Below are 126,623 nucleotides of genomic sequence, written 5' to 3'. Positions count from 1 at the left end.
TGTTTTGTATGCACATATTTTCAAAGTAAAACCTTCGGCGTCCTTGGTGCAATCATATATCCAGGCGTGAAGAGGACACAGAGGGGCATATTACAGAATGCAGAGGATTTGTGTTGGGTTTTGTATGTTTTATTTTTCAGTAGTGTTCTGGACCGATTGTCGGTTCTTTATAGTGTGGGATTCTTAAGAAGCATGCTAAACAGCGAGCATTATCCCGCACTTGTCCGTCATACAGTGATTATGATTTGATTAAAAGTCAACGGAAGTGTTTTGAGACTTAACAGTCTGTACAGGAAACAACCTCTCGCCTTAGTTCCTTCTGTTGGGGTAATGGAGCACACCTCAGGAAACCCCAGCCTGACTCCTTTTCCAGCTTTGAACCCTCATCAACAACACGTCATTTCTATGGTTATCTCTTCAAATAAATAAACACAGATTTTATGTCACTCCAATGTCAGTTAGTAAACTTGCTACTTACTTGTTCATCGTGGCTGTTTTGCCCAAGAAAACAATGAAAACAGATTTTCAACCAATTAACCAACCAATGATTCTGTTTGATTAATCTAGTCTAGTCTAAGCCCATGGCTAATTTAAGCCTTCACTTATAAGAACATGTTTTTAAATAAATAAATCTTCCAAACCTTAGGAAAAGTTTTGTTTACTATATTCCACTATTAAGTAGCAGAGACAGTGTTAAATATGTTTTAACTTTAACGGCTTGAACTTGAAGCCCGAGTTTGTAGCTATAATTTATCTGTTCGTGGGTGCTTACGCCGACCTAGAGCGAAATATTTAGAGTATGGTTTATATCATAGACAGTATAGACTGTATATTTATACAGTCTATGGTTTATATGCACAGAAACACACAGACTACAACTCAACAATGCACTGGAAAGTATCCATTAGCATCTGCTCTGGAGAGTTTGTGTTGAGTTGTTACGTGAAAACCTCAATAAAGCACCAACCACTAACCAGAAAAAAACTCACTGTAATAGTCCAAACACTAGGTCAGGTCAATGTCCTCTGTTGAGATGCTCCACATTTGTGTCTCAGGTGTTCGGGTTTTTACCCAGTGCTTATCTGGTCCCTGTTAAAACAGCCGCCACAATTAATCATTTACGAAAACAAAGGAATTTATTTCCGCAAATCGACGTAGGTACGTAATCGATGACGTCGTCGCGTTATTGCGCGCCTTACTCTAGCAGAAACTAGAAACTTGAACGTCTTTCTAGATCTTTCTTATAAGATATAATTCCTTCAAATGGAAAATGATTTATTTATTTTTTATTATTTTTTTTGCACAAAATGTACACTTTTCAAGTGGCGATTACTACTGCTTGGTGCTTGGTGACATCAGACATATTTAACTCTAAGTTTTATGAAAATGTCCAAGATTATACTACCAGAGCATTCATATGGACTCATGTGATGCACTACCCCAAACTTAGTCAAACAGTGGGGCTAAACTAATGATAAATCGGACTTCTACACACAGATCAGATGACCAGATGGACATGAATGCTGGTTGTGTTATGAACTTAGACAGTTGACAGCCAACACATGTTAGATTTTGGCAAAATATGGAAAGACAAACTCCACATACTAGTTTCTAGTGGCAAATAAATTATCATGGTAAGTTAGACACTTGTTTGTTATGAGGCCATAACATTTTAATGCCACACACCACTAAACCTGTATGTGTGAATAATGATTATGGGTGTAGTATTTAATAGTAAGCACTGAGTAAGTGTAATGGAGCCGAACCATCCTGATTACACTTGTGCGTTTACTAACCTCAGCTTTTAACCAGGCCTTTGGTTGTTGGGGTCTGAAGTTTTCGTCATCGCTGCATTAGTTTGAACCTTACAAGTAATTAACTGAATGAACAGCCTGCGTTCTGATGCAAAAAAAAAAAAAAAGCTGACTAATATATTTGCAGCTCAACCACAGTCTGGTCCAAACAGGCCCCGTCAAAGTTGGTAAAGAATGTGGGAATAGTGCAGCTCTTCTCAGTTTACGGATCAGGATAGAAACCCGCTGCCTCTTACCTTCTGCTTACCCAGCAACCTCTTCAGTTCCTGGATAGAAACTACAGAGGAAACATCAAAGTGTGTAAAATGAAAAATTCATCGAGTGTGACAACATTCATAGACGTACAGAATTTACTAAAACAAAGTTTGCATCTGCTGGAACAGCTGATACCACAACTTGGATAAACCTCATGGGATGTAATTATGTTAAGAGATTAGCTGCTATGGGGTTTAATCATTCATGTCTCAAGCCCACTTGTCAATTTCTTCACTGCAGTGATAGTAGAAAGGTCTTCTGTCTGATAAGATGCAGATTCACTGAGGTGGCAGAGAAGGTCAGGCAAAGGTCTCTCGTGCCACACTGGATGAGAAGAAACTCAGATAAGAAAGAATTTGGACATGCTGTGAATGTTTTATTCATCCCCCGTTCAGTCTTGGTTTTATACGTAATGAAGTGCATATTTCCGTTGCTTTTCTCCCCTGCTTGCTTCACATAAATACTTCATTTTGACACAATTCAGAGATAGGAAACTGTGTCTTCATCCGTCCCGAGTAGTCCTTGAATACAGAGTATGCTTACCCCGCCGCAAAAAAAGACTCATTTGCATGATCTCCGCGTTCACCCAGAGCTGCCATAAAAGTCATTGTATTTAAATGTGCAGAGCTTAATCAGTCACACTCATTCACAAATAACACAGTGTGAACTAGAATATGTTTAATATTCAACTTAAAATATCAAAGGTCCTCATTATCAATGTGGTAAGACTAAGGTTAAAGGTATAACTGGAAAATTGTTATCGACTGGACTCATCAACGCGAGTGAACTGATTGCTTGGCTGAGTGATAAGATTGAGTGATTGAGATTTTGTCAGATTACACTAGATACAAAGACGTACTCATGCATGCGAGTCTGTTTTATTAGGATTTTAGATTAGATTTGTTGTAAATCAATATACAATCAATATACCTCTGTTGAATGTCTTACATTGAATGTCACATCTTTCATCTCTGCAGTTACCGTCATGGTTGGTTGCCTTAGCAAACTCAGATCTCCGTTTCTTGCCCCCTGACATTCTGCTTATTGATATATTTCAGCCCATTCTGTTGTGCTGTACTCAATTGTTTTGCTTCTCCAGGAAGAACAAAAGCAAGGTCACGCACAACACTTTGAAAACACACACCTCCCTCACAATCATCCTTGTCAGATATGATCTAAATTACTCTGCTCACCCTCCAAGTCCACTTTTTACACAGCTTCAAACCGGTCATAGATATGAATCTTTAGGATGTAAAATAGTTCTCTGTGCCAGAAGGTTCGTCCCAGCTGCTAATAAATCAACTGGCCAGCTCTGGACATTTGTACAGTATTAAATTGTGCAGCCATGCTGTAAATAACTGCAAATGTTTGACACGAGCAGACAGGTAAAAAAATATATATATCACCCACTGGACCGTCTATGTTCAGTTCATGTGCTTGTGCTACAGTCTGAACGACACCTTTGGCAAACAGAGGTACTGGTTCAACAGGATGCCAACTATTCTGCTATTCAAAAGCAAACAATATGGACATTGCCTTGGGAAAATGTGAGCTTTAAGCGGCCACATCAGCAATCTGATAGATGTCGAGATAAGGGGGTGTGTGCTTTAAAAGGAGCCGCAGGCTTTGAGCGAGGCACTCCTTTCTGTAGAGTCGTCCAGCTCACTCTCACCGCCACCATGACTTTCAACGGCACCTGGAAAGTCGATCGCAGTGAAAACTATGAGAAATTCATGGAACAGATGGGTGAGTGTTGTCGGACTCTCTAATGATCTGCTCCGCAGCTTTTATTTGTTTTTCCTCAAATAGCCCGGTGCACTGGTAGGAATGTTTCACATGAGTGTGTTCTCTTTGTGTGAAGAGGTGGCCATAACACAATTAAGTCCTCATGAATGCAGCCTACAACTGTCGCTATTGTCATTTTTAACAATGATTTGGGCGTTGAAATAACGCAGTTTATGCAGCGATCTGATAAATATGCACACTTTTCAATTAAACTGATTGGTGTGTTTTTACATCTGTGATTTCACGGTGAAAATAAACAAGCCCTTTTATCAGCTGACCGACTAAATGGAGCTGGAGCGAAGCCGATGGCGGCACAATGGCCTACTGATCGCGTCCGTGATTTGGCTTGTACACCTCCTGACTGAATGTAGACGTGAAAAGTGATCGCGTCCCGACAAACATCCTGTCATTGTTGGGGAGCCCATTGAGCAAATCCAATGTGTCCGTTTACAGGGGTTAACATGGTGAAGAGGAAGCTTGCCGCTCACGACAACCTCAAAATAACCATCGAACAGACTGGAGACAAGTTTCACGTCAAGGAGAGCAGTAGTTTCCGCACCCTGGACATCGACTTCACCTTGGGGGTCACCTTCGAGTACAGCCTTGCAGACGGAACAGAGCTATCTGTAAGCATTTAATTACTAAGACACAAACCTTTACAAGACTCGAGTTTTATGTCGTGTCCTTCTTCTGCATCTAAATCCTCCTTAGACCTTCCATCTTTGACCTGCAGTATATGCATTTGTTAACTGTGGCCTCACACCAACAGTCAGGGGCCACACAGCTGTCATTCTGCACAGCCTGACTTTGGACTGCTGATGAATATTCCCCCAAGTGCAGTAGTTTTATTGTCATCGTTATCATTCACAGGGCTCCTGGGGAATGGAGGGAGACATGATGAAGGGGGTTTTCACCAGAAAGGACAACGGAAAACCGCTGACAACCACCAGAATCATTCAAGGAGACGAGCTCGTACAGGTGAGGCTGAATTAGTACGTTTGAAAGCTTGAGTGTAAAGGTTATCTGTAGCGCTGATACGCGCGATAATGCCTTGTGGACAAGGGGCCCATATCTGATCTGCTGTCATCTTTCTCCAACAGAGCTACAACTACGAAGGTGTCGACGCAAAGAGGATTTTCAAGAGGGGTTAAAACCGATGTAGAAATCCCAAGTATATGACCACTATACATACAGTATTGCGTTGAATTTCTCATTTTACTCACCAGCATAACATGCAAAAAGTGCACTACCGTGTGATGCATCAGATTTAATACTTGCATTAATAAAGTCATGACTCCCTGTTTCCTGTTTCCTCTTTGTCTTAATGATAATTCTCAGAATCTGCAGATTTGTGTGAAGGTTAAAACACGCAGAGCGACTGATTTGAGAGTGATACAGTAATTAAAACTTTATTCAACAATGAATAAAAATAAATATAGATTATTTGCAAAAATATAAAGTGTAGACAGATTTTTTTTTACATGTTTCTTTAAATTGATCCGTTCTTACACCAGTCAAAACAGAGGTATGACAGCAGGATTGATTGATTGATTGAGGCATGTGACCTAGCAGATAAAACTTGTGACATATTGTTTAAAGGTCTATTTTTTTCTCACCTGGTGATGCAACACTCAGTCATATAAGTTCTGTCCTCTCAGGTATAAGTACAAGATAAAAGATATGGATGGATCAAACTGTGGCGTTACGTGTCACAGGCGAAAAGTGCCTCTTGTCAAACTTGACCCTGGAGTATATAAAGACTTGAACTGGAGACTGCAGCACATGTGCTGCATGCAAGATACAGGATGTATTCATACACATACAGTAACTCAAGTTAGGCGCTGGAAAACATCTTTCACAGCTGTCGCACTTTTAGGTTCAGCCTGCACTTAACTGCTTATATGTCACATATTTTTTACTGTTCGGGTTGAACTGCTGAGTTATCTCACACATTATGGTGCACACATGAACACAGTGTCAGGAATATCACTATTAGCGTTGCAAAGGTTGTTTTTTTTTTTTGTCATAAGATCCTCTGTTCACTTTAATTCCACTCCCTCGTTCAATAGACTCCAAATAAAGAAAAGTTCCACTGAAAATGTCAAGGCACTGTTGATACAACTGAAGACACAGCGTTCAGGATGGAAAATACAACTTGAGAGAAGTGAGAGTTACTATCTTTACATAATGAAGAAAAACAAATAACAGGAAACACACAAGAAGCACCTGGCAGGTGAGACAACTTTAAGGCTCAGACGGGAGCGCAATCTTAAACAGTGATTTTTTTCATTCAGTGAATACATCCGATATCTTTAAATAACAGTGATTTACAACCACTACTTCACAAACAGCCTGTGTAAAAGTAGCCTAGCATGTGTACCGTATCACTGAGAGATTGCAGGTCAATTAAATACAGCTCCGTTCCGCGGATGCCGACTTTTTGTTGAATTGAGCGAACAAACAGTGACAAAGTCAACGTTCTAATTACGCGTTTAGATGTGATTACGTGCACATAAAACTCCAAACGCTATCTTTTGGTGTCAGACAGAACAAACCCAACATTTAGTGAGTAACTGTGCTCAGTGAGGGGAGTTGGCAAACACCTGGACAAAGGTTACAGTGAAGAGATAAAACTACAAAGTGGACATATATACGTATAGGCGGAAGAGTGTTAAAACTTATTATTTGAAATAGGATTGACACTGATTGTGTTTGTTATTATTATTATTATCATTTTGTGAATGCATAGTGAGTGCAAGGTGTCTGTTTTTTTCCCCCAGTGCATTGTCTCCATCAAACATTACATTTAAAACGGGTGCATTTACGAGTGACCACGAGAACAACATTCAGAGCTTCTAAATCAATCATGGTTACAAACTGCTAGTTGATCATTTAATTTATTACAAGTGAATAAAATCCAGTAAAATGATTATTGGACTGAAGAGTCCAGTATTTCCATGCTCATGCTGAAAGCTGTACACACAGCTAGTATGACATCGTAAAGGCCACATGCAGGTTTTCAGAACATTACTTTGTATAAACATGAATCCTGGTGAGCTGGGTTGTACGGTCAGTAATAATGTGTGAGATATATTAATTACATTGGCATCATTGTGAAAATACCTGCATATACAGACCTGTTTAAACCTGCCTACTTTAAGAGGAAGACTGGGAAAAAATACATTTTGACATCACTGTAAAGTACAAGAAGAAAAGCGAGAACCAGTACAATAGGTAGAATCCACAAAGGTTGCATGACAGCGTGTAGTGACCCACAGCACAGACTGAGGGCTGCCCCCGCCTGCGGCTGCACGGCAAAGTTCGACAAACGCTAACACCGCGTGGACTGCCAGAAAGCGCACGCAGTCTTGAGAAATCACACCGTGATGAGCCGAGCGATGAAAAAAAATGGCAAACATTTTTCTTTTTTTTTTTTAAACAGCAAACGGTACGGAGCAGCCCGTGGTTATTAATTAACACATAAACGTTGTAAAAGAGCTGATAAATGATAACACTCGCAACAAATCTCAAAGTAAACACGAGTAATTGTTGCAGTGTGTATTCTCTGGCGACCTAAAGCCGCCAGTGTGCATAAAGTTAGGTAAGCTGCCCAGGTATTGACGAGAAACTTTTTCCAAAACTTTGACAGGTGGAACTGGACAAACCTACGATTTATGAGTCATACCTTTATTTTCATAGTGTTCATAAAATGACATCATTATAATCTGACAAAGTTCCTTGATAATATATTTCCATGGCAACATGCTGTGATTTGCGTTCGCTCTCCATTCATTCAAGTTTGTATAAAATCTGTACAGGCCGCAGCGTCACCTGTGGCTCATCATAATCGTTCATGCCTAACTGTAAATATATTTATATATCTTCAGTTCTGCAGCACTATTGCACAAAAAATGTATTTATATATATATATATATATATATTTATTTTTTTTTTTAAAGTTGACATAAGGTGATAAAAAGAATTATCAAAACTTAAAACCGATCTGTGCAAACTGATTTCGGCTAAAACTAAATCCTCCCGCAGCCACACGGTGGAACAATGGAAGATATACGTGATCGTTGATAATCCGTCAAACAACGCGTAACAGCATTTAGAAATAGGGTTTATTTATGTGACAGGCTTGCATAAATAAATTCCACTCAGTTTGGAGACGTCCAACCTTCTGAACATATTTCCATGCTGTAAACTCTTTGGCATCCAGTTAATACTGTCCGTCCGTGTAAACAAAACTTACCGAGTGACACTCATAAAAAACCACGCTCATCCAGTCCTTTGGCTGTCACTGGGTTCCATTTTGCAGTGGGTTTATTGCTATTATGGCCTGTGAAGAAAAAACGAAGACAACAATCCGGTTAAAAATACATTTTATGACACCAGCCTGTGCGGACATTGACAGCGAAAAAACAAAACAAAAAAACAAGTGGCTATTGTCATTTAGTCCTTTCCAAAAAAAAAAAAAAAAAAAACGTTTCTACGGAGGCTTACTTGTTTCAGGCCTGGGTTTTGGCACGTCTTGTGAGTGTGTGTCACCGGGGAGTGTGTGGCTGTTATCTCTCCGCTCACTTGAAACTGCTGTCCGTGGCACCGTGGCGGAGAGGACAAGAGGCCTCTGGTTGTGGTACTTGAGACGGTATGTTTCCGTCATACAGTTATCCACGTTAAAGTACGTTGTCAGAGAAACCTCTTGAGGCGGCGCCGCCTGCTCCGATCTGCACCCGGACAGTCTTTCCTCACCTTCGCACGACGACGGCGTGCTCCTCTCTGGGTCCGAGCCTGACTTGGAGCTTGCGTCTGAGAAGGTGCGGAGGCCCGACATGTCAGGCTTCCTGTGGGGACTGATGTAGGACGTGGATGAAAGCCGGGGGCTCAGTGGAAACTGTTCTTGAAGCATCCTGGGGCGAAACGCAGTGTGGCTCGCGTCGCCCTGGTGGGGGGGAACCCGCTGGTTGGGTCGGAGGTGAGGCGACCCCGCTGAGGGGTGGCGCTGGCTGTTCAGCTGGAGAGGCTCGGCGGTCGCGCTGCCGGACGGGTGGTATGGCAGGGTTATGAGAGGACACTGGGAGTCGGAGGCGACGGCCTCGCTGTTGCTGGAGAGGTACGTGCTCTCTCTGTCCTCGGGCTCGGACAGGGCGAGATCGTCGGAGCTGTTCCATTCTGAGCTGCTGGTTTTCGCGATGTGCCTCAGGGCCGTGCTTTCTCCACCGTGCCCTCTGCAGTTTGTCAGCTCCTGCTGCTCACCCTGCCTGCTCTCTGAACCAGCGGAGCTCCTTTCTGAAGACGTCGATTTTCTGGAGGTGGTGGACATGTACTTAGATTTCCGTCTACAGCAGAAAAAAAGAGAGAGATGATGAAAGTTTACACAGTATTTTGAACATTATGGCCATTCATACCTATAACGCTGTCTCAACCTTTTAAGACCTGAACATCCGCGTGTTCATGAAAAAAAGAGCTTGTGGTATTTGAGTTACCGTAAATCAGCGATGGATAAAATTCAAACTGTGGCTGAACACTGGGAAGTCGCTGCTATTATGGTAATGATGACGCACCGCTGCTGTTGGCAGCTGGTGTTGTTGGTAAAAACAACGTTAGTTATACCCTAGAGATGTTGCAAAGGTCTTCCAGATAAAAACACAACTTCCCAGTGTTCAGCCACACTGGGAAGTTGTGTAAATTTTGTCAATAGAGCAATTTACTGTGAGTTACGGTAATTCAAATACCGCGTCCTTTAAAGTATCACCAGCGATACGTTCAGGCTTTAAAGAGTTAAAGGGCAGTTTCATTTTATCTGAGTCTGCTTCCAGAGGTTATTTTGGCTCTTTTTTCTGCTACTAACTGTGCACTTGGTTGTGGAGGATTCACAGAACCGAGGCGTTACACAAGCAGCGCAAGTTTCCTGCAACTTTTAAAGCATCTTAAGAGTTCCATGCAGGGAAGCCGCCCTAATCACCCTGCTTAATAGTGCTCTCACATGGTTTTTATTTTTGGATACGTTATATAATTAAACTTTTTTTTTTCCTCCTCTACCACTGCAATCTGAGTTCAAAGCTAGAAGGGGAATATAACCAGATGCTTGTGTTAATTGCTTCACGTAGCATTTTACGTGTTCTTGCCATATGGACAGCTAAGTGCTGGTTCTAGTCAGCCTCCTGGCACATTTTGACCAGCACAGAAATTAAAAAAAAATATATATATAGAGAGAGAGAGAAAATTTTGGTAATAGTTATGAGCACATCTTTATTTTCAGGTCAGGAACCAGCAGGTCTTGTTTTCCCGTGGAGAACTGTGAGGGCAGGAACGCTCCCAGCTCCAGACTGTTCTGCCGCCTTCCCGCCGCCACGGTTTGTCTGTCGTCTCCCATTTGATTCAGCTGCTTGTCTGGTTACGCAGATAATCATGTTTAACTATCAAACAGAATTACTCACCATCATAATATTTCACTTGGTAATTAGCCATTGCAATTAGCTTTTTGTGTTTTCCTCAGAGAGTGGCTCGATCGGCGGGAGTCAAGCTCACGTGTGCAAACGAACCGGTGCGTGCAGAGGAATATTCAGAGTGATCGCGTCAGACGCAGGGATGACATAAACCAGAACGGCTCTTTAATTGTGCATGTTGAAACTATTCATTGAGGTAATTCATTCAATAAAGAACACTACCTCGAACTGGGGCTGCACTTCAGATGTGAATGAGAAACTTGGTCGTGGTTCTTTCCCTGAGGTCTTGGTTGATGTTTACCTATATATAAAAAGAATAATAAAGAAGAATAAACAATTAAAATACAATATTCCCATCATATTTATGAATACACATGTTGAGAATATTTAAAAAAAAAAAAAAAAAAAGAAAAAAAAAGACATATTGTAAATAGCAGTCAACTTTAAGGTAATTTGGTCCTCTGATCTTTTCACAAATTTCAAACTTACAGTCACAACTATTTATCAACTTGTCATCATTTCCCAGAGACACAGACTTTGGGCAATGTCTAAGCCAACGTGACTCATGTGTTTCTAGTTCTCAATCTTACTGAAGAGAGCAGGTAGTGTTAAGGACCTTGGAGTCCTTGGTGGCGTTAACTCAATATATTTTATACATGTTTATATGTAAATATATCCTTAGATCAGGGCATTAATGTCACAATTCCCAACTGCACAAAGGAAATTAATTTAAAGGTATAAGACAAAGAGACCAGATTATGTTCAGTTTGTCTCAAATAAGAAGCTGTTGTCCTCCAAGGACACAAGGTGGCAGCAGCAGAGAGTAAATCTCCCCCCTCAGACTTTTCCCACAGCTGGATGGATCAGTCGGCGGCACAGCAAGAGGCAGCGTGCCGCCGAATTCCTTCCCTTTAAAAATAGATGTGTTATTTTTTTCTTTGCTGTTGCCCTGGAGAGGTCCATGCAAGGATAAAAGCTTTAGCTGTTGGTTGGAAACGCTGGCTCTAGATGAGCGTAGCCCCCGATAAAGTATCAAGAGCAGCGCACTCGAAGTACCGCAAGATATTTATGACAATGTCAGCAGCCGTGTCCAGCTGTGCTATCCGAGTGAGCCTTGTGGGATTATCATCAGATTAATGCCTGTGCAGGGCCAACTGGGTGAAGAGGTTAAATAAAACGGTGCAGGCACAGAAATCCACCCTGAAACTGATCTTTAATAACTTTAAACATTTTGCATTGTTAGACTCAGACCACACGGTATGTTTTAAAAAGAAAGAAAGAAAGAAAGAAAGAAAGAAAGAAAGAGGCGCATGACTACCTCTTGTGGCAGGTACGTGAAGTTCCTTCTGTAGGGAACATGAACGCTAGACGTGTTTTACACTAAACAGAACCCTAACGAGTAAATCTTTACAAATCACGGCTGTATCACATCTACGGTAAGACGACACACACATTTTCTTCTGTGTAATTTTTTTCCTTTCTTTTCTTTCCATATTGTAAAGTGTGCCATGTTCTATTATGATCTTAATCCTTTCTTTTAATTGTCACATCACATTGCTACACACACGTCACGTTGCTATGTAAAGTGCCGTGAGTTAACGAAATATATTACAGTCCACAAATAAAAAAAAATACTTCCAACTAGTTGCAAATATATATTTTTTGGTGGGTAATCTACATCCTGGGTCAGCTAAGCCTTTGCTTCCATCTGAGGAAGTTTAAATCTCAGATCTTACCGTTGTGTGAAGGTGAGGACGTTACGCTTGGTGTCGCATCGCCTCCCTTTTGATGCAGCTGGCTGAAAATGTAGCATGATTTCAGTTTAATAGCCAAAAGTTGTTTTTTTTTTTTTTTTTAAATAGTTAAACACACCAATAAACGTTTAAGACAATGGACACACAGAAACAAAAGCATTTCAAAATAAACTGTTTGCACATTATTTTTCAGACATATTCACTTAATTTTAACAGTGGGATATTACAGTATATGTAATCACTGGATATATGACAATAATAAAAATGGCCTTTAATTAAAGTATGATTATTCTAGGATTTCTACATGTAAAGCTCATAAACAACTTTAAGAACACAACTCCAACGTTAATCATCAATGGATAAACTGAAAACATTTTAGTGCAACCACAATTATGAGGCGTCTGTGGTAAGTTGGTGGCCAGAGATTTCACTGGGAGGAAATTTACTGAATAAATTTTCACTGTGTGACAGCTGATATAACATACGTCTCAAAAAATAGCAGCTAAACAGAATACAGCATGACTATGTCTGAATAAAATGTAAAAAGTGTAAACATGCACATACTTTGGATGCATTGAGGGGACTGTTGGATAATCAATGATGACAGCCGTTATTTAAGTGACCTTAAATAAAAACTTACTTGTAAAGTGCATTGCTAAGAATGTATTTTTAAACACTAATTTTTATTAGTGTTTTCAAGGATAAGAAAAAAAAATTGAAATATCCATCATGGTAATAGGCGGTTTAGACTTTAGCTACAGTGTCAGTGCAGACCGTAGCTGACGTGCACCTCCCCAGAAATGTAACTACACGGACCACAAACGTTGTGATTGGTCTACCTGGTATTAGCACACTAAGGAAAGATTGAGGAGGAAATTTCAGTGAAAGCTTCAGTGGCATTGTTGAAAGTGAAGCAGGAACTTGAAACAAAAACGAACCCAAATGGCAAAAAAGACACAGTGCTGACTAGTATTTGAGTGGGGTTTTTATAGAGTGATCCAGACTGATGAGCATAAAGACAAGTATAAATGGCACCGATGTGTGGTTAAGGCGTCTATGTCCCGCAGTGCTCCAAATAAGCCTTAAGACCGAAAACAGACGGACGAACTTTTATTTGACCTATATCGCACATGCGATAGACTAGCATAATCTGCACAATCTAGCTGTACAGTTCGTAGCATGTAGTACACACAATTTTAGAGGTAATGCCATGGGACCAAGCAGTGTGTCGTATTCAGACCACTTTAATCCTAGTTTCCAAGGAAATCAAATCTATTTCTGAGTGATGCGCGTACAGTGTCATCATCAAACATGCTGAATCTCAGAATAGCAACCTGGTGGAAGGCAGAAATGAAAAGCATGGCTGCACAGATATGCCTGTATGTAGGAATGCTTCCTTTAATTTGCTAACAAACAAGATCACCTATACTATGTTTTATTGTTACGTCCCACCAGTGATAAAACGCTGGTGTGATCCAGACAAAATTATTATTTCACTCAGCTGTCTGTCTTCCATTCATCTCCATTGCCAGTTTTCTCTTACCTCTGCAACTGAGCCTCTGGCGTTGATCTCTGGTCTTTAACAGCAAAGCCATCGACCCCAGGCGAGTCAGGGTTGGTGGAGCCGCTGCTGAGCCTATCGCTGCTCTCATAACCAGACTCTGTCCTTTGGATGGTCCAGGTGTCGCTACGCAGCAGGGTCTTGGGGCCGCCCTTGAGCCTGCCGCCCCGCTGCTGGCTGGCCTTGCTCTCCGACTCCACGGAGCTGTGGCTCTCGGTCTCGTGCCGCTGCTCGTCCTCGTAAATCGTCATCAAACACTTCTGCTTCCGCTCCTCCCTAGCTCGCGCGTGTTCCCGGTCGCGGTCTCGGCCCGGCTCGGCGTGCACCCTCTCCTGGGGCGAAGGCCTGGTGCAGCGCGGGGCGTCCTGCTGCTGCTGACGCCGCTGCTCCAGTTCGTTCAGCACAGTGTCCACATTCAAAACCTCCCGGATGGGTCTCCAGGTGGACTTGGACTTGCTGCGACCCGCTCCGCCCCCAGCTTGTTCGTGGCAGTTGTCCTGATCACAGCGACCCGGGGAAGTGTTGGTCCTCCGGCTGTGTCCGCCACTCTGCGTACCGAAGGACTGTCCGTGTGGCTCCTGAGATCCTCTGCTCGATGGCTTCTCAGCACGTGGGTAGGTTTTTGATTTTTCCGCAGGAGGCCGTGGCCCATTTTCTGGTGGCGATGAGGACCTCGCATGCGCCATGTCTGAGGAAAAGAAAACACAGTCGGAGTTGAGCTTGTATCATTTTAATCTTATAACCACAGGACAGCGAGGCGCAGACTCTACCTTTGTGCTGCCGATGCCCTCTATCCTTTTTTGATGTTTCACCTGGCCTCTGAAATTTTTCCATGAAAGGTTCCTGGACCTTATTAGGACTCCCAAGTGGGTGTTTCACTGAGGGGAAAAATACGAGTTAGTTCATCTATAAAACAATGGTGAAATATGATAGTTTTCCCTTTTTACCAAGGATTTACTCTAGCATGAGCCAAACTGGCATCGGTGAATAACGGTTTTAGACTCTGCACAAAACATTAGGCCACACGAGCAGTTCAACTGAGACAGAGGCTCTGTTACCCGGCTAAATCATTTCTCACTTTTTGCAGCCGTTCCAATGCAACATTCTCCTCTTCCGTCTTCCTGCAAACGATGCACGAGGAACCACTTATTCAGCTGGTATTTCAGTGTGAAGATAAGATTCTCTAAAATGTCATAACGCTGCGTGCACCTGCATGGCGGCTGGCTGTAACAGCAGCAGTGAGCACCAATAGTGACTAAGCTGTAGTACTACGGATTTCCAGTTTGTTCACGTAGCCTGATGCGGAAATTTAAGTAGCTCAACTGAAAAAGGATACTAGATTTGGACAAAGTGCGTCTTACACATCTGCCAAGTAATTAACTAATGCACACTTCATCACATTGCCCCAAGTTGCGCGCGCACACACACGCACGCACACACACGTCTCACAACTATGTACCGCAGACCCGACTGATAGTACTTCATTAAACATCAAAGTGTAATTCAACAAAAGAGATAAGAATAAATAATGTGCGTAATACTTGCATTGTTTCATATTTGACTGAATTACTTACGCTTATTGTCATAAAAACAAGAATCCCGTCCCATGCCAAAGTATCTGGGCACCACATTAAAGCAAAACAATCCATCCAAACCAGAAAGAGACCACTGCCAAAACAGCAAGCTGATAAATTAACGGAGGCAGACATCGGAAAACGTCCAGGGGCGGAGTGAGAGCTGTTCAGGAGGAGCATGAGTGCGTTTGGCCACAGCAGCAGGGATTAGGGTGGGAGGCGTGGGTGGTAATCTGCGTGCAACAGAGGCATCATCCACATGTCAAGTTCAAGCCAGCGCACACAGGGGGCACGACAATCTTTCCGTCTGCGGTTCAACAACACAATCCCAATGCAAACCACAAATGCAAAATGTGATTTGAGTGAAATTATCCTCATGACGCCGTTCAGCGTTTCACTCAATGATATTTTCACAAAGACTGTTTAGGGGAAGGGGTTAGGGGAAAACCTTCCCGGGGGGGTTGAGAAAGGGATTTTTGAAAATTAAATTAGTGCACAAAGTGATCCACTTTCTGATCCCTATCGTGTTTCTTTTTACCTCAGGCTCCCTGACATGTCAAACATAATTATTTGCATCCACATTATGTTAATACATACATGACTTTAATCATGGCATCATCACTTACTGCATTTACAAGTGAAAAATATTCTGAGCTTCGCCCTTATTCACAGAAATCACAATAATGATCCTAAAAATGTCCCTTAGAACTGAAGAAGCTACCCAGATGAGTGGCGAAACATATTCTCAGAAACAATCTACAGGTCTAGTCGCCTTTCTTAAATGTTTTTTGGATATACCATGACCTGGATCACTGAGAACCTACACAGTTGTGTTCCTACTGACCTGCTTTCACGGCTACTCCACACAGGATACTTCCACAGGTTGCAGACAGTGAAACACAGCCTCTGTCTTTTGTCCCTTTTTGGGTAAGGTAGGTGTTGTAATATTTCTGCACATCTGAAAACTTTGCTGAAGTTAAATTTTTTGGTAAAAAAAAAGCACACACTACATATTTAGTACATTCTTGCGAGCTGTTAGCCTTTACTAGTTTTTTTTTTTTTTACCTTGGCATCCGGTTTCAGACTCGGTTCTGTAAAGAGTTTTGAGAAAACTGCTTTTGTTATCGTACGTTTTCTGTAACCGCTCGTCCTCTAGAGGGTCGCAGGGTGACTGGAGCCTGTCCCAGCTGTCACTGGACGAGAGGTGTTTTACACCATGGACAGGTCACCAGTGTATCACAGGGCTAACACAGAGACAAAGACAACCATTCACACTCACATGCATACCTGTGGCTAATGTAGAATCAACAATGAACCTGACAAGCATGTGTTTGGATGGTAGGAGGAAGCCAGAGTAAGGGAGGGAGAGCGGGAGAACAACTCCACCCAGAGAGGCTCCAGTCGGCCTGGACTCAAACCTTGCTGTGAGGCATCAGTGCTATGCCCCGTAAAATAAAATTAAAATTAAACTGAAATTGAGATTCACACTGACAATAAACTATGTGCATCTAAGACTGAGCTTATTTAACAATGACCACAGTTGTAGCAGCACGACTGTAATGTTTTCTCAATCAAACAGCTTTGCAGTAACAAAGTTCTATATTCATTTTCATCTCTTCCTATACACCATTTGCAATATTTTATTTACAATATAAATCTGCAGTACCACTGTAATTTGGCTAGAATTTGGCTTTTGCAATATTTAATAAACATAACTATTTTATTTCTGAAAAAGTGCATTGTAATTTTTTGATCTGTTATCTGTTATTTGCTCTGGAAGAATCCTCTTCAGCTTCGTTCTCACAAAGAGCAGTTCGGGAATCCTTCCTGTTGTTTGTAATAACTCTAACAGCAGCTCACCTCTGTGTGACAGACGAAATATTCTGCACTACGTACTTCACACTCAACATATTACCATTTCGAACAACTTGCACTACACACTGTTGCACTACTTTGACAAAAAAAACTGTCTCTATTTATTAATTCAAATACTTACTATGATCACACACTGTACTTCTACGGAGAAGTTGAAAACACACTGACAATTCAATGTTCTGCTGGGAAACAGAACATCTAGACCAGACACCCCCACCCATAGCAATGACACTCCTTGACTCCTTCACAGACAAAAAAAGTTTAGGAACAACTCAAAACAAATATGAAAAACAGGTGTTGACCTGGTCTCCAAATTCACTAGATCACAAACTGATTAACTATCTGTGGGTTGAACTGGAACAAACCTGGTCCACAGAGGCCCCTCCCCTCAACCCACAGATCCCCACTAACAACATCCTGCTAACACAGGACACCCTCATAAGGACCATGTTCAGGAACAAAGGTGACCTACACAGTATTAAGAGGGTGGTCATAATGTTATGCCTGATCGCTGTATCATAACAGTTTTAACCATCACATCTGTGAATCCATCTGAATCCAAATTAAATGTTTCTTTATGAATTCTTTATGGAACCATAGAGATGAGCAGTGCTACAGATCGTCACACTAATAACTGGAGGACTCTCTTACCATCACCATTTACTTGAGCTTTGTACCGGGGGCACATGGTCGTCTGTCTCGGAGCATCCTCATTAGACACTGGACTTCCCTCGGGGTTGGTGTAAAATAAAAGAAGCGGTTGGAAATGTCCCCTGATGCATTTAGAGGCGACGTCTTTCCATTTGGATCCAATCTGGGGGGAGAAGAGAAAAGTGTGACACCAGAGCACACGGCGACAGGTAGCAGACTTTTAAAATGGGCTAAAGAGGATTATCGGCAGACGCCCTGACCTCCTTTACAGTAGCATCATCAAAAAACATCCATTTTGAAGATTTGGTGTGATAGGCAAAAGCCGAGTAATGTTTACTCGCAAAACAGATCATCCCCACCAGATGCAGCTCGGTCCGTTTGGCATTTTCATCAGTGACACGGTTGAAAAGCTGAAAGAGAGCAAACTGTTTTGAGTCTGATCGCTGCGTGTCACAGTCTGCCAGATGCTAAATCCCATGAGAACGATTTTTGTGTGTGTTGCCAGTTTTAAGATTACAGCACACTGATCTTCATTTCTCGTATATTATAACCAGAAAAAAAAATGAAATTGTTGAAACCTATGATCTGTGCAATTTTAGCTGCTTTTAACAGGAAACAAACAATGTGTTCCCATTTGTCATCTGCTCAGACAGTTCTTACCCCACAAAGGTTCAAACGAGGACCAAGGGACCTAATGACATCGTCCGTGAGATCAGACTGCTCAGCATCCCATACAAATCCAATAGTCACGATCTCCGGACAGTTCATGAGAACACGGCGGATCTTGATGCTCTGACCACAGTCACTCTGTAAAGTGTCAAGAAAAACATGAAGAAGTCAATAATAATATCAATGTAATATACACTACAGTTCAAAATAATCAACGGTAGGAAAACACGGTTACACGTTCCAATTTAATAACAGAGGGTGCGCATGTGACGTCACAGCAGGTGAAGTCTCCATGGTTACGGCCACTGAGTGGCAAAAAGTGTTGAACATGGAGATTAGCAGCATTAGTTTGAATAAGAGGCTTTAATAGTGTCTAAATTGTAAAATGAATTTAAAAAAAAAGGTGAAGAGCTGTTGTGTGATTGACTGAACCAACAGATTTGAAAAGTAGTAGTAGTTGGAAATTAATTTTATATATCTCCTACTGACAAAGAAAAGAGAAGTAAACAAATGAGTAATATTGTACAGTATTGTATGGCTAATGTTACACTAACTTCTCACTAAAGCTCTCAGCATTGGCATCTTTTATTTAGCTACATTTATCATAACTGAAATGACCTAAAACTAACTGGAACTGAGGCTAATCCACTTTTCCAAATCCATACTAGTTTGTATGGATTATTGTCGAGTCAAATTGTCCTTAATTTGATCAGATAATCCACATTTTTCCTGGTCTCGCTGTATTTACTGATACATTTCACTCTGTTTTTGCCACTCAGGGCGGCGTGGCCCCAGGTGGCAGTGACGTCAGTGCATACCTTCTGTTGGAAATGAAATGTGGAGACATACTGGAATCGAGACATGGTAACACCTGGTAACAACAGGATGTAAATTCTGTTTTATGTGCGTTGTTAAGATGTGTTGTGGTAAAAACTACACTTTCCAATGAGCTGCTTATTTTCACCAAGAAACAGTTTGGCCCAATAATACAAGTGTAAAATCAAGAGGACATAAACCAGTGTGAACAAGATATTAAATAAAACGTTTTTCAGATGTCGTTTTTCACTTATATCCAAGTGTAACTCCTCCACTCACAAGGATAAAAGTCTCTTTGATCTCTTCTTTTTAGAAATAAATACACTTGCGAAAAACGTCAAAGCAGAAGGTCGTGGCTTTCTCTTTCTGCTTCTGATATAAATAAATAAATTCAAGCGAAATAAAACTTGTGTGGCTTAAAAATGTCACCTTCAAGAATACCGCAAACGCAGAAAAGAGCCAAAAAGCTTTCATCATTAAGACAGTACAGAGGCTGGAAATTTCTGGAGAGGGAAGGAGAAGCGAGCAGAGCAATCAGTACTACCAAACTGATGCAGACTGAAAAGGGAGACAGCGGTAGCAAATACAGATGAGAGAAACACAGTGGATAAGCCCTCACCGCTATTTATATCCTAACACTAGTCTGGCACCGTCTCCTTCCGGCCGCTTCAAGTGCAGTGTCACAACAGAACGTACAGAGTGTACTCGCCGCTGTTTGCAAGACTCATTTTTGTGTGTCCATTTTACTCCAGCAGGCAAACTTTTAACCCTTTATGGGGCAAAGAACCATATTCGGTAACTTTGGCACACATTTTAAATTGCGTGCATGTGGTTTTCACCCAGCCAATCAGAGAAGATCAAGGAAACATTATCAGGTACCAGGAAGAAGTGGCCTAATGTTGTCTAATGTGATAATGTGTATGTTGACAAGTGCCTGAATCAGTACTTAAGTTCTAATGGACTAAATACATGGACAGGGAAGCGTATATGGCAACTTCATTGATCTTGATCTTGTACATGAAAATTTAAAATTTGGAAAAAAGTTACAAAATGTTGAAATTTAGAATTTCCACATATTTCAATGAGTGCCCTATAAAGGGTCAATTGTACGGAAGAGTGTTAGGGCCACCCATGAGAAAAAATATGAGAGGTACATTTTAGATTTTCGAAAAAAGTTGAAATACAAACCGGCTGTACCGTCTGTACTCATTGTGAATGTGAGGTCTTTGGCAGGATGGATAAACTGTATGCTACTTCCCGATCCACAGTGTCATGAGTGGCCCTAATATTCTTCTATACAATTGTTTGTCAGTAGCTGAATGTAAAAACTCTGCATTCACCGACGGCAGCGTTCAGGACAGGACAGGAAAGAATCTGCTGTTCTGAGCTGCCACATTAACATTAACGCCAAATTTAAGAAAAAAACAAACAAACAGACAATTATTAGGCAACATACCGGGCAGCTTCGGAGGTCACCTGTGTTGTTTGCTGCCTGCAGCAGTTCTCCAAACATGTCCGACCTCAGGCGCTCATTCTTCCCCAGCGTGCGGTCAACCTGTTGGCTGTGCATAAAGACACACTAATAGAACGTGTTTGCACCAACATTTACACCCAGCAAACAACATTTAGAATAACGGATAAAAACTGTGTTCAAGTAATTAATAGAAAATCTTAAACTAAACGGTAATTCAATGACCGACTGACACACTGCCTCGTAGTACATAGGTGTATATAGGTATGTGTGTATAAACGTGTATATGTTCTGAATGTCTTCTGTATATACATGATTTCATGTAAGACTATGTACAGACTGTGGCAACAAATTTCCTTGAAGGACAATCAAGAACCTGTCTATCTAGTCATGTGGCTTTCAAGTGTACACAAGCCACAGATGTTCCTAATAAAAACCTAACATCATTTAGGACCGAAGAAGATTCCTGTAAAAGTCACGACAAGTCCAGATGTCTTTTTTTCTGAATTTGTTGTGAGTGATTTTGACCTGAAAAAGCAGAAATAAACATAAATATCTTCTCTATGTACAGTCTGTTTCCTCATTTAAAAAAATGCTCTCAAAAAAAATGAATGAATCCTGGATGCGCAAGTTGTCAAATAAGTCACTGAAAGACAGAACCAGGTTTGACATCCAGACGAAGAAGTGACAAATTGTGTTTCGGGCTCTCAAGTCTCACGCCTTAGGTGAGACACAAGCATTTCGACACACACAAGTTCACACATGACATTTCTCACGCTGAGAAGTGATAAAACTCACTGCACATTAATTACATAGACTGTATATAAAAGAGATTAGAAATCTATGGATGGATGAGGCGAAGGCAGGCTGCTCTACTGGAATCAGTGACCTATCAGCCAATCAGAAAATAGTATTTCTCGTTGCCAGGTGAAATAGCGACGCTGCAATCATGCACATTTAATTGTTGTCCTGAAAGTCTTAAATAAAATACTTTATTTGGTTTAAAGGAATTTGTCCTTTATTAGATTAATATACTAACACATTATCTACAAACATGTTCACCCCATTCAAAAAAAAAAAGAATAAAAATCTCATCCCAAGCTAAATCCAAAACTTGAAAGTCCTGTGCAATTGCAGGTATCAGATTTTATATGAACCCAGAGAAACAGATTTAATATAAAGATTTAGAACTGACAGCGACTTAATTCAACTCTCACACACTGAACACGATGATCTTTAAGCAGACAGTTTTATCACAAAAAAAAAAACATGAACCTGAAGCAGAAGTAGTTCACAAGTGAAGAGACTCAAGCTCGGGCCATTAAAGAACAGGAAATTAACCACAATTTAACAATTTCTTCTTTAATGCTTTGACATTTAAATCAGGATTAGCCCTCTGGCCTGATTTCTGAATCCCACTTTTAAAGCCGTGGCAGCCGATCAAGTACTCACCATAGAGCAGTGGTGGAGACGTAATGCACAAACTCTGTGAATGGGTGCGGGTCTGAGGAGGCGCCACAGCAGCGGCACACGAACTGCAAAACGAGAAGCTGCGCGTCATTTTGCCGCCTCCTAAAGGTGTGAACATCTTGAGTCAGTGTTGTCACATCGGTTACCTGCTCGTAAAGCATCATTGCAAACTTCTGATGGGTGATGCAGGATTTAGAGGAGCAGGCGTCAGTTGCCGTGTCTGAAACGATGTGCAGATGAATTCGCTCCAGGATGTTTTCCTAAGAGAAAAAAAAAAAAAAATGAACCGACATGCAGATAGACACAGGGCCGCACAGTTTCACACACGTAAGTTGGAGGATTATTGGTTTAAATCTCCCAAATCCTGCTGGACTAAAGCTCAGTCCGACATGTGCAAGAAACACCTCTGTGAAGTTCCGATGCTGCATTAAAGCAGAATCTGAACAGACTAAAAAATTTGCTGTGGCGGACAAATGTATGATCCAAGTAAGTAATTGCGTCCACCATTTTTAGGTCAATTATGAAATAAATATCGACAGCTGCTTAAGCAAAAGACGAAAATGCTCTTGACACAGAGCCAGAGCAACATTATAACAGCAGCTCCCACTTCTTTTCACTGGCCTTCAGTGTCACAGCACAGGAGGATCCACAGCAGCAAGGGTTCGCTGAGTATTACTTTTGATTAAAAGCCAAAGGCGCGGTGTCAACGTACAAAGCACTCAGCAGCGTCGTCCATCAGGCCGAGCTGGAAGCGCTGCTCATCCTTAAAAGTTTCGGCGAGGGCGTTGCGCAGGCTGTCGGAGGGGAGCACGCGCTCTCTGCTCTGCTGGAACTGGCTGAAGATACTCTGAAAGAGAGAACTTCCCGCTAGCTCATTTGTGACTCTTTAGGGTAAAGAAATGCAGCCCGGCTAGTGGCGCACACTTAAACAGAGCGATGATTTAATTATCAAACGTAAAAGTCCGCATGCCCGTACCTTTAAAGCGCAGAAAATGCAGGCGTCCCCGAGGCAGAAGTGACCTGAGAGCTGCCTCAGACTTCTCCTGAAAATGTCCAACTGCCAAAGCACCTGTGAAGGTTTAACAACGGCGTTAAAACACAGCAGCTGAGACGTTTTTTTGTTCAAGGATATCACAGGCGCTGCGTCCTGTTTATATAAATGGAGATATAAACACTGGATGAAAAGGTTTCGTGTGATGTACAAAGGTTGTTCTTCTGTTATGCTTTCTGCAGATTTGACCACCTGTAGCCAGCAGCACCACTTATATATAGGGAAAAAAATGTTATATTCCCATTCTGTTTTCATTTAGCATTCTTATCGAGTTGGAGTCTTTAATCTGAATGATTCTAGGTGGACTGAAGAAATACTGCCCTTGCAAGTGTGGCTGTTAGTACCAAAGTCTCCGCCGATGTTTCAAAAAGATAATCCCCCTGAACGGTCTTGGAGCGAAGTGAACTAAGAGAATGTGGTAGTACGCGCTACAGTATGCATGGCTGTGATGATCAGGGTAGAAAGAGTGGAAGTGGTGAACCAAAAACAAAGCAAAGCCTTAAAAAAGAAGAAGAATAAGGAGAAGAAGAAACAAAGAGTGCTGCCTTTAACACCTACGAGAGAAAAAGGGGGAAATGGATGCAGGGTTTTATTGAAGTCAATTATTGTTTCATGACGGCTAGCGCCGGCCAGATTCTGTCTGATGGTGAAGACAAAGAATAAAATGATCAAATGCACACAGCACAGAGAGTTACCACAGGAGCCTTGTCATCTTCACTTGAAGCAATTTTGCCATTTCCAAAAAACGTTCTGATTTGACACTTGGCTAAAAACAACTTTTCGGCATTGATGATTCAGACGGAAATGTGTAAGTATTTACAGTTTGTTCATTGGTCGAAGGATTAGACGATTGCGTAGTTATGTTGGTGGAATGAAACTATTCAAGTATTTCTTCAGTATTTTCGAATGAATCCGTTATTTAACCAAACACTGGTTCTCACCTGAACAGCGCTGTTCAGGAAGCAGCTGTTCTGCCCGGGTTCGTTCAGGAGGCCCTTGGTGAGCGCCAGAGACAGCATGCTCCCAGGCTGGTAGGATTTCTTCAGGCCTCCTCCAGGCTTTTTAAACATCTTCACCCATGCCATGGAGTTAGAGCCTGCAGCTGATGGAACATATTTTTCACATGTATGTTGTGTTTGGCATCACAAATGTCCGTTAGCATTAACATGAGCTAATTATTTGGAAATACGCCATTTTGTACCTTCATTTAAAATTAGAAAACAACTGCTTACTCACTCAAACCCTTGGAAACAGGTATTTTACGGTGCATTTGCATTTTGGGGACACAGTGTTCATCACATCACTACTCCGAATGGAAAGATTTGTTCAGAGACCTGGTGAATCCCGACATCTACCTTCTCCAGAGTTGGGGGGAGACTTGCTGCAGCTGGACATGCTGGGACGTGGGAGCTGGTGCGTCGGTCTAGCCATGGGCTCCATCCATTTCATCCCCACGCGCCTCCGGAGCAGTTCCCTGAACGCATCGTCAGGATCAGCCACAGGGCAGCTTTAGCCATGAGCTACTGGACATCGAACGGCAACTAGATAAAAATGTGGGGACGGGAGGAGAGGATGAGTCGAACCATGCATGTGCTATAATGCAAGTCGAGGGTAGAGCAACAGTTTAACAGTTTCTAATACTTTCAGATCGTTTTTTTACAGAAAAAAAAAGACAATTGCATCCTGCATTTGCAACTACAAATGTTGAGAAACTATGTGATCTGTTTTATTTGTACTTGACCCAGCTGCTAAACGCACAACACCAAATAAAATACACAAGTACAATAATTAAATAAATAAATTGTTATGATTTCATTTTTCTTCTTTTTCTATAATTGTATCATACTGTTTTTTTTTATCAAAATCTAAATGTTGACACCTTTCTTAAATTTTCATTACATTTCAATCTTGTGTCAAATGTAAAAATATAAATAAATTAATAAAAAGTCTCCCCCAACCAGCTCAAGATCAAAACAAAGAACTGAAGCACACTGTCAGACAACTGTCCAACATCGGGACACACACACGGCACCAAACAATCGCCTGATCTCATTACATTTAAATGCAGAGCCAAACCTTGTGCCCACATGTGTTTGTGCACCGAACCTCTCTGACACCATGTGATGACTGTGTTCGCGGGCCTGTACGGTCCGATATTAGTTGTCGCTGTCGAGTTCATGAAGAGGACATGCATCTTTTATTGAGCGGGATCCGATGCCCTGAGTCTGCGTTTTCCCCGCGTCCGAGCCCCACAACAGCTTCGACGCCGGGGCGCGCTCCCACAGCAGGAGACATGCAGCCAGCGTTACGGCGGCATCGCGGTGCGCCGCTGCTGCACACGGGGGAGCCGCTACAGTGGGATATAAATATGCCGCAACTTGCAGTCATGCGTTGAGAAAAACAAACGCTCCGCACTCACCTTCGAGGGGAAGCCAGCAGCTGCCTCGTCTCCACTGCGGGCGCACGGCGGGCCAGCTGTCAACGCGCAAATCGCACTTCTGCTTCTCGCCGAATCCTGCAAATAAACCCCGTCTAGAGAGAGAGGACTGCAGATATGTCCAGCCGCATGTAACGCACTATCTGTGCAGCATTTCCAGCCCCTCCGATACGCACGCATGCGGCAGCCCGAGCCTCCGTTTGTTTTCCGACCCGGCAGGGCAGCGTTGTCTCACTGGAAATGCGTCCCTCTCTTTTTCTTTTTTTTTTTCTTTTTTTTTTTTTTTGTTGTTCAAACGGTGCCGATGACGGCCTGTGTTAGAATGTCCGACGCGGATTAGTGATGTTTAGAGACTTGAGAGGTCAAACTCCGCCCCTAGTGTAGCCTCATGTGCACTGCTGCTCTATCGCAATCTTCAATCCTTGCATGGCAAACTGGCGGAAGGTCAGACTTCCAACTTGTCATGATGATGATGAGAGGAGGCATCACATGACCGCGCTGGTTTCATAATCATGCAGCACTGTGGGCACTAACCCCTCTGTCTTTTTTTTTCTTTTCTTTTTGTAAACTCAAAAGCCAAAAAGCACAACACTTTTTTTTTCTTCAGAGTCCGAGTGAAAAAAAAAAAAAACACCAAATAACACCGTCCAAGAAAACACTTCACATTAAACGTCTACTTTATCTCATCAAGCTTTTCAAATCTCTATGTGTGCCACTCTCATGCTGCAGTAAACAGGACATGGGATCACAAAAAAAAAGAAAAAAAAAAAAAGAAAGAAAAAGCGGGCCAGATGGAGGGCCTGGCAGGGGAAAGCCTGCAGAGCTGAGCAGGTTATAATGTAGACAGGAAGAATTAAAGAGGCCGATGGTGCACGCAAGCTGGAGTCAGCAAAAGTGAGACGAAGTAATTGGTGTGTCTTGGAGGTAATGACTGGTTACGCAGCTTCACGCCGTGGTATGTAAGAGGATATGGTGTAAAATAAAATAATAATAAAAAAAAAAGACAAAAATCAAGCTAATGTGAAAAAAAAGGAAATCAATGCAACAAGCAGGTGTAAATAAACGGTATTAAAAATGTGCGCCCCTTGAAAAAACACCAGATGATAATTAACTTTCTGTATTTGTGCATTTTTAAATAACACCAGGTTTTAACGTGCAGTGTGATCCATGCATGCCCCACTATAAAGATTCGGCTGCTGGTGTGTAAGCACCTGTGATTTTCATAACCAGTAAAATAATGTTATTTATTTTTTCTTTTAACTTTTTATTGTTCACTTGATTTGCTCTTGAAATACGAGCGCCGTGGGAAGTCACGCACACAAAACCCTCGGAGGCCTCCGAGGCTAACGCCACGCTCACGTACCGGGAGTTATAAAGTTACAAACCGGCCAAGTGCGGTCGGCTACTTTGGCTTTCAGTCTGCAGTAAAGTACTGCTCACGTGTTTGTCGACGTTGTGCTGTCGCCCTTATGAAAATGAATGACTCCATGTCTTCCACTGAAAACAACTTGTTGCTTTTTTTGACTGGGTGACCTAATGTAGTCAGTGCAAAGGCACAATGAGAGGACGAGGCCGCTGCAAACATTAACATTTTCCTCAAACCTGTTATTAAATTACAAAGGAAGCTCTATACGACTAAATTAAACAATATTAACTTATCATCCACCACCTCCTCCTCCTTTATGTAGACTGGTAAACACCATTTTAAGGCAGCGTAACAAAATGAAACATTTACAAAAGAGGGAGTTGAAAACAACAAAAAAAAACCTTAAATGAGGCTTTTAATATTCGGTGTCAAGAATAAAATGCAGAGAACGCAGAACGGATCTTCTCCTTAATCACTGAAAAACGACTGCACATCAGTGAAAGTGACAAACTAAATAAAGCCGGCGACTAGCAGGCTCATGGTTGACACGTTTTCCATGTTGGGGGGGAAACACTAAGAGCGACAACAGTGAGACGTTAAAGGCATGTAACCTTTAAATCTCATCTTCACACGTGTGTGTGTTTTCAGGGGAGTATTTACCTGTGTTTCAGTGAAAGTGGGGGCTGCCCCCACGATGTTCATGAGCTTCTGTTCTTTCTTTAGATACATCTGTGTCAATGAACCCTGCGAGATTGTTTACATCGCTGTATGAGCATGTGAGGGATATTGTGCAATGACAGTATGTGTGTGTGTGTGTTTGTGTGTGTGTGTTACATTGTGTGTCTGCGGCTGCGTGCCAGCCTGTGAAACACATCACACAGCAGTGTTGATGAGCTGTTACACTGAGAGGTTCTCGCTGGTTTTCAGTCCAAGAATAAAATCTGTTCAGGAATATTAAACAGACACATATTGCTCTCTCTCACAGTCTTGAACACAGCCACCTCACAATTACGCTCTGTGACTGTAGGAAGCTGTACCTACAGCGGAGGGCTGTGGGTCGTGGTGAACGTGAGGGACGTTGCATTCGTGTATAAATACAATATTTTCTCTGACCCTGATCTTAAGGACATTACAAGTATTTTTCCAGCATAATGTATTCTGAGACGTCGCTCCAGCAATAGCAATGATACCTCCCATGAGACACTTGAAGAGTTCTCAGTATTATTTATATACAAAAAAAAAACACAACACAGTTCTCATTTCTGCTCCTGAATGTAGCACAGCTGAGTTTTTTTTGAGTCTGAGTCGATCTGTCGAACTCAACTCAAATGTTCTTAAGGTTATTTTGGGAGATGTCTGTATCTGTTTTAGTTCTTCTCCACTCGTGTGTGTGTGTGTGTGTGTGTGTGTGTGTGTGTGTGTGTGATTGCTGTACGACACCTCAGCCTCGCTGCAGCTGTTTCTGATATGGTTTTTAGTCTTTGGACGCCCAAACTCTACATCTAGAAGAAGAAGATGATGGCACCATTAAAACGTCACCTGCTGCCATCTCACTTCATGAGGAGTGAGTGAGAAAATTAAAACCTCCCACGTCTGTAATGGTAGAATTAAAAGAACTTTTCCCCCTGTGGCTTGACGGATTACCCACATACATTACCCGCTCTGTAGAGGCCATGTGAATGGCATGCACATTCTTTGGAGTACTGAGGTTTTGGCGAAATGATGGTCTTATTAAGTTCCCAGTGGCCTTGAATTCAATCTTGTGTTACTGTTTTTGTTTTACAGCTGTCTGAAAGTCAAAGCTTCAGCTGGTTTTGTATGTTGGTTCCATAGTGGAAAACAATACCTCACATGTTTTGTATGTTATTGTGCAGGTTGTAGTATTTTTATTTATTTATCTATTTATTTTATTTGTGAAATACTTCATAGGTTTTGAATTTGCTGTTTCTAATTTAGATCAACATTATTGCGAATGTTGGAGCTGCATGCCGCCACATGAAAAAATGTAAGTCCAAACCATTTTTCATATCATCATGAAACTACGGTGACCCTGAAGGTCAAAACACAACGGCATTTCAGGGTAGGGACAACATTGTTGTTGTGTTTTCTGTAATGTCATTGTGTTTTGTGAAATGTCATGTTTCCTGTAATGTTGTTGCATTTTGTGAAATGTTGTGTTTTTTGTTACGTCAGCATGTTTTCTGAAATGTTGTTATGTTTTCTGAAATGTCATTGTGTTTTCTGAAATGTTGTGTTTTGACCTTCAGGGCCACCGTATGAAACAGAACGTGTGCTTATTTTTTTTAATGATAACAAATCCAGTGAGGTTAGTTTATTACATATATATTTTTCTCCATATTTATTTCTTGTTCCACAGACACAACAGAAATACGGCTCACATACTTTCTGCATGATCCAGTTTTGCTCTTGTATCACCAATAAATAAGCTGCTTATTTATTTACATTACACATTCATGAAGTCATTAGAACATATTTAAAATTTACAGTTTTCTTTTCAGTGTTTCTGGTGGAACTCTTTCCTGAACAATGCACTGGATAGCACGCACCTTTTCATATTTACACAATATCTTTGGATACACGTTTCCTGTCTGCAGTAAACTTACTACAGTTAACTGAAGAGCAAACACATGAGGCTTTTTCTTTTCTTTTTTTTTTTTTTGTCCATTGCATGGGAAGGATTTTAAATATCAGGAGGGCATTGCAACTAACTGACAGGTTTGTTGTTACAGACTAAATACTACAGCAAAATCATCTACAGGTCATCAGACTCTGGGACCTGGACGGGCTCCAGGGTAATCGTGGGCAGGATCAGGTGGGTGCCCTCGGATATCCACCCCTGGGCCGTCCTGTTGAAGGTGGGCCGCTTCATCCCCGGCTCCTGCAGCTCTGGGTATCTGGGGGGGTTCAGCTCCACCTCGGGGAGTTTAAATGTGATTCCTCTGGTGGATTTTTCAAAGCCCCCGTATGGAGTCGCAACCCTGCAAATCAGATGAACATACGAGTGGCACCCTTTATTTTTATCCTGTTCTGATTCAACGAAGCTGCTGATAGATTCCTCACCGGTTAAAGCTCTTGTACTCGGGCAGCTCTGGCCGTGGGTCTGGCGCTGGCATTGTTAGTTTGACAGTTTCAGCGAGGTCAGGGTCGCTGAGGATGGCCTCCTCCCATGGGGTGTGATAGGTCTTGGGCATAGCTGTGGTGTTTAACTTGTCTGCAGTCATGTCTATGAAGAAGAAGATAAAAACAATACTTCAACATGTAATCATAACACCATTTCTCACATCGCAACAAAACGATCTGCCTGCTCCGACGTTCACGAGGAGCTGTTTACTCGAACCTATTTTTTACCGAAGGCTAAAGTTTTCAAGTAGAAGGGGATTATGAAGAGATACTTTGCTAAGAGAACACTTAACACAGGCAGACTTAGTTGTCCATCATTACTTTCTGAGGACTTAAAATAGCACATAGTTGAAGTGTGTGCTCATCATATATAATGTGTCGACGTGGGACGGCATCCTGCGGAAGCATTTCAGCGAGTGCATGGCTCTGTTCGCCCCTGAGACAAAAACATTAACATAAAGAATTTTGAAGTTGCACGCACTGTTTAATCGGGCATGCACAGATTTTATACAGTAGACGGCGTCACGCTCTGAAGTTTTAATAATGAAAGGCCATTCGTGAAGACTGCTATATGCCGGTTATCACGAGAGCGTTACATAAGCAGTCGCACTTATTTGGCTGCGCAGGATAACAGGTTAATTTTAGCATAATGCAGAGCAGAAGACATGCTTCCAGTATGGTACGAGAATTTTAAATGTTTACTTTTGATTATTAGAACAATATTTTAATCTCATTTATTGAACGGGATAATTACCTGAAACAGTGTTTTCTGCATCAGCAGTATTTCCATGACCTTGTCCATCCACTTTGATTTCCACAGTGTGTGTGTTTTCATTTAAAATATCATTCTACAAAAGAGAGTAAAGAATCAATTGTCGTGTAAAATGGCACACACATACAAACACACAAACTGGTCACACTCAAGTGCACATGTACATTAACGCTGATAAACAGAGGGGCAGCTCCTCGGCAAAGAGCCTCAGCACGAGGCACATGTCTCCGTTATCATCCATGTGTTGCCACACTTTTTTTTTCCATGAGCATATTTCCCGACCAACATATTTAACGAGCGTCAACACAGAGATCCCTGTTCCTCACACAGACGTCACATTTAGCCAAACGCATCCGGGCCTTCACACGCACCAAGTCACAGAGAAGTCCACTTACGTTTAGCTGCGCGTTTGCTTCATTCTGAATACTTTCAAACGTGTATTTCTCAGATCTCCTCTGGCGCATTTTGAAAAGCCGGGAGCCTCTGTTGGAAAGCAGTGATAACTCCTCCAACATGATGTCTTTAGGAGTGCTGAGCTTTTTTCCCAGGTCCATGCCGTCTCCTGTCGGAAACCGATGGGGAGAAATATCTTTAGAAATAGACAATCAACATGTGTTGTCTGTCTGTATATTACATAATGTTGAGATTTTCCTTCTTGTGGCAACTGGGAATAGGGAACATATGTCTGGCAACACAAGATTAAGAAAATAATTTGACACTCCTCCTGCTACCTTAGTGGCCCTTCGTCAAAATCTAGTTTGAGTCCTTTTAATAGATCTTGAGATATGATATGTTCTTAAATTAACTAAATTTGTGTCATATAATTTCAAACTGACTTGGGAAGAAAACAATGACCAAGAGCTCCCTTTTTCCCAGACCCTCTATTGAGTTAATATGTCACCAGTTATAGAGCTGGACATACACAAGTGCACCCAAAGTCACCTCCTCTCATATCATCTTGTCGGCTGGAAAAGTCTAGTTGGCAGAGTTCACGGGTGGCGTCAAAATTCACGTCACAAAATTCATAACTTCCATTCTATAAGTCCTGTCATTGTACTCCGTACATGACGCTTCTTCACCCGTGAGTACAGACAGAATGTACCCCAGCTGTCACAGGCATTCACTTTGCCCAAACAGCTACACAGTTGGCCCGCGCAACTTCCCCTCCCCTCCCCACCGCCCATCCGCCCAGAAATAGACTTTTGAGAAGGACAACGACAAAGGATAAGTCACCGTAGGTAGTAAACCATCCCATTAGCTTATTTATGGCGAACGCTGGAGAACAGCCCTGGCATTTTGAACTTTGATCAGAACGTTTTGTGTTCGTGTGTTTGCCCACCGAGCCCCGACTCGAACGTCTTACCACTGTTACCATGGTTGACCTCTCGGCAAATAGCTGCTGCACACTTCTTCCTCTCTGCGGCTGGCATCGTACTGAACTGTGACATTGTGGCCTGGGCAAAGTCGGCAGAACTCAGGAGAGACTAGAAACACACACGCAGAGCAGAGGATGTAATTGTTCTGCCCAAGTCTTAAGAAAGTTTTTTATTCTTGATGGCGCGACACAGTAGGAAACGTAATTCTTGTTCCTGGGTTGACAGGAAGGCCATCTTTCATCGTTTGACAGAAAAAGAAAAAAACAGCACAAATATCTTGTGTGTGTTGCACCGATGAGAATCACAGAAGATGACGGGGATGGAAAGAAACTCAAAATAGATCACAACAGTGTGACTTTCTTTGCGATATATTTATTCCTGTGAGTTACATAATACGCGAGTACGCTCATTTTCGAGGCTTAAAAGTACGTCCCTGATTTGGAAATCAGTGGAAATAAATGCTGCTGACGTCATTTAAGGACAATCTCTGCAGACATCACATTTAACAATTACACTGGGTTGCATAATCCACAAAGCCCCGTTGTACTTGCATTGGTACCCCACGTACGTAATTCTCAAATCTCTGCTCGTCACCGCACCAGTTTTCGAGTTAGTGGCTTCTCCCAACAATCTTATCACTATATAAATAACCTACTGTTTGTGCTCCTATCTGGACACAACAAATATCCAGCAGTGCCAATAAAAGTGCACAAGATATTAAAAATAGCTTTCAGTGCCCATTGGCTACAAATATTTTTAGTTTGGCTTTGTTTCCAAATGCAGAACTTGATTCTCGGCGGTGCAACAGTGAAAACAGCATTTGAAATCGAATAACTTGCCCTGCACTTCTTACTTTGCATGAATAGTTTCATATTTTTCTTGCAAAATAAAAAGCAAATGAGTTGAGGTATAAAACGAAATGAGAATTTCAATGAAATTGTTAAATACGACCAAAAATGTTCCAACACGACTTCAGTACTAAATATACGGCATATTCACAAAATACACCTTGACGAGGCTCACTCGTACCTGTGATGTTGTCCCCAATGCGCTGCCTGTATCCTTGAAGGGGAGACACGGAGGCTCAGGGGTCAACCTACAGGAGGTAGTTTGATCTTCCCTGATCTTCACACTCCCGGACACTAAAGCCAAACTGAGAGTGTCTCTGTGTCTGTTGTGACTGGAATGCAGCTTACATCAATAGGCTAAATTTAACCTGCCAAACACTCAAAACCCCTCTTAAACACCACGGGGCAAGGATAGCTACCACACAGAGAGGGGGCAATAAGAGAGGAGAAGACGGACAGCACATACACAGTGTGCCCACTGGTGCTGTCTGGGACGAGGGTTCCCCTCCTGAGATATACGCCATTCCTTGTTCCTGAATCTTCAAAGTCGACACGTCTCTGTGGGCTGACACAACCTCTGAGGCTACATGCCTCCGACATTAAGACTGGGCACAGCTGCTGCTTGTGTATGTCCCTCATCAAACCGAGTTGTGTTACTGCTATTACGTGTAATTACTGACTTTAGATAATGATAAACAGAGGAGTGATGGTGCTTTCCTAAAAAGATTTAGAGTATTTAATTTATATATATATATAAAAGAAAACAATGAAGCTAAAGTTAATAGTACACAGTGGTACTAGAGAGGCCCCTACATGGATGTACAGCTGGTGCATGTTACATAACTGGAAGATTTGTCTTCGCTGTTAAATTTTAAATCAGTTTTTACCGACACCTACATTCTGAATGTACTTAATTCAATGATGAAATGTAACAAATACAGAGTTAATTTAAAAAAAGTACAATATTGTCACTGAACATGACACTTTCAATGCAAGGAACCATATATTCAGCGCACATTTCAAATTGTGACTCTCTGTGAAGTTTAGAATCAGGGTTCATCATTCATCAAGGAATCATTCTCAGGTCAAAACTTGGAGATTCAGGATTTCCAAGTATTTCACTGAGTGCCTTATAAAGAGTTAAAAGATACAAAGACATCACTGGGTTGCATTTTTAACTCTTTTATTTATTTTTTCATTGTGACGTGCAAAAAAAAAAAAAAAAAAAAGTCTTTAGAGATAAAAATCTACAGGTTAAAACCCAGATTTAAATTGTGTTTGTTTAGAAATAGTGATAGACAGACATTCGAAAACATAATATGGGCGTTTAACAGCACACAGTGTTTGATTAAAGGTCGGAGACCTCCTGAATGTATGCATGCAACCTCAATTCTTCATTTAAAAAAAAAATATATGCAGAACGACAAAAGAAATATATATATATATATTTGTATGATTTAGAAATCTAATATGCAGTTCATCCACCAGACAAATGTGATTGTTATGATACAACACCCTCTGTAAGTTTGCCTGTTCTCTGAAAAGTGGTAAATGAAAGTGGTGATCAGATAACAGAAAACCATTGTTGAAATGTTCACTTGACGTTAGCTCCACAAAGAAAAATTAACACAGTCTGTTTATGATAATCGCTGTGTGAAATGTGATATTATCTGTGATTATAAAAAGTCACGATACATTTTAAAGTCCCCAATGAAATCAGACTCAGACGTTCAAATGTCGTCATATGCATCTTGCCCATATCTCTGTATCAGCCCCAAAAGAGAGTGTGTCACGTCCTGGAAAACAATAAGTAAATGACGACTCATCCTGAACCAGGGGGCGTGTGCAAATGTAACATCCAATAGAATTCTGTCTTGAATTTTGATGCCCCTCCCTCCACCCCCATGCCTGTCCTTCACCAGCAGCTTTGCCCCCTTCAGCTCTTCAACACGTATCATCGAACACACCGTCATTTCATGGGGACTTCATAGCTAAAGATACGTGCTTGACACAAAGTGACTTATTTTTCTTCTTTCATAAACAACAATGAATTGAATTTCACAGCAAATTTCAATGAGCAAACCCACTCCTCAGTTCATTTTATTTCGTTCATCTACTAAACGTTCACATCGACTTGCGCTTCACTTGCTGATTACAGTTTTTCTTAAAGCCTCACTGGGACGGTTTTACTTACTTTCTTCAGCCATGAAAAAATAAAACTCCCATCAAAGTCGGGAAAACATCTCAAACATCAGTCACAGTGACTCGTTGTGTTCTTCAAACCAAGTGACCACTCATACCATTGATATAATACATTTAAAACGTGCTCAAGTCGCAGACCTGCTCAATACATTTCAACCAACACGGCAATTTAACGTTTCCTCACCGTGGGGTAAATTCCTTCTCTCTAAGCCAAATCTAGTTGCTTTGTCTTTCATGTATACTACTGTATACCACTAAAACATACACGCTCAATGCTAATATGACTGTATATTTATATCAAACTGATGTATGTCTGCTCCTTCGCCAGAGGAATTAACTTCTCTGGATTGAACCATACAAAGGGGAGTACTTTGTTGGACTGGAGCCCTGTGTCACGTATCCGAAGTTGGCCCCACTGGCAGGGCCGAGAGGCTGGGCACGTCTGAAGGGAGGCCCATAGAAGGCTGGTTTCTCAGGTGCAACTGTCCTGCTCATGGACGGAGCCTGAAAAGCTGGGGCCGCATGATAAAACTGACCCTTACTGACAGCTGCGGGATCAGGAGACACCCTGCGCCTCCATTCGTCTGGAGGCTCTGGCAGAGACCTGCGCTGCGCTGCAGATCTGACATTAGAAGCAGCAGATGACGGGAGGCCCTGAAACGCATAGGCGTCATCCACTAAAGCGATGGGGCTTCTTGACGCAACCTCCCACGGTGACAGGGGCTTGCAGGGTCTTTCCTGAAAGGACGCTTGCCTCTGCATAGGTAAAAACGCTGGCTGACTTCCCGGCGTGCTCACGGGCGACAGGAATCCAGGAGAAGGCACTGAATTGAGTCGCCTGGGGAGGCTCAGGGAGCGGCTCCTGCCAAGTCCCTGAAAGAAGAGCACGGGCTTGTTTCATGACCTGACATCACTGTTAAAGACTTTGGTGCCACCCTGTGGCTCCACACAGGCCTGGGCCACTAAACGTTTCACGTTTTAGTCATATTTTATTTTAGAAGTGATCTTTTTTATCTTTTGAAAAAGCCTAGTTTCTACAGCACAAACATTGATCATGGGTCAAAGTAACTTTAACGTAAACCATTGTGAGATTTTGATTTGGATCCCAGAATAATGTTTACGTGAAATAAATCTCTGAGTGAAACATGAGATTTCACTTACCTTCTGTTGGTTCAAGCACCTTAAAATAAACACAGAGGGCGAGGAAGCATTGCTTGGAATTATTTCTTTGCCAACTTTGTTTTCTCTCCAGCCTAAAATAGAATCTGCATTGGAGTTTTTAATTTATTTTTATTTATTTATTTATTTTTCTTTTGGAACAAGTATTTCTCTCAAATTTAGCACTTTAAGACTCAAATTAAAGGTATGCAGGGAAATCATAACACTTGTGGTGTCAGTGTTAGCAGACCCTCAACAGATTCGTCAACAGTAACAAGGGAACGCCACATTTAATAATATTTACTTACGGTTGTAGCGCTCGTAATGCAGGATACGGGTGTGCGCTAGTTTCCTAGAATCTGATATTCACAGTGAGTATCAGGAAAAAAATACAGAACCTGACTCTTGGTTTAATGTAGACTCTGCTTCAGGGTGGATTTCCCTTCAGTGGACTATAAACACCGTGTGACGAGAATCATTTGAAGGCCAAGAATATAGTTCCAAACATTTCACATTCAGAGCTAAAGGTGGACTGAGAAAAAAAAAAAAGAAGCTGTGAACACGAACATACACATCAGCACAGTTAAATTTGAAAGGGAAAATCATAAAAAAGCTCTGTAAGTGCTGTAAATATAGCACTTTTTGTATATGTATAAGTGAGAGGCAGTGTGATAAAAGAAGGTAAAAGAAGAAGTAATACAGTTGCTCAGGAGAAGCTAATAAAAGCTCACGACACACACACATACACACACACACATAGGAAGTACACAAGTAGGAGGAAAGAGAAATTTAATAGCATGACAGTGCCAAGTACAAGAAGTGCAATAAACAGTGATATGTCAGAAAGACAAACAGAGACAGTGGTTTTCCAGTTTTTCACTTAATGAGAATAACAATGATTTTTGCTCGTGTTTTCCATCGAGGACACAGAACATCTGATGACTTTACCGACTGTTACACAACTGGCCTAAACTGACGATTGCAGAAAATAAATCCACATAAAAAAATGAATAAATAAATAAAGTCACCAGGGTTAATGATCACAACTAACATTAGTGCTTTTAGCGGTTGTGATACCATCAAAGTCTGGAATGAGACTGAAGGAATTTTTTATTTTTTCCCAAACACACTAAATGATTTCAAATATAGTGAGATAGTTCCTGTTATCCCAGATGACAGAATTACAAAAAGCCAAAATTAGTTTAGAATTAAAATATATATATATATTATTTTGTGTTGTTTGGGGGTTCAGTGGTTTCGACTGCTACATAAAAATACATGTAATCTTAAAAAAGAGAAAAGAAAAGAAAGAAACGACAAATAGAGGCCTGAGCTGAACATGACTTTCTAGACACATTATAGCACTTCCTGAGAACAACTCAACATTATTATTATTATTATTATTATTATTATTATTAATTTTAAAGTGCACCTACTGTACATGCACCTCCCAAGTTTGTGGAAGATGACACAACGTGCTACATTTCTTTATCACCATTTTTTAAATAGCTCTGCTCTTTTTTCTACTGGTTTCTATACACTGCCAGCTTAACAGCAGCAAACGAGTTTTGGATGAGGCCTTCATTTAGTGCAAAATATTTTCATCCGTTAAGTAAGACATTTTAGACGCCACCGAGGTGCAGACGTAATCATCTAATTATCGCCCCGGGCTACACTGTGACCGTACACAGTATTAAAACTAATGCAGCATGGCGACGGGCTTCCACTGTTTGCCTGTCGCCACAGGCTTCTTAGCAGAAAACTTTGGCCGAGGAGCCATTTGACGTGCGCCTCTAGCGATAAGAGATGCAGGAGAAAAAGCTGAAGCTATGCTGTCACCAGTGGATGACTGCTGAGAGGTTGTGCTTGCAGGTCGGGCGCTTGGTGCTTGCTTATTGGCTATGTGATGGGCTGCAGGTGTAACGGTGTGCTTGTCATCCAAGTGCTTGTCAGTTGCAAGCAGCTTAGCCGATACTGCGAACTGGGCAGAAGAATTCTGGGAACTTACCGATCCGCGGGACTTAGCAGGGGCTTCTGCCTTGCTTTGAGCAGCAAGCTCAGAGGTATTATAAGAAGGATGAGAGGAAAGAGATCTCTGCTTAAGTTTTTTGGTAGCCTCAAACTTTGACACCGGGGCCGCTTTGGGGCTGTGACTTTTTGCCTCAGGGACTGCATCATACTTGAATAGTGATGAGTCCAACTGATAAGGCTGGTGTTTCATAATATCTAAAGCATTGAGCTGCTTGGGGGCTGATTTAGCTTTCTCTTTGGTCTTAGGCTTGATTTTGGGGCTAGTTGCAGGGGGCTGCTTCGCTGCTGACTGAGGGTAGGAAGGGGAAAGGAGGGGGTTGTATGATACCGGAGGTGGCGCTCGAACATTTGTGGAATACCTCCAGGAGTTCGGGAGGGAAGAGGTTGGGGAGGGAGATCTGGTTTTGTTAGCTTGCACTGTTTCGTCGTCGACAATAAACTTCTCCATACGGGACTGTCTTTTGGCAAACAATTCTGCACCTCTCCCAGACATAGGACCATCACCAGATCGATTAACACCTCTGTTTGAGACCCAAACCCTTGATGAACCCTGGGGTGCTTTTGGTGCGTGGACGTATGGCTTTCCTGCTTGTGGTGGGTAAGAGGCAACAGAGTTGGGAGTAGTGTCTGACATATTCCGTGAGGGTTGAGGTGGGTAATGTGGACTGTAAGTAGGACTGCAGGCCTGCATACTCACAGGGGATCGTGGCGGCTGTTGACTCCAGCTATTTGTGGTTGGCTGAGGATGAAGCTGAGAAGAGGAGTTGACCGGAGCCCAAGCAGTGGCAGGTGTTTGAAGTGTTGCCTGGGTTTGATCTGCTGCCCAACGGTTGGCCATCTGTTGAGGATGAGCCCAGTCTTGCTGCTGTAAATAATGCTGACTATGAGGCACTGGACTGCGAGGAGGTTGTGGACTTCTTGGAGGAATACAGGGCTCACTGGATGGACTCCTCCTCATCCAAGGCGGACAGCTTGGGTTGATGACAGGTTTTGGGGCGACTGGAGGCGGGTGCTTGAGTTTTACCGTTCTGGGTTGCATGAAGTTACAAGCTTCAGCGCCTAGACTAAAAAAGTCCTCCTCCGGCTCGATGTAAGACCTCCTGTCCCCTTTGTTTTGAACCTGAAGATCTGATCGTTGCTGCATTGGGGACTGCTTGCTAGCAGGTTTCCGTTTTGACTCTGGCATGTTGCCGGTCTTGATGGCTGGCACAGATATTCTCTCATCTCTTGAGGCAATGATGTCCCCAGTTGGAGACCAAACCTGTGGGTTAGTGTTAATAGGCACGGGGACTTTGAATCTTGGTTCATGCTTCTTCATGACTGGAGCAATGCTAACAGGCTTGATAGGAGCACTTTTACCATGTTGAAATCCAGGGAAAGGTTTTGCAGTTCTGTTTGGCACCAGAGCTTTGCTTCCAAAGTTGTTCATGTGTGGAATATTGTCTTGGTAGTCTACGTGCTGCCTCAGATTTGAATCCATGTAATTGGCCTGATCATCACTCATGTACATTTCCTCCGTGTCATACATATTCTGTGCTTCTGTACATTCGGGTTCGGGCAGCGCCTCTACAGTTAATGCTTTACTCCTCATTTCTTCGTGCTCTAACTGAATCTCGTCCATTCGTTTGCGCCGCTGTGCAAACATCATAACTCCCTTCCCGCTTGTCTCTGGTAGGGCATCCATTTCTCCAACACTTCCCCGATTCACACTTAGATTGTGCTGCTGCTGCTGATGAAGAGAATACTGCTCCTCTAACTCAGAATCACTTGTAGCCACAAGGTTGTATCCAGCTGATCTGACTTCTTCAGCTTCCTCCCCTATTTGGCCTTCGCTGTCAAGCTCGTTGTCACCAGTCCCGTAACTCACCAGGGTATACTTCTTGACCCTCTGGCGGCGTTTTTTAAACAGCAAGGCTCCCTTATTCTGAGGGTTGGGCGCATCAGTCAGAAGCCGAGCAATTCGCTTACATTTAGACTTGGTCTCCTTGACGTGCCTTTGTGATGGGCTCTCGATGTGACTGAGCCCTGGAGACAAGAGAAGTGGCAGACAGAAGGGAAAGAGAGGGAATAAAAGAAAGCGGTGAGGAAAGAGTTATACAAATATTTGCATAAACTATTAGCGTGCATTATTTTATTTTTGAACTTTTTAGAACAATGAATGAAATTTTAAAAGCATTTACATAATTTCCATCTGTCAGTGCACAGTGAAGTAACGCAACTTAAACTGCCATTAGTATCATTATTATGATTAGAAACAAGTGTGACAACTGAGAAATTTTAAGTCTGAAGCATAGACACTAATAAAAGCATCATATTTACTTTCAGCTAACCTAGGGTGGGGGTTCAAAAGGCAAGGAAAGTGAGGAGCTCACTTTTCCATTGCAGTCAAGTCTTACGATTGGAAAAGGGATCGGGTGACGGTCCAGGGTGACACATGCTCACGTCTGTCAAATTTGTTTCTGCCAGCCTCATCATATGGTCATAATTTATTCTTATCCTGCTCTGACTATTAAAGCCATGGGAATTCTGCCTGTAAGTACACCTCAAATAGACCCCCATGTTACAGCATGAAAATAGCTTCATCCATAGTAGCTTTCTGCAATTATTTATCCATTAATCTAAGTTTTTTTTTTTTGCTTTGCATAGCACAATAAATAGAGACCGAAGTATTTAATGCTTTTATCTTAAGTCAATTTGCACAACTGCTGCATTCAAAGCGGCAAATAAATCAGATATTATTTCTTTTACAAATCACTCAGTCTTTATTTAAGACATATAGAAACATTAGCATTCGCTGTCTGCTGCTCAGTTTGCACGACTAGCTCCGCTGAACTATTAGACGAAGGTAGAAGATAGACACTTACGTGTGGACCTTGTCCTGTGCCTGTCCGGTCTGCACAGATCTGTGTCAGTCTCTGAGTTCCACTTCTCTGCCTGCTCAGCACCCTCGTCTGAAATTCCAAAGAAGACAGAGGCAGGAGGTGCTTCGCTACTCCCTCCTTCCTCTGAAGATTCAACCCTCCTGTTCCCAGTCCCTGGGCCGTGCCTATTACTGGCTCCCTGGGGCTGTTCAGTGGTCAGGGTCAAGGCCAGGGTCATATGAGCGGCACAGCCAAGAGAGGAGGAAGAGGAATGCGGCCGAGATATCTGGCCAGCAGGAGGCTCGGACTCTGCATGAGGGGACACTGAGGTTTGGGAGGTTTGGTCATGAGGAGACTCTGTACTGGACTCTCTTGATTCAGTATGATAGATGTCTTCTTCTTCTTGGTATGAAACTTCCTCTTCACTTCCAGGCAGTTGCTCACCAGTAGATTCCCAAACTCCCACCTCCTGAATGTGCTTTGAAGACTCGGGGTCAGACTTGGCCGTAAGAGCAGTCTGTGGTTCAAAGGGAGACTCTTCCTCACTGACATCGTCATCACTGTAGGACTCTGCCAAGGACTCAGAGACACAAAATTCGTGGGAACCCTCTGAATCAGACCAGGGGGACAAGTTATCTGTGTTGTGTATGTCTTCAGCTCCTGGTTCCATCTTTAGTTCAGTTTCAGTGTCCTGGATTCGACCATTGACACCTTCATTAAGACAAGGACAAAAAAATGAAGACAATCATTTTCCCTTTGCTGTCATATTACAAAACTATTTTGACATATTAACACAGGCTCAGTATGACACTCTACCTATAAAACTTTAACACACTCCCGCACACAACCATGACTGCAAACCCCACATTAAATGATTTTTATTTTTATTTCACATTCAGATAGAGAGATTTCAGCATTTTGTAACCACCATGTAATTCCCTGATTTATTCCTATCCCCAATAGGAAGTGCAGCTTTGCTTTGGCCGTTTCACCAGGGCTGCCATTGCTGTAAATGGAATGGTATGTAATATCACGGGGGAAACCGCATCCAAGAGCATAAGCAAAACAATCGGGTGGCTGTTTTCCGAACGCCTGTTTATACAGTGAGGTTTCTTTCCCCTCCACTGTTCTCATCTGTCACTGCAACAAGCCTCAGCACTGCAACAACTCTCAGCATTTCCATTTAAGAACTAAATCCAACATGCTATTTGTCTGATGCAAAGCAGAAATCCAAATTCTTTCAAAGTTAAAAAGAAATAAATCAAGAGCTGATCTGTGACAAAACTCCCAAATTATGTCCCTGTCTTATTTTGTTAATCAGCTGTTCTATCAGGACAGAAAGGACAGTTCATTACATTCAGTGTAAAACAACTGAGACCACGGAGCCTCACTGAGCGAACAAGTCCTTCAAACACAATATTTCCTCGTACCCACCACAAGGTGGCGCCATAACACTGCAACACATCATCAGTGTGCCATAGTTAACATTAAACTTGATTTTTCACCAGATTAAAAAAACATCTTCACCTTTTCAAGCCTTACTCTGATAATGGCTCACTATTGATGTTTATGAATTTTCCTCTCTTGGACCAATGTGTCACAGTTTATGGTGCTGTTTAAGTGGCAGGACACTGGGAGTAACTCCTGGTAACCATGCCATTATGACGAAACCAGATTTCTCCCCTGAACAATGTTAATAAAAACAAAGACACATGTTTGCTAAAGCTGCCAAACAGTAACACTTTAACACACAAATCTCTTTAGAATTTTTTTTTTTAAAAAAATCTGATTTGTAAGAAATAGCTACTACAAATAGGTTTTAACATAAAGATCAAATTATAAGGTAATTCTTTTCAAGCTCAAAAACGTTCACTTTGTCTTCTTTAACTTTAAATAATGGTTCTTGATTTTTATGGTAAGACAAGACAGTTGAAACCTGTCAGGTATTTAAAATCTTACCCATTCCCCATATCTTACCAAAAGAATCAAACACCATTATTGATTATTTTCTTTTTAAAGTTTCACAAATACAAACGAAACTATAAAATAGTACTTCTGATAGGCAGATTATTTTTTCCAGTGGAAATGTGGTCGTCATATTTCATAGCAGTCTGTTCATTAGATTGTCATTGTCATTGTGCTTTAAGGATGGTTCTAGAGTAAAGCTCCCAGTGCATGACAACTTATATCATTTCACACCTGAAAAGTAAAGACTTCAACAAACAAAGAGAAACACCATAAAATGCTGCATAAAAACACAAAACATAAAAGACAACCTTTGTCCTGAGCATGAAGGAGAAGCAAATAGGACCGTTCAGTGTTTAACACTCTTAATGAACAACCGACTGAGCAGACATTAGGTCATTAGTAGTTTGTGGTTGTTTTACATGCACAACAATTTAACTGGACCAGTTATAGGGATATTTTAGTTGTCACAGAGAAGACAAACAGACTAGTATGTATCATTGCACACACACTCTACATGAACACACATTTTACTTGACTGCAGCATGTGGTACAGCCTTACACGATACCACATGATAAAGGCTGTAAGATTAAACGTTGAACATAGATGCTTGAATTTACTTTTACTTTTCTACTAAACAAAAGGCCTATGAGACACGCACATGCTGCGGGATTATGGACCGGTAAGCCCTCTTAAAGTCTTTTCTCGCGAGCACCGTCCCAAGTCAGGTCTCTCTTCACACTTGGTTCCGCTTCATTTTAACTATCAAGTCTGACTCTGGTGCTACAGGAGTTTCTGTTTCCTAGTATGGCAGTAACTTCAGTATGTTGACCCGTTGCCCTGGAAACAGGGAGACAGCATCCCTGACAAACGTGTGACCCTTTGGTCTGGCAGGTGACCTCCCTGGGGACTGAGCTCTAGCAGATTAGATGTTTCCATGTTATTATGTAATTAAAGCCAACCTAAGCTTAACCACTGACAAGAAACATGACCGGTCTCCACAAAAGCATTTTTATTACTGACTCCACAGAGTCAAATTGAACTCGTATTTAGATAAAACCCATGTGGAAAAAACAGATAATTTGTATTTATTAATAATCTATATTTCATCATTTAAACTGGTGCAGCAAAACTGCAGTATGCACTTGGAAACTTATTTTGCAGAAAAGTGAATATAGCTCATCGCTCTATTATTAGACATAGAGATGAGAGAGACATGAATCAGAGACAAAATGAAATGAAAACAACAACAGTCTATTAGTAATAGGTACAGTCTTGACCGACATAAAATGGTGACTATGGAGTGTCTATAATAAGAGTTTTAAAGAGGTTCAATAAACTACTTTCCACCTCTGCACTTACAGTAGTCATTACTGATGAAGCTGTAAAAGATAAAAAAAAAAAACAAAGAAAATACCTTGTCAGTTCAAATCCAGCATCGTCGACTTCACGTCCTGCGTGTTTCACAGCAAGACATAAAAGACTCTGAGGAGCCTTTTATAAAGGGCAGATGTTCACCACAGTGTAGCCTTGGTCATTCATGCATGCTGCCGTATTTAAAGAGAGAGAAGAAGAAGAAGAAGAAGAAGAAGAAGAAGAAGAAGAAGAAGACGTGTTCCTAACCCAGCCCCCAGCCTCATTAAATCTGAGTTTGAAACTGCAGTTTTGATAAGTAATATGGCCATAGGGAAAAAAACATTTATTTCCATGAAGCATATAAGACATATGACATATAAGCATCTTAATTCCTTTAGATTAGATTAGATTAGATTAGATTAGATTAGATTAGATTAGATTAGATTAGATTAGATTAGATTAGATTAGATTAGATTAGATTTGTACAGGTACAGTTATTATTCATATTCAAATACGTACAGAGGCGACAGTACTCAAGCTGTATGCATTCCTAACACTGAACAGATGTGTTATATGTATTAATCATGAACAATATGTACTTTGTCGGTTATAAAAAAAAACACTGCATGTGTTTTTTTGTGTAAGTCTCTGGTGTAACGTGGAGTTCATCAGGGTCAATGCCTCAAGGAAGTGACTCTTCCTCAGCTGGCTGGTGTAGAGTGGGACGTATCCTTGATAATGTTTCTTTCCCTATTCAAGCTGGGCTGCCTGTGATCTACAGAACTATTCACCACAGGAGAGTATGCAGTCTGATGCTGAGCAATTTTTGTACCACACTGAGATACAATTAGTATCGAGTATGCTCTTGATGGTACAGTGGAAAAAGCCCAGGAAGCCCAGGAAGACCAGGTCAGACCGATGGAGGAATTTGAAACGGCATACACTCCCCACTACATTTCCATTAATACGGACAGAGACATGCACATGGCTCCCAACAAGCCTGCAACCAATTTTTGTGTTAATCGTCAAGCTGTGATGAACCTTGTCCCTGTAGGTTGTCTCATTATTGTGATACCACCTTGATTATGGTAGAACCATGTACAAGAATGACTGAAGACGACAAATACAAGGAGTATAGAAGAGGGCTCAGCACACAGCCTTGTGGTACGCCAGTGTTGAGGTTGAGAGTGGAGGAGAAGAGGTTGGCCAATTTGATAGGTTGGGGTCTGTAAGTCAGAGAGTCTAAGGTTCACTCATACCAATCTGGAGCTGCTTAAAAATTAGCCTGGATCCCAGTTTCAAACACTGAGCTAAGATCAATGAACTGCTTTTATCACATTCTGTAAACTATCCAGTTAAGTCAGGGGTTATATCAGGTTAGAGTAGGGCGATGACGTGTTGGTGCAGTCGATAAACTGAAAGGGGTTTAAGGGTAGTGGAAAGATAGGATTTCAGATGTGATGGCTCCATACTCATGGAGCGGTTTGCAAAAATTGGGGTGAGTGTAACTGGAAGTCATTTGATGCCGTAGCTGGGAAGAGCTTCAGCACAGGACAGATGGACAGACATCTTAAAGCTATTGGGGACACCTGCCTGGGGCGGGGACAGATAGAAAATGTCTGTAAAGACCTCAGCCAGGTGTTCAGTTAATGCTTCAAGCACACAGTGCACAAGCGCACTTATACCCATGTTCAGTTTCAGGGCATTCATCACTACAAATTCTGGTTTCAGTTTTATTTGGCACAGAGATTTTGTTTAAAATGTTGTACTGTAAGGGAGCTAGTTTCTTCTTTCCTTAGAAAGAGTTGCACAAAGAAGTCACGGCCGGTGATCTGAGCCTCCCACTGACTGTACGTAGACTTGATTTATCATACAAATCTGCCTGTAGCAGAAAAGTTTGTCAAAATTGCCACATGTACTAAATGAGAGATACTGTGATTATGCAACATAGCAAACATAACAAAAATCAAATCAACAGACTCAAGATATCCACACAAATGTATTTAGAGACAACCTGTCTCATTAAACATAAACACTCTGAACCCTCAAGAAAACAATGTTTTCTTATTTTGCCATCCACCACTGTGAGGCCTGAGAAGGTAATCATTTATCACCACATATTATCTTTTATGTCACTTTGAATTAAAATAGTTAATTCATTAGTAGATGTGGATGAACTTCTTTACATCGACATCTGCAAAAAAAAAAAAAAATGCAATGAAATCTGAAAATGTAATCCATTGAATCTGTTGGACAGACAATGACTGCATCCGAATGCTTAAAATCTTTTGTGATCTTAAGATATATCAATAATTAACAATGTTAGTGAATGTGTCTATTTCGGCATGTGAAAACCTTTCTTCACCTCACTATTACCACACTTTATTTCATGTCCACTTTGCACAAGCTCTGCAAAATGAAGTTCGACAATGTACTTTTAGAAATTGACGGTTTTGGAAAGTTCCAGCTGTGGCTGTTCTTGATTCAGGTCATCTCTCGAATGACTTTACCGTGCCACTTCCTGCTCAATAACTTTATGGCAGCTGTTCCAGATCACCACTGTGACATCAGCTCTCTGGAGGATGGAGGGGTCTTCGGGAATTTAACCTACGATCAGAAATTGGCTGTTGGTATTCCAACGGAGCGGGACGGGACACCGAGGTCCTGTCAGATGTTTTCAAAACCGCAATATCAGTTACTGTCAGGGTCCAACAGTAGTGAGGACACAGTCACTGTCCGGTGTCAAAATGGATGGGTGTATGACAACAGCACCTTCAAGTCTACCCTGGTAACAGAGGTAAGTGTCACACTGTTAACGCTTGAAGTTATTGCTTGACATCCTGGGTGGCTTAACTTCCTGAGACCCAAGCATTTGTTTGGAATGTGTCTTATCTTAAAACAAGATTAAGATCTTTTTAAGCATTGTCTTTGCACTGAAAGTAGTACGGAGTTGGGATTATTTCACTGTATATTACAATTTAGGTCACCAGTGTGTAAGGAAATGTAAAACAGTCTATTGTAATGCAAAAACAGAAGTGGAAACGACGAATCCCAACAAAAATTTAATAAACACAAATAAACCAGTATATTGACCCTTCGCTACCAGTAGATTGCAGACAAAAGTACATGATTATGAGGACAACAGGTCTAAAAAAAAAAAAAAGTGGAATAAACTGCCACAAACCTAAAACTTAACATCCCCATGTGACGACGCCAGGTCTCAGGAGGTTAAACTCTGTATGCTCAGTACATATAACAAAAGCAGTTGCATTTTACAATTCTCAGAGCCACTCTTAAGGAACATGCATATTTTGCTTTTCTGAAAATGTTTTATTAATTTTTACTTAACAGTGGGATCTTGTTTGCGAAAGAAAAGGGATGAATAAAGCAACAGCCACCATCTTCTTCATTGGTGTCATGATCGGAGCCCCTCTGTTTGGGCTTCTCAGTGACAGGTGAGTTGTTAATGTACATGTAAGATTAAGCTGCAACAACCTAACAAACAGCGACACAGCTCAATAAATGTCTAATAAATGCATTTTTCATGGCTGACTTCTTTAAATCGGTTTTAAAGCTTTTCCTCCAAATAAGAAGGCAGAGACTTCCATTGTGAGATAATTGAAGAATTGTGCAAAATACCATGCACACGCTTTCTTGTCGTGACCAGGTTTGGGCGGCGGCCACTTCTGCTGGTGTCTTATGTGTCATCGTTGACGTTTGCGGTTCTAAGTGCATTCTCCACATCCTATGTCCTGTTTGTCATCATGAGATTTTTTACGGGGATGTCGCTTGCAGGAATAAGTATCATCTCTATTGTTTTAAGTAAGGAGCTGAAATGCTGTTTTACTTACCTATGTTGCAAAAATGTAAAAAGAAAATGACAACATCTTTTTGTCTTTGTTGCCTCGTCCGCAGACATCGAATGGTTCAGCATCGAACACAGGACTTTTTGTGGAATAATCATTAGCTTGGATTGGACGATTGGGAACTGGTTTCTGGTTGGAGCGGCATATTATATAAATGAGTGGAGGATGCTCATTGTGGCTGTGACCTCTCCCCTGATTCTGTCCATTATTGCTTGGAGGTATCAAAAGTTGAATTTCTACACTTTCTAGACATCAACAAGGTGATAAACTCTCCGTGTGTGTCCCTCTAGGTGGGTTCCAGAGTCCGCCAGGTGGCTTATGGCAAACGGGAAGGTCGACGCTGCCCATATGTACATCATGAAATGTGCCGAGATGAACAATAGATCCAAGTGTATGGCCTCCATCACACCAGCGGTACAGCTCCGTACTGTTTCTGCTTTTTGACTGCTGACTGACTAATTTCACAGTACAGAGAGAGGTTTATAAAAGATGGATGTTACTGTGTTTGTTTGGCTTTCTCGCAGACATTACTGGAATCTGCAGACACTGAAACCGCAGCTAAGAAGTACACTGTGGTCGATCTCTTCAGGACACCAAATATAAGAAAACTTGCCATATGCACAGGCGTTGTGTGGTAAGTATTAATGTCACATAACAGGTTAAACGGGTGATTCAGGATTTCTTTCTGAGGGTCAGATAAACTTACTGCACGTTAGCTATAGACATAGACCCAATAAAGCAGAAAGACGAAGATACACCAGATATCTAACCTGTGTCACCCTCACATTATCATTTTATTGTGTTGTTTTGAATTTATTCACCCCCATCCGTAGGTATGGAGTTGCATTTACATATTATGGGATCAGTCTGAACATCACCGGGTTCGGACTAAACCCATACCTCACACAGTTTATATTTGCATCCACGGAGATGCCAATGAAGATCGGAGTGTATTTCTTTCTCAAAAAAGTCGGTCGAAGGAAAGGTGAAATGGGAGCGCTGCTCTCCACTGCTCTTTGCCTCTTCATCAACATGTTTGTTTCAAAAGGTCATTATTATTATTTTAATTTTCAGTCCCGTCTAATAATTTTGTTGGGAAAAGAAAGAGTGAACCTGAAATTTCTCTTGATCAACTTTCGTTTCAGATAAATGGGTCAGTCGTACTGTTGTGGCAGTTCTTGGAAAGTCACTGTCTGAGGCCTCATTTACCATAATATTCCTCTACACTACGGAGCTCTATCCCACTGTCGTACGGTTAGTCAACAACCATCCATCCTGCTGTAACTGCTTCTAGTGTGGCTTCAATTAACCTCCGTTCTTGGGTTTTCAGACAGAACGGTTTAGGCTACACTTCGTTTCTGGCGCGGCTGGGCGTGTCCATTTCCCCACTCATCATGCTATTGGAAGACGTGTGGCATCACCTCCCTGCGGTCATTTACTGCACGATGGCGGTTGTAAGCGGTTTGGTGGCCTCCCTCCTCCCTGAAACACTAAACGCCCAGCTGCCGGAGTTTATCGAGGACATTGAGAAACCGAGGTAAAGAGGAAACATGATGCGTAATTCAATAAGCTGCAGTAAAGGATTAACAACTCGCAACTAAACAGTAATGCAGTCAAACATTATTGCATCTTACATAACATGTCTCTCGTTCGCCACTGTCAAAAATACAAGCAGCTTTTCCTTCAGTCAGTAATTCATATGTACATCTGTGTTGTAGGAGACCACCGACGAGGGAGAGGGAGACTGAATAAGTTACACTTCAAAAATGAGACTGTTTGAATTGATTTAAAAAAAAAAAAAGTAAAATCACAAAATTATGATTGTCATTGTTCAAATACACAATAAATACTTCAACCCATAGAGTGACAGTTTGTGGTAAGCTTAAGCAGATCACGGCTACTGGTTTTACCGTCAGTCTCATCATGTCCTGTTATCATGGTACAGGGTGTTAGCTTTAGGGTGACTGGCTGCAAACAAATATTGATGAGTTAGGGCCTGTTTGGACGTTGCATAAAGATCTGATCAAGATTCAATCACATTAAAGGCGATCACATTTGACAGGGCACAAAACTGAGACGCATTTGGGAAACGCATGTTAATGAACACACACGTAACTAAAGCTACTGAAGCCACTTAACGATCGCACAGTCCAGATCGGATCCTAATGCAAATTCTGAACAGGCCTTGAGGACGGTTTGGTTGGTGTGACTCTCATCTGTCCTGTGCATATCAGCCCACTGGTGTTGGAAAATTAAAATGAACAAACTGCTGAAATGTTGACCTATATTTAAATCTCCTTTTCCGCCAAGCGTAGCTTTTAAACCATGTTGCAGAAAACTGTAACCGTGTGGAGTAAATGTTAGACTTCTTAGAAACACCTATTTTGTCATTATAGGGTTGCTGCAAATGATTGATTGGAAAGAAAACCTGGAACATCTCAGACCACTCCTATTTAACGGAGAAACCCAACACATCCTTACACACTAGCTGATTATCAACCAAAAACTCAATAAAAAAAAAAAAGAAGAAGCTTGCAGATCACTTTCAAACTGTTTTCTGGTGTGCTTTGTCATAGTTTCTATTATTGTCACGCGTTGCCTCATTTATTCTCAAAATGAAGTTTGAGAACGTGCTGGAAGAGGTCAACGGCTTTGGGAGATTCCAGCTAAGGACGATCGCCTTGTTGGTAATACCTCGAGTGACCTTGCCGTTTCACTTCCTGCTAAATAATTTCATAACAGTCATTCCCCCTCATCACTGCGACATCAGCTCCCTGGATGATGGAGGTCTTTTCAGAAACTTATCTCTGGAGGAGAGGCTCACTGTCAGTATTCCAGTCCAGCAGGATGGGACTCCACACTCCTGTCAAATGTTTGCAGAGCCTCAGTATCACCTGCTGTTTAACTCCTCCAACATAACCGACCTCCTGGCGGTGCCCTGTCAAAACGGATGGGTCTACGACAACACCACCTTCAAGTCTACCCTGGCCACGCAGGTGAGTTCTATCATTTTCCATTTACAACGGATTAAATCAACCCCAGTCCCACGTCAGCTATTTCTTCCTTCACTGTTCTTCTGTTGTCTGTGTTTCCCCCTCAGTGGGATCTGGTTTGTGATAAGAGGAGAATGAACAGAGCCATGGCCACTGTCTTCTTCATGGGGGTCATGGCTGGAGCAGCATTGTTTGGTTATTTGAGTGACAGGTGTTCATGTCTTTGGCTTTCTCAAACTTTATTTTATTTCTGTAATTAAAATATTAAAATACTGAACGATACAAGTGGTGGTGAGGTGAGGTTAGGTGAGGTAAGTATATGTACGTTATTGACTGTTATGTTATTAATCCCAAGGGGAAAGTAATTACCCCTTGATTAGGTATAAATGTATTTATACACTATGAAGGATATTTTATGGATTTTCACGTTCACATGTTCTGAAAGCTTATCTGTAATTGTTTTGTCTCGCAGGTTTGGCCGGAAAAGAATGCTACTGGTGTCCTACGTGGCAACCATCCTGTTTAGTTTCGCGAGTGCTTTCTCTTATGATTTTGCCGTATTTGCTGCAATGAGGTTTTTCACTGGACTTGGAATTTCTGGAATAAGTATAATCAGCCTGGTCCTTTGTGAGTCCCCTGCCATACTTGTGGGTCTTAGAAATCAAACATTACGGTAGCTGAGTAACTAGGGTTTAAAAGAAAAAATACCAATGATTGTTTGCCAAATCTGAGAAATGATTCACAAAATGTCCATCTTCAAACTCAAGGTAGATTATATATTTCTTTTCTGAAAGCAGGATTGCAGGTTTCAAAGTAGTTCTATATTAAACTTGGTCTAGTGCTATTTATAAACATACATTATCATTATCATTCAATATTAAGCTATTCAAATAATGCACAGGTTCAAATATTATTATTTTTTATTTCAAACATGTGCAACAGTAGAGTGGCCGTGCAACTGCCGTAAAAACGCAAACATACAAAAACGTAAACATGGAGGTTTCACCTCGGGACTGAATAGGCTCTCTTCAAATACGTGGGAGAAAACAAAAAACAAACAAACATATATATAAAAAAAAATGTCTAATCAAGCAAAGCAGTACCTCCGCAGACCCCCTAGGGGTCACAAACCCCCTGTTGAAAGCCTATCCTTATGGCATTAGCTATTTTAAATAATATGCCTTACTTGCTAGTAAGATTTTTTTTTTTTAATTCTTATATATCTTTTTTTTTTTTTTAAATATGTATACTAAACTGAACAAACTTTGTTCAGACACAAGATACTACTAAACTACTTTCTCAGCACTATTATCACTATTAGCAATATTTTAATCAATGCTAAGTTCTGACCATTTTAAATAAGTGGGCTGCTGCTCTTAATAAGACTCGCTCCTCACAGGTGTCGAATGGGTGGACATTAAGCATCGTTCCACAGTGAGTGTCTTAATGAGCCTGGACTGGAGTGCCGGCGTTACTCTGCTCTCTGCTTTGGCTTATTTTGTGAATGACTGGAGGTACCTGACTGCAGCTGCATCGTCTCCACTCTTCCTAGCCATAATCTCTTGGCGGTAAGCAGAAATTAACTTTTGAGTTTTTAACTGTAACATGTAATTTTCCGCTTCTGATCTTTATCCTTCAGGTGTGTTTTATATATGAAAAAAAAAAAAAGATGTCCTCTTTCCAAAACACAGGTGGATCCCAGAGTCAGCCAGATGGCTGATAAGCAACGGAAAAGTGAACAGTGCTCATTTTTACTTGGGCTTGTGCGCAAAAGTCAACCGCAGAGAGGAGTGCATGGATGACCTGAAGCCTGAGGTACGACGTGTTACTTAACCTGCTTGGCTCTAATCAGAAGCTGATGCGCGGCACAACTCTATTCACTCGATTCAACGTTTCATCTTTGATCTACAGGTGCTCTCTAAAGTTATACTTGTTGAAAATCAAAGCAGAAAATATTCTTACTTGGACCTTGTGAGGACCCCCAGGATGAGAAGACTAGCTCTACTTACTGGCATTGTGTGGTATATAAACTTTCTTTGGTTTTATTTAGTTTGTTTCTATTTCAAAATGTAAAAATGTTTTCACACCATTGTCAGCTTCGGGTTGTTCAACTTGAAAATCGCCACCTTCAAAAAGAACGTGGGTCAGAAGATCATTCATTTGGACAGTTTTTTTTTTTCTCATATACATTATCACTAGATCCATGGTAAGGTACACATTACCAGGCAGTGATAATTATCTAGTAGATGTAATGGCCTGTGGCCTGTGATGGACTAACCCACCTATGAAATGTACCTCGTAACTCAATTAGAGTCCGCTAGTTTGAATGCATACAGTTCACTTCTACATTTGTACATAGCTGCAATATAGTGAATCTATTAAAGCGGTTTAGCAAAGATTTCCCACATTATAACGGGTTTAAATGATGAAGAGTGAAAAATAAGTCCACCCCTCATACTACAGGGTTTTAGTCAGGTTTTAGTACACTGTCCGTTGAAATGATTGGATTTCCTTGATACATATATATGTAATATTTGTATTTTCCAAGTAAAAACATCAATTGTACACTGATCAGGCATAACATTATGACCACCTTCCTAATACCGTGTCCCCCTTGTGCCTCAAACACTAATTGTGACTCATCAAAGAATGGACGTGGGACTTTTGAGGGAGTCCTGTGGATGTCTTTGGGTAATTTGTTTCCATTCTGTTCCCAGGTTTGGAGTGACCTGTGCTTACTATGGGATCAGTCTGAATGTTGCTGGATTCAGTGCCAACATTTACCTAACGCAGTTCATCTACGGTGTGGTAGAAATTCCAGCAAAAGCATTCGTCTATTTCTCTGTGGACAAAATAGGCCGAAGGTTGAACCAGGCCGCGTTTCTCTTTCTGGCTGGACTGTGCATATTCTGCAACATGTTCATCCCTCAAGGTAAAGGATCGATTCGAGTCTAAGCCTGCAGCACTTGCAATGGCACCAAACACAAAAACCTGCAGCAAAAAATAATGAAAAAACTGTGTTAAAAAGGTGGGGTCAAAACAGACGTTAAAACGTTTTCTTTTCAGAAAGGGGGAATTATCGAACAGCTGTGGAAGCTGTGGGCAAGATGTTCGCAGAGGCGGCTTTTACAACAGTTTTTCTGTACACAACGGAGCTTTACCCCACAGTAATGCGGTCAGTAAAAAATGCACATGTTCCACTATCTCTTATCTGGAGAAACAGGTTTAATGGAGCATTTTTGATAAGTGATTAAATTATTTAGAAGTTACAAGTATGAGAGAAGCAATGCATTCGCTGTATTTTATGTCTTCTCTTTTCTTTTCTTTTTTTTTTTTGTCATGCAGGCAAAATGGAATGGGTTTCTGCTCCTTCATGGCCCGTGTAGGTGTGTCTGTGTCCCCCATGATCCTGATTTTGGAAGAATTGTGGGTCCCACTGCCAAGTATTATTTTCGTACTGGTGGCTTTTACTGGAGGACTGTCAGCTACCTTTCTTCCTGAGACGAAAAATGTCCGTCTGCCAGAGACTATTGAGGACGTGGAACATTTCAGGTACCGCGCCATAAAAGTGAACTGAATCCAAACATTAAAAGTGAGAGTTTCACGTTATAAAATGAAACCCGTATTTTGTGTTTCAGAACACAATCAAACTCCACATCTGATGAGGTACCTTCCCTGTAAATGTCTTCGCCATCGCCAGCAAAACTGCCTGGAAGACTCTGAAGTCCAGTGATTGGGTGGAAAACCATTACATTATTCAATCCATCATTCACTCTTTTTGTTAGTTTGTTTCCACCACCTCCTTGGGATAAGGCTACAATATAGTAAAATCATACATGTTATTTGTTATGATTGTGACACGGTGAACTTGGCCATTTTTGATTTTGCCCTAATAGTAATTATCTTAGGTGTTGATGAACACATAACACGTGCAAAAAACTGAAAACGTGTTTTGGTAACTAACTACCCAACAGGAGGAGGGAGGACCTCTCTGGACAGGAGACGACTTTTTTGCTGTTCTCTGCAGATTTCCGAGGCCATAAAACAAACTTGTAGGCACATTCTGATGCCGCAAAATACTAAGAGTTATTTTGCATGCAGACTGTTCCCTTGGATGTGCTAACCTCCTCCAGGTACTTTATCAATAACAGGACAGGACAGGAGTACTCATCCTCCACTAGAATAGGAAACTATAGAACGTACACTCGTAATGAAAAATACAATGTTTAAACCACATTCTGCTCGTGATCTGTATCAACTCCATGTTTTGATCATCTTTGTATACCTTATAATAAAGTTAGCCTTTTGAATTTTTAATCATACTGCCATCTAGAGGCTAGTTAAGGAAATACCTTTGGAATGTAATTCTACAGTACGAGTTGGACGTCTTAATACATTTATATTCTACAAAGCAAGACTAGTTATTGCAAGCGTCCTTATTACCACATGTAATCTACCTAATCGTAATTGTCTTTGTACTATTAGTTAGTGTAGCTTACTAGTTATCGTATGAGTTAGGATGTTGAGGAATGTCTTGGAAATGAATCAATGTGTCTGATAATGTGTTATCTTAGCTCTGGGTTGACCATAGTGAGACATGTACAATCATTCTTTAGCATTCTTAGAGGCTGAATTAGGAGCGGCCCCCTTTCGACGAGTGCCGTTATTAGACTTAAATGTTTAATAACATAATTGCCCTACGACTATATTGTGCAAATTTCAGTAAATGCCTGAACCGATTGTTTAACTACTGCCTGTTGGAGGTCAAAATTTATACTGAACAATAAATAAAAGTACATCGTTGTATCTTGAATATCTACAATATCCAGAAAGGTGAAGACACGCTGCTTTGAATGTAACTGAAAGAAGCTATGAATGCATGTGCAACAAACATTTAAAACAGAACAATTCAATATAACTACAAACGTTCCCTATAGTTATGTTATCAGACTTACTACAGTGATAGAATCACTTTCTCCTTTAACACTGTACTTCATTTACCTTTACCCGGACGTAATCCCAGGCCTATATCCAATCTACCAACATCTGTCACAGGGTAAGGAGAAGCAGCCTCAGGAAAAGTGTAGTATTGCTGATGCAGCAGCCGAGGCTTAAGTTGGTTTTTGGTCACTACATACGCCAAAAAGTAGCTACCTGGGGAAGCCTGCAAATATCACTTGGTTTGCCCGTCCTGAGGGTTCACCCCTCCATATGTACACTTCTTCAAAGACTACATGAGGCAGTTTCAGTAGTACCACGCAGAATTTACCAAGCCTGTACACCCGTGTTTACCCCTGCCACACACTGCAGAACCTTAAATGATCACTTGAATAAGTCAGAAGTAAGGAAGGCAACAATACTGAGCTTTAAATCCGTCCTTCTGGGGACATTTTGTTATGTTCCACAATATATTATTATTATATATTTTATGTCCCTTTTTACACCTCAGCAGCTCAAAAAATATGAAACCCACCTCAAGGTTTTGACTTGGGCCGGCTCTATGCAGGGAGAAAATCAAACTTTTAGAAGTTGAGAAAGCACACACTAAACATCCAATCACTGTACGTATGCAAATGAGCCGAGGTGAAACCTGACTGTGTTATGGTAGTGTCAGGTGCCAGTCAATGATCAGGTATCTGCACAGACTTTGAAGAAGCAGCGAAGCTCTCCCCAATAATTTCATAACAAACAACTTGGACATAGATTAATTTGTGAGAGTTTTTGCAAAGGGAAACAGGAGACTGTTGTTGTAGAGACTGGAGTGGAGAGAAATTAGATTTTTAAGCTGTTTACTTGCTAACAACAAATGAAAAAAAAAGCCAAAAAACTAAAAAATAAATACGAAGAAAACAATTATACATTTTTCTGCTCTATATCTGTTGTGTTTTATAAATTAGTTTGAAGTGATTTTTTATTATTATTATTATTATTATTATTATTTAAAAAACTGTCTTTCAGTTTTGTAAATATCAGAATCAAAATTACTTTCCGCTACGCAAAGAGACAGATCTTCTTCTTCTTCTTCTTCTTCTAACATTTCTCATTGACAATCCCTTAGTGTTAGTTTGCATGTGTTTATTTTGTGCCGTATTTGAGTTGCAATCTGGTAAAGAGATGATACATGATGATAAGCAAGTTCACAAAATGTTGAGTCATTTCGCAGCAATAAAATGATCACCTGTTTCACTAAAAACTGACAAACTCGCTTTAATTATTACCACCAGTGCTCATTTCCTTTGCAGTCAATCAGACAATAGTTACTTTGGTGGTTGCGTGAGGTAAAATATTCACTCAAGGATAATCCTAAAGCCCTTGGACTAGTACCAAAATACCAAAGGTTGCCCTGTCTGACTGAAACATAGTTGTGGTCTGCTCCCTCTTAATGTGTGGGCTTTTGGGATTTTCTTCGTTTGTCGCTTTTTCAAAGGAAGACACACAGCACACAGTGGGAGGCCACGATGAAGTTTGAGGACGTTCTCGCAGATATTAACGGATTTGGGAAGTTTCAGATAATGATCATAGTGATCAGCTTCATTGGCCGCTTCACGCTGCCCTGTCACTTCATGCTGAACAATTTCATAGCGGCCGTTCCCTCTCACCACTGTGACATCAGCACTCATCTGGATGATAGATTTAGCAATTTATCCCAGGCGGAGAGGCTTATTGTTAGTGTTCCGTTTCAGCAGGACGGGACTCCGAGCTCCTGTGAGATGTTTGTGGAGCCTCAGTATCATTTGCTTTTTAATTCCGACAATGCCAGTGACGTACCTACAGTGCCGTGTCAGAATGGATGGGTGTACGACAACACCACCTTCAAGTCTACGCTGACCTCAGAGGTAATCCTACTATTTGTAAGCTAATGTACTTGTTTGCCATCTTGGTGTACAATGAATGGTCTCTGGTCCGTGCAGTTTAATGTGATATTGTCCCTTTTCTTTATTGCATGTACAAGTGGGACCTGGTGTGTGATAGTAGAGGGAAAAACAAAGCCACCGCTACAATCTTCTTTGTTGGAGTTATGTTTGGAGCCGTGGCCTTTGGGAGTCTCAGTGACAGGTATCGGAGATTGACCACTAATCATTTCTCTTGAACATTTGAACAAGTTCAATTTGAAGTCTTGCTGTGTTTCTGTAGGTTTGGTAGAAGGATCATGCTGCTGGTGTCGTACGTGTCTGCGATGGTGTTTGGCGTAGCGAGTGTCTTTTCCACGTCCTACGTGATGTTTGCCGTGTTGAGGTTCTTCACTGGGTTTTGCATCAATGGCATCGTCATTGTCTCAGCAGTCCTCAGTAATTCACTTTTGTGGTGCATCCTGCTGACAGAGAACAGAACAGAACGCACACCTTTAAGTGTTGCTGTCGGCTTTCTCTGAAGTTTGATCCTTGCTTTGCAGGTGTGGAGTGGGTGGACATTAAGCACAGAAGACTGGTGGGATTGATCGATAGCTTGTCCTGGACGTTTGGGTACACAGTGTTTGCGCTTATTGGCTACTGTGTGAATGAATGGAGGCGGCTGGTTTTCAGTGTCACCTTACCTCTAATCCTGGGCATCATCACCTGGAGGTATGACTCAAATGCTGGGATGTTGTTGTCCAACAGGTTTAATTTATGGGTGTGAAGATACTGATATTAGAAAGCTATGTTAGAAACGGCCCCCAACTAGGATTGGTGCCCAAAGCGTCCTGCTTATTTGTGTTAATTCAAAGACCTAACTGAACTTTATCATCATGTAATACATTTGGAGTAAGAAAAACATCCTGTCCTTCAACGTCAGGTGGATGCCGGAGTCGGCTCGGTGGCTCATTGCCAATGGAAAGCTGGATCAGGCGAAAGTGTATTTGCAGAAATGTGCCGAGATGAATCGAACAAAGGAATTATCGCACACACTTAAGGCAGAGGTTTGTGTGTTCCAGATGGTTAAGTCAACAGAAGTAGTCCTATGTTCCTCATGCACTATTAACATTTTGTTAACTTTTCTTTCCTTTTTATTACACGGTGTAAAGAATGATGCTGCTTTGCGTTTTTTCAGACACTATCCACTATTGTGTTGACGGACAAAAAAGAACGGATCTATACCTACCTTGACTTGATCCGAACACCCAAGATGAGACAACTGGCGCTGTGTACTGGTATATTATGGTCTGTAGTATTCCCCGTGTCATTATGCTCAAAGAGTGTTAAAGAGTTTAAGTTGTAACTCAACAGACTGATTACTAATTTAATGTTTCACCCTTCTCTACCCCTAGGTTTTGTGTAGCAATTACATTTTATGGCATCAGTTTCAACACCGCAGGCTTTGGGCTCAACATCTATCTCACTCAGTTCATCTATGCATCAGTTGAGCTCCCAGCCAAAGTGACAGCTTACTTCTTATTCGACTACATAGGCAGGAGGAGTACGCAGATGGCAGCTCTGCTGCTGGCTGGCACCTGTATTGGACTTAATATTGTGATACCAAATGGTAAGTGTTCATTAATCTCAACAGGTTTAGATCCAAACTTTGGGTTGTGGTGTTTTAAACCAGCGGTCTTTTCATCCCAAGGACCCCCAAACTGATGGAGAGATTAAGTAGGGACCCCCTACCTGCTATATGTGTTCTATATTGAACTTGGCCTAGTGCTGATAATGTACTGCTGATAATTATTGTCATTTTGCATTCAATATTAAGCTATTCAGATATCCATACGCTGTTAGCTTCTCTTCTGCTAATATTGCTACGGGCTCGTGGGATTTCACCTGAGGACTGAAGAGGCTCTTGGAACCTGACAGAGTCGGAGTGTAATATGCGGCCTCGAGATTGGCTCAGCAGCGATAGGGGCGGGGCCTACTGTACACAGGGAGGCTTAGATTGACAGGTCTAGTGTGGCGCCCTGGGTGAAACGGTGGCTGTTGAGACAGCTCAATGAGTGAAGTGCTGACTGAAAGATAATGTCTTCTGGCTCCATTTATCCCTTTACTAAAATATGTTGGATTCATGGTAATATGGGTTTGCGGACCATCTGTTGAAGACCTGTGCTTTAAGCTATTAAGCGTGGGATTTACAAATATAAATGTATTTTACATTCCAGCCCTTACTGATGCTGCTTAGGCCATTTAGCATCAGGTGAATCGTAGCTTTAGTGGAGACCAATCTTAGCGACAGGGATGGTCCTTGGTTACAAACTAGTACGGAGGAGAAGCGAGTAACATATTGAGATCAACTAATTCACTACCTCAGGTGGTCAGGAAGACCCAAGTTTTTGATGATGTAATTACAGCTTGTGTATTAACTTTTACCATTAGAAGGGAGAGTAAAACATCTTATAATGCATCTTTGAAATATGGCAGAATAGAGCCTGCATACACAAAAACCTGTTCAAAATTAAAGTCACTCAACAATATGGAAACTTCAACATCAGTTTTGTTCTTCTCAGACATGCCTATCGCCAGAACGGTGGTAGCAGTCATTGGAAAGGGGTTTTCAGCATCATCCTTTACAACAGTTGTGTTATACAGCTCTGAGCTGTATCCCACAGTCGTCAGGTAATGACACATGCCAACTTCTACACCCCCTTACCCACTCATTTAGGATTTTTCAGCTAAGCACACAGGATGCAGGATATGAAACAGTTTGGCTTTTTAAAGTATGCCACAGGAGCAAAACCTTTACGTCGCAGTCTTCTCTGAGGTAATTTGAGTATTTTAAATGTTTTCCAGGCAGAACGGCATGGGCTACAACTCCTTCATGGCTCGTTTTGGCGTGGCTGTGGCTCCTTTGGTCCTCTTACTGGATGAAGTCTGGAAGGATCTGCCCCAGGCCGTCTTCTGCTGTACGGCTATACTCGGAGGAGTAGTGGCAAGAACGCTGTCAGAGACACGCAACCGGTGCCTGCCAGAGACCATAGAGGATATCGAGAAGAACAGACAGTAAAGATGGTGACTGCAATGAGCACTTATTCAATCCGGCTGGGTGTTTTGTTTTTTAAAAAAGCACAAATAAAATGCTAAGACAGTCTGTGCAGCCTATTTAAATGAAGCTCATTCTTATAGTAAGTAATGTTTGTTGAAGAAATATTAATTTACTGTCAAAACTACGACAAAGGTGCTCAGTAGCCTACACTTATTCTCAAGAATTTGTTTCAGGTTGCATGAAGTGGTTAATACAGTATGATGTTCTCCCTAAATACAGTTTCTCTTTTCCCATTTGCACAGGTAATCATTAAATAGGGAACCAATACTAAAGGAGGAATTACATACACATTACATAAAATTATGACAAAATGAGTTTTAATGATGAGCGCTTTGGATCCGTTTGTTTCCTGGAGATGAAAACACAAAACTCAACATTTTGACTGTATTTTTCTGCCATCGTCATCATGAACCGAGACTGAGAGGCAATAAAAGAAAGCTGAACTGTAACAAATTACTGCAAAAAAATTTGCATTATGCATTAACAAGATGATTAGCATATTGGAGAAGGACCGTTCTTTTTATGTAACAGATATTCAGTCACCTGCTGAGTCATCACATCCTAGCTTCTTTTCCAAGATTTATTTACATATTTAATGTTGCAAATTTTGTCAATTAACCCACCAAAACTCTCAACAAAAAAAGCAAAAAAAACTAGACCATATTAATGTTGCAATAACAAGCTTTACTAATTAATTTATACACAGAAATTAAGTCAAAGCTCCTTTATTAAAGAAATAAAGCAAGCACAAATCTTTATGTCTCAGCAGAAACCTAAAGGAAAGTCAACCACATCTAAATGACATGTTTCTGATACGCTGTCTGAAAAGTCATTCTGTCCAGATCTAACAGCTGCTGCAGATATTTTGAGGACATTACACTTAGATAATTAACAATGATGGGAAGAAGGTGAAAACAAACAAACAAACAAAAAAAAAAGCAAACAAAATATAAAAATCAAAAGCCAACTTTTAAACATTAAGATACAATGATACAGTGAGATCTAAAACTATAGTTTGCAGATGATTTCCAGGACACTTCTTGGCTGTTGTTCAGTACTGGGAATACTCTTTGCTCTCTAATTTGGCAATGATTCGCTCCAGCTGTCTTTTAGCTTCACATTGAGGGAAGTTACTCATTTCATAGTACTGCGGTGCGATCTTCACCAGCCTGTAACAAAGAGAAAGGACACCATCAGTAATCCTGTCGTTCAGACGGTATACAGTAAATACAGCAACACGGTTTGACTCCAAATTTAAACATGCGCACACGTACCACTCTGGCTTGATGTCTGTACAAGTGCGGATGTAGTTCTTGGTGGTGAGGACAAATTCATTGTAGAGCACCCACTCGGGCTTATGGTCCAGGACTGTAGAAGGGTGCAGTTGGACCACTTGGTTGTCTTTGACTGTGAGGTAATGGCCTGTGCGCTCCAAATGAGCCACCTGCAGGAAAACGACAACAAACACACACACATATATATATATTTACATATATCTTTGCATGGAAAGGAGGCACATTACCAAAGATGGCTATTGCAGCTCACCTGCATGAAGAAGCCGGTGCAGAGCGCTCGTCGAATGTTGATGTAGTAATCTCTGCTGGTGAACTCTGTGCTCCGACGGGGCAGATTGAAGCGGTCCATGATTCTGGACAGCTGCTGCCGCACGTTGTCAGCAGACATCAGTGAACGGTAGTTGACAAAGTTGTCATAGCACCATTGGTTAGACTCATGGTCTGGGAAAAAGGGATGACAGCGATTCAAAGATTAGTTATTAGGTCAGGTGTCGACTATACGAAGCCTTTAAACGCATTGATACTGACAATGAATCAAATGGCTTTAAAAGATGTAGCTTGTTAAGATGTAGAACTATGAATCACATCTGTGTTGTACGTCTTTAAATAAATTGTATTTGAGCATTTCTGCCTTTCCAGACCTCAACTTTATTGTGTTACCAGAATAAAGCAGTTAGCTGGTGAACAGTGGATCAAATACAATCAGAAAATGTTAAAAATTAGGGGAATCAGCTCCTGCCTTCAGTTTATATTGCGATATGACGAGATCGACCGATATGGGTTTTTCTGAGCCGATATCTGGAGCCGATACTGCTCCATTTACATGATAAAAATGTTACAGGTCTCAGTTTAACAGAAAACATAAACATTTAATGAACTCAAAGAATATTTAACGCCCTCATGCAACATAAACGGGTACAACGAGGTACAAGCATTTTCCAGCTTCGAGCTACACGGACTCTGACAGTGGAGAGGGGTACTGTGTGGGCTATCGGCCGGCCGATATATCGGTTGATCTCTAGTGATATGTTGTGTGTCGGGCTTTTCTTTAAAATGATCTGTCCCATCGTGTAAATCTAGGCTGAAAAAAATAAACCGCTCACTTTGTTTGAAGGCGTGGTAGACGTTGAGCAGCGTCAAGTGGTCTCCGTCAATGTGAGCAAACCTCATCTTGGACTCGTCTGCTGCCTTCTTAGCCTCCGTGGGGCGGACAAAACACTGTGGGACTAAACAAGGTTGGTATGGGCCCCAACAAAGCCGCCCATAGGGATGAGTCAAACATTCACAGAAAAATGGAGCAAAGCCTATGATGCTAGGGCACTCGACACTGCGCTGGGACAGGGCAGGACCACAAGCTCTATCAAAGGGGGGGCTGCAGTCTTTTCTCATGGTCATTCCTCACTGTAAGGGCTATAAGCTCGTAGAGAGGGGGGTCATTTTAACCACATCTGTAAAACAAGAGTTTTCACACAACTACACAGTGTTAGGGACACCAGCAATGTTTAAAATCTCAAGATTCATCATACTGGTTAGGCCTTTAAGTGAGCAGGCGGCTAAAAAACAAAGACATTCAGGCTACACGTTACACAAGTTAAAATCCACGATGCATTATGTAAATAAGAAGGAAATTATGATATGTACAACAACTGAGACAAAATTAAGTGGTGCCTGCCCATTCCACATGCTTTGGTGATGAAAGCCATCTTACTATTATATGAACATCTAACTATATAACCCCTAAACTAAAAATAAAGAGTTTGATCTTTCTGAGTGAAAGCCACTCAAATTACTACAGACCAAATGGGGGAAGTTTACATAGTTCAGTGCTGTTACAAAAGTATTACCAATAGTGACTCAATCCATTTAAACGGGAAGAAGCCCAGATCTAAATCAGTCCTGTTCACTCAGTACTTGTTTTTTATTTGATTATTATGAAACTTGTCGAAGCAACTCCTCTCAGATGGGACCAGCATAATGACGTCAATATAGTCAGAAAGTCCATGTGATTTGGCAAACAACTATAGTAACGTGAAATAACAGCAAATATTTGACTACAAAAAAAATATATGAAAAATATCCGTTGTTACTTCGCAGTTATTTATAATTAACAGTCCTGTACTCAAACCCACATATTCGAAATTGCTGTGCACAAATTGGACATTTCAGGTGGGATGATTTAAACACCATCGTTTAGATTTAAGAGGTCGTTAACCCAGAGAGATTTTGGCCTAGAGAAGGCAAGGAAGTTGTCAGCCCAGTCCTGGGCATTACCTGACAGCATGGCAGTAATGGAAAGGATCTCGTTAGAGCAGTTAAACTCGCAGCTCGCAATGACCATCTTCGCCAGCTGGGGATCCAAGGGAAACTCCGCCATCATGGAGCCCAGCTCTGTCAGGTCACCGTCATCGTTGAGGGCAGCCAGGTAGTTCAGCAGCTCCAGGGCTCTCATTAGTGTCTCAGGAGCTGCAGTGAAGAGGGGGAGGGACGAGTCGGGAATGTCAGTGAGTCTGGCTTTACTGATGGAGACGCTAAGTAAGCGTTCACAATAAAAGAGTTGACTTACCTGGTGGATCCATGAAGTCAAAGTGAACGAGGTCATCGATCCCCAGTTTTTTCAGCTGCAGCACAACCGATCCCAAGTTGGACCGAAGAATCTCAGGGTATGTGTTATCCTACAGAGGGACGATATTAATGCTCAATGTAGGCAATGATTTGACATGAGCAGTACTCTGGCTGTTATTTAACTTCCACAGAGGTGGACATACACAGATGGGATGTCCATTCACGGTCTGAATGTCTGTGGTGCAACATCAGGCTTACGCTACTTTGGTCGACTTTATCAACAAGAGCAAACTACTGCAAACAAGACAATGTGGCACAGTGACAGAATAAAGGATGTGTTTGTTTTACATAATAAATCCCAGGCAGCAGATGCTTTTAAATCTTGCTTTCAAATAATATGAATTCATGAATTCTTGTTGACAACGCAATAAAATAATTTATATTTATTGTAATTTAAGTTTGAATGTTAAAAAAAAAGAGAATGCATTTATTTGTCAGTGATTCTTGCTTTACCTGTTGACCTGAAAAGTTTCTCCTTCCATGATATAAATAAAATCATACCAGGCTGCTACATAATCTTATTAATAATCTTATTATTAGCACAGACATCAGACTGGTCCATTATAACTTGCTAATCTGTTATTATATACATAGAAGACATCACATCACAGGGATTTATCAACGCCTCGTGTCCACTACCTACTTTCCAACTTCCTTTCAAGCAAATGTAAAGTTTCATGTTTTATCTTTAAATAAATGTGACTGTGCCACATTTTACACAAGTTCTTTCTGTTTGGTGAGCTCGTCTCCGTGGTGATGGCACTGTTTCAGAGTCGGGCTGGTTTGGTGTTAATTTATTAAATCACCACACCCTCTGGTTTTATATTCCAGCCAGGCGTTTCACATACACACCGTGCTTAGACCTACCACTCTGTGCTCGTCATTGGCACTGGAGACAAAAATAAGACACTAACAGGGGTCAGGTGATTAAATATAAATTCACTGAACTGGAGCCACTTACCTGCATCTCTGTTTTGTAGGCCTTCTCCGTGTAGAGGCGGAAGCATTTTCCCGGACGTGTTCTGCCGGCTCGTCCTGCCCTCTGCTGGGCAGAAGCTTTGCTGATGGCAGTGACGAGCAAAGACTCCACTCTAATACGAGGATTGTACACCTGCACACACATTCGAAAGCACGTTTAAGGAAAACAGCTGACATGAAATTATACGTGTTTTAACACTGCGATGAAAACCCAAACCAGCTTTTAGATTTAATTTAAAAAAAAAAAAAAAAAAAAAAACATGCGGGACTCAACCCACCTTTTGTTTGGCAAATCCAGGGTCAATTACAAACACAACGCCATCAATTGTTAGAGAAGTCTCAGCAATGTTTGTTGACACCACAACCTGAGGAAGTTGAGGAACAGGCTGTTAGTTGTGTATTTTGAGCTCTGATGTGTGTACACCACAGTCAATCAGGTGACAACGTACCTTTCTTCCTATTGCACCGTTCGGCTTTCTTGGAGGAGGAGGCTCAAAGATACGTTGCTGCTGCTGTGGGGGCAGCGTGGAATACAGTGGAATGATTTTGATGTCTCCGACTTCAGGTCCGAGGTCATCTACTTCGCGCTTGATCCGCTTGCACGCCTCGTCGATTTCCTGAGAGAAAGAAAGTTCAGTTTAACTTTGCCATCTTAGGAAAAGGGACAATGATGTGAGAGAAGGATGGATATTAAACAATAATTACCTCTTGACCAGTGAGGAAGAGAAGGCAGTCACCTTCGTCTTCCTCGCACATATGAATCTGGATGACCGTGCGGATCGCTGCCTCTAGGTAGTCCCGCTCTGGCTCCGGGGTGTAAAAGATCTCTACGGGATGCGTACGGCCAGGGATTGTCAGCAGGGGACAGTTGTCGAAATACACTTGGAACTTCCCCGCATCTAGTGTGGCACTCATGACAATCACCTGCACGGAAAAGAACCATCACATTGGCCATTATTGCTGAAGCACTGATATGAAAATTCAAGGCATTTGAAGATATCACTGTTATTCCAAGAAAGAAAATATACCTTCAGATCTGATCTTTGACGGACAACTTCCTTCAGTACTCCCATCAGGATATCTGTGGCCAGAGTTCGCTCGTGGGCCTCGTCAAGGATGATGACACCATATCGTTCCAGCAGCGGGTCATTCATGGCCTCTCTTAGTAACATACCGTCTGTCATGTACCTGAAGAGAAATGTTTTTTTTCGTTAAGCTGGAACATTTTGACTAATTGCTCTGCGTCACTGAAAGCATCACTGCCAACACCGCTTACTTTAGTATAGTCTTGGCAGAGCTACAGTCCTCAAATCGAATGGAGTAACCGACTTCCTGTCCAAGCATGACGTCCATTTCGTCTGCCACCCTTTGAGCCACACTCATGGCTGCCACTCTCCTGGGCTGAGTACAAGCTACCGCCCGCTTAGGACCAGGCAAGCCTCTCACCATGTCCACACACCACTGTGGGATCTGACAAATTAAACAAAGATTGCAACACGTTATGATTAAAACAATTCAATTGGACTATCTTAAATAAACCTGCAAGACACACAGGCTAAATCGCTGCATTTCATACCTGTGTTGTTTTCCCAGAGCCCGTCTCTCCGACCAGGACGAAGCTCTGCTGACGTGTGATGATATCATTGAAGCGTTCCTTGTACTCCCACACCGGGAGCTGTAACCTCTTCTTCAGGATCTCGTAATAGCGCGGCGTGTGCGGCAGGTTGGTGAACGGATTGATCTGCTGGTGCACAGCCATCTGCTTCATGGGCGGCAACACTGGCATGGCTGCGGTGCTGTTGGAGGGGACACTCAGCGGCTTTGTGTCTCTGTCCCGGTCTTTGTCCCTGTCACGGTCCCTGTCTCGGTCCCTGTCCCTCGAACGGTCCTCGCGGTCTCTGTCGCGGTCCCTGTCTCGCCTGTCGACACAAACAAATTCACTGTGAAGCACTTCTTATGGAGCTACTGGCGTCAAAAAGGAAAAGGATAAACATCTGTAGGGCTGCAGCATTTACATCACACGTGATGACACAAACAACGAAACAGTCCTTCACTGAATCTCCTCTTGTGACAGTTTTTTTGAGAATGAGTTTGTGTTGCAGCGCACAGGTGCTTCTGTTATTTAGCGTAGATATGACTAAATGGGGCTCTCCCAATAACAGTAACATGAGCCTGCGCAGCATAATACGATTTTAGTTGTCGTACTAACAACCAAAGCCTCCAAAACATAAAAATAAATAAATAAAAATAAACACAGCTGAATCGACAGCTCTTCAAGTTATGATAACCTTTATGAAGCTAAGGTTTAGTGTAGCGCTGTTACACAAGTGCACCTAATGGACTGTAATGTGGTGTAGGTGTTTGATCTTTGTAATTTTAAACTACTAATGGATATATTTCTACAAATTATACATGAATACTGCCCCAGAAGCAAGAGTTAACAAACACACTCAAACTAAAGTGATGGCACATTACTTTATTTGTGTTTTTTTAAGCTTTACCTGTTATATTTAATCTGCTTCTAGCTGAATTCAACTAAATATCAGTCAGTAGAGCAAGAAATAAAGCTCAAAATAAAATAGCATCACAAGCTGCTTTGGACATGCTACACACACACGAGCAGTTAATCACCCTCTGAAAAGAAACTATTTCAACTATAGCTCGTCATTAGTCGTCACATTAATGATGCTGTAAGTTATTGCACCCTAGTGTGTTAGTCTCCGCTAGCTACATACGGGCTCCGTTAATAGCAACACATCTGAATAGCTATAAAAGCACATTATAGTTTATATCAGGTACCAAATGGCGGTCTTTTAAGCTGCAGCGAGGGCTGGACAGCTACTTCAACTTAACCTTGCTTGAAAATATTGTTAGCACTTGGCTACGGGGACGTTAGCCACACACGTGCCTCAATGGTGAGAGTAACGTTTATTAGCAAAGCCTTCCCCGGAAGACACAACGACACCAGCATTAACAGGCCGGAATCAGATTAACAATGCGACGCCGCAACGTAGCAAATGTTGAACAAGAGCTGCAACGCAAAAGGTTATTGTCTCGGTTCGTGTTGTGTTGTGCACGATGGACGTTAGCCAACTTGACTAGCAACAGCTAACAGCCGCTAGCGGCTAGCTTGGGGACTAGGCTAACTGCGGGGCTTCACCTACCCGTCAGACCTCTTCTTGACAGCAGCGTAGTCATCACCCAAATCCAAGCGATGTCTTTTGGACATCTTTGTGGATATATGCAGTTTATACTTCAATTAGCGCTTAGGCGGTAATTCAACCGGGCGATGTGCAGCTAACTCCGTTTCCTGATTCCTCTTCTAAGAGCGTTTTTCTCCTTTTCAAATTAGTTTTACGGACTTCAGCGGCGCCACCTGCTGCTCGGGAGTACAAACACTTCTTACAACACCCACAAGCCTCTTTATTTAAGAGTCACAAATCAAGAATCATTTATTGTCTTTTGGATGGTAGCACCTGGCTAAAGTAGTGCAAAGTGACATTTTGGGATTTTGCTCCACTACAAAATAAAATCCAATGACATTATAAGTTTAGTTAACCCTTAAATCATTAACATGAATATTAGATAAGATTAGATTCGACTTTGTCATCACACAAGTTTAAATTCAAGGCAATGAAATGCAGAGAGGCGAGGCAGCAGTATGTACATGAATAAATTAAATTAAAGCAGGCAGTGTTCTAGTGTACACAATGACTACTGGCAGCAGGATATGTGCAGATACTGCAGCACAATATTTACACTATTGAAACTATGGCAGTCACAGCAGGACATGCACAAGACTCAAGATTCAAGTCGTATTTAATGTCACTTTCACAATACGTTAATAAAAACATACAGAGGTGTGACATGCTGTTTCCCCTAGTGCCACTGTGCTACATAGATGCTGACAAGGCACACACAGTAACTACAACTACTGCTGCACTACTCAATCTACTACTCTACAACACATAACGACACAGAATACAAAAACTATTTTCTAAACAGAAGATATACAGAATCTACAAGTGGAGCTATACAGAACTATACAGTGAATTTACACTGAAATCAATAAATACAACTGCCCACTCTATATAAATTATATATAATTATATTTATTTATTGTAATTATATTATAGTTATTGATATGTACAACAACACAGGATAACTGTAAGTTAGGGCTAGTAGTATCTATACTGTTTAGGGCTATCTGTACAATATAAAACAAATAGTTGTGCAATATTTGCTCCACAAGCATCCATGTCAGCTGAAAGTGGCTTGTGCAATGTTAGGGAGTTTGCGGTTGTATGTGAGCGAGTTGTCTGTGCGTGTTGATTAATATGAATATAAGTAATATAGATATAAATGCAAATAAGAGAAATAGATTAATATGAATATGTATAGTGGAAAGACGAGGAGATAAATAATACGAAATATATTCATTGACTGACAATCTGAAAATTTGAAAAAAGTTTTTGTCATGCTGTTTTGTAAAATGTATTCTCATGAATCATCATGAATCATCACACTATTCCCTTTCCTATTTTACCTTTACAGTACAGTTTAATATGTTTTTATGTTCTTTTACAAACACATAGAGAACAAGTATTCCGGCAAAGAAAAAAAAAATAGAGTATGAATTGCGTAAAAAATTACGCAAAAAGTTGGACGAACATGGAGCTAATATCTATCTATCTATCTATCTATCTGTTACGACCCGACAGGGCAGAAAATGTCTAGGGGAACACAAGGAGGTAACAATTGAGGTAAAAGGAGAAAACAAACCAAAGAAGCCAACCAAGGACCGTCTGCAATCGCAGGGATTTATTTACAATCTACAATAAACCAAGAAGAAGCCTTTTCAGACACCACAATGCCGGCCAGAAACAAACACGCTGCACACGCTGGCTGCAGGATCACTCTCCTAACGACGCACACAGGTCGGATCTTTATGGACTACAGCTGGCAATCAGCTAATCAGCTGATTGAGGTGGAGGGGGGGAAGGCGGTACCTGAAATGAGAACAAAAAGACAAGGCCACACACACACAGGCCCGTAACTCTATCTATCTATCTATCTATCTATCTAAGCAGCTGGACTAGTTTCGCCTCCCATCTGAGTATCTTCTTCAGTTCTATGCAACTGATGGGAAGATTGAGGTTAAAGAGGAAACTCTGTGGGTATAACCCAGTGCAATTCATTTCCATTAATGGCCACTTTCAACAATGGCGGCCGAAATTTTGTCCAAATTCCTCCGAAATTTCACCAAACGCGTCATACAAATGTTTGTATCCACAAACCTCCTTAGTCTGCGCAGCGTCTGCATAAGGTTCATAAGTTGCCTGTCAGTCAGAGGCTCCAGTCTCCAGGTGTGTATGATGTTGAAAGTTCTTGGCGACAGAAGTTAAGACTGTTAAAACTGATGCCAGATCATATCTCAGTCATATCTCATATCTCATATCTCAAGAGAAGATTTTTTTCCAATCTGATGTATCCTTTTTCAAACCATCTTCTCTGGCCCTAGTACTGAAGAAACTACTCGGATGAATGGTGAAACGTCTTCTCAACAAGTCCAGTTCATTGTTTTGTTTTTTAAAATGCTTTTTAAAAAAAACATGACCTACATGAATGAGAAACTTCACAAACACTGAATGGAAAGGGTTGATGCTGGGGTGACTGGCTTATTGCCATAATGAAACTGCAGAAATCTTTTCCAATAACAAACCAAAGTCCAAAAGTACAGCATTAGCGTTTGTACAGATAGTGAGGACATCCATTGACATTCCCTAGCTCCTTACCCTAAGTGCCTAAGCAAAACCGTATTGTAGCCTTACCCTAAAATCAAGTCTTTTCTGAACGACCTTGTGAAGAAGTGAGGGCCGGCCAAAATGTCTCATTTTGGACAAATGTCCTCACTCCCATGGTTTAAAACTAGAAAAGTTGGTCCTCGAAAAGATAGATGTACAAACACACACGCACGCACACGCACACACACGCACACGTGTCTCTCTGCTCCACCCTCATCAGCAGCAACGAGTTCTCACACGCTTGTACAAGACTGTTAGGAAACATTTTGGCATCTTTGTTCGTCGCGCGGCCAACACTGAGGGGTTTAAAACGCAAAACGTTTAATATTTTGCTGCATTTTATTTTTCCTCTTAATGGCGACCATGCATCTGTTGCGGTAAGTCTACTTTACGTTATCTAAAAGGCTCCACGTATGTGCAGTCTAATTAACTTCTAACTGCGACATTACAGTCCGATGGAGATAAAAAAAAAAACAGCTAGTACTTTATGGCTCTTGTTCAGGTCTAGTGTACTATATAATATACAGTATTATTATTGTTGTGTGCACTGTCTTTTTTTTTTTTTTTTTCCCAATTTGTACCTGGGCTTCGTTAAGGATCTAGACATTGCCTCGATTGTCATTTGACATTTATTTTCTTATCCATTTTCATGTGTGTCGATGTGAAGCATTGCTCTAATCACTCTTAAATATTTCAGGTCAATGAGTCTCCTAGAGATCACTCTGGTGGTTCTGCTGGCTGGCTGTCAACAATGTCTCTCAACCAACAGTGACACCGCAGCCCCTCCGGAGGTCTTACAGCACAATGGCACTGTGTATGCAGTCTGCAAAATGAGACCCAGCACCTCACTTCCCGAGGGCCTGCCCAAAGTGTATGGTCAGGCACTGTTTAAGCAGGATTATCCTCATGGAAATCTCCAAGTTATGCTCCGGTTCAGCGGATTCCCAGCGGAGGACACTTCGGAGCCCAGGGCGGTGCACATCCATCAGTACGGAGACCTGAGCCAGGGATGTGACTCAACGGGTGGCCACTACAACCCATATGGCGTAGATCACCCCGGCCACCCCGGAGACTTTGGCAACTTTGTGCCCGAGCAAGGGAGAATCAGCGCCATGTTTGAATCCCAGGCAACACTGTTTGGAGGCCTGTCTGTGATCGGAAGGGCGGTGGTGATTCATGAGAAGATAGATGACTTGGGGCTTGGAGGAAACGCTGGGAGCCTGCTGCATGGAAACGCAGGCCGGAGGCTAGGTTGCTGTGTTATTGGGATTACCTCCCCCGGTCTCTGGGGTACAATGTACTTAAGGCAGCTGAGGAGTAATTAGCCAAACAATAGTGGCCAATACTGTTGCTCAGTTTTAAAGATAATTGCCTTGGTGTCTGATGTCATGAAACCGATCAATTACTCAATGAAGCCCACCTCCAGTATTCACACTGTCAGATGTATTGTTCTTCATCTCACATCAAGAAGAGGTTTACATTTGTGCTTTCCGTTTATACAACTATTAGATGGGTTGCCATTTTGATTGTTTAGTGACCAAATTCTTGGAAAAAGAATTAATCATTAATTAAAGTTAGCATGCAAGCACTTTCTTTTAAAGTTACCACACATTCATCACATAGAATACGCACAGAGATGCCTTTATGTCATTTTTGTCTGGTGAATTTATTGGATTATTATTACCTCTATTTCTACCACAAAAAAACAGGTTGAAGACATCAGTGCTGGTAATACAGATGTGATTTCATTGTGCAACTGTTAAAGTCTATAAATGTATTCTTTACTATGAACTGCTCAGTGTCAACATTTCTTTTATCTAAGCGTGGACAAAAATACGCATTGGGCTCGTAATATATTCATGCAGCATTTTAAATAGCTTTGATAATCCTACGATTTTGTCATTAAAAGTGACTTTTATAAGGATGTTTGGTTTTAAACACGAGTGTAGCTTTTAGACAAAATCTATTTGGAAGAACTGAAGGAATGAATACTTCACCATGTAAAACGAATACACACAAGTTATGCTGTTTTACTGCGTTCGATGAATCAAATAAAGCTCAACCTAAAATCTCCAACAGCGTTCGCAGTAAGTTTCTTTCACATCACATGAGTGGGTCATACAGAGGTAGGAAGATGAAGAGGAACTGTCCGACAGACATTTTGTTATTGAGCAGCGCCTCCTCTGTCTTGTGATGATCAGTAGCATCACTGAAGCAAAGGTACTTAGTGCCTTTACATTTCCTATGTGAAAAAATATCCAATTAAATGTATTTCTCAAGAGCTAGCAGCAGAAATATAACACGTTAAGTTAAATTTTAGTCTTTCTTATGTGACAAACATTCAAGAAAATACATGTAGCATGACAGTCATATCAGACACATTAGATAGCCCTTGTTTGGGTTTATCGCCATCATTCTCCACAACTAATATACACCAATCAGGCATAACATTATGACCACCATGTTAATATTAGTGTAGGTTTCCTTGTGACTCATGAGGGAATGAACAGGGGTCTTCTTAACGCCAGGTCCAAAACTTCTCCTGTCAGTGGTTTTAATGTTGTGGCTGATCGGTGTATTCTACAGTCTGAAAGTGGGCCGAGTGAAAGCAGGAAAATCTGCTTTAGATTATTCATTTTTTTGAATGAGAAAGCTATCATGTTCTGTTGGACTTTAGATAAAAAAAAGAAAAGATCATCTTTTTCTTCTTTTTAAATGCTGTGCTGCATCTGAGTAGCTTCTGGAAGACTTGTGTCCTGGTTATCGCACACATCTGCTACCAGGTTCAGTTGGACGTCCTCCTGCTGCTCTTCAGAAGCAGAAGTAGAGACCGTAGTCGAGGAAACGACATGAATATTTTCCTTTGATATAATCGACTCAGGCTCAAGAGCTTCCTCTCCTTCAGTTCGTCCATCTGATTCCTCCTCCTCTCTTCCTCCTGTCGGCACCGAGTTCTCTGAAGGATGCTGTGAGTGAAAAGGGTCTGATGGGTGGGTTTTCTCCGAGCACGTCGCTTCATCGACAGAGTCACTCGGACACTCGTCATCTTTTGTTAAACAATCAGTCGCGGTGTGTGGATGTGCACTGTCATGACACTGATCGTCAGTATTTGGCATTTCCGATGGAGGGCGCGCTAGCTCGCCCTCAACCAGCTGCTGAGAAGAGTTCTGCTGGCAGGTCTCTGTGATGGATGGTGGTGGGGAGGCATCCTGAAAACCTGACACAGCCACTGTTTCACTGCTTTCGTTTGGAACTTCTAGGGGACTCTGCTCCTCTGTGGGAATATTTTCAGACCCCCTGTCGCCTGTAAGAACAGACAAATATGGACGATGTTCAAAGCTGTTCCAATAACAGTAACATAAAACACAAACACTGAATATTCACCTCCATGTCCGGGAGAATCTGGTGACTCCACCTGCTGACTGTTCGGGATGATGGTGTCTTTTCCTCCTGACGTCACAAAACACAATTCAAAGTAAGCTCCTATAACGCATTCAGCTGAAACTGCTGAATTAGATGGAGGTGAGTGAATTTAACGGTGGCAGATGTGAGAAAGTAATGAAGAAGATGAAGTTAAGGCTTTAAACAAAAGGTGACACTTTACTAGAGGAACATACTTCCACATATTCCCAGAGACACATTATAAGTCAGACCTCCAGGTAGCAAGAAGCCAAGGGGGAGAAGAAGCGAAAGGAATTGTTGTTAACAGTATGTTTAAAAAGGTTAAAAACATATGCAGTTGAGTCAGCATATATAGACAACTCTATCCACCTGGAAGGCTCCATAATCCCGACAGCTCCAATGTTTTCAGTTTCTTCTCCAGCTCTGCCACTCGACATCCAAGAATCCTAATGGGAAATAAAGAAACCCAGAGAACATCAGAGATCTGGCCCAAAAAACAATTTCCACCAAAGAATAATTAGAGTGTAACAAAAAGAGGCGCACTTATTGATTTGCCGCTGGTGAGAAATCACCATGTTCTTCTCGTGGATGGTTTCCAGCAGAGCTGTGGCGAGAGACTTGAGGTCTGAGATGGACTGAGGAGTCACCGGCAAACTGCAACCGTTTTCTTCAGACAGCAACAGTTCCTTAACTGCACACACGTTTGGAGATTTCCAGTAAATTTCCAGAGAGCACATTTGAATAATAAAAGAAATTTATTCTATTTGAAGAATAAAAGAAGCTCTCGTTAGAAGAGGAAATGACCTTGTTTAGCTGAAAGCACCCCGGTCAGGGCACTGCTGTTGGGTTTCCCGCAGATTTTAGAGGTTCTCCTGCACTCCAGGGCACTCTGAAATCAGATGAGAGCGCAGCCGTTTAAGGTTTTGAGGGCATATAAATAAATCATAACGATTTAATGAAAGACGAAATAGAGCGCAGCTACCTTGTACTTTATCAGATTGGTTTTGAGCAGGTTAACCTCCTCTTGGAACTGACTTAGCCGCTCATGCAAGTACCTGAAAGACCATTTGAATTTATACAGAAACAAGGTGTGACTCCTTAAAATTTAAATGTGACAATCCCATAATACCCTAAAGTTCATAGTAACCATATGACGTGAATTAGTAGGTTGATGGGGTTTCAACAGGATGCTAATGTAGATTCAAAATCTGACCTTTGGATTCAAATCATTAGCAACAATCAGTCACTGAGGAACCGACCTGTTCTCCATGCAGAGCGCGTCTATGTCTAAAAGCCGAGTCTCGTTCCCCACGATGTGGTTCATCTCCACGTTGAGCCGATGAGCCTTCTGCTGAAACACGTCCCGTTCTGCTCGGACATCCTGAAGCTCGTCTGTGAGCGACTTCACGCTGTGCTCCAGCACCTCGTTCTGCAGAAGAACAAGACGCACCGTGTCAGTACATAGAGCGTGGCTCCTTAAGCTGATGCCTACAGTTTTTTTTAATATATATTTGACTCATTAAATATTTCATCTGCTCATATTTATCTTTATTCTTCACAGTCCATCATGAATCATAGAACAGCTGGAGAGTTTGAACAGAAGAGAGTCGATTCTTCAAAGGTTATAACTTTTGTGCAATAATTTCTATTTGTATTATTCTATAATTTGTCTGTCAAAAGCCTGTTTTATGTGTGTCAACAATAACTTGTCATGTGACACACTATGTTAACACTGACATGAGGATAATCTGGTTGTTAAGCTGTGACAGCATTAAACGAGTATCACATGATGACATGAGTCCTCACCTGTTCTCTCGCTCTTTCCAACTGTTTGACCAGATCCTCCCTCTCATGTGCCGGGAAGTGTCGAGCGCCGACCTCCTCGTCTCCCAGCCTCTGTTTGGTGATGGTCATCCGGAGAAGCTGCGTTAACAGGCGGTAAGAAAAAAAGTGTCTCTCAGATCACAATGAAGATCACGATCAATTCTGCGTCTTCAAATCAACACCACTCACTAGCTTAGACTGATACATAAATGATATATTTTCAGTAAAAAGATGGAAATAAATCAAATGAACACGCTTTGTGTGTGTGTCCAATATAACAGCATCTTCCTTAACGGCGAACAGCTTGAAGTAACACCTTATTGTCGCCCTGCGCTTCCAACAGTCGTTGTTTCAGCTCCTTCACCTCCTCAGAAAGTTGACTGCTTTTTTCTCTGGAGTCTATGAGCAGCTGAGCTAAATTCACCTGAAAAAAAAAAAAAAAACGTCACATGAGCTAAATCACACATATCAAACTGGTCGATTCAATTAATATGTCTGTTCAACAGTCGTGAAGAAGAAAGAATCCCATAAGGTACTGGAAAATATTTCATGTTTGCTCAAATAAAATACATAAGGTTTTGAGAAGAATGGTAAAGTGTTTGGCCTGTAGGCAGTAAAACCTGTCATAATTATTATTGCTATAACGTTTACATAGTATATAGGTCTTCTACTGAGAGACAGGCCTGAATCTCCTGAATCTAGCTCATCCCCCTAGTTTGTGTGCACACAATATGGACTTTGTTCAAGGTCTCTGCAGATTTTCTATTTGTCAGTTCTGTACACAGACACACACACCCATGTGCGCACACACACACTGTATATATATACATATATATATGTATATATATATATATATATATATACACACACGACAGGTTGAAATCACTTACTTGGTTCCTCTTCTCCGGAGGCAGAGAGGTATCTCCATCCTGTTAGTTATCAGAACAAATGAGACTGTACTTGAATGCCACATTTACAAGATTTCATCGCAGTCAATGATATGTTTTATTCTAACACCCATGAATAATCTTTAACGTTGTATTAGCTCTGCTTACAATGAGTTCCCTGTACTTCTTCTTGAGTCCTTGGTGTCGTTCGCGGAGCTGGTTGGCCATCAGTTTGTACTGATCCCTCTCCTGCTGGCAGGTGTCCAGCTCTTTAGACAGAATCAGAAGAGCTTCTGTCTTACTCTCCAGCTTCTGCTTGCAAACCAGGAACTGCATGTAAGAACAAACGTTTTAGTGAAAAAAAGGGGCCATGGGTTGCAGTTATTTCCATGATTCATTCATCATTCTGGATGAATCAGGCATATTAAACTTGTTCTCCAGATGCATCAGACACTTCTCACATTAAGGAAGCAGAAACAAGTTAATGACAAGTTCATTTAATGATTCCCACCTTTCCCTTATAATGTAATTATGACGATCACTTATGGCGTCTATCATCTATAGTACTTAAAGGGCTATTTCAGCAGCTACGTGGTCAGAAAAATTCATTGCACCAATTCAGAAAGCAAAAATTTGTATCACGCTTTGCATTATATATGAAATAAGTATGTAAAAAGCCTACAAAATAGCAGTTATGACAAATAACAAATGATTTTATTTCATAAATTAAATGCATGGCTTAAAGAAGAGGGTTCTAAAGTAGAAATACCATAATATAAAAGCACCACTTTCAAAACTAAAAGACTTGCATTCAAAAATATTATCAAACCAAGTGGTCATGTATTTATCAGCACTTGTTAAATTTATGGGCTAAAGATTGTGCCATGTGAATCTGAAATAAAAATGTGTCAAGTTTGGGAAGTTCATTGTTTTAAAAGCCTGGAAAGACAGCTGCAGCATGAAAATGTATCAGGGAAAGTAAATATACATAATCCTATTTGAGGAATAAATCCTGTGTTCATTTTACAAATCAGTAGCTTTAAAAGCTATAGGTAGGCTTTGCATGTACCAAGGAGAGGAAATAACAAGCATCTACTTCCTTATTAAACCACATTCCCCTCAGGTTAATAAACAAAAGAGCTGAGATTTAATCCTGTGCTCTTTGTTTAATCCGGACATATTTACTGTTCGTGGGTCCAAACAAGAGGCAGCAGAACGACTGTAAAGAGAGTGAAATGCGGATGTACTACAATATTTAGCCTGGCTGCATAATTATGCTACTATCGGTGTAGATTAGTTGAGATTTTCACGCTCTTTCCTGCGTCTCCTGTCTCCGTCTTTGCAGCAGTCTCACCTCGCTGACCAGCCCCTGCCAGTCACTCTCGCTCCTCCTGGACGGGTCCATCTCTCCTGCTGCTCTGCACGAATAATTTTAACAACGACGCAAGGTGAGTTTTACATCACCGTCACTACTGGCTATGCGTTTTTCAGACACATTTTCATCACCGACACGGATTACAGCTGACCGAGCGACGCGATCTGCATCACTTCCGCCCGAGTCGACGTCAGAGGAGCGTCACGGTGCATTTGGAGACCCTCGTAAAAAGAAACGATGGGTTTCCAGCAGGTTTCCAGTTGTGAGAAATTACTGGTATATGATATGTGACTGTATTAATGAGAATATCCACGATGGATAATATTCTAAAAACAAACAAACCAAATAGGACAAAATAGGAATTTTTCATTAATTTTAAGGGTTGTGCTCCGATTATAGACCCCTTCATACGTCGCTATGACGTCACGATGTTAACTGGAGGCAAAACAGAGGGAAGCTTGAGGCAACACTGTCACTTTCAACCACGATAATGTCGTCTTGCTGTATTTTTGGCTGCTAAAACCAAAAACACTAACTTGAAATTTTGTCACATGCCAGCCACTGCCAGACTTAGATAACTGTGGTTTGGCTCCGGTGATTAAAAGAAAGGATCTGAGCGAGACAATCAATAACAGACATACTTCTTACCAGAGAAGATTAATATGTAATGCATTATCAGTTTCAGCCTGGATAAAGGTATGGGTTAGAATAAATCGTGACTAAAATTAGCGCGGTGGAACATTCCAAAAGAATAATTACAACATTGAGTGATTTGTTTTAAGGTGACATTTTCTTGTCAGAAAAAGATATCAATGTATTCTATATAACTATTTCATGAAATACTTATGATGGAGAATACCATTATTATGTTTGGGATTAATGTGTTTTCCAAGAATGCAGTGAAAGCACGCACATCAGACCATTCAGCAAATAACTATAGTACCTACGGCCATAATATATATACCAGTGTGTGGGTGTGTGTGTGTGTGCGTGTGTGTGTGTGTGTAGCCTACTGTATAGCTAAGCTGTATCAGCAAAGTGTGGGGAGGCTGAGGAGAGACTCGACAACAATTTACTCTGAGGCTTGTGCAGTACCATCAATTACATCATCCCTCAACACCGAATAACAATAATAACGCACTATAATAAGACTCTGTGTGTCTGTCTAAGTCTGAATAAACCCATTACATTTACAATAATGTTTTAGATGACAAACACACCGGTGTGATGTGATGTAATTTTGTCTTTTGTCCTACGTTGCAATTGAAAGAAAATGCCGTATCAGATAAGACTATCAATTTCAAACTTGCTGTCTGAGGCACTTTGTCTGCAGCTATTTTTTTCAGTCTGGAGGGCAAAGTGAAAAACTATTTATTACAAGACATTTGGTTAAATGTTCTTTAATGCACTTTCCACAAACTCACACTTACATACGAGAGAAGGCTGCATATTGGTAAAAGATCATTGATAGGTAGGACATCAAGGCAGATGGAAGGCCAATAAATAAATAAATAAATAAATAAATTAAGCAGGCAAAACATATTGCTTATAGCACAGCCTAATTGCCATTCATATGTTTGGGAGAAAATGTCTGATTTCATGATTTTTCATAAATGTTTACAATTAATGAAAAATATCAAAAGATTGGTAAGGACAAGAGCATGTATCAGGGGCTTAATGAAAATGTCTCCTACAAAGCGTTTCAAGTTAAAAAGCAGCACACAGTTGACCTTGTGGTTGTAATTCAGCATCAGCTTTAAGTGTTATACATGGGCATTGCATAGGAATCAAGAGTAAATTACATGTCTTATGTTGCTATTAATCAGGCACTCATTAGCATAGTCATACTGCAGTTTGGTACAAATGTTGTGCAGTCAGGCTTAAGCTCACAACAGTCAATTTAATACATTCTGCTGCACTTTTGGTGATGAGAAACATCTCTGTGCCATGCACTTTTTTGTGGTTGCCCATGGGTTTATTGGGGTTAAGGGCTTCAAAATATCAGCAAGCTGCTCAGACACCAGTTTCTGTCGTCTCTGTAACCACTTCACCTGAAGAGCTAAAGAGTAGTTTTGGGTAACATCTGACCTTTAAACAGTTTTGTAAGGAAATCAAATTGCATTTGAATCCCACTCCAACCACTATCCAATTTGTTTGTGCAACAATCCAACAGTTGAGCACATGCCCTTTACAAGAGTTTTGGGGCGGACTTCTGCTTGTTAGCTTTTTGGATAAACAACTAAAGGCAACACTATGAATACCATCCCAGGTACAACTTCAAACTGCTTAAAAGTGCCATCATTCCTATAAATAAATTTACTATCACATACCTGCTCTGTGACAGCAGGCCTTTCGCCCTGTTTTCAAGTTAGGCCACTCAAAGGAGATATAAACAAGCATATTGACACTTTTTCTCATTTCGAGCAGCCTAAAAATTGGTACTTTGTTCAGATTTGTTGTGTAGACAATCAAGGCTTAAAGGTGGAATAGTCACTATTTCTCAAGGTTTCTCTTTTTTTAGTTTGCTGAAACAATAGTAACTATTAAATAAGTACCCAGTTCACAGGTGCACCATAAACACTAATATATAGTGGGAAATACATTCTGGATAACCCTTGATGGGTTATAAATATGTGGGGTGATCAGGCTATAGCATACAGTTGCCGTTGCCAGAACGGACACTCCCAACCTTAGCTATTGTTTGCTTGACGGAACTAGGATGAAAGCCAACGCTTTCGCCGACATAACTGGTTTGGCATGAAATGATCTTCATGCGGTTCCATTTTCAAAGACTGCTTCGTATTTCTATCCTTCAGTATCAAGTTCACTAACAAGTGTCACACCTCCATAGTTGCTTAAAAAAAACTTGCCAACACATTTTGTCTCAAACTAAAGAAGATATATCTAGTTGCATAAGGAAGATGTACAGCATTTGAGACTCCTTTCGTAGTATACACACATTATTGATCTGAGTGACCAACACATATTGGGATCATTGGTCATTTTGTTCAGTATTACAAGCTTAAATCTACAATAATATGCTCAAAAACCATTGATTTGCCCTTGAAGCTGGAGGAGAAGATGAAATTCCTCCGGTCATTGGTCACCACTGTGAATGACCGGGGCGACTGCACATAAATGTCCTTGAACTTGTGAAACATTTTTGTCTCCGTGTCCCACAGGTAGATCTGTGTGAAAGAGTAATCACTGCCAAGAGCAAGGTAGTGTCTGTCTGTGAAGGTGAAAGGCTGGAGGATCATGGCCCCTCGAGAGGGAAGAGGCTGGACCTCGGTGAACTGCTTATTGGTCCACTTGAGGACCTTGGAGTCGCCGATGTAGCAAGTCATGGCCAGATACATCTCGCCCTCCACTCGAAAAGCTTTGACTGCCACCACGTCGTCCACATTTGGGATTTCACCGTGAAGTATGAACTTCAGGGTGCTCTTGTTCCACAGGTAGATGACGGGCGGCTGAGAGCGACTGGCTAAGATGAGGTACGACTTCCCGTCCACCTCCACGAACTCGGCATCTGTGTCACGAAACCACTCATGGAGGAACTGGTAGGAGTAGAAACCGGTTTGGTTGCGGTCCGGTTCATCTGTCCACTTGTACAGAGTAGACAGGCCCGCCTTAGAGCTGTCTACAATCACAAAATACCAGCTTCCTTCCATTTGAAAGACCTCAATGTCATTTGGCTTTGAGATGTTGAAGACTTCGATAGTTTGAAACTTGCTGAACTTGTTCTGTTGATCGTCAAATTTGTAAATGTGGGAGCCGCCGAAGAGCTGGGTGACTATTATCAGGACGTGGTTTTCGATCAGGACAGACTTGCACCCAACAACAGACTTCCCTGTGAGGAAAAGGTTGTCAGTGTTAAAACAACACAGATAATAAACAAACAAACAAAAAAAAATAGTAACATCACAATATAGTAACAAGTCAGTTAATATGATACTGAATTTTTAGAGGTCTATGAAACAGAGGAATAACATCTGTAATGGGTCAATTCACTGTCACTTTTGGTCTTTTTTGGAGATGTGTTGAAAATATCAACCTTGTCTTTGATAAAAGACTGGGACTACGCATTGTCTAACCTGTTATATTATCAAATTTTCGGAAATTCATTTCGATATGATCCCACTCCATGATCACGCAGCTGTTGGAGTTCGGGGCTGCCATCGCCACATAGATGTCCTCTTTGAAGGAGAAGATGTCCGCTGACATGGCCTGAATGGGAATGGACTGATGACGCACAAAGTCTGTGAGACGCAGACAAAAGAAAAGAGAAATTTCAGGTTTGCTGATGAAGTGAAACCGTCATCATTTCAGACGTTTCTGCTTGAATTACATTTTCTGTTAAGATCTTTGCGTGGACAGTCCGGGCTATCAAATTCTGCTTTTAGTATCAGTAATATTTTGCATTTAATACTGTGTGCGGTGTTGCTTTCTCACTGTGGGCCTATGAGATATTACATTTACTCTAAATGTTGTGCCCTCAACGATGACTAAGTGCCACACTTAAACTAATAGTGACTACTAATGAAATCCAGTTTTTCTCTATTGGTATTCTGATGAAACAGTGTAACTGGGAAACACAAGATGAACAGTACATTTATAATGTAACATCCGATTTAATATCCGTAAATAAAGTTGTGATGTAGAAACACAGTGAATGTTTTTGGTAGCTTTGGTTTTAATTCACAACGACTCTGTACACTCGGATCAAGTCACAAAGGCCTTTCACTGCAGAGCTCATGGGGACAAAAACACAAATGCTGTTCTTTGTCGATATTTGCATCTTCAGATGTGTTGTTATGACTACTGCATGTGATTAATCTCATCTTTTCTAGCTGCATGTTCAACTATTGGTGAAATGTAGTGTTTCCACAAACTCTGTCCAGTCCACAAAAACGGGAGTATGCAATTTTATTGTTCTCTTATTTGCTGTGCAAGCTAAATGCTAGGTCTGCTCTTTTTAAAGGTTTATTGATAGCTCTGCCCAGAGGCACAGTAGTGCAGTTGTTACAGTGTGCATATTCTCCCTGTGCCTGGTGTGTGATTTTTCTGAGTGCAGAGTCTACCTCCCACAGTTTAACGTACATTCACAGCTGGGCCTGTGATGATGATGCACCTTGTGAACATAATAAACTGCTCATACAGCATGAGATCTGGTCACACTTCATGGAAATGGTAAATGTTTTAATACTGTTAATCTAAAAGGTTTGTCCTCGTAGTGGTGCAACCTACTGCTTGATAACAAGTAAGAAGATATCTGTGTTCTCCTCTGAGGTCACATGTGATGTAGATGTGATGTGGCCTGATTGGGAATCCCAATGTTTTTCTTCATCTCAATAACTGTTTTAGACTTAAATGATCGCCAAGTGAAACTAATTGGTCATAGTAGCTTAACTGTTACAAAAAGATGAGCTGTTATACAGCTGGGCAGAGTAGGGAATTGTGGATGATTTTTAATCATGTTATTTATGCTCTGGCTTTTTCATCTAGCTGGTCAAAATTTAAGTTTTTCCAAATCGGTAAATACCTGAAATCATTCTAGTCTGCCTCTCTTGTTCTTTTGGGTGTTTCAAACTTTGGCATGGTGTCATAACTAACATAAAATGACAAATGTGGTGAACATTGACTAAACATCTGCATGTTAGAAATATGTTTGTCCCATGTCTGCATATGTTAGCACCACTGTCCTTAAACACAGCTTCACGGAGCAGCTCCTGTGGCTGTAGACACTGTGGACACTGAATCTTGTGTTTGTGTTAAGTGTACATACAGTATACTCTACACAAATATAAATACATGTGTGTGTGGATGTCTTTTTGCTGACCTTGTGGGTGTGTTTGCTGTATCTAAGTGCAGCATGGTGCATGCTAGTACCCTGTTAAATTATTCAGCACTTTAATTGATTTCTCTTATTTTAATGTTAACCAGTACCTATGGCTACTCCTAAATGAACTTGCCTGTGCCGTTGTCATTTTACCTGTGGAAATGCATTCGCCGGGTGGAAGAGGAAGGTCATTGAGCCGCTTGCCCTTCATGTCATTGGGGCCTGCGCAGAAGACATCTGACACTGTGGCATTCGTGTTTTTCAGCCATGTCATCAGCCACTTGTTCTCACAACTGCACTGGAAAGAGTTGCCTCGCAGGTCCCTGATGCACGAGAGGGGAATCACCAAACGGTGAAGGATTAAGAGAGGCCAAGAAGGGTGGATGGATAGATAGAATTTTATTTCACACCGTTCTTATGGGATTTAGTGCCAAACACAGAGCTCAGCCTGAGTCAGCTTCACTTTGGAACACGCTATGGAAAAAACACTCACTCTCACACACACACACACACACACACACACACACACACACACACACACACACACACACACACACACACACACACACTGCTCACACCACAAGTGCTTACTCACAGTTCCAGCAATGAATCCAAGTCAGAAAAGAGATCTCTTGGCAGAAACCTCATCTTGTTATTTGCAAGAGAGCTGAAGCGGACACAAACACACAGGGAGACAATAAAAAATAAATAAACGAATAAATCACATTTCTGTCTAACTATCTTCTATTTCACGCTTCAGCTTTTCCCCACATTTAGGAAACACTGGAGCTGCTGGTGCTATATAGCATCAATATACAGCAATCAGGCATAACATTATGACCACTGACAGGAGGAGTAGCCAACACTGACCATCTTGTGACAATACAGTGTTCTGCTGGACAACTTTCAGACCTGGCATTAGTGTGGAAGTTACTAAGACATGTACCACCCACCTAGACCACACCAGACACCCCCACCCCAAAACAATGACACTCCTTGACAGCAGCAGCTTGACAAAAGTACACACAAACAAAAAAGGTTTAGGAACAGCTCAAAAAAACAAGAACATGAACAGCACAAGATGTTGACTTGGCCTCCAAATTCACTAGATCCCAAACTGAACTGAAGCCCCTCCCCTCAACACACAGGACCCAGAGACCCCCACTAATGACATCCTGTTGCCAGGCACCACAGGACACCCTCAGAAGACCCATGTTCATCCTCTGATGAGTCACAACTGTTTTGGAGGCACAAGAGAGACCTACATATTATTAGGTCATAATGTTATGGCTGTTTGCTGTAAAGTAGTCAGATAGGAGGCTTACAGATGAGTCAAACCTCGCAGACCACGAAAGGCATTCTTGGTGATCGTCTCAATCTTGTTGCCTTCAATGAATCTGTTCAAAGAATAACACAACAATAGTTTATGATGGTGTACAAGTCAGGAAATCAGACGTTTATTGCTAGTGAAATGGGCAAAACATAATTTGCAAAAACACATGATGTTACAGTAAGAGCGAAAATACTCACAGATACTCGAGATGAGGGAGACCAGAGAACGCGTCATCTTTAATTGTAGTCAAAGAATTTGCATTTAGAAGTCTGTAGGAGAAAAAACAAAATAAACCTTCACAAGTGAATAAACTGAAATGAATCCACTTTAACACGTTTGACCCAGACTACCAGTAAAAAGTTAGAGTATTATGAACTCATACATTTTTGTGTGTGTGTGCCTGTGGGTGTTGCCCTGCATCTACACCATCATCCACAATTTGCTACAAAAAACACTTACAATAGCTGAAGAGAAGGCATGAGTGAAAACATCCCCTCTGTGATTTCCGCAATGGATCCATTCACCATGCTCCTGAAGGGAGAAACCCAAAAAGAACATCAAGTACCAACTACTCTACGTAGGGAGAATCATTAGGAGGAAATGTGGCATTCGCCGAATGCTGTGTTGTTTACTAAACGGTTCATTAAGGCAACCACACCTGGAGTGTGGAGCTATTTAGGTGATTATTTTACTCACAGTGAGTTGATGTCGCTCGGTATGGTCCGGGGAATCTGTGAGGTACCGACGCAGATGATGGTCTCCTTGGAGCAGGAGCATCCTGAAGGACATTTAAAAACCTTTTTACACTCCACCGCCCCATAGAGACACAGAAGGGCGATGCCGGCCACAAACCACTGCCTGTAGGACGCCATGTCGCCGCTTAAATGACGGTAACAAATAAGACCGAGGTCCGAGCGAGCAGCATCCGCTGGGGCGATGTGAAAATGCAGCACTACGGTGGAAAGCCCTGACACAGGCTGTTACGACGACTGCAGCTGCGTCCCAGTGTTGTGTCAGCCCCCCCCCCCCCCCCCCCCCTCCAGCCCTGGTGTTATCCCCCGCGTTGGACGAGCCTCCAGAGCAGAGCTCGCCCACGAAATATGTTGATCGCTAAGGAGAGCACAGAAAATGTCATGTAGAGAATCGTTTCGTAGTGTTGTTGTGGATTATATATATATATATATATATATATATGACATCGCATCAATTTAAGAAATCATGTTCAAATATTGTTGTCAGCGAATTATAAATGTATTGTTGCGAGAACGTCTGCACCGATCAGGCATACCATTATGACCACCTTCCTAATATTGTGCAGGTCTCCCTTGTTGTCTTCAAAACAGTTGTGACTCATCAGAGAATGGACATGGGTCTTCTGAGGGTGTCCTGTGGTGTCTGCAAACAGGGTGTTGTTAGTGGGGGGTCTTTGGGTCCTATGTGTATGAGGGGAGGGTCCTTTGTGAATCATCCCATAGACATTTGATCAGTTTGGAATCTAGTGAATCTGGAGGGCAGGTCAACACCTTGTGCTGTTCTTCATGTTTTTATTTGTTCCTAAGGTGACACTATGGCGTGGTGGTTAGCACTGATGTCATTGTGTGTGTCAGGCCGCATCCTGGGGATGGCTGCTGCCATCAAGGACTGTCATTGTTATGGGGTGGGGGATTCCTGATCTGGTCTAGGTGGCTGGTACATGTCTAATCAACATCCACTCGAATGTCAGGTCCAAAAGTTCCCCAGCAGAACAATGTATTGCCACAAGACGGTCAGTGTCATTCATTTCTCCTGTCAGTGGTCATAATGTTGTGGCTGTGTTGGTGTTTATGTTATAACATTACTCATAACATTACTGCACAGTGTAAATATGTTTTATGCTTTAATTTGTGGCTAATTTGCTGTGATGTGACAGTATAATCTAGTTACCTGACTGTTTCACATTGTCAGAATCTTTTGCATGAACAAGGAGTGGAGGTCTTAGTTTGTGGGAGAGAGAGCTGACACACACCCAGCACACGCACATTAACAAACTGGACTTTGTTAAATTAAAACTACAACTGCAGTAAACATCTGGTGAGACAACAGGAAACAGTGCACAGCACTCTGATGTGAACATAATTAAACTTTAGAAGTTGATCTGGACGCCCAGAGGGCGTAACAATCCTTTGACTTTTTATCCCTACCTCCTCTGTCTGAGAGTCTCCACTCTTTCATCGAATCTGACCAGTGACCACACAGTGGATTTTCTTTTGACTGTTGCTTTGATGCCAGTTCACTCTTCTAATCTGTCACCTCTCTCTGCTCTACAGCGATAACTGTGAAGAACCTGACTCCACAGAGCTTCTTTCAGGCAAAAGAGAATGACAAAATCACATCAACACTGACACGAAACCTTGACTGAGGCGATAAACTGTGCTTGATTTCATCTGCCCAGAGTCAGGGCAGAAGACTCTGGGGAACTGCAGCTGTGATCTGGCAGCTATTTATTAGAGGACCTTGAAGAGATTACTGCTGGAGGCTGAAATCTTCAGACGTGTGACATCTGCGCAGTTTGTTCTGTGAACAAATATTTGATTTGAATCCACAAAACATTTTATTTTTAATGAAGCTAGGCCAATGCCGCTCTGTTGCCACGGTTACTCACATAGAAACAATGCATTAAAGGTCGGTCGCTGCTTCATAAAAGCATAATCAGCAGTGAAAGGTGGATGAAGTCTGTCTTTTTGTTTCTGTAGTAATGAGAAGCTTCAGCAGCACAGTGACATCTACTGGTTTAAATAAACTCATCCAGTCAGCATCACCCTCCCACCTACAATGCAGATTTCAGCTCATTTCTTACTGAGGCTGAGGGTTAGTTTGTGATTGCGCCACCTTCTGGTGAAGTGGTGTTATTTTATTTGGTGGATGATTGCTTCTTAAACTGCCTGCATCACTTTCTGGTTTCTTTCTCATCAAATGTAGAAATGAGCCAGAGTAAATGTTCTTCATGTGGTGGTCCAACATGACTGATGTAAGAACATCTGACTGAAACAAACATAAAGTAAGTTTAGGGGCAGGGGATGCTCTAATAGCTGCTGATATGATATTTCAGCTCCAAAATGCCACATATAAAGGGGTATGTCTGCTCCTCCTGCTGTTTGAAATGGAACTATTGCGTGTTGACATTTCTTTAGTCTCATATTTATCCTACCAGTAAACATGTGGATGAAGCCTGTCATAATAACCCCCCATTCTGGCACCAAACTGTTTGAAAGATGCAACATGCCCCAGTTTGGTTAGCGCTGATCGGGGAAGTGCGGGCTTATGTTCTCTTTAATTAATGTGCAATCACATTGTGAAGTGTGTTTTCCTACCAACGAGAAAAGGACATGAAGGTATCTCCCATGGCAAATGATGAACAGTGTGTGGCCTTTCCAAAACACCGTCATCACGATGGGCAAACAATAAGAAAAGATCATTTAAGATCTCTTTTTTAATATATCATGTAGCAGAAATAAAGACGCGTTGCACCCCTCTGGAATCCCACTGTCCTTGCGGAGGCAGTGCAGGTGTGTTTGCCTAAAACTTATTGTTCTGTAGACTCTGGTTACTGGTGGAGGTGGCACCGTGGCCACTGGGTGGAGAAGCACCCAGTGGTGTGAGATACCCACTGCTCTCTGTGCTACTAATACCTTTTATGTGTCTTCATGTAAACTGTACATGTATTGGAATTAAATAATTCTTGCCATGAGGGTACTTGAAGGTATAACATTTTCCAACTTCCACTTCCAAATGACGGGCTCCCCTGAAGGTTTGTTGTTCCTGTGATCTACCAGAAAAGACTAGATCTGATTTGCATCATGTTGACATCAGATTCTGTAATGAGAGGTAATGAGACAATGACATTAAAGACTGAATAGTTCATGCAGTAGTAATAAATGCAGCAGCTTTAAGAAAATAAGAAATAGATATAAATACAACAAATATTCTTTCATTAAAAATACACACATGTATTCACCCTCCAGGTCATTATGGCTGCTGAGGGAGTCTTTGGGTCCTCTGGGTTGAGGGGAGGGGCCTGTGTGGATCAGGCTAGCTCCAGCGCATCCCAAAGATACTTAGTAAGTTTAATTCCTAGGGCTAGTTACTGAATGATTTTTTATTTTTGATGTAATGTGTCTAAGTAACATGCACTTTAATGCCAGCATTACCTTTTAATGAGATGATCAACATTAAGCCCTTCATCTGTCAGTGGTTATGATGTTGATTGGTTGATTAGTGAAGTATTTCAGGACCACAGCACAGAGGACAGCTCCGTTATGTTCATGAGGCAGTTGTGTAAATGACAGATATTGACTAAAACTAATCAATGACTGGGAAAAAATAAAGTCACTGTACAGGAACATATTGTCAAGTATGTGGAGATGAGGGAGATGAGGACCCAAAAGCAGGACGGAGAGGATGAGGCACGACATGGAGGGAAAAAAAGGAATTTAATAATAAACAAAAATCCAACTAAAGGCGCTGCAGTGGTGGCAGGACGGCAAAAACACAAGCCACGGACACATGGCTAGGGAACAACAGAGTAGGAGACAACAGACAGGAAATCAAGAACTTAACAAAATAAAACAGGAAACTCAAAACATGACACAGGACAGACATAATCATGACAGATATTTTACGGAAAGAAAAAAGACATTTTTAGGCCTAAATCCATTCTGTCCTTGTCCTCTCGAGCATCAGATCTTTAGTTCTATATCTTTTTGTCATCAGCCAAAAGTATATCTTGCTCCAGGAGTGCCTAAAGTTTTGCACACATCCCACTCAGTGATGTACCAGCGGTTGTGTTTGTGTGCTGGTACATGAATGCACCACTAGAGGGAAGCTGCTGATCACCAGAGGAGGAGCAACCTCCTGACCACAGTTTGTCATGAAATTTATTTTCTCACTTTCGAAAAAATAAAAAAATAAAATGTAATGCGCACTTCACTCTGGTAAAGTATGTTAATGTATATTTAAAATACTTATTGCTAAAAAAAAACAAACAAAAAACAAACAACTTCATTCCGAATATTTATTGAGAGATTTCCCTGTCCCAATAACAGAATAATTAAACATATGGGAGATTTATGTTCACAATACTGTTTTAATTCATGAAAAGGTTGATGAAATCATTAAATTGCATTTGTGAGGTAGGATCCAAATGCAGGACACAAAGGGAGGCAGTAGAAAAAATAAAAATAAAAAAACTTTAATACATACTTACTAAAATCAGGAACAATAAGGCTGCAGCTGTGAAGGAGATAAAATCGAAACACACAGATCCAATAACAGGTGTAATCCATAATCCAAAAGCAAGACAAGAACCACGAAACACGAGGGAACAGACAGAGATGTTGGTGAGGAAGGAGCACTCAAGAAGAAACCAATCAAACAATCAAAAGAGAGAATACAGGAAGTAAAGTAGGACAAGAAACACAAGGGAACAAGCTTACAAAATAAAATCAGGAAACACGAGGAAACCAAACGAGATTATAGCGGAGGAACCAAAAACACAAGGTCAACACAGGAAATATTCAGAAGTGCATGACATAACACCTGCAGCTTTGTTTGACTTTCAGAGATTTCACCTGAATTACACTTTAAAAAAATAAACTCCTCGACTTTCAGATACAATCTTACTACGACTATTCACAAAATGAATTATTTACACAACAATAGGATTGTCCGTTGTTCCAGGAGGCCCTAACAAGGTGCTGACCTTTGCTGGAGGACCAGGAGTCTACGAGCACGAGTGAAACCAAATACCCAATGCCAGAAGGGAGCAACCGTACGTGTCTGCCATTGCTGGCATAATTCATGACAGCTCTGCCTCTAGCATTGCTGTTTTTAGGCTAGAGTATCCCTAAACACTCAGGACACGTGCAAGCTGAAACCAGATGACGCACAGCAAACAGCTCCTGGCTGCTTCTTTCTAGACAACCACAGAGACGTGATTAATGAAAACACCGGCCCAGAGAAGGATTTCTTTAACTTTTACAAGGACATCTTTTACATATGATATTTACATGTTTGTTCTACAAATGTCAAGAGATGTCCGACACCTGTGACCCTTGACTCAGCAGCTGTCGTTACATTTCCCTCATGTTCCTGATGTCTGTGCAAAAAAAAACAACTAAATGTTTTGTCCCTTTGGTAGCTAAGAAAGCAAAATTCCAGGTGAAACAACACTTACCTAAAATACCCACTGATGACATTGACTGGGAAATGGGAAAACACCGGACGAAAATATGCTTCCATCTTTGAAAATACTAGATGCTTTTGTGATAGGCTGGGTTATGTGAAATGTGATGAAACACATATCAACAGACAATGTTGTAACACAGTCAGAAATGGTAGTGATTTAGTAACTTAGTAAATGTAAAAGTGTAGTTTCAAATGGATTTTTTTTCATCTTAGATATAATTTTCAGGGTTGCCAGGTTCTGAAGAAAAACTGTAAAGTACAGAACTTATAAATGTCATTTTATTTTAATTAAAACAGCTGCTGGTGATTTTTGGTCCATTGTCTATGTAGATCTTTCATAAGTAGATTTTTAAGTTTATTTATGGTCTAGAATTACTAAAGAAAGGTTTATTTATCAATAATAATATGATGATTTGTTGTATCTTATAAAGTTTTTATCTATTTTGTTTTTATTTATTTAATTATTACCTGCCCTTTACCCTACCCATGACTATTTTCAATTCAAAGATAACCTTTTGCAAACTGGAATAAAACTAGTGGTTTGTGATACAAAAAAAGAAAGAAAGAAAGAAAAAAGGCCACTTTCATCACTGTGGATATATATTTTATTTTGGCAAACCTCTGAACTCTTTACCAGGAGTTCAGTAAACGTGACCTAGATCAGAGCGATCATTTATCCTCCCTAAGTGAATTGTCATTAACGACGGTTTAGAGTAACGCACTAATCCCTTACATCCAATAAACTAGCTCGCATATGACACTTTCAAATCCAAAAGGCGACCCTTTGCTCTTTGAACCGACAAACCCTTGAAAAATGGGGGTGTGGGGTAACCTGGAGAAGTGCAGTGTCTGGCTGCCGGTGACTGCTTCACAGCAGGTGTTCAGGCTCTCAAACTTCTCCAGTTCCCTCTGAGAAGCTGCACAGGCCTCGGCCCTAAGTGTCAGAAAGTCATCGGGACGGACGCACAAACCATGTGACGTTTTACAACGGGCCAGTTTGTGATCAATATTATTTCAACATATAACTGATTTTTATTTGTTTAGTAATATGGCGTCGGCGTGCAGTTTTATCCTTTGGTTTAATAGTTCATCAAGTGAACAACTGAAATCCATGACTGGCTCGTAAACGTTTTATGTGACGGGAGAACTTCTCTGCCCCTCTAATACAGACTCTTCTCGGCTCTTTGACCTCTGCTGTGTATCACTTTTAAATTGTCATTTTATTTCAGCTTTCTCTTACTTACAAGTAAAAGTACTTGCTGGTTATGCTTCATACAATTCAGTACAATGTTTCTGGGGTAAATGTAGTCACTGGTTACTTTTCAAATTCCATAAATTGTGTCATTTTCTCATAAAATACATCTCAGTATGATCGTCTTCAGTTCTGACTAGCCACAATAATAGTAATAATAATTATAACAACGTGTCACATGTGCTTTAGCTTGACAAAACTTTACATTTACTTATACACTATTTATCATGTAGTGTTTTAATTATGAGAGGATGGGAAAGGAGCTTTTTGTGATTTTTTTAAGTTGCTTTATTTCCAAACACAGAAATGAAAGTCTTATTTCAGCAATAAAGTATATTTTTTATGAATATACTATGTGAATAAATTGTGTAAAAATTTTAATTTTGGCTATAATTTTATTCTAAACTGTAACAGGGAAATTATTTCAATTCAAATTGTGCATTTCCTTATGTAGATTTGAGTATATATAATTACACTTTTTCCATGACAGCTGATCACTTAAATTTAAAGATGTCCACCGTCAGTCCAGCTCTTGCTAGTTGGCAGGACTTTGCAGAGGTGTGGGTTAATAATAACATTTTTGTCATAAATAACGTGCGAATCTATCCAAGTGACAGACTCCAGGCTCCATAAACCTATCACTGTCTATCGAGTTCTCCTGAGTGGCTCAGGCACAAACACGTCGGCAGACAAACAACCGTCTCTGAAAGTCTGTCCCCGTTAAATCAGCGCTCGTTAACACAGGAAAATTCGGTGTGTTACAGTTCAAATCATCCCTCACTGTCAGCCGGCTATTTTTAGTGGCCCGGGATGCACATATTGTGTATCAATTCTGCCTGTTCTGCATCAGCGTCTGATGTCTGAGTTTGAGAGCGAGGGTTGAAAAGGTCCCCGCGTGGTTTCGTTGATAGCGCTGATTAATGGTGCTCATGATTTAACACCTGCTGTTTTAATGTAGCCACTGTAAGAAACTGATCTCAGCATGCTTGCGTGAGCGGTGTCCCCATTTTAAATAGCTACCTAAATTTATCAGCTTTGTGTGTGTCAGTCCAACCTGTGATGTATTTCAGAGAAAAAGCACCATGTGAGAACTGTTTTTCTTCATCCGACACGTCCGCACGGATGGTTTTCTGAAGTTTCGTGCAGGTGAACTTCCGATCATCTCCTAATGTTGAACTGAAATTGGAACAGAAATGTTAGATTTAACTAATTCATGAGATAAATGATTCAAAAGCAGAAGTGAAAGGAGCACTGCATGAAAAGATTAGCCTCCCCTTTACATACTACACTACTAGATTATTAGCATTTCACAGATTGTAGTTGCCCCAGATGGCATTATACTACCACTATATATACAGCTATTTTAGTATCAGGAGCACTGAATGTGAAATCTGACAGGGAGTCCAATGAGGAACTCCTTTTTTATAAGCGGTCACGAGCTAAAAGGGCCGAGGACAATTTTATAAGCGTCTCATGTGTCTAATATCACATTTGTTTTCATGTAAAAGCTTAACCGAAAAGGCACGACAGCTGTCAAACGAATGTAGTTAATTCCTACTGACACGCAGTCGAGGAGGCATATAAAGTGTTGTATAATGGAAACAGTAAAGCAAAAAGCTAGGTACTTGTGCGAAATGCACAAAGGTCGCTTCCACCTCTGCGCCAAAAACAGATTCTTTTCAAAGTGTCTGCAGGGCATTAGTGAGTCCAAGGGTAACAGTGGGATTTGAGGGTGACAAAGGCTTGATACTGGTGGCCTCTGTCCTTGATAGTGCTGTCAGTGTGCCCTCCACATGGAGCAACTGTTGGCCCAACCCCTCCCCGCCGCATACCACCAACCTGGGGCCCTGTCCAGAAAAAAACACTTGTGTCTTCAACACGTACACACAGACGTTTGGAAAAGAAAATGGCTGATTATCATGCAAATGAATGGGATCTGCAGTCGACCCTGCAGATGACAACTACTACTGTTAAAAAAAAAACTCCACTTTTCTTCCAACAAGCCCACGGTACTCATCTCATAGTAGCTGCACATGAATGAATGGAATTAATACTTTTAGCTGACAGGCACCAGCTGATGGTGAATACCTCTCTCCATCATGTAGACAGCTGTTTCAGTGAGTGGGCAAAGCGTTGAAAGCAGTCTTGTCCCTACAATGTGAGTGGAGCTCACATGTGCCATTATTCATTATTATGTAGCCATCAAGTTGGGGAAAACACGACAGATTCGGTCTCTTAAGTGGGTGCCTCTTACTTTCTGGCCTCGTATCACGTTGCGTTTTTGCCCAACGCAACGATTTGGAACTTTGCTCACTGTGCCAACTTTAACATTAATGTGTATTTATCCACTTTGAATAGTTGTGTCGCTCCACTTCATTATTTTAATGTGCTATGTTTTACAGCTGCACTTTAAAGATTAGATTTTCCCCTCTACACTACTCCTTACTGAACATGCTCAAGCTCTGATTCACACTCTGTATCATTTAGCATTTGTATGTTTTGTCCACTTTTATATTAGCTAATAAATAAAGGAGCATGTTCACAGTAGGTTTACTCAAGTTTTTCTCATGCTTGGTTTTTATTTATAATTTCTTTCATTTCTCTACATTTGACCAAAAACATGGTTTCTTGCTGTAAACTGCTTCATGGTGTATTTTAGGTGCATCTGGAATAAAAAATTAGATCTTAGACCAAAAGGTGACAAAAGGGCATTTGCAGTCGGGGCTCCACAGCTGTGGAAGGATCTGCCAGAGGAAATCAGGTCAACTGACTCTATGATCTCTTTTAAATCTCTAGTTAAGACACACTTTTATCAGAGAGAGCCTTTCCTGGTTTTACTTGTGAGCAAGTTCCAATTGAGATTTTAACTTTACGTTTTTAACTATATTATGTTGTGTTTATTTACTGTTTTACATTCAACTGCTCTGCTTTTATTAACTTTGTTTTATGTGCCTGTTTTTAAAATTGCATATTTTCAAAGTTTCCATGAAGATCTTTGTAATGTTGATTTGAAAAGTGCCATAAGAATAAAGGTTATTCTCATTATCATTATTATTGTAAAATAAGTTGTTTTTTATATATGTAATCATTAACTGTCATGCAAACGGGGATAGTAAAACACAAGAACAACACAACAGAAATGAAGTTCTATAAAAAGCTCCTGTTTACAGGGATAAAACTCTAGAGAGGTAGAGAGGAGCTGTTCTTCAGCGGAAGGTGCTGAAAGTGACTTTTTATGTTAGTTTAAGAAGACGGTGAAATAAAAGCTGCTCCAGCCTGAGAGTCACATCAGGGAAACCATAATGGGATTTTCATTGGAACTCCCCCATCTCTCTCTCTCTCTCTCTCTCTCTCTCTCTCTCTCTCTCTCTCTCTCTCTCTCTCTCTCTCTCTCTCTCTCTCTCTCACCCTCCTCGCCGTCCGTCCTCCGTGGCTCCAGCCTGCAGAGTTTTCCGTCCTGTGTCAGGATAACATCATAAACGAGGACCACCTGACGGTTGAGACCGTACCAAATGGAAGCAGCGGAGAAAACTCTCACTTACCGAGATGACACCGGACTTCACAGGAAGCTGCTCACGTACGACAAGGATAAGGACGACAGCAAGGACCACGGCACCAAGACGAACAGCGACGAGTCCAACTATGTGGATCTGGACATGAAACCGGACGGCCCGAAAACGGTGAAAGTGACTTTCACCGGTGAGGGAAACCAGCTGTCTGTCATCAAATGCGACGGCTCAAAGCAAGGGAAGCATGAAAGGGAGATCATTTCAAGTGTGGAAGAGCAGTCGGAGGACAAGAGGGACACCGACCCCGACCCCGGGCCTGTATCGTTAGAGCCGGCTTTGGAAACTCTGACCAAACTTCCCAACGCTGATCAGGACTCTGAGAATGAGAAGCGGCACAAGGCCGAGCTCGAGCCGGCTGACTGCAGTGAACATGTGTGCAGTGAGTGCGATGAGCTCCAGTACACGGATATGTATCTGAACAGCAAGACGGAGTCTGATGACGGCGCCAGCGCGGTGCTGTCCGACCACTGCGGCTCCGACATCGTGGAGGACGAGTCCCACTATATCACGACGCACGAAATCCAGCTGACCGAGCTCGACCACGACGTAGATTATGACCTGGGGCGAGGGACTTGGGATTTCGAAGACGACAACCTGGTCTATTCCTTTGTGGATTACGCCTCTTTTGAAAGCGATGAAACCCAGGAGGGGACTTTGATACTGGAGGGCAGGAGCCAGGCGAAAGTGCAGTCTAATCTTGGTGGAGCAGTTGTCAGCACTGAGCATGATGAGAGCGATCTTTGTGACTCGGACAAATGCGCCAGCTCAGATGAAAGTGTGTGCAAAAACCAAAGTGGAGATTCACGTGCGGGGAAAATTCACTTATCAATAAAAACTTCATCCAGGGCAGTGAATGACAACGCTGGCGTCAACAGCACCTGTGGGTACACAAAACATTTCGGAGACACTCGCAATTTCGCCTTTGTGAGCTCTGGCACCAGAGCGGGGCCCCTGTGCGATAGAGCCCAATATTTCATCCCTGCTCCGGGTCGTCAGCACCTTGCTACCAAGCTGAGACGTAAAGATATTAATGAGTATTCCAGCGGAGCCTCCAGCTCGATCAGTGAGTTGGATGACGCTGATAAAGAGGTGCGTAATTTAACCGCCAAATCTTTCCGCAGCTTGGCATGTCCATACTTCGACGCCATTAATCTAAGCACCTCCAGCGAGTCCTCAGTTTCGGAGTACGGGCTAAATAAATGGTCCGCATACGTAGACTGGAATTATGGAAACATATCTCGGGGGAGAGAGCGCAGCGTAATTGCGCACAAGACGTCAAGCGCGACACTGGAGATGAACAAGACCGTGGCCAGTAAGAAGCATGGTAAGTCTGCCACAAAGGCTCCGCAAACCAAAATGTATGCTCTGAACAAGAGAACAACCTCGCAGCAAGCATCGTCGTCAAGTAAAAGAATCCAACTGAGAGACCCCGTTCAGCCAGTCACGTTGAATTTCCACTGTAATGTGGAGTCACACGAAGGAATCAGGACTCCCAGGTGCTCAAACAAGGCGCGATCCAGTGAAGTTGCCGGGGCTGTGTTTGCCAGGTCGGGGTGTGAGATGCAGTGTCACCACACAGACAGCATGGGAGACACGCACAAAAGGGCAATATTTGCATCAAGTCTGTTAAAAAACGTGATTTCGAAAAAGATGCAGTTCGAGCAGGAGCGCAAAATGGAAAGAGGTGAAATCTGTGACACATACCCTGCAGTCTCCCCACCCTGTTTTCAGATGAAAGACCAAGACTGGAAAGAAAACAGTCAAGGGAGAGGCTTGCAAAGGCAGACCTCAGAGTCAGGCTCGGGATTCACTGTTAATTCCGCTGAAGATCAGCGGCTGGAGGGAGGCAGACCCAGTTCATGTGGGCCTTCAGACGAGACAAGGGGCAACAGAGCTCAGGATGATACAGAAAAGGGACAGGAGGAGCCACAGAAAACACTCCTGGTCCAGAGTCAGAGTAGTGCGTTTAATTCACTGAAAGACAATGAGCCGGAGCCTGTGAAGGTGGCTGAATCAGTACCTGCAGGTGACACACAGACTGCAGCACAGGAAGGTTTAGATACCAGCAGCATGCTGACAAAACTGCTTTTTGTTCCAAGCTGCCAACTTCACTCAAAAAAGGAGGAGGAATTTGCACAAGATGTAAGGAGGCAAACGTCTCTAACTGTTGCCCCTGCTGGCTCACAGAAATGTGAAAAGGAGCTGAAAGCTGCCAACCATGTAAACACAGAAGACGTGAAAGGAGGAAAAACCCCAGAGATAAAAATACGCCTGAGAAGTGTGAAGGAAAACAAAGGCTGTACTCTGAATATTGCCAATTTATTAACCCCGAAGATAAGTTACAATGTCAACACGTTTAGGACAGCTGACGACACCAAATGCCACATTTTGTCTGCAGCAGATAAGGTTCCGAACTTCACGGTTAGAGACATAAGGGACACCAAATGCAAGTTCCAAACACCGATATATCACGTCAGAGATGTGCGCAAATTAGTAAAAAGCTCATATCGTTTTGTTTCGCTGGACAAAAGTGATAATAAATGTTCCACAGCGTCCGATAAGCTTGAGGAAAAATCCAAAATGGAGCCGGTCAAACATGCGTTACCATCTCCTATTGTGATTAAATGCAACTCTGTCAAAACAAACACAAAATCTCAGACAACTGCTGCTTCACAGAACCAAGTGGAAGCCAGCGCCCCACCTGAAACAGCACCATCGCACTGTACGACCAGCAGAGTGGGACCTGTTGTACCCAAGCAGGGGTATCCTGACCAGTCTGAGGCTCAGCCTAATGTTGACACCAAACTGGCAAAACAAAAGCAGGACAAGTTCCCAGCTGAGACAGCCGAAAGGAGAAATGAGCCCACAGTGCCGAAGCAGGACGCGCTGGAGAAACTAAAAGCTGCAGTCAAAACAATGGAGCAGCTTTATGTTTTTGACAGAAATGAATGGAAGCGCAAGGCTCAACCCCCACAGCCCGTCACAGACAGCCACGTGTTGTCGCTCATCGCCAGAGAGGAGCAGGGAGCGGACGAGGTGGACGCAAACATCCCTCAGCCTTTAACAAACGCCACGGAAGGCGGAAAGCTGAACATCATACACGTCCCCTACAACAATGACACTTTTAAAACGCAGTCGCAGCAAAGCAAAACATTTACTAACAAAAGTGTCCTTCATTTTGGCAATAAGACCAGCGTGAACTCGGACGCGGCCGCACAAAGTTCCGCACTGCAAACATCATCCACTATCAGAAGTTCAAAGACTCCGCCGGCTCCACTGTCGGTTAAAATAGAGCCACAGAAACATGGCCAGGTGGAGCAGGGAAAGGTCAAAACGAGTCCCACTAATCCCACTGTCACACAGGGCAGCTCGGACTCTGAGAACTATTTAACCATACCAGGGCTGGGCTACAAAAATGAAATCCAACTGCTGAACCGGGAGCCTGCCTCAAAGGAGGGGAATTCAAACGCTAGTAAAGCCAGTGCAGGTGACAGCAAGGGCCCCGAGCAGAAAAGATCTCCATTAATCATGGAGTACCCAGCTACATCCATCTATCATCACTCAAAGGCAGCAGCAGGGTCTCAGAAACAGCAGCAGGTGTTGTGTTTCTCTCCATCTGTCCCCACTGTGTCACCTACACCTTCTGCCGGAGAGACGGGCCAGCAAACCCAGCGCAAGATGCTTCTGGATCCCACCACAGGACATTATTACTTGGTGGACACTCCCATACAGGCCACCACCAAGAGACTGTTCGACCCAGAGACGGGCCAGTACGTGGACGTACCCATGCCTCATTCACCTGTGTCACCTGTCACCCCCGTGCCTCTTTCTTTATCTCCACTGGCACTCAGCCCAGGAGCGTATGCCCCGACCTACATGATCTACCCAGGCTTCATCCCCTCGCCCACCCTAGCCGCCCAGGCAATGCTGCCGCAGTCCCCGTGCCACTCCGAGGACGCCGGCGGAGAAAATATGAAAAACTGCAAAAGTGCTCGGCTGGAAAGCGGCACGACAGGCGCCGAGAGCGCGTATTACAGCGCAACGGGGGAAGCTCAACAGAGGCCGCTGCAGCTACCTGTGAGTATGGGACATGTGACCTCCAGAGGAAGCGCGATGGGCTCAGAGAGGAAGCCAGTTATCAGCATCACAACGCAACAAGGTCCAAGAATCATCGCCCCTCCCTCCTTCGATGGAACGACGATGAGCTTTGTAGTGGAGCATCGGTGACCAAGAGGACGTCGCTTCATTCATGTAAGTCAGCGCGGGGTCTGTGTGAATGATGGACGTATGACAGAAGAGGAAGCGCTGCTCTCTTTACTCCTCTTCATTTGTGCATCTGTGAAAATGAGCGAAAATTAGCTTTCATTCATAATTCAATGATTAAATACATTTTATTTCAAAACTGGATTAAATACATTTGAGCTTGAGTCTATTGGACTGGGAAAAACTGTCTGAACTAAATACTAGTTTGTAATTCACTTTAGTTCATCTGATAAACTATAGTGTGTAGAACAATGAGTAGTATACATTTAAATATTATTATTATTCATGATTACAATTTAAATAATGCTCAGAATTAATTGAAATCAATTAAAAAAAAAGTTCATGAAAACATGACAAAGTAGTTTTTTTGGGGGAAAATGATGTCCTCATATGTGGACATGAATTAATTCACTGTATATTATAATAAAGTCACCAATATTTAACAAAATATAAAACTGGACATGGTTGTGCAAGGACAGATTTACAAATAATGATTACCCAATGTTCTCAAACGAGTATTTGCTAATTACAGAAGTTAAAACTCGGTACAATTGATAGAATTTGTTGCATTTGCGCGTCATATTAAACTAGAAAAGTTAATACAGATGAATAAACAGGTTTCAAATGATAAATTTGATGAGGTTTTGCACATTTTTGCGCTTTTGTCACATGATCAGCTGCAGAATGAATCTAGTTAAAGGCTCTTTATCATGTTCTTATACCAACTAGCATCTAGTTATGAGGACAAAAGTTTAAATGAAGCAGAATAAGAAGCTGCAACAAAAATAAAACTTAACGTGAGGACAGAGGGTTTCAGGGGGTTATTGCGCTTTAAAGTTCAAGCAGCTTTTCAAGTGAAAATGTCAAACATGATGGTGGACCTCTAGCTCATTTGTGATGATTTGCTGGTTTGCTCAATATTAACAGGACGCATTTATAAATTTTAGTTTAAGAAAACAAGAAATGTAATTTTTATACACTCATTGAATCCAGCAGAACTCCCCCTGGATGATACATCATAAATATCTGTTTTTACAGACAAACCAACTTAGTGTGATGTTATTGAGGACGGATGGAAGAATACTGTTAGTTGTGTATGTCAATGAAACAAACCAAAATGAGTCTCAGAGCTTCACATTATCAGGTGTCTTGCGTTGACCTCTATGGTCCATTCATTTAATTTTTCCGATGCAAACGTTAAAGCAGCGCTCCAGTCTGGCGTCGGCACGTCAGTGTTAATAGACATGCAGTAGCTTCATGACAGGTAACCCGACTCCACTGAGCTCGGCAGGACTTGCCGCGAGATTAGATTTTCAGCCATGGCCCGAGAGCTTTTCCCTGCATTACACATCGGCGGGCTATTTCGATGGTGTGAGACGAGTTTGTTTACATGGTTTATTCTCAGGGTTGATAAGTGTCACAGGAAACTATTCCAGTTAGTGACACCTCACATCAAGTTATTCTTAATCAGTCATAAATGCTAATTGCTCTTATAATGTTACAGTTCGTGAATGTTGGTCATTCCTTATATGTTAAACAAGCTGTTTCTGGCATTTCTTGAGAATATCTACTCGGTGTATATACACGTGTGAAGTTGTTGTTCAAGTTACATCCGTTTATAACCAAACAAATGCAGGTTTATCCAAATCACCATATGCTTTAAAAGAAAGGAGAATAGCTGTGAGTAAAAAAAACTGAATGACATGTAACTGAAGTTTGAATTGCTCACTGTTGGTGTCATGGATTATCATACGTAGATCAGAGAGGTCATTTTTTTTTTTTCAGATTTACTTTCAGTCATTTCTGTGCAAACCACATTCAGGTGAACTCCACCTGCACTGAGTTATCACATCTTAGAGAAAACCCTGAATGTCAGTGTTAGGATCTGTGCTCGTGAGTTGCTGTGTAATTCTATGCTAATCTTACACTCAGATGGAGTTTTGTCACTTTTTTCACAAGTAAATAATTTGCGTTTCCCTCAACGTTATTGTACTATAATTAGATATTAACTTGTAAACTCAAGTGAAGTCACAAATTACATCATCTGCATCATCTGGACTAATTCATTCATGCAGAGCTGACACATCATTATTCTTCCAGATTAAACTGTTTGTGAGGTCTTTTGTACATTTGCAACCTCACAAGTTATTGGCCGGTTTCACTGAAACACTAAATTATGGATGCTTAAAGAGTTTAAAGAGTTTAAATGAAAACTATGATCAAATACTTCTACATAAACAATCAAACTCCTACTTCATCAGGGACGTGAGCATGCAGTGATGCACATAAATCAGTCAAATTAAACAGAAATCACCAAAGGGAGCTTCGTTGTTTGACCTCTACACAGTAATTTACTACCAAAGACAAGGAACGCGTATCAGGTTTAATAGACAACAATATTCAATATTCACAGCCTTTTATAGACAAGCAGCAGTCTGATCCTTCCTGTGACCAACTGCAAGGCCATGTAAAGATGTAAGAGGGGCGTGCCCACTTTCTCTGGGATTCTAATTTGCTATCAGGAAAATCGTCTGACACGATACACCAACACAACCTGAATGAGTTTGTCTAAACGAAAAAAACCAGACGGGGAAAAACGCATGCAGAGATAACTTGAAAATTATAGAAAAGATGTCTCTTTACACTGGTACGTGCCGCAGCCTAGACACTTCATTCCCACTTTCTGATACACTTGTATATACACATTTACAACTGGCCAGAGCCCATTCTCAGCTAACGTGTCAGAGCAATAATACAACTGCATGAGCATGAGGGATACATGTCAGCTGGGTGCGTGGCAGGCGGGGGCCTAGGGCGGGGGTTCAGTAGTGGTGTGAAGGGAACACAGGGTGTGTGTGTGTTCGTGTGTGTGTGTGTGTTTGTGTGCGCGCGTGTGTGTATGTGGCTAGCTAGTGGCGGTGGGGTGTTTGGGGAGGGGGGACGCAGGGGGCATGGCTGGGATAGTGATGCAGGAGGAAAAGGTCAGGCAATGTAAAGTATTTGTTGTGCTGATGCAGGGAGAGGACAGCTGCTCGGAGAGATCAGATGCTGCTGCAGCTCCAGCTTGGAAGCGAGTCTGCGGGACTCAGATGGGGTCAACTTTTTATAGCCCCCTCCCCCTCCGCTTATTCCTAAACGGGGAGAAGGAGGTGGAGAGCGCTGCCGACCTCCATAACTTCTATGTAAACAAATTGGGTAGCGTGCCCCTGGCGGTGATTGGCGGAGCATGGTCAGCTGGTTAAGAACCAGGAACAAGTCAATGCATTTTTAAGGTTTACAGCAACAACTCACTTTGTTTTCAGTGCAGCCACCAGAGTTTAACGTCCGTGTTATGTCTTCTTTGTCACTTCCAGGCATCTCTGCAGAGGAATCCCCATTCACCCTGTCACCCGACCCTGCCTTCTACTCCCAGGACAACGTTCATCTCCTGCCTCCACTCTGTTGTGTTGTTTTGTCCGCGCAGCAGACATTACTGTATCGTGTATGCATTGCAGCACTTTGTAGAGTTGATACATCCAGCCTCGCTCCCCGGGCTTGGATGTTCTGGCTTTGTAATACTTTCCAGTCTGCTGCTGTCTAGAACTCTGAGCTCTGTTTAAATGATGTTTGCGCCCCGCATCGTGCCTGTTCAAATGGAAACAAGGCAGGTTTTGTGTTACACTTTTACAGTTTTAGTCATTACTGGCTAAGCCACCGTTTTATCTACATGAGTTAAATGTTATCAGTCATTTAGAGCAACACTACGTAACTTTTGAAAAGTATTACCAACTTTTTGTGGGTGAAAGGGTCCCGCTGTCCTTACAAGACTGTCCACACTGAGATGGTTTGTAGTCAGGTATGAAGGAGCAGTGATGAGAGCCTGAGGCATTATAGGTTTTTCCATTGTAGTTTTAAGCAAAAGGAATCAAGTAACTTGTGGTGGTTTGTCCATGAATGAGGTTAGAATGGAGCGTGAAGCTGCCAAGCAGTAATACAGACACAATACTGGACTGTTGAGACGTGAAGAAAGTTCATCCTGACATCGAACCTCTTGACTCGCCAGTCAGTCTAGTTTCCATCATTGGCTTTAGGTACTGAAAGGGTACTGGGTACGGCAGACGCCGAAATAAGTTTCCTCCACGGTGATGCAAAGACAGGGTGATGAGTTGAGACGCGTAAAAGGAACTTGGATGAGAACTGCTGCCCTTTCATGTTGAAAAGAGTCAGCTGAGTTTAGCTGGACATCTGATTTCTCTGAAGATATTCCAGACGCATCCAATTGGGACAAGATCACAGGGCAGACCCAGAATACCCCAGAGGGATTACATACCCTATCCGGCCTGGGAATCCTCCAGGAAAAATAGAGGATGTGGCTGACGAGAAAGACACATGATCTGCCTTTCTTGGCTTGCTTCCAGTCAAATCAGCATTGGAAAATGGATGGATGTCTGTAAAATTATTAACAAGATACCATAGATTCCTAAGCTACATTATCATCGTCATCTTCTTAAGCCAATCACATTCGCGGCAGCTATAGGGAATGCAGTGAAACGCGCCTATCTCAGGTTCCTGCAGCTTCCTCCTGCTTGTCCTGGGTAATCTACATCTGCTCCGAGGCCAGAGGGAAGATAAAAAATCCAGGAGAGTTATGGCCGCCGCCCAGCAGAGAAAACATTTAATTTAGTTGTATCCCTCATCTTGTTCTTACTGTCATCACCCAGAGTTCATGACCATAAGTGAGCGTTGGGATGTTGACAGTAATTAAAGTCTCTCCTTACCTTCACTGCTACTGTACGGTCGGTTCTCTCCACCTGAAGTAGATTCTCTCCCATGATCTGGGCAGGGCATGCTACCCTTGCTACCCTGGAGGGCATCTATGTGGTGGAGACAAAAGGACAACATCATCTGCAAAAAGTAGAGAAGCCGACCTTTGGCCCACGAAGCCAATGAACACCTGGTACCAGTACATACATGTCTGCGTGGGTTTTTGTGCGTTTGTCTGTCTCTCTGTGTGTTAGCCCGGATGTAGGATTTACCCCGCCTCTCGCCCAGTGACAGCTGGGATAGTCTCCAGCCCCCCATGACCCCCTCAGGAGGACAAGCGCTTATAGAAAATATATGAATGAATGACTGAATGAATGAATGTCTTGGCGCCACAGTGGCTGACGAGTAGAGAAAGTTACATAGTCTTGTTTGAACACAGTTTTCTGAGAACAGGGACCATTTGTCTGCACTGAACTAAAATCAGTACTCATTTCAAATTAATATCTTTTAAAGGTGTCCCACATATTCAAATAATATATATCTGACGTTGCTGTATGCCATAATACTACTCAGTGCAACCAGCTTTCTGTAGTCATAGTAACATTCGTAGTGTTGGTTAGCTGTCAGTGGTTCGTGTTATATTTGTTTTGTTGTGCGACCGACCTCTGCGTCAGGACTCACAAAATGCTGCTAATACCTGCACAACTCTGAGGCTGTATGAAGTGTGTATTTATGTGTTAAAAGCATCCGCAGTGTTTGTTAAAATGAGAAAAGGAGAGAAACACACTATGTGTGTTGCTCAGGTGAAACCTGGCTGGGACTCTGGTCCAACATTGTACTTAGTTCAGTAAGTAGAGTTGGGCCTAATGAGTCGGAGCCAGCTGAGATATTTAGAGGACAACTTCCTCTATTTGTGTTGGTTCAGTTTACACTTTTGTGTAATGAGATGGGAGTGGATGTGCGCATGCCTGAATGTGTCCGTGGTTGTGGCAGTGAGTTATGTGTGGCATTTGAGCATTCTGTGAGTACAACGAGGAGTTGAGTTACTTGGCTGCAGACAGGAGCACACAGGCGCACGGTGTGCATGTATTTGGTGCATTTTTATTTATTTTTTTTTTTTACACACAGCAATGTCATTTTCTCTTATTTGAATGTTCAGTTCTAATTGTTGTTACACAGCACAGTGTACCTGTTTTCATCCAGATTAGAGTTCATCTATTTATAATATCTGTACGTTAAGATTATTGAGGTTTCTGTCCTGTTTCTGTTTGGACATGCACTGGGGCTCCATTCATCACTGTGCTTGACTTGACTAGTAATACCAGCATCCATGTAGAAATAATACAAATTGTAGATTGATACTTTTAACATGTTTCAAAACTAAAACAAACAAACCAAAAAAAAAAAATTAAAGGTATTTGGAGCTGCAGGTCAGTCTATGTACCTTAATGTAAAATACATGTTGTGTGCCTCTGGGACAAACACACTTCATATAAATTTCCCAATGAGTTGATTTCATTATAAGTGATATGAATTGATGCAGTGATTTTGAGGATTTGTTGACTTTAGGAAATGGTTTGCTCTTTAGAGCAATTTGATATTGCAACATTTAATGCAATTTTGAGGTGAAATGTGCCTTAAATATGTAATTTTAATACATAAAAATGTTCTTAATGATGATTTTTTTTATTATTCAAACCAAATTTACCCCCGAGGAAGGTGACAGCAGTGCAAAAAAATACATATATATCTGTCGCATAGAAATAACTTTTGAAAGACATGTTAATAAATGAATAACAATAAATCTACCAAAGGTGGAAGATGATAAAACATGTATTTCTCTCCTGTTTAGATGACACCATTTTGAAACCTTGCAAAGTTTAGATAAATAATAAATATATTATGTGTACGCTCCAGTAAAACAGCTGTAACAATAAAACATTTTTAAAAAATGATTCTCAGAAGCATTACATTAGCATCTTATATGACCTTTATCTGTGAATAATGATTTACTTAATGCACTTGGATTTCGTCACCAGTGATGACAGCAATGAATGGATGTGAATGCTGGTGTCGTAGGAGCACCTTGCATAATAATAACGATAATAATAATAATAAAAAGATTGTTTCTGATTAATTTTGCCCAAAGTTGCACTGTAAAAAGTGATTTGTTCAAAACATTTTCTATAATGTCCTTTTAAAATCTACTGAGTTTTGAGGTGAACTATGTGAAACTGACTGCGTCAACTGATTGATTTTTTGTAAGAAAGATAAAGCGAGGTAAAAAGCGTGACGGTTTGAGATAAGTGATTACAGAATGTTTTGGGTAAAGTGGCCATTGTGTACAGTTTGTTGTATGCATGATGTCAACCGTGTCTGACCACAAAGAGGCAAAGGTCGGGATGACGGCAGAGAGACACCTTGAAAGGAGAAGTGAGTGCTGTGTTCGCACTTACACGTCTGAAAGTGAGGAATATAAGGAATGATGAATGAGTGTAATGTAGACTGACAAGCCTACATGTGTTCGCAATAAATCCAAAGTACAAGCTACTGAACATGTTTCTGTTGTTTGAATCGGCTTAAGACCCACTTGTGTTTAAATTAAATGTGTTTAGCTGCTGTCCTTAAAAATAATATTTAATTATAGTAAGATAATAATTAAGAGAAACAGAAATTGTGAAAAATATTATAGAATGTCGTGTCCATCCATCCAGTTCCTGGTGCAGAGTAGAAAGTGTTTTACTAAGTTTCAAGTTACCTAACAAGTGTTTTTATTTATAATAGAATAATTAGAGTTTTTTTTTAATAAAACTTATTTGAACTGTATTTAATGTCATTTGGAGCGCATTATAGTTGCATTAAAGTTATATAGATTTAAATTATAAAATGATGACAGAGAGTAAATAGTTACTGTTCCAAAGACCACGTTTACTTGACTATTTTTTATTAATTTATTTTATACCGTTTTGACTATATTTGCGTCTTATTTCCTTCTGTTTCCCTGATCTGATCATCGCGGCTTCATCTAGTTCCAGATATAAAACCTACGCAAAGAATGCCATGTGTGAAAGGCAATCGAACAGATTTACGCCATGCAGAAGTACACATTTGGCATCCGCCAGCGTGCAAGGTTGGCTTTCTGGTGACACTGAAACATCACCCGGCGAGGCTTAAGTTTAACCTGACAGTTTGCTGCTGTGTTTACTTGGTTGCCGTGGATGCAGTGAGACTGGCAGACACTGGTTTGCCCCCAGCTGCTCTCGGTAGTTTCTAAAGAATCTACATTAAGGCCCAGTTGTTGTGTTTGGATGCCAGTAGGGGCTCTGATGTCACAGTTGTGACACAGGAAAAGTCAAGATTTATTGCCTCACCTGGATCACTAAGTGTAGATTTCATATGAACCCATAAGTTACATTTTGTCAATGTAGGCAAGCTATCAGGGAAAATGAGGATCACGGGTTAAACTTAAAATAGAGCTGCTAACAAAAAAATAAAAGCATGCAAGTGTGGACACAGTCTGGAGGAGAAAGGAAATATGTACAAATAAATTTATTTTTTATGATAAATTTGAAGATGGAGTCACAGCTTGGAATCAGCAGAAAAGAGTTACACAACGAGATCACCATAAAGAAAACCACAAGCAGCCATGCTAGCAGCTCCTTGAGCACTTTCAAAGGCACATGAATACTTTTAGCTAGCTTCACATCGACTCTGCTTTTTATCACCTTATGTTTTAGGTTAGTTTTCATCCATACTTGGTCATAAACAACAAACAAATATCTGATTATTTAGCAAGATGTCAAGTCTTTGGTCTGAGTCGGCACACAATTACATAGAGGTCCGGCTATATTAACCTAATAGTAGATGTACAGGGGAACTGAGGGGGCTAAAAAGGGACCTGCACTGTAGCTGCATTGCTTCTCCTATCACATGTAAATAAATATAATGTCAAGTTTTAAAATGCTAACATGGAAAGTGCACAAAGTCAAAAAGTGTTTTTAATCAGCTGGCTGAAGGGCAGGGGACCTGGGACAGCATGCTACTATAATTTAGTGGATAAAGTAAAGAGCAGTCGATATAAAAGCAGAAAAGATGTATTTACCTGATAATTACTTTAACAGTCAAACTAACATTTTACATAAGTGGTTGTTATCATTTGAGTGACTGTGTTAGATAAAAAAAAAAGACAAAAAAAGGAATATGACTAGATATGAATAGCTACTGATTGATCTCAAACTCAACAACAAGCACATGGTACGGCCTCCAGAGAGTTCTGATGTCAGCATCACTGAGGATTAATCATTTCTACTGGGGAATTAATTAACCACCCTGGAGCAAAACAACATTAAAGCTTCAGCTAAATCCAGGTTTGACACTTCCTTTGGAGGTTCCTCATCCACGTTCTTGACCATATTGAGATTAGACGCTCAGTTTCTTTATACAACCAGGTCACACAGTCATCTTCCATTCTTGAAAACAACTGGCGTATGGTTCTCGCTGAGAACCCATATTTTAGGTTCTGAACCAGTTTTTGTGCAAAGTTCTTGATAACAAATAGAACAACCTGTCACCTGATGAACTATTACTTTTCCTCGTCTCTTAGACCATCTAGTATTTTTATGGTCCTCCCAAAAGGTCTTTTGAGGTTTCCTTCAGACCCTCTGCCAACATCATCAGCCCGTCTCTGTCCAGAGCGTTAATCCAGCCCTGGTGAGCATTTTGTACACCTGTTTGTCTGATTCGAAATCCATAAACTAAAGAAAACGAACAATAAAAAAAGTCTCCAGTGCACATTTATTGTCAGCCAATTACAGATCTAAAAGATTCCTAAATATGGAAACAGGAGTTCTGTGAAACATTTTCAGACGCACAGCAATTACATCCAGGTACAAAAAAAAAAAAAAATTAAGTTTTTTTTTTTAGATTAGATCTTCATCTCAAATCTTGTACGCACAAAGTAAAGACAACACACAGAGCTTTCATCTTATCGCAGGAACAATTCTCCCCAAAATCGCCAACGAGATTATAAAAAAATGTTATTAATTGATGACAATACCCTGGTTCGTAAGTGTTTCAACAGTGATAAAGTGACATATAGCAATAAATTGGTCGTCCATATGAACATAATTATCCAACAAGGGAAAGCTGACAGAAAGGAGCATTTCTATTCACTTCATCTGGTGTTTCCAGAGGGATGTTCAGACATGTTCCTCTTCACTGTGTCGGGGTAAATTACAGTGGCTCTATCCATGCTGAGTATTACACTTCAAATAAAACATATGTGCCCATCATAAATACATTTTCAAAGAAATCCATAAAAAGACAACGCAAGAATTCCTGATTTGAAACAAAACGTTGAATTAAAATTACTTAAATACTCACAAGAATGTAAACATTGCATGTGTTGTTCAAAAAAAACAAAAACAAAAAACATTCACGTTTTTCCTCCTTTAGTCTTTTACCTGCTCCGTCGCAGTCAAGGTGCGATAGCTGTCCCTGAATATATTACAAAACCTACAGGCAGTTCACGGCCTCATCTCTACCAGCTGGAGCCGAAAACTCTCTTGCACATGTTTGAGTTCTCCTGGTGAAGAGGGAATTCAGAGCCAGGGATGACCAGCTTTCTGCTCTTGCGCGACACGACGCTCTTCCCTGACGGCAGGCTCTCGTACTTGTTCATGTAATCCCTGAAGGAAGAAGAAAATCAGACAGAGAAAGTGAGGCTTTGCGGTAAGAAAAGCTGATGCAGTGGGACAAAGGTACGCACTGAGCGGGTTGAACGGTACCTGACTGGGAAGGTGCTCTTGTCCATCTGAATGCAGATCAAGAAGGGGTATTCTGAGAACTGGACGGTGGTGATGAAGTCCAGCGATGCCTCGGTTTCAAAGCTGACCTCCACGCCCGCCCTCAGAAAGTCCATGTCCACAGTGACGTTGCCAGTGAATGCTAACGCTCCCCTGAAAACAAACAGAAACCAAATGTAAACCAAGCTGTTTAACAGGCAGAGCTCTATCGTTCTCGACTACTGAAAGTGTGACTAATAATTTGCATGATGTGCATGAAAAAAAATAAAAAAAAGTTCTTGAAGTTGAGTGTGACAATACAAAAATATCCAGCTACATAATAACGACCCGAGCTGAGATGTGGACGTTAAATGTGTCACTGCCTCTGCTAACTCGTTATAACGTCCTCAAAATAAATAAACCACGAAGCTGCTACAGACAAGTTACAGACATCTTTAGACGGGTCTTCCCTTCTCTCGTCGTAACTTAACACAAATGCTTGCAGACTAGGAATTATGAACCACTTTTTGCATGTTTCCGTAGCTGCAATTGGTCGCTAAGCTTATTGTTGCCATGGGAACACATCTCAAGTAGCCTGGAGATGGTTCGGCTAATTTAAAACTTTGAAACTGTTTAACTTGCACTGAACTGATCTAAGACACATTCACATTTGCTTCATCAGGCCAGAGTTGATGATATTATTCTATCTGGTACAGTGGTGTAGGTAAGTCAATATGAAATGTTTTAAACCAGGGGTCTTCAACGTTTTTCAGGCCAAGGACCCTCAGACTGATGGAGACATTATGTAGGGACCCCCTACCTAATATTAAGCTTGGCCTAGTGCTATTTATAAATTATTATTATTAACATTTTGCAGTCAATATTAAGCTCTCCCGTATCCCTTTACTAAAATATGTTGGATTCGTGTTAATGTGTGTTTAAAGCAAATTAAGGCAAATTAAAAAAAGATATAAATAAAAATATCTAGTCAATGAAAGATTGTGCGACCGACCCTGGAGTACTTCCTGTTGAAAACCTATGTTTTAAACTCTCATAAATGAGTTAAATAGCAGCCAATCAGTAAAATCTTGGTGTAACTACTGTGCCACGTGGTCCGTGTTTGGCCGATACAGTTTGTATCAGTGCTTCGAAGCTTGTGTAGTAAGTGTAGTTCGAGTTGAGCGCACAACCCACTCTATAGTCTGCCCACAGAGACATGCCTTGGCAAAGATGCCAGTGTGGTTTGTTCTGCGTCTATAGATAGCTGCCAGACTATTATCAGAGTGGAAGAGGTACAACTATGCTGATCCATTCACCTGCCTCTGCCATTCCCAAACACACAAACAATCCTCAAGTCCAAATCCAAGACGTGCCCCCTCAGTCCGAGACAGCTCCTCCCGTTTCAATACCTCAGACTACTGTATAATCCCCGCCTTTTTTTTTAAAAAAATAAGTATTTTTAATGTTATCACACAGCATATTGTGATGTGTGACACACGGTCCCGTCTCGCAACAAGAGAAACAAACTTGATCATCACAAACCTGCGGCACTACTGCTTAAAGCCTGTTTCATCACCAGATGCCGAGAGCTAACCGATACCAGAGTGATGATGAGCTCCATTTTCAGCCGCTACTGTTATGCTTCGACTGTAATCTATTTAAATAGGGAACCAGACAGGACTAACGTCATAGCCACACGAGCAGAGAAATGAAGCACAATACTGGAGCGGGGCCAAAGCGCTGGTGGAACAAATGAATCAGGCAACACTTATAGACCCTCTAAAGTTCACATAGATCCAGCGTCAACAAGAATCTATTTCCACTTGAGTGACACGGCTCGGGCGTCTAAAATGTTTTTCCTCTGAGGCCTTCGAATTGTTTTCTAAGATCTGTATGTCTATCAAAATGGCCTTTGACCTGCAAGTGTACTATATTTCATCATACTGTACCTACAGTGCCTCGCAAACTCAATGAGATAATTTATCATGTTCCACTGATGCACTTTAGGCTGTGACCCATATAAATAGCACATGACGTTATGTAAAGGGTTTGAAGATGCCCTCGTTAGACTCCATGAAAGACAGTCGTTCATTGGACAGTACCTGCTGTTGACACTGGTCTTGGACTCCCTGTACCACAGACTGATCTCCATGCCCCCGGAAATGTCAATGGCCAGTCCTCCTTGAAACTCAGCGTTTGCCTTCAGACCAGACTGCAGCTGGATGACCTGCACATGAGAAGAAATCACACAGTGGAAGATTGCTTTTGTGTTTTCACCCTGAAACTCAAGAGTCATGTTAATTGTAAAAGCTGGTGTATGAACCAAATACCACAAAATAAAACCCCTCAACTGACAATTTGGTTTATTTTAAATACAGCACCCAGTTGTTTTACAGTATTTCTTTTTAGGAAAATCAAAATTAATATTTCTATTTGTAACAAACAGGAAGACGGATCCCATCCTTTAGCAAAGTTAGAAAGGTTAGCCTAAAAAGCTTTACTGTTAGGCACAAGAGGTCAGGAATACCACATCCTTGTCTCAGCCACACACATTTAGACACTGCACACACTGCGTCCATCAGTTTACTCAACATCTGAAGCAATTACATGTGATCACTGACTATCTCTGTCTGTGTTTGCTTCTCACCAAGTTTAGAGGACATGTGCTGCCCACCGTGACTCACGCCAGCTTTTCCTGATCCCTGATTCCCCGACAGTAAATGTTTCATTAACCCCGCTCTGATTCAAGTACGTCTTAATACTTCGAGTTCACATTTATGACCCAGTGTCAAAGTCTACACACCGCACACATCCACGTGGCACTCTGATGAAGCAACAACAACACTGCTTCTGCTTTGCTAATGAATGTAAACTTGTATGTACATGTTGTTTATTTAAAACTCCGGCGTAATATTACGACCACTTTCCTAATATTGTGTAGGTCTCCCTCTTAAACAGTTGTGACTCATCAGAGAGTGGACATAGTCCTTCTGAGGGTGTCCTGTGGTGTCTGGCAACAAGATGTAGTTAGTGGGGGCCTTTGGGTCCTATGGGTTGAGGGGAGGGGCCTCAGTAGATGTTCACAGATACTTGATCAGTTTTGGATTTAGTGAATTTGGCCAGGTCAACACCTCGTACTGTTTCTTTTTTTTTTTTTTAATGTTTTTTCAGTTGTTCCTAAACCAGGCTCCATCCTGCTGGGGATCAAGGGAGAGTCATTGCTATGGGGTGGGGGTGTCTCCCCCAGATCAACACTTGTTTTCCCCTGAGGTGACCTTGTCTGAACTGAAGCGGACAACAAGCTGCTAATCTATCACCGCTATGAAAGGGAAATTCATACGTCTGGGAGCAACCGACTGGTGTCTGGTGTGATTTTAATACCTCGGAGTGATCAGACAGCAGGATTAGACCCTTCACGACATTGATGGGGTCTCCGGTCATGGAGAACATTTTGGACATGAGGTCGCTGTAACCCTTGAAGAACGTGACAGGCCGCAGCTGGACATCAAACAGCAGAGCTGACATCCCAGAAAATGACTCCAGGTCTTCTTCCCCCTCATCAGGAGTGGCAGCAATCAGTGTCTCCAGACCCTGGGCCTCGATTGCCACCTTGACGACAAGAGGAACATCCAAACAGATATTTAATACAACTCCGTTTTATGTAACTCCACTCTCACTGATTATACATTGTGTTTACCTGCAGCCCATGTAGCGTTGCTCCATTAGTAGCACCATAAATATTCAAGTTGCTTCGCCTCAGGACCCCCGACCCTGAATACAGGATGTCCAAGTTGTATGTGGAAGTCACATCAGCAGCTTCTGTATGGAGGGAAAACATTAAAGGTTCTCAGTTAGCATCCATGTAAATATCATATATATTTTGCACATTTTATCTCAAGGCATAAATATTTTCACAATTTCTAATGAATCTTTGTGAGGAATTTTTTTTACTTACGTGCCATGAACCCTGAGAAAGCAGACGACGATCCAAACTTTGCAAAACGGTCATAGTTATGAGCGATCATGTCCTTCATTGCTTTGCGAATCACTTTGCTGAAAGATACAGATTTGTTTGTGAGATTTTACGCGTCAGCTGCATAACTGTAAGTCCCCTTTATGTTCAGTCGTGTTTATTCAACGTCATTTTCTGTCTAAACCCACCTGGCAGGCATCTCAAAGCGGAGGATGTCCTGGATCTTAGACACCATGTACTTGTTCATTTCATGGGGCAGGTTTCCGATGGACAGAAGCAGATTCTTGACCTCCATGTACGAGGGATCGCTGCTGAGGATGACGTCTGCGGCGGCGGCTCTCACGTTTTTCTCGTAGATTCTGTGATTCTGGTGGTAAACCCTGTTCACCGTCCGTTTAACCTGAAGAAATTAAATGACAGGAATATGTTTGCTGTCAGACCCTGTAACGGTAATACGCACAAGCTGGTATGTATGTGTGTATAAGCTGCTGCATACCTCAGTGGTCATGAGCCTGACATCATATTTCTGCAGGGCGGTAAGGGCGATGGTGCTGTAAGCGCCAACCTCTGACTCTGCATATTTGATAAATATGGGAATGGCCTCGGGGAGCAGAGAGTTCTTAAGAGCCAGCAGGTACATCTGAACCTCGGACTCAACCTTTGTGGATTCGGGACCGTCTAAAATCATCTTCTTCACCTGGGCTACTGTCTGTGATGCAAACATACAACACATGATCATCAGTCAGCCCAACACTATCTGCTCCATCACCTGCTTTATGCTTCTTTAAGGGGTAAAACACCAAATTTTATTTAATGTAATGTCTGATTTTCCTGGCAGCTCACCGGTAATTCGCACCCTCCACTCTTGCACAGCTTTTGGACCAGGGCCCCCATGATGATCACCACAGATTCTTTGATTTCGCTGCTGCCGATCTTTCCTTTAGAAATGTCCTGAGGAGAAAACATTTGTCATTACGAGGAACATTAACTGATAGCACACAATGAGCACAAAGCGCTCACTGTTCTTTAACGTGGTACTCACCAGCAGAGCCTGCAGCATTTTCTCGTTGGGATGTGAAGCAAAGCCGCATGCGTAGAGAAACCTCTCCTGCAGAACCGAACCTTTGGCGTCGGTGAAGTTGAGGAACTCAAGCATGGCATCCAGAGACGCAGGAGTCTGGGAGGAGGTCACAGCATCCACCACCTGGGGTCTGTCACCAGCAGGAGGAAGGAAAACAGAGGAGGTTGTGATAACAGGATGAAGCCGCCACAAGCAGTCTGGAAGGTAAAAATAACTCAATCAAACAGCGAGGTGTCAGTGGGAAAGTAGGAGGAGCTCGTTTACAGAGATGTCTTGCTGGCACTTTTCAGCACTTTGAGGATCTCGTCCTTGGAAGCTTTCCTAATGCTCTGGATGAGGGCCAGGAAGCTGCGAGGAGCCGTGGCTTTGGACAGGCTCTCTGGCTCCAGCTGCTTCTGTTGAGCCTGCCAATGTTCGAAAAGCTAAGAGGAAGAACATGGGGTATTAGAGGGGACAGATCATCTTCAGTCGGTAATTACTTTTACAAAAATATACAGTATCCGTTACCAATGAAGCATTTAGAACCGTTCTGCAATAATGACTTGTACGGCTCAACTCGGACCCTTTTAATACTCTGGTGGCCAATGTGTGTAACTGAAGAGGTACTCACTGATGGACACCCTTTACACTGGGATTTGACCTTCTCTGCCATGATACCAACAGCTGCCAGTTTGGCATCGATTGACTTGACAACCCCGGCGACATCCTTCCCAGCAGCCTCCAGCGGCCCAGCTTCCGTGCCGACAAATGTCAGGGTTTGCCTGGGGAAAGAAAGAATGAGACAGAAATTTAACGCGCGCAGCTATTGAGACATGAAAACACAAACTGATTCCTTGTTAAAGGCGTGTACCTGGATACGACTTTGGCGGCAGTGGATCTGCGAGCGTTAGCAAACAGAGAGTGCGTCTCTTCAGCCACAGCGGAGTGGACGATTCCGTCTTCCAGCGTGAACACGGTAACAGAGCTGGACTTCCTGCTCACGCCCAACACCTGCGGTGCAACATGAAAACAAAAAGACGTGATGTGCACACTACGCGCATATGCTCCGATTCTAGCAGGAGGAGCTGGTCTGGATGCTGACTAACCTTACTGTGTGTGGTAAATCCAGTCTCTGCAGTTTTACACGTCTCCAGGTGCTTGGTTCTTGTTACTTGACCTTTCACTGCCCTGTACTCCACTGTGCACCTTCCAGAAACATCATTCTGTTCCAAGACATAAGTCGGGTTTGTTTACATCAGTTGCACGTATGACAATATGACAGAATCATAGAAGAATTATAATGTACTTTACCTCTACAACCTTCCCAGTAGTGACCTGTAGATGCAGTAAGCTGGCCAGGCCTCTTTTTAGGTTCTTGATTGTTGCAGGTTCTTCCATGTAGGAGTAAAACGCTTTTGTCTACAGCAGAAGTGCACAAAGAAAACAACGTATTACGACTGAACCGAGGCACTTTGAGCATCATATAAAGCTACAGAGGGAAAGGACATTCTGTACGAGTTGTACAAGCCGCAGCTAACAAAGCTTTTCAAGGTGAAACATGTGTGCATAGTTATGAGACTATGAGCGACTACATGCAGCACATTACATGCAGAAAAAAAAAACATTTCTCTTTGAAGTGCAGATCAAAAACACACCCATTCGGTATGAGCACATAATATTAATAAAAGTGTAAATCCTGCTATGTCTGACACTATATTTTGGTTCAGAATAACTTTTTAATCAGCCATTTTTAGAAGTAAACATGACTATGTTATACTCATAAACCCACGTGATTTGCACAGATTTCCAAATTAACTGATATTTTATTCACTTTTAAAAGTCAATGGATCAACGGAGATTGAGTCTGTGTGGAAAAGATAATATGTTTTACCTCATATTTGTTCAGATTTCCGTTCAAGCGAGTGTGGAATGAGTGTAGAAAGCAGACTATTACATCACCCTACACTGTCTCCAATACAGTATGTGATTTATTTGTGGCGTCCAACCACAATATCAGATAGGACCACCATAAATAGACTGCCCACTGCAACTCCGTGCAACTCTCTTGCCACAGCCTGCCATCGGTATAAATACTCTGACAACATCAGGGGAGACACTCATCTCTCCTGTTTCACACACGACCCCAAACTGAACAGATACACGGGCACAGACACTTTTCAAATTAAAATGTGGCACACAAAATATGTGAATGTACAGCTGGAGCCAACAGCATTGTGTGAAACCAGTACTCAGACATAATGAACGTGAGTATAGCTGTGTCCTTTTCTCATAACATATCACTTTTAAATCTATATGGTGTTATTTAGTCTTTAACAAAGTGACCAAGTTGTGAAAATCTACGTTGTCCAATACAACAGTTCTCAAACTGGGGTCCTCGGACCCCTGGGGGTCCCTGAGCCACAGCTTTGGGGTCCGCAGAATAATTTGTAATAAAATCTTAAAGTTATGCCGTATCATTAAAAAAACACATAATTACATGTGGAGACCGCTGCACCAATAAAACAAACATATTAAACTAACCACTCCCTCCTACATTAGCTTTGGGTCAATAAAACTGATATGATTGTGACGCCACGTAAATCTGCCACGCGTCACTCTCTCTCCTGCATCATGAGGCACTTGCTACACAGCTCCTGCGCTGATCAGCATTTCTTGCTTGCGACAGTGGACAAAGATTTCAGTATGTCCACTTCAAGTGATGCTGAGCCCAAACCAGCTGAACTGAGAAATCTCGAGTTTGGATTTACTGGGAACAGCGAGGGAAGACCAAAATGTGTCGTGTGCCTTCAGGTGTTAACGAATGAAGCCGTGAAGCCAGCTAAGCTAAAACAAGATCTCATTACAAAGTGTAAGGATGAAAAAAAAGATTTTTATCCCTCAAAAAAGGGTGAGGAATGTTGTTTCCTGCCAATAATTAGAATAAGGGACAATAAATTATATTAAAGGTGGAGCACCTAAGTATGCTTTAAAATAGATTTGAAATGAACTGATTCATTTTGACTGTCAATTTTGGTACTGTTCATTTTCTGAAAGCTTCAAGATCTGTAACTTGAAAATGATACATGTTGTGAAGACAAAATATCATTTGAATAAAATGAATGTGTGTGTAAAATGAAATGATGCCCATTTCTATGAACAGAAGTTTAAAACAAAGGACTAAACATACGTTTAATTGGCGTGAGGAGTATGAGGGGGTCCTCAAAGTTTTTTTGCCCTAGTAAGGGGCCCCTGGCTCCAAAAAATTTGAGAACCCCTGATCTAATATTTGGCAACCCTTTGTCCAGGTAATACGTGGTCACAGAGTCCAATTAGTTAAAGAGGCCATTCACAACCTGGTAACTGTTCCCAGGCACCTGCCTGTCTATGGCAGATAAACAATGTAAATTATTCATTAGCCACAGGTGAAGTTGTAAGTTTATTCATTGTGCCTTTTTTTTCTTCTAGATAATGTAACAAATAAACCAGCTTTAAACGTGACATCTAACAATCAGTTCCCTCCGTTGGCTCAGGCTCAGACATGTCACAACCAGTAATAATCTCATTCACCAACTTGGAGTCAGTCTCCTAATCACACTCGCTCATTTATTGACCCATTAAACCTGCTGACATTGCACACACACACACACACACACACACACACACACACACACACACACACACCTGTCTAGTATTTCCGCTGCCAGCATCATCACTGCAGTTCCATAGAAGTGAGCGGTGGTGTGATTGGTACAGCACTAATTTTATTACGTTACCTACGTATGAAACTCTAAACTGGCAAAGATCAACTGAACGACATATTCACAAAATGCTCATGTTGTTAAGTAAATGACTGTATTAAAAATAAAAAAGTACCAAGATATTTACCCATTTTTTACCCACTAGGCCTATCAGTTGGAATGAAAACCCTTGATTTAAGGAGGGCAGAGACTTGAAGAGAAGAAGAGTTGTCCTACCTTTCCATTTTTCAGATGCACCATGAAGGGTTTTGTCAGAGCATCTAGTTTGGTTTTCCCCAGAACGCTCTCAGTTGTGGATCCGTGGAGGACGTTCTTCTTATCTGACCTCTGAGACACAGGCTCGATCCTCAAGTTCGAGATCTGTCACGGAGAGATTTATTTTGTTTAATGAATCATCTCCATGGCAACATCTCGTAACATGTGAGTGGGTCCACGTACCACCAGCTGAATCAGCTGTTCGTCCTTGTTGCTCGGATCTCTCCAGACCAGGTTGGCCTTCACGTCGCTTGAGATCCTGTAGCCAGCGCCGCCTTCTTTTGAGCCACTGGTCTTGTCCACCAGTACCTCGGTGCTGTAGCTGAATTTGTACAGCTGGTTGTTGTTCAGTCGGACTCCAGCAGCAACACCTGAAGAAACACAGGGAACCCAGCGGGGGGACAGACAGTGGACCAGCGGGAGTGATCAGCAGAAAGACTTTTTAGAGCTTTTTACTGAGACAATGAATCAACGTCACTGTAAACGTGCTGAGATAAAACAAAAGGTTCATTTTAAGCTGCTGAGGGGAACATGTGAACGTTGATTTAAAATGTGTTTTAGAATAAAAAATGCACTTCTCCAAACAGATCTGGTTTCATTTCATGTTAGTGCTTAACACCATAAATATTAACTTGAAACTTGATATGGCATATCCATGAATGCATCAGTTTTACTTTTGAATTAGCACAGTTATGAGCAGTGTTTTAAAAAAAATAATATCCTTGTTGGTGTTAAAGCTCCAGAGTCTTACGGCTGAGACTTGGTTGAAAGGTTAAAAGTAAGTTTAAAAGTTTCTGGTTTATAGCAATTTAATCTGCCATTAAACTGGGTGTGTTCCAAGTTGGGGGAAGATAAAAAAAAAAAAAATCTCTGCTCCATTAATGACGAGCTTTCAGTTATATATGACTTTGGGCCACAAGGGAAGACAGACTGACGTGTCAGTATTTGATTTCATCACCGGTCACTGTGCAAACCTGGAGGTGATTTCATCAAATCAAAATAAATCCTGGGTCAATGTGTCTGCTCACTCCCAGAGGTAGTTCAGGAACACAAAAAGGAGAATTAAGTGGTTTGTTTCTGGTTTTGTCAAATTGGTTTAGGTTTCCACACTCTGACTTATCAGTCAGTGATGTCACCTAACAGCACTAACGTTTCCTGTCAGAGTTCATTCATTTCAGGAGCAGAAAGTGACTTGAAAAAATTAAGCAAATAAGCAATAATTTAAATCAGTTTCTATGAAAACACCAAATTTTGAGCTGCAAATAAATCACCATAGTACTCAATGAGGATTCCTTTGCTTTCCGCTTGTTCCATATAACTTAACTCCATCATTCACAGAAGCTTAAAGCAAATTTAAAATAGCTTCACTCAACAGAAAATAGGTCTCAACAACCCATCAACTCACCTTTAGCAGAAGCTGAGAGTGTGGGGGCTACACAAAGCAAGAGCACAACCAGGGTCAACATCGTGTTTCCTCTTTCTGCAGCCAGGTGAATCAAACCGACACACAGAAAAAAGAGGAGCCGGTGACTGAAGTGGCACCAAAAGGCCAAAAAGAAAGGCAAAGTGAGTCCGAGCTTCTCCTATTATGTTTTATCGGGAGGGGAGGGCAGACTCCAAACTCCACGCTCACGTACTAAGTACGAGATAACCAGCAAATCATTAACCTCAGCAGCACAGATCAGATTTGACAGGACCTTCTCCCATTGACAGATGTGGCAGATGCTGCCGGGTGTCCCCCTTTTTAACGCGGCGGGGCAGCGTCTCCGTCTGCGGACATGTGATCGATTAATCAGTGAAACGGGATCATCTGATCGATTAAATTAATCAAGTGTCTGCTTTTTTTCTTTCTTTCTTTCTTTTTTTTTTTTTTTTTAGCTTTCTAGTACATGTTCCAGCTAGGCAACAAACAAATCATAAAGAAAAATTCATAAATAAATCGTAATCAGCACAAAAGAGCGCTTATATTTACCCAGACGTGGTGCAGAGAGGTCCCCATGTTGGACACCTTTCACCTACTTTCGTCGCGGGATGAACAGGCTTCACTTTGTGTCTTGGTAGGAGGAAATGGGCAGTCTTTACAGCTCACATTACTGAATCTCAGTGGAGCCAAATGTTTGGGTAAACTTCATTTAATCTGTGTAGTAGATGAATTGGACTCGATTACAGCAATGAAACACGCGGGAGCCTCCGATAGTTTAATTGAAATAATAGTAATAGTGTTAAAAGGCGTTTTTGATCTTCGGTCTCTTAATCAGGGTTGGCCCCTGAGAGTCTGCCTCTCTCAACACCCATTTAAATGAATGGCTCCCTTGAGCATTTGCATTAGAAAGACCTCCTTCATGTGGATGACACAGATTAAATGACTCAATCTCAATCTGTTGTGTCATTTGCGTGTGAATTTTCATTTATCTTGATCATCCACATAAAAAGAAAAAACAACCGACATAACTTAAAACCACTCTTCTGTCCAGTCATTTCATTTAAAAAGCTGCCACTTTATAATAAAATGTAAATTATACAATTTTTGCTGGCTCGCAGGGTGTCCAGCTATGAGCATCCCTACCTTGTTTTTCAGTAACACCTTTTACAGAGAATGTGCTTACATCTGTAAAGCGTGAGCAGAACGGCCTACACATCTGCAGCACAGCAGTCAAATAAAAAGGCTGAAGTTTCAAACTGAGCTGTCTCCAGTGAAGGAAAAGTCTCCAACTACTAGAAAGTGCCACTGTCGGTGTGTAATAGATCCACCAGGTCAAACGTAGGCAGCAGCCAGGAGCTGCTGCTGGGCTTCTCCGAATGAGTCAGCGTGTGTCATATATCATCTTTTCCAGATAAAGTATCAAGATTTAAGGTCATGACCTGCAGCATGCTGATTCTCCCTGATTATGTATCAATTTTCAACAGAAAATACTGAAAGGAGAACACTTTAAAATATAGATTTATAGATGTATATTGCTAAAATTAAAGCAACGCCAACGATAGCTGTGGTATTAGTCGCACAGCTGGAGGAAAGTCAGATACACTCCAAACGTACAAACTCAAAGAAGCCGTGTAGCTAAGTTGCAAGAGTAAATCAAGACCATCTTCTGATACAGCTTCAGCTTTACTTTATTTTGGATTTTATATTATTCTATTCGACATTTAATGTCTGGTAAACAGAAACATGATAAATGTTTTTTTGTTTGGTTGTTTGTTGATAAAATCCTAAAACATTTTGGAATTTATTCACAGTGAAGTTCTGTTCTTGTTATGGAAATAAATTATTTGTAGTGATTGAGGGAAATTTACTTTTTACAGTTCTAATTTTACATATTTGATACAGATCACAGCTAATGAGCAACTTGTTTTCCGTGTAAATGAGCTGTGTCCGTGAGTGTCCACACGAAGCATGTTGACATTAAGAGTAATACCTAGAACCTTAAAAAACAAGGCTACAACATGCTAAAATCCAAACGATCTCTTCTACCATGCACGCAAGCATGAATCAGTCATATTAAATCCGTCGCAGCTGAAATCTAGACTCAGATCATTATTTGATGTATTAGCATCACAGTAATCCGCAGTATGAGCTCTGGCCATGGCCACATCACACCCACAAGGGATCATGCATTACATTTGGACGATATAATCAGCTGAGAGCGAAGAAGTGATCTCACCGAGCTCTTCCAAAAGCCTTTCAGAGGTAAAACCAGCCGTCATTTAGCTGAGCTTGTTTCACTGTGCTACTCATGTGTTATTGTAATAACGTTTTAACCATTACGAAGGCCGCCCATTCACAAGGACTTTCAACTAGTGAAATGTGTTGAAACACAAACAGGAAATACAATGAAGCATGAGCTTTATCTCTCTACAGTCTGTGATGATGTTCTCTGGTCACACCACGACCAAAGAGGATAAGTCATACTGTTGTTTTTCTTCTAAAATAAACACCTTTCACACCACGATTACCAGCTCACACACACACACACACACATTTCCTTCGAAACATAGATAATTTGTGATACCCAGCTTTGATAAGTGTACCTGTTTGCTGCCTTATCGGGGAACGATTGCAAACTTATGACCTGACCTTTGGCCGGGTGCCGCTGTGCTACTTTTAGTCCGTTAGTAGAAAGAAGAAAACAACAGAACACTGACCCCACTGATATAATCAACATTCCTCTCAAACGCACTCCGCGATACTTGAACTTCCACTGCAACATAGCTGGAGTTTTAATCACATAACACATGTAGCCTCTGACCAGCACACTTTAGCTGCTGTCCACTGTCCATCGCTAACGTTCAAAGCTGATTTTAAAATGTTATTGTCAACTTCAAGAGCCGTTCACAGTCCTACTCTGTCCACTGACCTCTTGACCTTTAAAACTGAACCAAGATAAAGGTCAAATGTCATTGACCATGAAAAACTGATATTTACGTATAATCTTATAGTATATGAATTAATAAATTGTTGTTTCTCTTATTAGCCACTTGATTTAGCTTGCACAAGAAGTATACCAAACATTTTCTAATTCTGACACTATATAACGCTGTTGGGTAACAAATAATGACGTTCTAGTATGGGGTACTTGTGAGTGTCTTTTGAGGGCATAAATAATAAATTATTATATCATTACAGCTGTCTCTTATTCTACTATCCATCTGGAACTGTTTAGGATAATAAGAGGGAAAAGTCTGCCTCCAATCCCGTTCACTGGTCAACCATGACTTTGCTTAAAACAAAGTAAGACACAGTAACATTTGTTTCAAACACTAGATGGTGGTAGTGAGTCACCTTTTCTCCCTTGATAGCAGGAGAGAATTTATCTGCAGCACCAGAACTACTTTAATATTCATCATCCCCAGCATGTTCATTTAATAACAA

At 41.5% G+C, this 126,623-nt stretch overlaps 12 protein-coding genes across 17 annotated transcripts; 5 read left to right on the top strand and 7 right to left on the bottom strand.

The window, feature by feature from the left end:
* The first annotated feature begins 3,648 nt into the window (after window positions 1–3,648).
* Window positions 3,649–5,155, top strand: fabp2 (fatty acid binding protein 2, intestinal). The gene is made up of 4 exons (XM_047578669.1): window positions 3,649–3,815; window positions 4,308–4,480; window positions 4,725–4,832; window positions 4,955–5,155. Exons 1-4 carry the CDS (start codon window positions 3,749–3,751, stop codon window positions 5,003–5,005), a joined length of 399 nt encoding a protein of 132 aa, XP_047434625.1. The 5' UTR covers window positions 3,649–3,748; the 3' UTR covers window positions 5,006–5,155.
* Window positions 5,156–5,861: 706 nt separating this feature from the next.
* Window positions 5,862–26,089, bottom strand: usp53b (ubiquitin specific peptidase 53b). Of its 2 annotated transcripts, XM_047578667.1 has the most exons (17): window positions 25,618–26,089; window positions 24,554–24,739; window positions 24,140–24,300; window positions 23,124–23,216; window positions 22,860–22,994; window positions 22,294–22,407; window positions 22,130–22,212; window positions 20,663–20,768; window positions 18,382–18,528; window positions 17,982–18,131; window positions 17,722–17,884; window positions 14,392–14,499; window positions 13,604–14,309; window positions 12,043–12,104; window positions 10,529–10,607; window positions 8,361–9,196; window positions 5,862–8,196 (listed from the first exon to the last, which is right to left on the bottom strand). In XM_047578667.1, the coding sequence occupies exons 2-17, from the start codon at window positions 24,645–24,647 to the stop codon at window positions 8,120–8,122; spliced, it is 3,114 nt and encodes a 1,037-aa protein (XP_047434623.1). In that variant the 5' UTR covers window positions 24,648–24,739; window positions 25,618–26,089; the 3' UTR covers window positions 5,862–8,119. The 2 variants fall into 2 exon arrangements, with proteins under 2 accessions (XP_047434623.1, XP_047434624.1); XM_047578668.1 differs by lacking the exon at window positions 25,618–26,089 and having other exon boundaries at window positions 24,435–24,568.
* A 3,239-nt stretch (window positions 26,090–29,328) lies between these two features.
* myoz2b (myozenin 2b) lies at window positions 29,329–33,481 on the bottom strand. Its single transcript, XM_047575233.1, has 6 exons — window positions 33,320–33,481; window positions 32,278–32,398; window positions 31,310–31,476; window positions 30,897–30,990; window positions 30,083–30,245; window positions 29,329–30,000 (listed from the first exon to the last, which is right to left on the bottom strand). The coding sequence occupies exons 2-6, from the start codon at window positions 32,360–32,362 to the stop codon at window positions 29,775–29,777; spliced, it is 735 nt and encodes a 244-aa protein (XP_047431189.1). The 5' UTR covers window positions 32,363–32,398; window positions 33,320–33,481; the 3' UTR covers window positions 29,329–29,774.
* Window positions 33,482–33,990: 509 nt separating this feature from the next.
* On the bottom strand, window positions 33,991–42,075 carry synpo2b (synaptopodin 2b). Of its 3 annotated transcripts, none has more exons than XM_047579416.1 (3): window positions 41,394–42,075; window positions 39,227–40,554; window positions 33,991–36,213 (listed from the first exon to the last, which is right to left on the bottom strand). In XM_047579416.1, exons 1-3 carry the CDS (start codon window positions 42,058–42,060, stop codon window positions 35,674–35,676), a joined length of 2,535 nt encoding a protein of 844 aa, XP_047435372.1. In that variant the 5' UTR covers window positions 42,061–42,075; the 3' UTR covers window positions 33,991–35,673. The 3 variants fall into 3 exon arrangements, with proteins under 3 accessions (XP_047435372.1, XP_047435370.1, XP_047435371.1); XM_047579414.1 differs by having other exon boundaries at window positions 34,000–36,213; window positions 38,507–40,554; XM_047579415.1 differs by lacking the exon at window positions 33,991–36,213 and having other exon boundaries at window positions 37,271–40,554.
* A 5,036-nt stretch (window positions 42,076–47,111) lies between these two features.
* On the top strand, window positions 47,112–61,564 carry LOC125003430. Its single transcript, XM_047577365.1, has 24 exons — window positions 47,112–47,509; window positions 48,064–48,167; window positions 48,380–48,534; window positions 48,628–48,796; window positions 48,869–48,992; window positions 49,103–49,212; window positions 49,412–49,626; window positions 49,724–49,832; window positions 49,909–50,115; window positions 51,349–51,574; window positions 51,679–51,782; window positions 54,289–54,503; window positions 54,638–54,746; window positions 54,917–55,123; window positions 55,210–55,237; window positions 57,973–58,407; window positions 58,524–58,627; window positions 58,706–58,860; window positions 58,965–59,133; window positions 59,345–59,468; window positions 59,600–59,709; window positions 59,817–60,031; window positions 60,984–61,092; window positions 61,267–61,564. Exons 1-24 carry the CDS (start codon window positions 47,129–47,131, stop codon window positions 61,478–61,480), a joined length of 4,098 nt encoding a protein of 1,365 aa, XP_047433321.1. The 5' UTR covers window positions 47,112–47,128; the 3' UTR covers window positions 61,481–61,564.
* On the top strand, window positions 50,337–56,384 carry LOC125000505 (solute carrier family 22 member 7-like). Of its 2 annotated transcripts, XM_047576034.1 has the most exons (10): window positions 50,337–51,574; window positions 51,679–51,782; window positions 52,044–52,198; window positions 52,971–53,139; window positions 53,263–53,386; window positions 53,483–53,592; window positions 54,289–54,503; window positions 54,638–54,746; window positions 54,917–55,123; window positions 55,210–56,384. In XM_047576034.1, the coding sequence occupies exons 1-10, from the start codon at window positions 51,194–51,196 to the stop codon at window positions 55,250–55,252; spliced, it is 1,617 nt and encodes a 538-aa protein (XP_047431990.1). In that variant the 5' UTR covers window positions 50,337–51,193; the 3' UTR covers window positions 55,253–56,384. The 2 variants fall into 2 exon arrangements, 1 of the variants encoding a protein (XP_047431990.1); XR_007111333.1 differs by lacking the exon at window positions 53,483–53,592.
* A 618-nt stretch (window positions 61,565–62,182) lies between the features above and the next one.
* LOC125000463 (ATP-dependent RNA helicase DHX15) lies at window positions 62,183–69,757 on the bottom strand. The gene is made up of 14 exons (XM_047576030.1): window positions 69,579–69,757; window positions 67,991–68,333; window positions 67,691–67,884; window positions 67,443–67,602; window positions 67,120–67,338; window positions 66,864–67,031; window positions 66,693–66,779; window positions 66,398–66,547; window positions 65,378–65,486; window positions 65,086–65,277; window positions 63,918–64,040; window positions 63,065–63,255; window positions 62,794–62,963; window positions 62,183–62,688 (listed from the first exon to the last, which is right to left on the bottom strand). The coding sequence occupies exons 1-14, from the start codon at window positions 69,641–69,643 to the stop codon at window positions 62,571–62,573; spliced, it is 2,289 nt and encodes a 762-aa protein (XP_047431986.1). The 5' UTR covers window positions 69,644–69,757; the 3' UTR covers window positions 62,183–62,570.
* Window positions 69,758–72,423: 2,666 nt separating this feature from the next.
* On the top strand, window positions 72,424–74,291 carry LOC125000526 (extracellular superoxide dismutase [Cu-Zn]-like). The gene is made up of 2 exons (XM_047576035.1): window positions 72,424–72,595; window positions 72,916–74,291. The coding sequence occupies exons 1-2, from the start codon at window positions 72,573–72,575 to the stop codon at window positions 73,541–73,543; spliced, it is 651 nt and encodes a 216-aa protein (XP_047431991.1). The 5' UTR covers window positions 72,424–72,572; the 3' UTR covers window positions 73,544–74,291.
* Window positions 73,864–79,878, bottom strand: LOC125000479 (coiled-coil domain-containing protein 149-like). Of its 2 annotated transcripts, XM_047576031.1 has the most exons (13): window positions 79,686–79,878; window positions 78,500–78,661; window positions 78,335–78,373; window positions 77,761–77,868; window positions 77,427–77,543; window positions 76,880–77,049; window positions 76,603–76,675; window positions 76,425–76,509; window positions 76,164–76,311; window positions 75,990–76,066; window positions 75,836–75,871; window positions 75,603–75,668; window positions 73,864–75,522 (listed from the first exon to the last, which is right to left on the bottom strand). In XM_047576031.1, exons 1-13 carry the CDS (start codon window positions 79,734–79,736, stop codon window positions 74,930–74,932), a joined length of 1,725 nt encoding a protein of 574 aa, XP_047431987.1. In that variant the 5' UTR covers window positions 79,737–79,878; the 3' UTR covers window positions 73,864–74,929. The 2 variants fall into 2 exon arrangements, with proteins under 2 accessions (XP_047431987.1, XP_047431988.1); XM_047576032.1 differs by lacking the exon at window positions 75,836–75,871.
* A 1,214-nt stretch (window positions 79,879–81,092) lies between these two features.
* LOC125004774 (leucine-rich repeat LGI family member 2-like) lies at window positions 81,093–87,890 on the bottom strand. Its single transcript, XM_047579667.1, has 8 exons — window positions 87,575–87,890; window positions 87,338–87,409; window positions 87,076–87,147; window positions 86,871–86,942; window positions 86,141–86,212; window positions 85,699–85,868; window positions 83,801–83,965; window positions 81,093–83,556 (listed from the first exon to the last, which is right to left on the bottom strand). Exons 1-8 carry the CDS (start codon window positions 87,748–87,750, stop codon window positions 82,721–82,723), a joined length of 1,635 nt encoding a protein of 544 aa, XP_047435623.1. The 5' UTR covers window positions 87,751–87,890; the 3' UTR covers window positions 81,093–82,720.
* Window positions 87,891–97,786: 9,896 nt separating this feature from the next.
* On the top strand, window positions 97,787–109,477 carry LOC125004764 (uncharacterized protein C4orf54-like). Its single transcript, XM_047579647.1, has 2 exons — window positions 97,787–102,172; window positions 105,538–109,477. Exon 1 carries the CDS (start codon window positions 97,865–97,867, stop codon window positions 102,146–102,148), a length of 4,284 nt encoding a protein of 1,427 aa, XP_047435603.1. The 5' UTR covers window positions 97,787–97,864; the 3' UTR covers window positions 102,149–102,172; window positions 105,538–109,477.
* A 2,225-nt stretch (window positions 109,478–111,702) lies between these two features.
* Window positions 111,703–123,442, bottom strand: LOC125004706 (microsomal triglyceride transfer protein). The gene is made up of 18 exons (XM_047579548.1): window positions 123,162–123,442; window positions 121,940–122,127; window positions 121,718–121,861; window positions 119,055–119,162; window positions 118,850–118,966; window positions 118,615–118,754; window positions 118,375–118,525; window positions 118,029–118,186; window positions 117,726–117,894; window positions 117,527–117,634; window positions 117,180–117,392; window positions 116,872–117,083; window positions 116,666–116,763; window positions 116,408–116,529; window positions 116,092–116,319; window positions 114,813–114,937; window positions 112,714–112,884; window positions 111,703–112,614 (listed from the first exon to the last, which is right to left on the bottom strand). The coding sequence occupies exons 1-18, from the start codon at window positions 123,220–123,222 to the stop codon at window positions 112,467–112,469; spliced, it is 2,661 nt and encodes an 886-aa protein (XP_047435504.1). The 5' UTR covers window positions 123,223–123,442; the 3' UTR covers window positions 111,703–112,466.
* Between the last annotated feature and the right edge of the window lie 3,181 nt (window positions 123,443–126,623).

This window comes from Mugil cephalus, chromosome 2 (assembly GCF_022458985.1).
Source record: "Mugil cephalus isolate CIBA_MC_2020 chromosome 2, CIBA_Mcephalus_1.1, whole genome shotgun sequence".
Taxonomy (NCBI): Eukaryota; Metazoa; Chordata; class Actinopteri; order Mugiliformes; family Mugilidae; genus Mugil; species Mugil cephalus.
The sequence above is the reverse complement of the archived record's forward strand: the minus strand, read 5'-3'. Positions and strand labels throughout refer to the sequence as shown.

Excerpts from the sequence above, each read along its gene's own strand:
- fabp2 (XM_047578669.1), top strand. The coding sequence starts at position 3,749 with ATGACTTTCAACGGCACCTGGAAAGTCGATCGCAGTGAAAACTATGAG. Across the intron at positions 4,481-4,724 it reads CAGACGGAACAGAGCTATCT|GGCTCCTGGGGAATGGAGGG; the intron begins GTAAGCATTTAA and ends TATCATTCACAG. Across the intron at positions 4,833-4,954 it reads AAGGAGACGAGCTCGTACAG|AGCTACAACTACGAAGGTGT; the intron begins GTGAGGCTGAAT and ends TTTCTCCAACAG.
- usp53b (XM_047578667.1), bottom strand. The coding sequence starts at position 24,647 with ATGAAATGGATGGAGCCCATGGCTAGACCGACGCACCAGCTCCCACGT. Across the intron at positions 22,408-22,859 it reads ACGACGCTGCTGAGTGCTTT|GAAAACATCCTGGAGCGAAT; the intron begins GTACGTTGACAC and ends TTTTTCTCTTAG. Across the intron at positions 17,885-17,981 it reads ATGATGCTACTGTAAAGGAG|ATTGGATCCAAATGGAAAGA; the intron begins GTCAGGGCGTCT and ends TTCTCCCCCCAG.
- myoz2b (XM_047575233.1), bottom strand. The coding sequence starts at position 32,362 with ATGTCACAGTTCAGTACGATGCCAGCCGCAGAGAGGAAGAAGTGTGCA. Across the intron at positions 30,991-31,309 it reads AAGCAAACGCGCAGCTAAAC|AATGATATTTTAAATGAAAA; the intron begins GTAAGTGGACTT and ends TCTCTTTTGTAG. Across the intron at positions 30,001-30,082 it reads GAGTACAAGAGCTTTAACCG|GGTTGCGACTCCATACGGGG; the intron begins GTGAGGAATCTA and ends TCTGATTTGCAG.
- synpo2b (XM_047579414.1), bottom strand. The coding sequence starts at position 42,060 with ATGGAACCAGGAGCTGAAGACATACACAACACAGATAACTTGTCCCCC. Across the intron at positions 40,555-41,393 it reads GCACAGGACAAGGTCCACAC|GGCTCAGTCACATCGAGAGC; the intron begins GTAAGTGTCTAT and ends TCTTGTCTCCAG. Across the intron at positions 36,214-38,506 it reads CTGCTAAGTCCCGCGGATCG|GGACTTGGCAGGAGCCGCTC; the intron begins GTAAGTTCCCAG and ends CTCTTCTTTCAG.
- LOC125003430 (XM_047577365.1), top strand. The coding sequence starts at position 47,129 with ATGAAGTTCGACAATGTACTTTTAGAAATTGACGGTTTTGGAAAGTTC. Across the intron at positions 48,535-48,627 it reads TATCATCTCTATTGTTTTAA|ACATCGAATGGTTCAGCATC; the intron begins GTAAGGAGCTGA and ends CCTCGTCCGCAG. Across the intron at positions 59,134-59,344 it reads CTGGGCATCATCACCTGGAG|GTGGATGCCGGAGTCGGCTC; the intron begins GTATGACTCAAA and ends CTTCAACGTCAG.
- LOC125000505 (XM_047576034.1), top strand. The coding sequence starts at position 51,194 with ATGAAGTTTGAGAACGTGCTGGAAGAGGTCAACGGCTTTGGGAGATTC. Across the intron at positions 51,783-52,043 it reads TTTGGTTATTTGAGTGACAG|GTTTGGCCGGAAAAGAATGC; the intron begins GTGTTCATGTCT and ends TTTGTCTCGCAG. Across the intron at positions 53,593-54,288 it reads CTACTTACTGGCATTGTGTG|GTTTGGAGTGACCTGTGCTT; the intron begins GTATATAAACTT and ends TTCTGTTCCCAG.
- LOC125000463 (XM_047576030.1), bottom strand. The coding sequence starts at position 69,643 with ATGTCCAAAAGACATCGCTTGGATTTGGGTGATGACTACGCTGCTGTC. Across the intron at positions 68,334-69,578 it reads GTCAAGAAGAGGTCTGACGG|GCGAGACAGGGACCGCGACA; the intron begins GTAGGTGAAGCC and ends TTGTGTCGACAG. Across the intron at positions 63,256-63,917 it reads CTACCACGCCTTCAAACAAA|ACCATGAGTCTAACCAATGG; the intron begins GTGAGCGGTTTA and ends CCTTTTTCCCAG.
- LOC125000526 (XM_047576035.1), top strand. The coding sequence starts at position 72,573 with ATGGCGACCATGCATCTGTTGCG. Across the intron at positions 72,596-72,915 it reads GCGACCATGCATCTGTTGCG|GTCAATGAGTCTCCTAGAGA; the intron begins GTAAGTCTACTT and ends TAAATATTTCAG.
- LOC125000479 (XM_047576031.1), bottom strand. The coding sequence starts at position 79,736 with ATGGACCCGTCCAGGAGGAGCGAGAGTGACTGGCAGGGGCTGGTCAGC. Across the intron at positions 78,662-79,685 it reads GGCAGGGGCTGGTCAGCGAG|TTCCTGGTTTGCAAGCAGAA; the intron begins GTGAGACTGCTG and ends TCTTACATGCAG. Across the intron at positions 77,050-77,426 it reads TGGAAAGAGCGAGAGAACAG|AACGAGGTGCTGGAGCACAG; the intron begins GTGAGGACTCAT and ends GTTCTTCTGCAG.
- LOC125004774 (XM_047579667.1), bottom strand. The coding sequence starts at position 87,750 with ATGGCGTCCTACAGGCAGTGGTTTGTGGCCGGCATCGCCCTTCTGTGT. Across the intron at positions 87,148-87,337 it reads ATGCCTTCTCTTCAGCTATT|ACTTCTAAATGCAAATTCTT; the intron begins GTAAGTGTTTTT and ends TTTCTCCTACAG. Across the intron at positions 86,943-87,075 it reads CTCCCTCATCTCGAGTATCT|ATTCATTGAAGGCAACAAGA; the intron begins GTGAGTATTTTC and ends TTCTTTGAACAG.
- LOC125004764 (XM_047579647.1), top strand. The coding sequence starts at position 97,865 with ATGGAAGCAGCGGAGAAAACTCTCACTTACCGAGATGACACCGGACTT.
- LOC125004706 (XM_047579548.1), bottom strand. The coding sequence starts at position 123,222 with ATGTTGACCCTGGTTGTGCTCTTGCTTTGTGTAGCCCCCACACTCTCA. Across the intron at positions 122,128-123,161 it reads ACTCTCAGCTTCTGCTAAAG|GTGTTGCTGCTGGAGTCCGA; the intron begins GTGAGTTGATGG and ends GTGTTTCTTCAG. Across the intron at positions 117,895-118,028 it reads AGTGCCAGCAAGACATCTCT|ACCCCAGGTGGTGGATGCTG; the intron begins GTAAACGAGCTC and ends TGCTGGTGACAG.